Source organism: Pelobates fuscus, chromosome 5 (genome assembly GCF_036172605.1).
Source record: "Pelobates fuscus isolate aPelFus1 chromosome 5, aPelFus1.pri, whole genome shotgun sequence".
NCBI lineage: Eukaryota > Metazoa > Chordata > Amphibia > Anura > Pelobatidae > Pelobates > Pelobates fuscus.
The window spans coordinates 353,874,948-354,019,126 of record NC_086321.1 but is presented as its reverse complement, the minus strand read 5'-3'; the positions used below and the strand labels follow the sequence as shown (position 1 = coordinate 354,019,126).

The following is a 144,179-nucleotide window of genomic DNA, read 5'->3' as shown; positions in this document are numbered from 1 at the left end:
GTTCTGTTTAATCTTGCTTTTAGTTTACACTGTACGAGTGCACTACCATCTTGCTGTTTTAGACTCAACAAACCCCAGTGGCTCAATCACCAGGAGAAGTCTGCATGTGGGATACCACCTGTGCAATGCAGATTTAGCCCACAACTAACTTCCTAACAGATAGTACATGTACCCAATTAATATAACTTAGACTTCTGTTTTAAAGGAAACTCCAAGCACCATAACCACAAAAGAGGTTGTAGTATTTATGGTGCCAAGAGTGCCCTTGCGTCCTCTCAAAGTAAGTAGTCATGTCATTTAAGAACGTTTTGATAGCTAACCCAGGTCTTTTGGGTGGCTGCTGCCTCCTCCTCTGCTGCTGTGTGTATTGGCTGAGAGTGTCAGCTGACCGCTCACAGTAAATGAGCGCGGCCCTGCATTGCTGGGATCACTCAGAGGCAAGAGCTTCTGTGAGCATTGGAGGACGTGGCAGGTGCCAGGAAAGCTGTCAAACTGTTCTGAAAAGTTTGAAAACTTACTCTGAGAAGGCATCAGGGCACTCTTGGCACTATAACCACTATGGTGTGCTGTAGTGGTTATGGTGCATGGACATGTTCCTTTAAAGGTGATATACACATCTAAAGTAAAATGGTTTCATTTATATATTCAACAATCTCATACTAACACACATTTATCACACAAGTCAGGATACATACATTTTCTAAATACATTTTCATGGTGGCATTTCCTATGGCCTTACCATCCAACAGAGCAGGTTTTAAGTTGGTCTCCAACATATCAAGTCGTCTGTATTTATGGATCTGAAGCCAAACAACAATACATTAAAACACAAAATAAGGCAACACTGGGGATGGGGCCTGAATTCCATACTATGCAGATGCATGAATCGAAGTCTTTACACGTTTTGGCACATAATCAATATGTATACTGGCATATTTGGCCATTGTTTCCCATTCCCACTGATCCAGTTGAGCTCACTCTGGAGACCTCTCTATAGATCGTTCCTCTCTTAGCTACACGCCTGCATTATGTCAGCTAGTTGTTATTAGTTATTTTGTGATAACTTCAAACACTATTCTGTCCAATGCTATATTGTATATTACATTTATATGGACTACTCTTGTAAAACAAAAATAATAATATAAAAAAGGTAAAACTAAAAGAGACTGTCATATTTTGGAAGTATTCACACAGTAAATAGCCCAAGAAAGCACAAACTTTTACTTAACAAGAAAATATTTCAATGAATCTTACCAGCCTCAAGGCTTCTTCCCAGAGAGCTCCTTCCAACAGCAACACAATGGCTTCTTCATAGTCCTAACAACGGGAATAAAAAATAAATTTAATGTACCTCTCTACATGGAAGGTGGCAAACTGATATAGCCTCAAAACAGGACCATTATCCATTAAGTATAGATTAGTGGTTTCAATGGTAAATGCAACATTACGGTCTTCCTAATTTCAATTTTTAATGTTCTATAAAAAGTTAATGACTTCTGCAACTGATTGAACCTGGCATGAGTAGATTTAAAGGGACACTGAAGGCACCCAGACCACTTCTGCCCATTAAAGTGGTCTGGGTGCCAACTCCCATCACCCTTAACCCTGCAAGTGTAATTATTGCAGTTTTTATAAACTGCAATAATTACCTCTCAGGGTTAAGTCCTCCTTAGTGGCTGTCTACCAGACAGCCACTAGAGGGACTTTCCGGGTTCTTAGATGACTTTTGGTCGTCTAAACGACGCTGGACGTCCTCACGCTCTCCAGTGTCGCCGGAATACCCATAGGAAAGCATTGAATAATGCTTTCCTATGGGGAGGTCTAATGCGCACGCGCAGCCACTGCTGCGCATGCGCATTAGGTCTCCCCCACCGGCTGACATTGGCAGGGGAGGAGCGTTGGCGGAGCCTGACCCAGCGCAGAGGGACATCTGTGCTGGATTCAGGTAAGTGTCTGAACAGGGTTTTAACCCCTTCAGCAACATGGGATGGAGAGAGGGGGGCACTGCAGGATTCGGGTTTGTTTTCCTGGCACTGGAGAATCCCTTTAAGCACATTGTACATAATAAAGAATATAACTGTTTTCTGGTCTCCAAATTGTGTTTTTTTTTTTTTTTTTAAACAAATCTTCAAAGTTTTAACAACAATATACATAATTCAGCATAAGCCGCACCTAAAAAACATTTGCCATATTAGATCACATGCGCATTGATAGAACAAAATGCATGTCTGCCTTTAAGGGGATTTAAACCATTTTGGAAAAAGATAATGCATGGAATAGCCTTCCACAGTAAAGGAGTTTAAGCATGCGTGGGATAGGCATAAGGCTACCCTAACCATAAGATAAGGTCAGGGACTAATGAAAGTATTTAGAAAATTGGGCAGACTAGATGGGCCGAATGGTTCTTATCTGCCGCCACATTCTATGTTTCTATGTTAATAAAGAAGTTACTGCACAATTAGAAAGCTATGCACATGGAAATATATTTGCATCTCCAGAAAGGCCAGAGGAACCATACCTCAGCGTACTGTTCTAGAAGCACCGCCGCATCAGACTGCTTCCTCTGCTCAACTAGTTTATCTAAGCAGAACGAGAAAGAGATGCATTACATCAAACCGGCAATACATCATCCAAAAAAGCCAGGATATTAGCAGGTAATTCATTTCTATTTCTCTTCTACATTTTGCACCTTTTTTGCTCCATGTAAACGATAATTTGAATGGAGTAGAGATTTTTGTTAGTGGTCTTGGTAAGTCCCCCTTTATAGATTTTACAGACAAAAAAATTACTAAAATGCAAGACCAGTTATGGGGGAACGGCACTTAGAACTGTCACCAACTCAGGGGAGTCAGGAGCAGGATAGAAATATACTAAGACCAGCATGAGAAAAACAGCATGTATATTTTTTGTATTTGCCTTTACAGATTATATTTTTCTGACCAGTTCAATGATTTACTTTCCATTTCAAATGAATATTACATGCGGTCAATATTGGCTGGTATTACCACACCCCCGAGTCATCTCTCACTCACCGGCCAAACTTCTAGCCAAGGCAGCTAGTTCGGTGTTGGAATACTTGAGTTGAGAAGCCATGCACATGACCTGCTGCCAGTTATTACAAGTGACAAAAGCATCCAGAGCCTTCTCGTGATTGCCACAGCGAGCAAAGATCAGACCTGCTTGCTCGTACTGATGCTTTGAACTCAAGTGCTCTCCATATGCATCATTGATTGCCTGTAGAAAAAAAAAATGCGATCAAAATGATTTGCTATTTGATGTTTTAGTCCGCTACGCAATACTGCCATTTAGAGGTTATATACCCATCATGGGAGAGAATTGAGCAGTGAGACTATAGCGGACAGGATCTATACACTAAAACTGCTTCATTAAGCTAAAGTTGTTTTATTGCCTATATAGTATTCATTTAACAATATATGCAAGCTATATAAAAATACGGCATCAGTTATTAAAAAGCAACCTACTAAACCAATTCTAGAGTTCAAAATGGGGGATTTGCCTATTTGGTAAAACTAAAGGCATATTGCATATTTACATTTTGGAAAAAACATTTTTTATGTAATCAAGAGAAATTTGATTTACTTGACTGAAAACATTTCTTGTGTCTGTAGTTCAAACATGCTAACTACTACCCACCTTATATTCACTGGTAGAAGTTGAATAGAGTTTTAAAGCTTCTGTGTATAAATTCTGATCTTTGACCAAGTTCAAAAACTCTACAAAATGTTCTGGTCCTGGAAATGCCAAGGTAAAAACAGAAACGTCAGAAAGTTTACAGTCCACTCCCGTGCTTTTTAATTGTTTCGACAAATAAAAAAACCCAGGCTTTAGTTTTGTCTCGTATAGGGAAATGCTATTTAATATTACGATTCTGCATGTTTATGATGTAGGGTATACACTAGACTTGTACAAAAGTTAGTTTTGGAGGCTCCTTTAAATCCACACCCGGACAAACCGATCATCCTGGGGTTTACCTGTGCAGTCTTCTTAATTGAATAGGACTTCAAAGATAAGTCTCGGGTGAGGATTAAAAGTCATTTGATTTGGACGAATGTTCCAAACAAATCTTTGCACACCTCTAGTATATACCCTTCCTGCAAACAAATAAGGCACATGTGGTGTCAAAGTGCAGGTTGAGTCAAACCTTCTCCAGATCCTATATATTCAGTAATTGATCTAATTTAATATGAATGTATAAAAAGATATATAACATATGTCACATTCCAGACACCATTCTTCTTCAGTTGAGCATAAGCAATGGTAAGTGCACCTCCTGTGATAGGTTGGAGTCTAAACACACTTTCAATGCAGTGGAATGAAAGACTCCTCATTTTTCCATAATGTCATCATAACAGTGTCACATGGGGTACTATAAAAATCATCCCAGTTCCAGTGCACACACACACAACTAGTTGTTACAAACTGGATCGACTATGGTTTGAGGTTTATAATCCCAGGTGTTTTTGACACCTGCTGGAGTCTGGGTCCAGCAATGTACCTTCCCATTCGGAAAGCACTGTGTAAATGTATTTATATACGCTCACAGACATATATGTGTACCTTTAACATAACCTTTTGAAAATAACAAAAATGAATTCAATAAAATATATATATATTTTTTTTTAGTTTTAAAATAATAAACCTACCACATTTGCAGAGATGTCCAAGCGCTTTTTTGTATCGTTTAAGATGTTTGTCAATTGTGTATCTTTGGTAATTAATTTCCATTTTTTTAAGTTTGTTTAAAAAGGGAAGATATTCTTTTGGATCCTAAAAAAAAAAGGTAAAAAACTAAATCAGTCAACAGCTTTTTGTAAAGTATCATGTTCTGCAGCTTGTTTATTGAAAGCAGTGGTGGGGAACCTTCGGCCCTCCAGATGTTTTGGACTACATCTCCCTTGATGCTTTGCCAGCATTATGGCTGATGTAGTCCAAAACATCCGGAGGGCCGATGGTTCCTCACCCCTGATTTACAGGGCACTCTAGGCACCAGTACTACCACAGTTTAATGTAGTGCTTCTAGGGCAAAGAGATTGTCCCTGCAGGCTCAGCCATGAAAACATGCCTTTTCTGAGAAACGATTGTGTTTACACTGCAGTCTAGTAATACCTCTAGTATCTGTCACTTAAAGGGTCACTTTTCAGTGAAAATGCAGTCTTTACATTACATCCTAGTGATAACTTCCCTGGCCACTCCGTAGATGGCTGTTAGAGATCCTTCCTGGGTCATGGCTGCCTAAAATGCATCCAAACATTCAGTATCTCCTCCCTCTGCATGCAGACACTGAACTTTCCTCATAGAGATTCATTGATTCAATTCATCTCTATGAGTAGATGCTGATTGGCCAGGGCTGTGTTTGAATCACGCTGGCTCTGCCCCTGATCTGCCTCTTTGTCAGTCTCAGCCAATCCTATGGGGAAGCACTGTGATTGGATCAGGCCACCACTTCTGATGATGTCAGCAGGCAAAGGCAGTTCTAAAGCAGACAAGGGCAAGACCAGGATCTTTAGACTTGAATACAAGTAAGATTTTACTATATTTAGGGAGGCAAGGGGTACCAGGGAGCTAGATGGTGGTTTTAACACTATAGGATCAGGAATACAATGTTACTTTAAGGTGGCAAATTCTTTGGCCAATGCTCTGCATGGAGACGCCATACGCTTCCCATAAAGATGCATTCAGTTTACCCATTTTATGAGGAGATGCTGATTGACTCACTAGCCTCCCAATGCTTCCCTATGTTGGGCGACCAAGACAAGACCGGTGCGTCAGGGGAAATAAAGTTAGTAATATGCTGCAATTTGGGGGCTAAATAATTTAAATAGTTATAACAATATTCTAGCGTTAGGAATAAATGTCTGTATGTTTGCTAGAGTGTTCCTGTAACACATATGCCAAACATCTAAAGCACACAGACCTTCTGGGATTTCTCAGCCACCATGATGACCAAGTCAAAGTCATATGTCCCCAGGGAATGGTCATACAGCTCATTGACATCCACCAAGAATAGCAGGTACTTTAATGCTTCTTCCGCGCTCACAGCTTCTGTAGACGGAGGATTCTCTGTGAAAGGAAGATAAATGGTTCTATCAGGATATGTTTTACTAATATTGGACTAATTATTGTCACCATAGGAGGTGACAATAATGAATGGAGTTGTCAGAAGCACCTCGACTGAGAAATGTTTATGCACTGGGGCTGGCCAGTCATTTAACACATTGTGGAAGATTAAGCACCAAAAACTATTCGGCAAGAACATAGGTGGTATGAAAGAAAAATACTAAATGATAAATATAGGACTGATTTCGAGGTAATTGATACTCTACCTTCACGTGCAAATAAATTGTATGTGGTTCCGTTATCGCAACAGCTCATTGTAGGGGTTAGAATTCCTACAGTGCACTGGCACCATAGTAACGGTTCGATACATACAAGAATCTTCCTGGCACCAAGGGTTGCTCTGATAATATGGAACTTCCACGTATGCACAGTGATTTCCAATTTTATCTAGCTGACTGTCTGCATTATTGGGCACCTATCTAATATCAGAACTGCTTATAGAGATATATTCTCCAAGAAGATGGTGCATACACACTTTCTTGAATTGGACCAGAGCTGCAGATCTAATTTGCAGCCTTTGCAAGCCCTCCCCTTTTAACCCCGCCCAGACTTTCTGTGGCTGTCCAATCACATGCGTCCCAATGAGCTGTTTAATGAGAAGTCTTTGCAAGGCAGATGCTCTGGGCAATTGCCAGCTTTTTGAGTTTAGCTCCACTGAGCTAAGGAAATGAGGAAGTAACGACACTGATTGTCTGATTGACAGCTAAGGGGGTGTAACAAGGCTAATATCTAAAAGTGCCAATTTCTATTGAAATCTGCAAGCTGAAGTACTATAAGAGACTGGGGGTGTCCCTTTAACAAGAAACTTGCCTTGGGCTCATTTTAGCCCCCCCCCCCCCACCCTAAGGGTCCCACTCCTGCTGGGCTGAAGAGGGCTTAAGGGGTTAAATACTTACCTTTCTCCAGCGCCAGGCTCCCTCGGCGATGGGGAACTGTCCTCCCTCTGCTGACGTCAGCGCCGAAAGCACATGCGCAGCAAGAGCCGCACGCGCATTCAAACAGTCCATAGGGAAAGCATTTCTCAATGTTTTCCTATGGACATCCAGCATCTTCTCACTGTGATTTTCCCAGTGTGAAGCCTGGAAGCGACTCTAGCGGCTGTCAGTGAGAAAGCCACTCGAGGCTGGATTAACCCTAGTGTAAACATAGCAGTTTCTCTGAAACTGCTATGTTTTCAGCTGCAGGGTTAACACTAGATGGACCTGTGGTCTGGGTGCCTATAGTGGTCCTTTAAATATACTTTTCTTATTTTCTGTTACTCAGATAAGACCCCTTAAGTGTGTGCTTCCATAGACACGACAGATAATCAGACAAAAGTAAACCAGTATTACCTCTTAACTCATGTACTTTCTGTAGAGCCGTTTCCAACTCTGGTCTGGTTTTCCGGACATAGGAAGTGAGTATTGATAAACAGTACCTGGGAATTAGAGAAAGCCCAACGATTGGATCGGCTAATAGATATCTTTTTAAATAAATATATTCTAAAATGACTATTACAATATGTTTTATGGGTAAGGATTGTAAGAGATGATATATATATTTCAGGAAGGTTTTTATTTCTTAAAGTTACAGTAAATACCAACTTTTAAAAGCCATCAAAGATTTCAGAGATCAATGGTGAATGGTGGAAGTAACAATGTGCTATTGGATAAAAATAAATTTTGTTCACGCTGACCTTGCCCAGCTAGTCTCCATAATAATACTTTTACATACATCACTGAAATCTATGCGGAGGAGACAATTCTACCAACGGCACCTGGTTAACAATTCAGAATCACGTAAAGAGCAAGGAGCCGACAATCTCCCAAATTTCAGGAGCAAGTACAGAGCACATACTTCTGGGGATTGATGTTCTCCATGGCTGCTCTCATCGCGTCACAAATAACGTCCACCTTTTTAACGTGAAGGCTCTGAGATGGCGGTTTGACCGATACAGCTTCAGTGGGATACATTGTAGTAGTTACATCTTCCTCTCTGTGAACAGAGATACAGCATAAGCCAACTCAGTATACTTCAAAAAGCCACAGTAAATAAATAAAAAAAATAAGCAAATAAAGGCCGAGATTTAATCATTTTGGATCAGCTTTTAAAATGATTTATTTACAGAAGTCACTTTTAAATTCTATGGGATTTGTTTGGTTGCAAAATAGTTTGAAAAGCTCAACCAAAATACTAAAGGGTTACTCCAACCACCATGACCACTTCTGCATGGTTGGAGAAGTCTGTATGTGCAGAGTAATCTGCATTTCTGTGCCAGGAGTTCATTGCACAGACGAAACACGTGCCAAATGTCAATTTTGTGCAAAACTTACATCTGTCGTCAGCATACTATGAACAGACATAATGAGCTTCTCCTTAGCAGCACTGCTTGCAAGAAGAAGCCTTTAACTACCCTCCATCACTTTGTGCGCTCCCTCCCCACCTCGCTGCATTCATAGCAATTGATAATATATATAAATATATATATAATTATTTTATTTTATTTATTTTTTTATTCACTCCCTCTCCATTCCATCCACATCTCCCCTACCCAGCTCAAAGAATGAGTATACACTGTGATTCAGTAGAATCTTCCGATCAAATGCTTCTCAGTGAGCATAAACACTGCACAACGACACTCACACTGACTGACTCATATACAAACACACTGGCATCACACATCCACCAACACACATTGACTAATACATACACAAACACACACATCCACTAACACACTCACTGACTGACCTATAAACAAAACACACTGCACACTGGCGCACACTGGCGCACACACACTGACTGAGATACACTCCCTGCCTGCACTGGCACCAATTCCCTCAAGGCTTTGCTACTTGCCCATGGCAGGGCTAAAAGAATAAAAAAAACTATTCATGCCCAGCGCCTGGAACTGCATGTCCCGGGCATCGGTGATATAAAGTCCCATGACAGGTTCACTTTAAAGCCACTCTCGTAGCACAACATAATTGAGTATTTCATAAATAAATAAAATCTTCCTAAAGACTTATAATAATTCATTAAAATTCCAATTCATCCAAAGATTTAAAAAAAAAAAAAAATATGGTCTACTCTCTCTTGTCTTGAAGTTGACAGAACTTGACTAAAAATGGAACTTCAGCAACCACACTGTTTTGTCCCACAGTTGCGGCTAGTGATGGCTATAGGAAACAGGCATTTGGTCTCTGGAGGTTCCTGTGGATCCTTCATTGAGTTTCATGCTGAACTCTTGCGCATGTGCAAGGAAACAGCAGTGATGCAACTCCTGGCAGATGAAGCACCAGGAGCTAAAGAAAGATGGCTTCTTCACTCGCCAGGTAGAACTTTAGGTAAGTACAACTACTTTTATCTTCACTCCCAGGCAAAACTGTTTTTTTTGCCTTCTTTTGGATCAACAGCAAAAAACATATGTGAGGAAGGCTGAACTTGATGGACGCAAGTCTCTTTTCAGCTATGTAACTATGTAACTATACACCTAGTGGGAATATGCAAAACCTCTGATGGTGAGAGGGCAACTTTACTTTTGAAGAATGACCAAATAAAATCTGACAATTCCCCACCAGTGTAAAGCACAGAGGAAATCCAGATTCTGATCTGCCTGAGGCAATAAATATCACAAAGACAAGTTATTGACTAAAACATACTCACTTTATTTCTGTCAAAAACAAATTGATATGATTCACTGAATCAATCTGATTGATGAACAGGCCAACGTTATCCAGAAATGCCTGGAACAAGATATAATAGTTATTAATAAAGAGTTATTGAAGACTTAGTTAAAACGTGTATATGTGTATACAAGATGCAAATGCATACCTTTGGATTGTGATCATAAATTAAATTGAGGTTAATCCGGAGTTTCCTCATACACTCAAAAGCTTCTTTAAACAACAAGCTGAAATATAACCGGTAAATTAGAATATTGCATTTTTTGAAAAAAATAACTATTTTGTTCACAAGCTAGACACATGCCAATACAAATTTGCATGGGATTTAAATACCTGATTTAAGAGTCGGGATTCTGCCATCAAAAAAAGAGGCATCACCAAGTTTATCATTTTATTAGAGTCATGTAACATGCATTTCTGTAACTGGGCAGTTACAATATGACACTGACTTTATACTGGCAGTAACGCGATACACATTGCCAGTACTGCACCCACCGTGAGTGCGCAGGCATCTAATGCAGAGTGCAATGCAGAGCAGTGCATTGTGGGAGCTCACAATGTGCGCTGCCTTTATCTTAGAGCCAGTGCCAACGGTCAATCCGATCTGTAAGCTCTAACTGCTGTTATGACCATACTTAATGGCTAAAGTTGTGGTTTCTCCTACTAAAAACACAAAGTGCATAAACAATTATAGTGCTCCTTGAAATTGTGAATGAAACGGAACAAAGCTTATTTTTGATGGGTGCTGCCACAGGCAGAAGTAAATGACATTTATAATGTATCTGTTTTTGGGGATTCTATTATTTCGAAGTCCTCTATAATAGGATTCAGGACTGAACCCACTGATCCTATGTCCGATGAACGCTGATGCCATTAGGGCAGATAATGTGCAGTTTGTTTATCATACTTCTTCAGTTTAAAGTCACTCACCTGTCTAGCCACTTGCGTAAATGAGCTAGAACCAGTGCTCGGTGGTGAATAGTTTCCAAGTTTCCCCTTGGCATCTGTGGAAAGATACGGTCACTATTTAAATTGTCTAGCGTTAGGTGATGTACAAAAATCTACTGCAAGCAAGACGAAAGCAAAATGCTAGGATTATGTATTAAGAGCAACCATTTGAAACAAAAACTCTAAATTAGGAGCAAGCAGTTGGAACATTCCATTGGTTCCAATTGTGACAGCTCCACTTTTTAGAACTTTTAGGCCACCTGGGTCAGTGGAGTGAATAAACCTCAGAAAATCTGATTATGTCCTGTGGTATCTGGCACGAAGACATTAGCAGCAGATCCTTTAAAGGAACACTATAGAGACAGGAATACAAAAATGTATTTCTGTCAATATATCTGTTAAAGCATAGTTTAGGTGGTTGGCCCCCTGTCATCAAAGTAAAAGGTGATTTTACTCACCTTTATTCCAGTGCCGTGCGGGTCTCCTCATGGCTGGCCCGCCTCCTTGGCTGAGATCATCAAACTTGACAATCTCAGCCAATCCAATGCTTTCTCATAAGAAAGCATTAGGAGGATATTGCACATGCGTGACAAAACACTGCGCTGCTCCAATCAGCATTTCCATATAGAGATCCATGGAATCAATGCAACTATATGAGGAAAGTTCAGAGCCTCCATACAGAGCGTGGAGATGCTGAACATCGGAAGCACCTCTAGTGGTAGTCACTCAGGTGCTACCAGACAGTAATATAGACTAGGCATTTTCTCTGAAAAGGTAGTGTTTACATTTAAAAGCCTGAAGGGACATACTTACATCAGAACTACATTAAGTTGTTGTTCTGATGGCTATACTGTCCCGTTATGTCCTGCAAGTTGCAAGGTGGGGCCCTCCAAGGATCGGATTTGTTGTTCCAGCACAACCCCACAGATGCTCATGTGTATTGAAATCTGGGAAATTTGGAGGCCAAGACAACACCTTGAACTCTTTGCCAAGTTCCTCAAACCATTCCTGAACAATTTTTACAATGTGACAATGTGCATTATCCTGCTGAAAGAGTCCACTGCCGTCAGGAAACAGCCTTGCCATGAAAGTGGTGCAACAATCTCTAGGTAGGTGGTACGTGCCAAAGTAACATCTACATGAATGCCAAGACCGAAGGTTTCCCAGCAGAACATTGCCTCTGCCATTTCTTCCAGTTTAACTATTTTGTCCTTAAATTTAAAATTCACTCTTTAGTGAACAGCCGTGATAGAGTTAGAATCTGAAGCCCTACACTAGCAGCCAGTAAAAGTTACTCGCCACTGCAAGCCTGAAGGATCCATGGCACACTCCCCTGGGGTGAATGTCTAGTTACCAATAGAAAGTGACGAGTGGAAACATTGAGCACTCTAATGTTCTAGTATATCACACACATACGTTATTAGATTTTATGCATTTATACAACGATATTACCTGCAAGATTACTTTAGTGTCCTGAGGAACCACCGTGACAATCCTTGACCCTCTCTCCACTTTGCGTACGGTCTCATCATTTGGGCTCGAGGTGCTGGTCAGCAGAGCTTCCAATGCTATTGGGAAAGTTTGGGTACAATTATACTCAAGCACTTTAATATATATATATATTTTTTTTTTTTTAAACGAACAAAACTAAATATGGCCAATCTGCACGGATGAAAACATGCATTACGTTATTTTGTCTGTGTTATGACTGTTTTAGAATAAACTATTTCAATTCGGCTGAGCCAGTCTCTGTTGTGAGTGTGCAAAGTAACCTTCCTTTGTTATGAGACAGACAGTTTTTCACTTTGTTGGCCTCCATTTTTGCCATTGAAGTGCTCATAGACATCATTATGAATGTCTCCAGAAACCCGAGACGGTTCCTTTTCCCCATAGCATACTCTTCAGCATTATGTATTAGATTACTTTTAAAATTACGATACCTTTTAAATTTGGCGCTGAACTAAGGCACTGATGTCCAGTTCTGCCTGATATTGATGGGAGTAATACAATTGGACAGCAGCTGCTATACATCTTTTGTCCTTAAATGAAGACTTAAGCGTTAGAAATATTGGTCTGTATTCCTAACGCTTTAGTACCCCCATTCCACCTCAACGTTTTCAGGAAAAAAATGAATAAATTAAAAGTTTTATTTGCCTTTTTCCAGTGCCGAGGCTCCCTTGACGCTACTTAGCTCTCGGCCTCCTGTGACATCACGGTGGAGGCACAGTCTCTTCTCCACGATGGTTCAATCCAATGCTCCTCATAGAGGAGCAATCCGGACCTTTTGCGCATGCACGTTTAGTGGATTAATGCTTTCCTATGGGAGCTTCCGAGTCATTGACCAAGTTTTACTCGTCAGTGCCGCAGAAGAACCTCTAGTGGCTGTGAGGATAATGTGCACTAGAGGTGGATTTAACAATTTAAACAATACAGTTCCTATAAAACTAAAATACTACTGCACCCAGACCAGTTGATTGAGATTAAGTGGCCTGGTTAACTTTAGTGGTCTTTTAACTCAGCCCTTTAATAATATGCTGGAAGACGAAATGGGTGAAGCAAATTGCACCACTTTTGTCACTCCATCAGATCACCAAGCATATCATTTTTGGTAGGGGGACTGAATAAATCACAAAGCAGCAAACTGCAACTGACCATGAGTGACTAAACTTGGGCAGGCCAGAGAATACGGAACCCTTACATTGTGCATTAAGGTTTTTAAAAACATGAAATAAAAGTACATATGTAGTACATGTATATATTTATGTGCGTAGATAGACAGACAACCAGACACAGAGATAGCAAAGATCTAATCAACCATAAAATAATATTCCACTGTTAACTTCCATTTTCCTGTTAATAATAAATTACGATGTTAACAACAATGAAGCATTCATTTTAATGCTATTTAGGTTAAGGTTAGATAGAGATTTGGGGCTCATATTGGATTCATTGCTAGCATTAACTGTATTCCTTTTCCATTGTTTTCGACATCTCCCACATCCATTTTTCCTTTATTCAGCATTTAATTATATAAAGCATATATAAACACAATCCACATATCTACGGCTGTGTGTGCACACACAAACACATCCACGAGGACATTGAAAATGGAAAAAATCTATTTACTTTAGGTGAGAATTATCAAAAAGCAGTTGAATTCAAGGTATTTTCCAATGTTGCTATTTCAGTCTCAAATACGTAAAACAATATTCAATTATCCAATAAGTGAATAGCGCCTACCAAGTAAAATTATTATTGCAGACTTACGTTTGAGCTGCAGGAGGATGTCGGTAGCAGTGCAAAGCCGTGGATGGCTGGGCAGGGCTTACACCATGATCACAGGAAGACCCTGACTATACTACATATTTACTCCCACTGGTAAAGGTATCCAGAGAGATACTCTGATCTCTGACGTTCAGGGGGGACAAAGGCTCAGAGCAAGGTCCCACACTTCTCTCTTGTGGTCTATGACAGTGTTCGGCACTGCACGTGTTTTGGACTACACCTTCCATGATGCTTTGCCAGCATTATGGTTGTAAGAGCATTTTTGGAGATGTAGTCCACACCGTCTGCAGAGCCAAAGGTTGCCAGCCTACCCCTGGTCCATGATATTACTGATCGCAGTGAAGTTACATTTTTTTGTTTTTTCTTTTGAGAAATGGGTCTCAATAAAGAGGAGGAAAGTATAAATCAGACAGGAGACATCCAATAGGGAAATAGCACAAGTCACACAGACAGCTTTCAAACACAAAGTTGTGTCTTGTTTGAACAGCAGTATTAAGGTATTAAAACAAGTCATGCTTTGGGCTTCATGATGTACATTGCAAAATAAAGACAAAATGAAATGCATGCAACTTACCTGTCAGTGTGGTGTCTTCCAGTGAGACACATCGGCAGGTGTGGGAGTGGGTTGTTAGAAGAAGAAAATCATTGTGTATGGTAAAAGAAGTGATGTTTGTAGCTACCTGTCAAAAAGAATCGTTTTATTAAAACGTTGTATTTTAAAGGCAAACTTCAAAAGGCCGACCACAGGTTAGCTTACCGTTAAATTGTTAATAAACACACGAGAACGACTGGTGATACCCAAAACAACCTCCTGAGAGAAAAAAAAAAAGTAGAAAGAAAAGAAGAATAAAAAAAATTAAAAAAGACATGTGTAGTAAAAGATAATAGTTTATAAGTTAAACAGTTGTAGAGATCCACAAAATACTATTATATTATTATTGTAATACTCGACTGGCACTTTCATTACAAGGTATTTCTTGTTGAAGTATCCACAATGGATACCCCAAAAATAAAGAATCCCTAGAGTCCGATAATGGGATATTTAATTAGTGGTGAATTATGTTCAACAATTCAAATCTTTTTCCAATTTGCCTATTTTAGTCTAGTTTTGAACTTCGGTTTTCAATTTACCACAATACACAGATTAATGTTTAAAGGAAAAAAATGTATATATTTTTAAAGAGATGAGGACACCGCCAAAGGAATTGCCAGACTGCCAGGAGTCTATTGATTATACAGTGAGCTATAGTGAGAGGAGAACGCAAGGTTTAAGCTACAGGAATAAATAGAAACAAAATCTCAAACTTTTTACCAAATTTGTGAATTCATCTAACGTGGCTAATTTAAATGTGGTCGTTTGACTCAAGCGCTCTCAAAAAAAAAAAACCAGACAGACGTCAGTGAAGTCCCACTCCCCATGTTTGTTTACCTATTTTATCAATTTGGTTTAAGATAGGGATAAGCAAACTTCAGAACTTCAGATGTGGACTACATCTCTCCTGATGTTTTGCCAGCATTATTGCCCTTAGAGCATTATGGGAGATGTAGTTCACAACACCAGAGTGCCAAAGGTTTCCTACCCAGCGGCGTACATACCGCAGTCGCAGGGGTCGCAGCTGCGACTGGGCCCGTCACTCTAGGGGGCCCGGCTGCCCTGCGGACCCCCGCAACTGGGTACCAGCTGCCAACAAATTTTGCAGCCCCGGCCCGTGCGGCAAACCGCCGGGGCCGCATATGGAGGGGTCCATATCCATGGATATGGATTGTCAGGGGGCCCGGTCAGCGCTGGGCGCTTTAACAACGCTGACCGAGCCCCCTGTGATGATCTCAGAGAGAGCTGGGAGGTATTGACTGCACGTCACTCCTCCCATCTAACACTGAGAGCCACGCGGGAGGAAGGAGGAGGGAATCAGAGTGGGAACTCTGACTCCCATCAGGCTGAGCCCACACTGGACCTGAGGGAAGTCACCCTCCTGCAAAAGGTAGGAAGCAGGAGGGTGACTTAAACATTTTGTATGTGTATGTCTGTGTGTCTGTATGTATGTGTGTGTCTGTCTGTATGTGTCTGTGTCATACAGACACATACATACAGAGACACACATACATACAGAGACACACACATACAGACATGCATAGAGACGCACACATACATACAGACACACACATACAGACTGTATGTGTGTGTGTCTCTGTATGTAACCTGTGTGTATGTGTGTCTGTATGTATGTGTCTGTGTGTATGTCTGTCGGGTGTGTGTGTGTGTGTGTGTATGTGTGTGTCTGTCTGTATGTGTCTTTAAGTATGTGTATGCCTATGTATGTATCTGTGTGTATGTGTGTGTGAGGGGGGGCACAGATGGGGGGTGAGCCCACGGATCAGTTTCGCACCGGGGCCCCATGTATTGTGTGTACGCCACTGTGCCTACCCCTGCTTCAGGATGAGCTATTGGATAATAAATACACTCCAAGTGCGGACAATGTATCTGCAGGGTAGCTTAAATAGTAGTAGGAAAGAAATTAGTATGTTAATACAGGCGGTATAGGCCTTAATTACGTTCCCGCCATTTGCCAGCAGTTTATCAGCTCCGGGTAAGCCTTTTCTCGGTTCGAACAGATTACATTACCTCTATTAAAGTCTTATTGGTAGCCGATAAATATGGATTGCAATAATTTTACATTTAAAAAAAACGTAATATAGTTTATATATTCAGGACATAATAATCCGTGATAAATGAAATGTAAAAAAAAACCTGTTTATAACTGCTTTTAAAAAATAAATTAAAAAAGCCTGTGGAGATTCACATAACTCCCCCATGCCCTCTTTTGGCATACCGCAAATAGGTGAATGTATGCTAAAGTAATAGCGACTGAGCTATAGAGGGGAGACATGGCACCCAAATTTGTAATATCGCTCATACTTCAGCTTCAAAATTTGGTTTAACTGAAAAGAAAAAAGCATATATGTGTATAATATTAAACAGCCAGTAAACAGCCAGTAAAGTGAGCCCTCTACATACAGTATACCCACAGTACATTACCTCTCCTGCTATTGTTGCTAGAGCAATCTGTAAACATGGTTGGGGAAATTTTACACTGTGGCCTTTTCCATCCATCCAAGGCTTTAATTCAGGTGTGGGTGAATCTGTAAATATGGGGACATTTAAAGGGACATCGTCACTTCTCTGGAAATTACACATTAAATAAAACATTGAAAGTCACCTATTATTTTTCGTTTATATTTATAGGAACACTATAGTCACCTAAATTAATTTAGCTAAATAAAGCAGTTTTAGTGTATAGGTCATTCCCCTGCAATTTCACTGCTCACTTATCTGTCATTTAGGAGTTAAATCACTTTGTTTCTGTTTATGCAGCCCTAGTCACACCTCCCCTGGCTATGATTGACAGAGCCTGCATGAAAAAAAACAACTGGTTTTTACTTTCAAACAGATGTAATTTACCTTAAATAATTGTATCTCAATCTCTAAATTGAACTTTAATCACATACAGGAGGCTCTTGCAGGGTCTAGCAAGCTATTAACATAGCAGGGGATAAGAAAATCTTAATTAAACAGAACTTGCAATAAAGAAAGCCTAAATAGGGCTCTCTTTACAGGAAGTGTTTATGGAAGGCTGTGCAAGTCACATGCAGGGAGGTGTGACTAGGGTTCATAAACAAAGGGATTTAACTCCTAAATGGCAGAGGATGGAGCAGTGAGGCTTCAGGGGCATGTTCTATACACCAAAACTGCTTCATTAAGCTAAAGTTGTTCAGGTGACTATAGTGTCCCTTTATAGCAAAGATTTAGAAAACGAGAAAGATTTAGCAATTAATTTGCAGCCAGGGCACATATTGCCAATGAGGAGGAGAAATAGAAACACTGTTTAATTGCTCCTCTTAACTGTATGCTTTCTCTATGCGGACTGCCTGATGATAATAGCAAGCGCTTATAACAGTGATTGACAGGGAGCCAATATGGAGGGGCTAAACTGCAAGAAAATAAGAATAGAATTTTTTATTCTTGAGGTGTGGACAGCAAAAGATACAACATACAGTAGACATAACTGTATGAACTGCATTGTACATTGTTACATCTTCCCACCATTCCATTTTTATAAAACTAGAATACAGGTCTCCTCTACCACCTGTCACAGAAGAGTAAGTGCGAGAAAGAGAACAAACAAGATTATAAAAAGAAAGAAAGTTAAACGTAACAAATAAAAATAAGAAAAGATAGAGAAAGCTGCCATGTGAACAGGAGTAAGGAAAGACATCCACCACATTAAAGCAGGCATTACAGATCCTGAAAGTCCCCCCCACCGAAAGCCAGATTCTGTTAAACGAGGATGTGGTATATCTAACATAGGCGGTTAGCTTATCCATCGGTTTCAGCATTACTAAATCCATTGACGGTATTTCAGTGCTTAGCCAGGACTGAGCCAGGACCCTAAGAGTCGCTAATGTTATTTTATTAAGACGTTTAAGTTTGATCATACCCTCCATTGGTTTTGACAATGGGTAGACCCATTGGTCTACATATATCCATCCGTCTGCTACATACTTGGTCTCTGATTTCCCCCCCCGGAAGCCAGCTACCTTAGGACAGAAGCACCCCATATGTGACTATATGTGTATCTATTCCCACACAGCATCCATCACTGGTCGCTAGTGATTTTATTGATATGTTGTAACTTGACTGGGGTGGTGGACCATCTGAACATGTTGTACCAGTTTTACATGTCTGCTCCTGTAGGGTAATAGATGTTTGCTTCCCATTTAGTGCCTTCCAAGACTTTCCCTAGCTCATCCACCCATTGATTAGTGTACTGTAATCTACTCCACTTAGTAGAGTTAGAACATTAATTTGAGTATAGCAATGTAATCAGCCTCTTCTAGTTAGTTTCCTCTATAGAGAGCTTTTCAGAGAAACGTAAAGTTTTATGGCATCTTCTCGAACTTTATCAGCTTTATTAGCTAAATCTCTGATGGCTAAATAAATCTTTGTATGCCAGCATTCTCTATGCCTCTGAAATCTTGTGCCGCGCATACCTTGTATAAAAGCACTCTTTCTTAGTATAGGAGTTGGGGGGCAGGGGAAGAAGGCCAGTGATTATCTAACTGTGGCCGCATCCCACACGCAGGGGACGTTCACAACACATGTGCACTCCGTCCAAAGGTATGCTCTATATTCCCTTGGACTCATCTGTAGAACTGTGGTAAGTCTGCCTCCAGTAAAGCTTTTATTTTTCTCACCTTACAAATACATATTTGATAAATTCACAGTTTCATTTTAATTAACACAAACACAAAAATCACGGCCAATGAAAGTATAATGGCAAGAAAGTAATTGCACTTTCGTATACGTCTCATGTTGCATTAAGTTATAATGAAAATCAAAGATGGCTCAATGTATGCTTTCTGGTGAAACACAACAGATAAAAAAAATATAATACCCAACATGTCCTGTAGCATAGTATCATTTATGCAAATGTTAAAACACAGCATTGACAAAATAAAACATGTAGGTCCAATATGGTATGGAAGGGAGGTTCCATTTTCCACACCACTCATGGAACTTACCCCAAGCATACTTCCAGATCTGACCATCTTCAGTTTGGAGGGCACAAGACTTGGTTTTAGAGCTGCAGCAGAGACTGGTCACGTGTCCAGTAATCACGACTCCTTGCCTGGACATTAAGAATATAAAAACTTTGCATTCGTTGTCTATTTTGAAATTGTAGCTTTTTTTTCTTTTTTTTTTTCTCATGTAACAATACTGTAACCTAGTGTAATAATAGAACACAGAAAATATATATATATATATAACAAGAACACTGTCCATCACACAGGAGTGGACGGAACATGGCCTAAAAGCCAGCAGTATATCTAAAGAAGTACTGTCTAGCAACATTCATAAAGCAAACGTGATCCTTTATTCAAGGTAAAAAACGGAAAGGTGACGTTTTGGCCTTACACAGTCTTTATCAAACAATGAAAGACAGCTTCTGACGGATCCGAAGTAAGTTTTAAATTAGACTACTTACACTGGGGTAGCGCTAGAGTACTCCATACACCATAACCACTACAGTACACTTTAAGTTTTAAATTAGACTACTTACACTGGGTAGCGCTAGAGTACTCCATACACCATAACCACTACAGTACACTTTAAGTTTTAAATTAGACTACTTACACTGGGTGGCGCTAGAGTACTCCATACACCATAACCACTACAGTACACTTTAAGTTTTAAATTAGGCTACTTACACTGGGTAGCGCTAGAGTACTCCATACACCACAACCACTACAGTACACTTTAAGTTTTAAATTAGACTACTTACACTGGGGTAGCGCTAGAGTACTCCATACACCACAACCACTACAGTACACTTTAAGTTTTAAATTAGACTACTTACACTGGGTAGTGCTTGAGTACTCCATACACCATAACCACTACAGTACACTTTAAGTTTTAAATTAGACTACTTACACTGGGGTAGCGCTAGAGTACTCCATACACCATAACCACTACAGTACACTTTAATGGTTATGGTCTTGGAGCGTTTCCTTAAGGATCACGCTGCACAGTGTGTGTCTTTAGAAAAAAAATAAAAAATACAGATGGACAAAAGGGAAGCTTAATAAAGGAAAAGAATGTCTTTAGTGAGCACCACTTCAGAGAAACAATATATAAATAGAAACACTGACTGGCATTTCTATGCCCATCATATCCTGAATACAGTATTTATTGTTATTTTGGAATGTTTATGTACCAGTTGTGATACACTGATTTTCTTTCCTGCAAATTCGTGGAATTTGTAAAAACTAGAAATGTATTGAATATTATTTTACTTGCAGGTAGACATTATTGCTCTTACATAATTCTCTTTTTTTTTTCTTTTTTTTCCTCTCTTATTTTAAAAACAAAACATGTTTACTCAGTGTCCAAACTACCATCCGATCAGCATTGGTCTTTAGCTTGACACTAAGATCGATGCTCCAGGAATTCAGGTAAGTAAGTAAAACGTAGCATTTATTGAAAAAAGTAAAAACATCCCATTGTGGAGGCAAAATACAGCATGTCCATCATGTAATGGTGCTAAGTTCACCAAGTGTTCCACCTTATGCATTGTCACCACACTTAATCATAGGCATGCCACGAAACTGCATGGGTCCCCAACCACAGCGTCTACTCAACGCTTGGACTGCTAACTATGGTTACCGGAGCATTTATTGCTGGGGAGCTGTTGGTTATGGGATGTTACAGGGAAAAAATATTGCTGGTGAGCTGTTGGTTATGGGATGTTACGGGAGTAATTATTGCTGGTGAGCTGTTGGTTGTGGGATGTTACGGGAGTAATTATTGCTGGTGAGCTGTTGGTTGTGGGATGTTACGGGAGTAATTATTGCTGGTGAGCTGTTGGTTATGGGATGTTACGGGAGTAATTATTGCTGGTGAGCTGTTGGTTATTGAATGTTACGGGAGCAATTATTGCTGGTGAGCTGTTGGTTGTGGGATGTTACGGGAGTAATTATTGCTGGTGAGCTGTTGGTTGTGGGATGTTACGGGAGTAATTATTGCTGGTGAGCTGTTGGTTATGGGATGTTACAGGGAAAAAATATTGCTGGTGAGCTGTTGGTTATGGGATGTTACAGGGAAAAAATATTGCTGGTGAGCTGTTGGTTATGGGATGTTACGGCAGTAATTATTGCTGGTGAGCTGTTGGTTGTGGGATGTTACGGGAGTAATTATTGCTGGTGAGCTGTTGGTTGTGGGATGTTACGGGAGTAATTATTGCTGGTGAGCTGTTGGTTGTGGGATGTTACGGGAGTAATTATTGCTGGTGAGCTGTTGGTTATGGGATGTTACGGGAGTAATTATTGCTGGTGAGCTGTTGGTTATTGAATGTTACGGGAGCAATTATTGCTGGTGAGCTGTTTGTTATGGGATGTTACGGGAGTAATTATTGCTGGTGAGCTGTTGGTTGTGGGATGTTACGGGAGTAATTATTGCTGGTGAGCTGTTGGTTATGGGATGTTACAGGAGTAATTATTGCTGGTGAGCTGTTGGTTATGGGATGTTACAGGAGTAATTATTGCTGGTGAGCTGTTGGTTATGGGATGTTACGGGAGCAATTATTGCTGGTGAGCTGTTGGTTATGGGATGTTACAGGAGTAATTATTGCTGGTGAGCTGTTTGTTATGGGATGTTACGGGAGTAATTATTGCTGGGGAGCTGTTGGTTATGGGATGTTACAGGGAAAAAATATTGCTGTGAGCTGTTGGTTATGGGATGTTACGGGAGTAATTATTGCTGGTGAGCTGTTGGTTGTGGGATGTTACGGGAGTAATTATTGCTGGTGAGCTGTTGGTTGTGGGATGTTACGGGAGTAATTATTGCTGGTGAGCTGTTGGTTATGGGATGTTACGGGAGTAATTATTGCTGGTGAGCTGTTGGTTATTGAATGTTACGGGAGCAATTATTGCTGGTGAGCTGTTTGTTATGGGATGTTACGGGAGTAATTATTGCTGGTGAGCTGTTGGTTGTGGGATGTTACGGGAGTAATTATTGCTGGTGAGCTGTTGGTTATGGGATGTTACAGGAGTAATTATTGCTGGTGAGCTGTTGGTTATGGGATGTTACAGGAGTAATTATTGCTGGTGAGCTGTTGGTTATGGGATGTTACGGGAGCAATTATTGCTGGTGAGCTGTTGGTTATGGGATGTTACGGGAGCAATTATTGCTGGTGAGCTGTTGGTTATGGGATGTTACGGGAGTAATTATTGCTGGTGAGCTGTTCCAATTACTTTTGTTTAAGTTGTTAACTTTAGATTGAGTTTAGCCTGGTCTATGCTGTTGGTTTAGTAATCTCTCAGCAAGTGATTTATTAGCATGAGATTTTACATTTTATTTGTTCTGCAAAAGTGAATTCAGTATATTAAACAAGCACACTACAAACAGCCAATATTACTAAGAAGAAAATACCTGATTTCCATACGTTCGTCCTCATTAATAGAAATATGATGAATCAAAGACTCGGATGAGTTGTGCCCCTGACTAACTACCAAGAATGTTTTGTCTTGTACCCAGGTGAGAAGGCGATAATGCAAAGGTTTTGTATCAAACGGCTCAACCTGCAAACTGCAAAAAAACATAAAAAGACAGTGAATAGGTAAAATGAAGAGACGTGCATTAAAAAGTGCAATGAATGGAAAATGATGGGCAAAGGTTTCACAGCCCAACAAAATGTCCAATTTGAGGCCTTTTGGCAGGATGTGTCACATAAGGATTTTGTATAGTCACAGTTTTTCTAACTTATTGCCAGCCTCCAACCTGCAATTCTAAACACCTGTCCTCATCACAGAATATTGTCCCTAACCAACTAAGAACATGTTTCCATTAAAGCTATTTCTGCTTCAACACAATCTTGCACTGCCCCAACCTGGGATTCCAAATGCCATGCTACAGGTATTCGTACATATCAGGTATTCGTACATTTCTTGCAGATGTCAAAGTCATTAATAATTATGTTGAGTCATGAGACATGACAGCTTGTAATTCGATAATTAGACAATGTAAAGTAGAGTGCAGATTCCCTGGAGTTTGAGGAGCAGGGTATATATATTATTCTGTGCTGGTTTGCCCAGTGTAAAGGGCATACGAACTGCCAAGAAGATCAAGAGAAACTTCCTTTTCTATTTATTCAACTCAACAAACTAAAAAGGAGGGCAGGGAGTGCAATATTAGTTACATTAAACAAGGCCATTTACTGTAGCAGTATGATGATAAAATTCATAAAGAATGTCTTCATGCGCATAGCGAACAGATTTCACAAAAGGATGTCAACACTGCGCAAGTTGTCTGGAGATGCACTGCCAAATAGATAATTGACCCAGAAAATTCAGCTGAGCGGGCACTGCAATGATGAATGCACTGGTGACTCTACCATTAAAAAGGTATACACTAAGGAACATAACTACAAGAGCATGGTGTAGAGGTTTGGTTGCCTAGCGTGTCAAGGCATCATCCACCAGTTTCATGTCAAACTGAATATGAAGAGTTTGACATAAACAGAGCTCTACCTGACACTCAAAGAGTGCCCCTCAGCTGCATTGATAATGTGGAATTAAAAACTTAAAGATTATAAATGTCAATAAGGGCAGCGGTAATTGACTGATTGTATTAGGAGCCAATAAGCGTTGCCTAAGTTGTAAACAATATGACACTGATAATATTGAAGTGTAATTCTGCATTATCAAATAGGGGAAAGGGTCTCCAAGTGGAGAAGAGTTTGAGTTTATTTCAAACCATTCTTTAATTGTTTGGTATTACAAGACACTCTAGGAAAGCTGTAGTGGTTATTTCCTCTAGAGTGCCACTTTACGTGCCCATATGGCACCAACGCGCCCAATGCACGCTTATCTTTGAGATCTCTTAGTCCAGCACTATACCATCATCAATAGAACAGTACATCAATTATATTGGATACATAACATATGGATTCTATTTAAAAAAAAAAAAAAAAAAAAGCAGTTACGTATTTACTTGGCATCTCTGTTAACATTCCCTTACATCATTGCTTTAACATGCTACTCCACATGGTACCTTAACAGCATCACTCGATAAAATATCCCATACTACCATACTTAACTACAATGCACAAGTTAAAGTCTCCTTTTAAAACTATTCCAAGTATGCATATGGGAATTCACATCAAAATTACCTGAATTCTTTTTCTAAGACAGGCGTTTTTTCCCTGACCATTCCAGCGCTCACTTTCAAATCCACACCTGGACTATTTCCTGTAAAATATAGCATAGATGATGGAAGAAATCACTTTTCTTAAGGTAATAACTCAAATTACTAGACATAAATAGACATATATGAGAGTTCCATGAGAGGTCACAACTGAAGCTGCTGGTTCTCTTGACCTTAAATGCCTTAGCTTATGGAACTAATCTGATGGAAACTGGTGAAGACACAAGTAGGTAGCTTCCCATAAATCAAACCATAAAAGCATATTAAGTCTTGGTTGAATATCACTTACTCATTAGGTTTTGCTAAATAAGCACAGGCGGACAAATTGATATAACGTACAACCCCGTATACAGCAAGAGAATAGAAAACTAGATGCATTAAATTAATATCATATATATTTTTACTTAAAATAATAATAGAGGACAATCACCATATCTACAGATGTATATTGTGTTACTGGCATCAATAACCGCCAGATGACCGTCTTTCTCTGGCACCAATGGGAACGCAACTTCATTCACAGCTCTTGGAAGCTGGATCTGGTAAGTGCTCATTGGAGGAGGGACCACCCCCCGATGAAACGAGGTCACTAAAACTTTATCTGCAACAAAACAAGGAGTATTTCAATCCACATTCACAGAGAGCCACGTGTGTGTACCATATGGAACAGTCAAGCATTTTATTGGTCTACGAGATCACTCAGTTGCTTAATGTAGTGTAGTGTTATGGTGCCAGGTGTGCCTTGGCACTGTCTCACATTAAATAGTCAAACCGTTTAAGAAGAGTTAGACAACTTACCTAGGGTCCGCTTCACACCAAACACCTGCAACGTGGGGCCAGCTCATTGGCTGACAGCCCACGAGTGCAGCCCTTCACCACCCAGTGGCAGAGCTCTCGGTTGCAAATGACGCTGCAGCAAAGATCCAGTAGGACCCAGGCAAGATGCCAAAACATTTTTGAAACAGTTTGACCATTTACTCTAGGAGGGCACAAGCGGGCTGTAGCAGTTATTGTGCTTGGATGCACATATTATTTTTTTTAAACTTGCTGCAATGCAAAATAATTACCAGCATTTCGGCAATCCATATATTTTTGTTCTTTGTGAAGGAACTATCTAACATTCAACAACAATGACCGATAAATTAAAGTAATACCCAGCAACACAAGTAGCCATCCCTCTCTTGCTAAACCCAAAGTAGAACTTGATCATGATTGTTGAGCTGCCTCTCAAGAGAGCTAAATGGAGTAAAACACAATCAGGAAACAGATTTTCCTCCGCAAGATAACCATTTTAGAAAGCTGTATCCTCTATTTACAGATCATTTAAATATACAATATATTCTTGAAGTTAAGTGTATGCTCTTGGTGTGAAAGTCCTCATTTGTAGTATATGGTGAATATGTTACCCCCATCAAGAACAGCAACATCAGCTTGCCCTCGTAGATTTTCCCCACTACTGCGGTCAGTGCTCCAAAACCAGTCGTAGCACAGATACTGCCATCCGGCGCACAGCACATGCAATCTGTAGGCGTTCTCTGGGTCCCAGAGCAAAGAAATAACATGGTTCTTCTCATCATTCCCAAAATGCAAGCTCTGTTTCAGGTACCAATGGTAATTTCCGACAGTCCACAGCTGAACTATGCAAAGGAAATATAAAACAAAGAATACCTAAAGGTTACACAAAGATTATAGATATTCAGAACAACACATAAGGCTAATATACAGTGCTAACTTGTATTCCCTTTTTAAATAGGTTAATGAGCAGACTCATAAAAAAAAACAGAAATTTGAGTTACCGTAAATTACTTTTTCCTCGGTATAATGGCAGTACCTGTGGGATGTTCTTAATCGTGGTAGACAAGTACTTCTAAGAATAATGTTAAAATAATGAAACATATTTCTCTCAGATTTCTAAAAAGGTTGTTCCAGACTGAGCACCCCAGTAATAGCAAGAAATCACACGTAGACCAAACACTGCAAAATTATCAAAGTTTCTTAGCAAACATAAAGGGAGGGAGATCCATAATGCCTCTATACTAAGGAAAAAAGTATTTATGGTAAGTCAAATTTCTTTTTTTCCCAACGTATATTGACAGTGCCTGTGGGATAAAGCAAGATCCCAAATGGGTGGGGGAAATCAGAAAATGACCACCTGGAGCATCTTGCGCCCAAAAGCAAATTCTGAGGAAGAAAAGATGTCTAGCCTGTAGTGCCTTATAAATGTATTAAATGATGAGCACGTTGCAAATATCTTCTGGAGAAGCCAAAACTTTAGCCACCCAAGATGTTGTCATAGCTCTTATGGTGTGCGTCTTCACCAGAAGAGGTAAGTATTAGATCCATAACTTTGTATGCTAACTTGGTCAGCTTACATGTCTCTCTTTCTTTATATGGACTTTGGAAGTTGACAAATAGATGGTCTGATGTCCTGAAATGCTATTTTGATGTCCAGATGGTGAAGTTTCACCAGATGATAAATCCGACTGCTTCTCCTACACCTTTTAATCGATCTGTCCTAGACAGATACAGATTCTTTGGATTTTATCACTGATTCCTTAAAGGACTCAAATGTTTGGAATAGATTCTCTTGAAACCAGCTCAAGAACGACTGCATATCTTTCTGCTTGGACTTTTCAAATACTTCTGCAGAACACGGATTACATGTTTTCTCTATATCTCCATCGGGGAGTGGAGTAGCACATTCATTACAAACCAAGTACTTGGATTTTACATGGCACTTTTAAATTAGGAGCTGGAGTGGGTTTTTCTGCTATTTCCAGTTCATCTGAAGAGGCAGGACTAGACATCTGGAAACCAAAAGCAGAACAATGCTAAAGTGAAAATAGGAAAAGAGCAAAATCTCATAAGAAGCCTTTAAGGAAAAGACACAAAATATTCCATCTTAAAGACCTCACAATTGTGTGGGAGACTGATGACACAGTTAATCTGTTCTGACAAGCACCATTGCTGTTAGAAAGATCAGCACAGTATAAATAGTCTAAGTGAAATAAAAATGTTGCGCCAAAATTTTAATTCTGATTACACATGCCCTGGCTATGGAACGCAAGCCGGCCTTGGCGTGTTTCACCGCTATGCGCAGATTCCAGGTGATTGGAGCTCCACATGGAACTGACTCATCGAGCATTGGGACTCAATGCTGGCTGATCTAGAGATCGACATCATGCAGCTCACCACCCTGGGAACTATCAGGCTGCATAACCCCAAGCATCAGCCCTTGTGCTTCACCATCTACTGTCCAAGCAGTACCCGTACGTCCCGCTCGCAGGACAAGTAAGAACTGGGGTACTCAGTCTGGGACAACCTTGTAAAGGTAAGAGAGGGGAAGAAGCTTGATTTATTATTTTAACTTCATTTCTAGGAGTACCTAAGATATTGCCACAAGATGTGGGGAAAACACACACATTAAAAAACTGCACAAAACAAGTAAATATAGAAACAAAGCAGGTGTCCTTGTGAATGTCTTTGCAGTTTAACTTCCAATGGACACCTAAACAAAACCATCTGTAAGCTATATGGCTTGTTCAAAGTTTCATTACAAGTAAAGCATTTCACAGGAGTAACTAAAACTATATCCCATCAAAACTCCCAAAAATAAGAACCGCCAAACTCCTCAATACAAGACTCTTACCATAAGTGTTGGGTTTTGAACCATCTTTTTCAATTTCTTGAAGCCAAATTGCAAGGACAGTAGACTCAGAATTCCAAAGAAGCTCTTTTACCTGTTAAAGAATATTTACGGGATGCCAAATTTAGAATCGATAACATAATAAAACCACAATAAAATTACATATGTGTCTCTATTTAGAAACTGCAACATTGAAGCTGGTATCAGCAAGGTCGGAATGTAGGGAAAAGGGCCAATGGGAAGCACGAACAGAATCTTTACATTCACCCGGTCACATGGTCATAAATAATATATATATTTATTTGACAATGACAGAGCTAAGTTTCTATAGACTTCCAGATCCAGACAGACAAGCATGTACTCATAACTAATCTGACATCATGTTGGTAGACAAACAACGGTAGACTGTATTGGTGCTGGATTTGGCAATACCCAGTGACCATAACATCAAAAAGTAACATAAAAAGGAGGATCAAGACCAAGGGTTAAAGGGGAGCTAGCCAGACAATGTAATAGAGCAACAGGAAATTCTAGCAGAATGCTTGGTTGTATAGGGAGAGGTATTAGCAGTAGAAAGAGGGAAGTGCTCATGCCATTGTACAGAACACTGGTGAGACCTCACTTGGAGTATTGTACGCAGTCCTGGAGACCGTATCTTCAGAAGGATATTGATACTTTAGAGAGAGTTCAGAGAAGGGAATACTAAACTGGTTCATGGATTGCAGGGTAAAGGATCTTCACATGTATGACAATCCTAGATATAAGATAAGGCCAGGGACTAATGAAAGTATTTAAAAAATTGGGCAGACTAGATAAGCCGAATGGTTCTTATCTGCCGTCACATTCTATGTTTCTAGAAAGGATGTGAAGAGTAAAGGTTGTAGCAGTCCAAGTTCTGCTAGCACTTGGGACTATAATCCCTAAGTTGGGAGATACTTCAACAGATTCCAAGTAAGACATCTGAGATTTCTGTCCAGTAGAGTGCGTTTTTAGGGACAGCTAAGATATGGACCCTCAGACTCCCAGGGCTCTGGTAGAGGACCGGAGGACATATACATGCATGCATACACACACACACACACACACACACTAGATGCTTGAAATGCCCTAATAGTTATAATATTCATTATAAATACATACTATATGCATTCAATTTGCTCAGATCTGAGGTACCTTAACGGTGCCTTTGGCAAATGGAAGCGTGAATTCTCCATGAAGAAGTCCATTTTTCTCCATAAAAATAACATCATGTTTATTGGGTTTACTTTGTGTGCAGGCAATCAGACTTCCTGAAGGCCTTGAAGAGTAAACAAACAGTTAATTGAATTAATTGAATTAATTGAGCATAATGGCAGCAAACTAGCTGAATGCATAGGAAGAATACGCAGAGAATTTTTACAGAATTTTTTTTGTTTTTTTTTTTAAACAAGAATATTTTGCCTATTAAAAAAACATTGTTGGTCCCTGTTCTGGTCCCAGAAGGTCCCTGGTGCTTCCTTACAATTGGGAATTAAACTGCGCACAAATAGTAAAACCCCAAAGTCTGTGCTCCAGCACCATTCTGCTCTGCCCCCCTGTGGTTCCACTTTCCGAACTTGGGGTACCAATGGTGCTGATTGGCTTAGAGCGGTCAGCTAACGCTCTAAGCCAATCAGTAAACCATTCATAAAAACTGCTTGAAAACGTTACATATTTTAATGGTAAGGAGGCGCCAGGGAATAATGCACAAAATTGACATTAGCTGACTAATGTCGCCCCAATGATGCTGCTGGAGGTGGAGTTACATCTTAGCAGCAGACGGGTTAAACTCCGTTTGCATAGTGTTCTTAATCAAAATATTGCACATACACAGACTTCAGGCACCATGACCACTTCAAGTCATTGGTTCTTAGAGCAGCCCTTTAAGTCCAGACAGTGAACACATTCAAGGTTATATACTAAGGTGAGAATTGTCAAGCATTGAAAGTATAGTTCAAATTTAAGGCCAAAATAGTCCAACTGGAAAAATTCCCCAAGTCAACCACTTTGACCTTCAATTTAAACGTCACTTTGAATTTACATTAAATCCTCACTTAAGTCAATGACCTTGTTAATAGTATCAGAGTTCACAAACATAGATGTTATATATAAGACATAAGTAAACATGATATTAAAAGGAAATCACAGTATATGATGTTTCCCTTGAATACTTTGCTACAGAATACAGTCTACTGACGGTACACCTGAAGAGCCAATAGCTGAAGAAGAATCATGTCTGGACTTCAAAAGATCTTAACTGAATATATTTCATCCTGTTCAAACAGGTGACATGCTCATTATAATTTACTAAATAGCGTCTCATTCACATGCACAGTTAACTATTTACTGCATATGAAAATATTCAAAGGCTAATTGTAAGACTCTTTGTACTAAGACAAAAATGCTGATCTAAAAATGTATATGTTAAATCAACATCATTACCGTGAACACCAAAAAATATGTTACACAAAGTACCATCAACTCCAAAAAATAAAAAAAAATCAATTGTTAAAACTCACTTCCAGGAGAGTGCTTGTTCCAAACCATCTATTGGTTCACTTGTAGACTGTAGTGCGAGTTCTCTGTTCCACACTCTGACCTTACGTGCACCTGTGTATAAATGGAAGAAGAAGAAAAAAGTCAGGCTCACGGTTCTTTTATAGAAGTCAGCCTGGCAAACGTTCTGCTGGTCCTTTTGGCTTTTTCTAATTAAATACAGTCTCCCTGTGTTTATTGGGTGGGAGAAAAAAAATGTGCCTATCAGTATACTGCTATATATACATATATACACATATTATATAACATTTACATTATGTATATATTTTGCAGTGCGCTGATTGGCCAATTTTCATGCCCTTTTGGTTTGTCCGAATTGTTAGAAACATAGACTGTGACGGCAGATAAGAACCATTCGGCCCGTCTAGTCTGCCCAATATTTCAAAATACTTTTACTTAGTCCCTGGCCTTATCTTATAGTTAGGATAGCCTTATGCCCATCCCACGTATTGTTTTTCCACAACTGCACGGATGAAATTCGTCTAAACTGAAATGTCACACAGACAAATTTCAAAATACCCAAACGAACGAATCAAGTCGGCCGTACCAAATTTTTTCTATTTGCTCAAGTCTAGTATGATATCTCAAAGTAGGGTGTGGTTTTTGAATTAACAAAAATAAACAACACAAAAATACAATTCCCCCAAAACACACAAGAAACAAAACAAAATGAGGAACCCAGAGCTTCACAGCACCTTAAATTATGTAGGGGTTATGGTGCTTGGGGAAAAAAGTAATCCAGGACACAATGCACATTTTTACTAGAATTCTTTCTCCCCTAGAGAAGCTTACCAGTCTCTGGACAGATTGCACTAACAGCAAAAAGTTGTCCATCTCCTCTCCAAGTTACCCGAGGTCTGCAATCATCCCAGGGCAAAGCAGGTGGGACCTCCTAAAACAAGTAAAAGAAATAAAAAAAAAACATTCACAAACAAAAAAAAAACAACAATTCATATAATCTCTGGATCTGAAAACCCAAGCATTTATTTTAAATATCATGAGTGCCTCCTGATGAGAATTCATTAACAACCTGCCCTAAATGGGAAAAATTCATTTTAAAAACCGAGTGCAAAAGTCTGGGTGTACTTGCTAACTTCTTTAAACAATGAAAATGTATTGTCTTTGAACACTTGACTTTTTAATAATACAAGGTCAAATGCTTAGATTTTTCTTCCCCCAGGTACAAAATAATTTTTTAAAAGGTACCTTTGTGTAATATAAAAAGCTATATTGGGGGGGGCGGAGCCTAGCTGTGGAGCCGAGCGAACATACTCTGTAAGAGCTCCTGGACCAGATCACACAAATCGTGATATAATCAGGGGGCCAACCGAAAAATATGGACCGAAACAGTCAGAACCCTACTAATTAGGCTTCGATGCACCAGGGGACACCCCACACAAGCTAATCGGACACTGGACTCTCTGGATCGAGGCTTGCGGCCTACACCACGCTGAGCTGAGGAGAGACGGCCGCTCTCCCAGCTCTCGGAGCTGCTGAGAGTTTGCTACACACTGTTGTCCTCCCCCCCCCCCCGGACCGGTGGGGGTTATCCCGGTCCACCACGGTGGAATCTTCACTTAAGCTCCAGACCCAGGGGAACACAAGCAGCAGGCAAAGGGCCACAGCACCTAAGATGGCGGCTGCCCGCGCGGAAATTGCGCAGGGGAGCTGCAAAGAACCACAACTGCTATGCGACAGCCTGCCGGCCCGAATTGATCACCTGTTCGCAGAATTTTGGAGGAGATTGCAGGAGAGGCTAGAAACCGGAGCTGAAATAGAAGCGTCGCCAAAGCGGTCTGCCTCTCCCCACGACAGCATCACCACCATGGCTCCGAAAACAGGCCAGACCAGGCCCCGGCTGATCCAGCGGAGAAAGAGAAAGCGGGGACACCCCACACACCCGACTCAGAGAAGTAGAGCGCGACCACCCACCCGGCGGAGCAACCGCAACAGCGAGACTACCCTGCGGCACCATGATGCTTACCCTGGGGACTATCCCAGACCCGGCATCCGCAAACAGAGCCCCAAAACAAGCGGACAGATCAAAAGAGCTCACTCACAGCCCAAAGGCTTCCAGACCAAGCTACACGGGACGACACACAAGAGGATGCCGCAGCTGCCTACCGCTGGGACTCCCACAGTGCCGGAGGTACCAGGGAAAGCCCCCTCACGGAATAGGGCCAAAGCTACACTGGGTGACCCGCTCAAGACTTTCCCTAACCAAGGAGGTCGGAAGCCAAGTCGGGGAATAGGGTGAACTCCCAACAATGTACTACCTGGGGTGTACATTTCAGTTACTGTCTTGCCTCAATCCCACTGACTGACATGTACCAACCCTTGCCTGGCCTACTGGCACTATGCTTCCCAATCATATATGGCCACAACCCCAGGCATAGATGAGGTTTCATCATATCCTTTTCATTGCGGTGTAATCACAGTGTAATTGCCTCCCAGGGAGAAAATTGTCAGGGTCACTCCCAGATAGCGGCCGACTGCTTAATGTTTCTGGCCTATTTGTCCTAAAACTTTTGATACCTAAAGTATACACGCTCCTAGCTTTTACTACTGCGCAGCTTTACATTTATAACCTTAAGCGCAACTAACTTGGCTATATACGAATATCTAGGTTAGCATGTTTCAATGCATAATACTGGTGTCTACTAGCCTATATCTGACTAAGCTTGTTATTAACAATAGCATATAATATAAGTGCCTATGACATGTAATCGCTATCACAAACCGTGTTCTAATATATCTTTTATAGGTACTGTACCGTTTTCATCATTGTTTCTTCATGTTATCTTAAAAAAAAAAAAAAGTGCTGAACTGTTGACATTTTACGGCAATCTTGCCCTTAACCTCACTGTATAATTTTGTTTACAAATGTCATTGCGAGCTTGTCAACTAAACTATGCACTATCCTATCACTGCCTCAGCTATGCTGCTTAGCATTATGTGCATTGCCAATTAGTATTTAATATACTGATTCCAAAGCTCAGCAACCTGTTAGCCATGTCTCTGTAGTGCCAGCACTAAACGACACCATTACCAAACCCTATTTTGCTAATCACACACTCACTTGCGCAAACATCCATGGTCTGTCGCCTTCCTGTGGCCCATCCTGGCACCTTAGCTTGAATGTCAACCAGACGTGTTACCACACGACCACCTATGCAGTCACTAAGAGCTAACCTGAGACCCACACATACGGTATCACACTATGTTACAAGTCCACGAGCCCAATGTGCTCAATATGCTCCCTCCGGACGCTGCGATATATAAGCCTGGCAGGCTCACAAGAGTATAAACCCCGACTGTATCTCTTTCTCCTACAGACCACTAGACATGTACATATGACCTGGCCCATCACTATGTCTCTTACAATGCAATATGTACGCCATAACGCTAGCCTCATTAACCCATGTTTTATAATGGTGCAGTTTCATCTTAATGGAAGGGCATGCCAACAGGCAACAGGTTACAAGTTAGCCTGTACATACGCTGCAGTTGCAAATTTTGATTGCCTGGAATGCACTATAGGCGTGGGGCTCTCTAAACCTGTTCATTTATAATCGTTAAGACAACGCTTGCTTTTCATAATGTTATTTTTTCTCCATCGTCTAATCCTCGTTCAATTATAACTACTATTGTTATGTGTTTGTTCTCATGCAAAAAAAAGAAAATGTGCAATCCCAACTAATGCCATGTTACTGATATTCTATGTTTATCACACTATGCTTGATAATGCTGTTGTGGCATATGAAGCTTGTTTGTACACACTTGCACGATAAAAATAAAGAATTAAAAAAAAAAAAAAAAGCTATATTGGGTAGGGATAAGAACTGGTAGCTCTCCATATATTACGCTGGGAGACTACAACATGTCACAGTTCTCTTTCCAGCCTAGAGCCAACGTGGTAGTTGTAGTTTCTCGACAGCTGTAACCATGATAGGACTATGGAGGGACTGCATTTAATATTGACATAGTCTAATACAGAGTACAGAAATGCAACCGCGATGTGATTATACATATTTTATTTTTATTTATTTATTAATTATTTTTTTTTTTCGTGGTTGGGGACAATAGCCCAAGTAATAGTATTGACTGTGGCATAAGTCGGATGTGGTATCTGTAGTGACTATGGTATAAGTCTGTTGTGGTGTGCCTATACCAACGTTCGGGTAGGCTTGTAAATAAAATATAAACATACATTACATGTGTCTGTTTATTCACCCCCAAAAAAAATAATAAGGCTAAAATGAGAAAGCCGAAGAATATTTCCAGATCACCACATTTTTTGTATAGATAGTAAAATTCAGTTTTCCATTATTTGTACGTTTATGTTTAGTGAATAAACATCGTGTGATAGCAAGAAACGGCCAATGACGCACTCAGACACAGCAAGACATTTTTGAAAGGAGTATTTTAGTAGCTGCTTAAACCTACACGTCAAGTGGTATCTGCCCTTTGCTATTAGAAGTACTGGTAGAATAAAAGGATGATAACTAAGGTATTTGGGATAATGTTACTCGAGGTACTTTGATAATGGTAATAAATAATGATCTCCTATGCTTCACAGACAGCTTGAATGAGTACATTTAGAAATAACATATGCTTTGTCACAATTCTCTCATAAAACGTGTATTCTGTGTGTATGGACTTCGTAGATTATTTTGTACCGGAGTTTCACAAAACGTCTTCCAATGAGATGCTTGTGAAAGGAAATAGTCAGCATGAGGATCTCACTGTACAGGGACTTACCACGACCCCGAACGGAGGAAACAGAATTAAAACGGTTCTTTTCACTCTCTTCACAGCTAAAGAAGCACACAATGAAAAAGGCGATTGGCTCATCTAACTCACAATGGCGTGTTTTAGAGATTTATAACGGTTCGATGCTGCAGTATATTACCGTTATTTTTTTCTGTTGAGCTGCTTGCTTTCCCTCAGAGCCATGGAACTGGGTTTCCTTTTTACCCCACCCAAGGGCAATAAATTTACCTGCAGACAAAAAGAAAAAAATGGTTTATAGAATAGAATTACAAATATAAATCGGATATAAACCTTGGACTGTACCACTTTGTCAATCATAGTTCCTGAGCCAAGATCTCCCATGTTGTAGTATTAAAATGATAATAGGAATATCACCACTTGAGAATTATCTGAAAAGCTGGATTCTTATAGCGGACATATAGAGAAGCAAAATTTCTATTGTTTGCTCCCAGATGACCACACAATCCTGGAGTCCAGAATTTCCCGAAGTTCCCCTTCACTCTTTAAGATGGCAGACAAATCCAATATACCAAATATTGTAACAGAGGCTTAGAATTTCTTTATTACAGGTCAGTTTCCCAACTCATTTTGTGCAATATCGGTGTGTATATCCTTATACGCAGGTACAGTGCCTAGAACAAGGGTAGGCAACATTCTAGCAATCCAGATGTTGTGGACATCTCCCCTGCGGCTTTGTAAGGATTATGGCTCGGAGAGAATTATGGGAGATGTAGTCCACAATGTCTGGAGTGTCAAAGGTTACCTACCCTTGACCTAGACTTCAATGGACTGAAAAATGATGGATACTTTGATTGGAAGCTAGTCTGCAATGAGGATTTAAACCGCCCAATTTATAGTGTGGGTGGTAAGTTGTAATAAACTCTGGAAGACTCCAGACACAGAGTATTTCAGCTAATAAATCAGCATTTTTATAAAGGCAGACCCACTAGACTAGGCACCAATTCCCAATGAGCTGTTCTAAAGCTCGTTGAGAAGTACAAGAAAGTCGAGATTGCGTAGATGTGCAGTCGTGTGAACATGCTCGCGGCTCCAGCACAGAGGCTTCTTAGCGAGAAGCCTCTGATTGGTGTATTCCTTGGGCATAGAATGACAGTCTGTTATAGGGAAATATGGGAGGGTTTGTAAAGCTATTTTTTTTCATATACCCACAAAGAAGACAGGCAGCATAAAATACATGAATGCTTTCTTTGGGGGAATATCTAACAAATTGTTTACAGAAACAACATTTTTAAGGAGTGTTCCTTTAATTTATCATTTTGATTAAAGGGACACTATAGTCACCCAGACCCCTTCGGCTCAATGAAGTGGTCTGGGTGCCAGGTCCCCCAGGTTTTAACCCTTCAGATGTAAACAGAGCAGTTTCAGAGAAACTGTTATGTTTACATAGCAGGGTTAATCCAGCCTGTAGTGGCTGTCTTCCTGACAGCCACTAGAGGCGCTTCTGCGACGCTGGATGCGAAAAATCGCATTCAGCATGCAGAACGTCCATAGGAAAGCATTGAGAAACTGTTTGAATGTACGCGCGGCACTTGCCGCGCATGCGCATTCGGCTCCACTCAGTAGCTGACGTGGCCGGGGTAGGAGAGGTCACTAGCGCCGAGGGAGCTCGGCGCTGGTTTAAGGTAAGTGGCTGAAGGGGCTTTAACCCCTTCAGCCCAACAGGAGGGGGACCCTGAGGGTGAGGGGTCCTAAGGAAGCTATAGTGTCAGGAAAACGAGTTTGTTTTCCTGACACTATTGTGATCCTTTAAGTACTTGCTTTAATTTTTAAGAATGCTTTTGAAGTAACTTTAAAATATACCATTCCTAACATGTCTTTGGCCATTATGCCGTAACAATACAAATGCATCATCTGTATTTCCATTTTTGCTAAATAACAAATGTCTTCCATGTCTTCAGAAGCCGTTTAGCTTTTAATTATAAAAGTATGCAACTTACCTTCCCCAAAATCATCTTGATGGATAGGCACTTCAGCAATGGGCTCAAAATCTTTTGTCATCAATATCAATGTTTGTTGACCTGAAACACAGAAAACCATATAATTAATGTGTTTTATATTTAGTTTGATGTTGCAAGTTTGGAAACAAAATAATATCATATAACACAATGCCTTCATAATAAAATAAAAAAAGTATCTCTCACAGTCATAACCATTCCGAAAATAAATAAATGTACAACGAGTATTTGGCTGGTCTTATCACAGTTCCAACTGGTTTTTTTTTCCCATCTAAATGAATTGGTCTGAGTGCCGGGGTCCTGTGATTTAAATCCTGCAACTTAAGACATTGCAGGGTTGTAGAAACTGCAGTGTTTACATTGCAGGGGTAAATACATCTGTGAAACTTGTCCTTTAATCAAAGGATTCTAATAGCAGCACTTGATTGGAGAAGTCCGGTGTTTTGCCGCACATGATTATTTCCAATTCGTTGCTTATCTATTAGAGGCAATGGATTGGAGGAGATCGCATGTGATGTCAGCTTGGAGCCTGACATCACTGAACGCAGAGCTAGAGACTGCTGCGGAAGAATCCTGGCATTGGAGAGGAGGTGAGGAATCATAGTTAGAATAGTTAAAGGGACACTATAGTCACCGGAACAACTACAGCTTAATGTAGTTGTTCTGGTGAGTATAATCATTGCCTTCAGGCGTTTTCATGTAAACACTGCCTTTTTAGAGAAAAGTCAGTGTTTACATTGCCCCTAGGGATACCTCCAAGTGGCCACTCCTCAGATGGCCACTGGAGGTGCTTCTTGGGGCAGTGCTGCACAGTAAGCAGCCCTGCCGTTCAGCGTCCCCACGCTCTGCATGAAGATGCTGAATTTTCCTCATAGAGATGCATTGATTCAATGCATCTCTATGAGGAGGTCCTGATTGGCCCAAATGGCATTTGGCCCCACCCCGTGCCCATTTGGATTTGCTAAAAATCTGCCATTTTGATGATGTCACAAAGGGGCGGCGCTGGAAATAAGGTGAGTTTTAAACTTTTATAGGGGGGATAAGGGGGGGCAAGCCACCTAAATGGTGGGTTTAGCACTAGAGGGTCAGGAATACACGTTTGTGTTCCTGACCCTATAGTGTTATTTTAACTTCACATTTTTAAATGCCAAACGGTGGTGCACGAAGGGAACCTTTGGCTTTGAAATAACGATTTAATAATTGTACACGAGTTACAAAGAAATTTCACAATGTGTATTTGTTTACAATGCAAAAAAAAAAAATGTGTCAAAGTAGTAGTAGATATCATAATGTTCTAAAAACACATAGACTGAGACAGTAGTACGACAGCTTATGGGCGACCAAGTGAAAACAAGACTGTAAAAACAGCAGGAGGCCACCTAGTGAGACTTGAGTCAAGAAGATACCACCTAAGGCAGATAAAAGGGTTCTTTAACCCCTTAAGGACTAAACTTCTGGAATAAAAGGGAATCATGACATGTCACACATGGCATGTGTCCTTAACGGGTTAAAGTAAGAAACATATAGATGCAACATTTTATGTAAAAAGGCCAGTGTGGACACCAAAACCACTTCATCTTAATTAAAGGACCAATATAGGCACCCAGACCACTTCAGCTCAATGAAGTGGTCTGGGTGCCAGGTCCATCTAGGGTTAACCCTGCCTGCTGTAAACATAGTTTCAGAGAAACTGCTATGTTTACATTAGGGTTAATCCAGCCTCTAGTGGCTGTCTCATAGACAGTCGCTAGAGGGGATTCCGCGCTTCTCACTGTGATTTTCACAGTGAGAAGACGCCAGCGTCCATAGGAAAGCATTGAAAATGCTTTCCTATGGACTGATTGAATGCGCGAGCGTCTCTTGCCGCGCATGCGCATTCAGCCGATGACGACCGAAGGAGAAGGAGAGTCCCCAGCGTCGAGGGAGCCCGGCGCTGGAGAAAGGCAAGTGTTTAACCCCCTTCAGCCGGCGGGTGGGGGCACCCTCAGGGCACTATAGTGCCAGGAAAACGAGTTTGTTTTCCTGGCACTATAGTGGTCCTTTAAGTGGTTCTGTTGCATAGATCCTCTATTTTGATTTACGTTTTTACAGCTTCCAAAAGCATTTTGCGTGTATTAACTAAACATTTTAAGTAAGGAGTTATATTATGCTCACTGTGTCCACTAGGCTTCCCAATGAGAAACATTTGGTTGATCGAAGAAGAAAATGATTGACAGTTTCAATTAACTCATTTTTTAGCAGCACAATAAGAAATTTGTTGACGTTCTTTTATTTTCATCAAATCAATAACTAATGAAGAACTTTGAGTCATTTTTCCATGTAACTATCAAAACTAAGACTTAAGTAAGTAATTACTAGCACAACACTTCTGCAATCCTCACACATCTGGCAAAAACACAGATTTGAAAAACTCATGTCATATATCACAACAGTTCTGATTTTTTACAGGGCATATGGTCTAACTGGAGACTCAAAACTATTTTCCGTTGTAATAGAAGCATAAGACCTTCTTATACTAATAAAAGGACTTCATTATGTTTCTTCAATAATTGTCAGCCACTCATCAATACCTTTAAATCAGGGGTGCCCAAAAGACAGATCCCCAGATGTTGTAGAACTACATCCCCCATGATGCTTTACATGCCTTTAGAATGATAAAGCATCACAGAAACTGTTGTTTTAAAACATCTGGGGGCCTATCTTTTGGGCACCTCCTGCATTAAATGTCACCAAGTCATATAGATTATTAGTCCAAGCATATGTTTGGTAAATACCTGTGACAAGCAGAACCAACTCTTGATCTGGACTCCAGCTCATTGTAGTAATACCACTATCGACACTGCCCACGCATTCCAGCTGGAAGGAAAGACGGTAAAAATGGATGAATCATTTTCCCAAACTGAATTTTAATCCCAAATAATGCACAAATCCATTCAGCACTATATTTCAGCACTAACAGCCTGGTTTATTCAAAGGACCATGGCCACTTCAGTGCCTGAGGTCTGTATGTGCAACACTGCAGTTTGAAACACTCCACATGTGGAGTTTAATCTGTCTGACTGAGGTGTAACTCCACCTACAGCAGAGTAATTGGGGTGCCATAAGCCAGCCCATAACAAGAGTTCCAAGCTGGCTAATGTCAACTGTGTGTAACTTCCATTGCATAGAATGTCAGTCATTGGCTGAGAGTTTTTCAGCTGACACTATCAGCCATGAATGTTAACAGTCACGGCTTATTCCTTTTGCGGCTCTGCAGAAGACGGAAGCGCGTCAGTAGACCACCAGGGTGCCACGGAGCCTGGAGGAGACCATGGTAAGTGGAATAACTGTTACTAAACGGTTTGCCCATTAACAGGGAACTTGGCCAGCGGGCACTAGTGCTTATGATGCTTGGAGTAACCCTTTAACCAAACTAAAAGATAATTTTGAACAACATATACTGTTTTATATTTATACTAAATCAGACTGATTTGGCTTTCAAATAAAGGGAAATATGCAGTTTTCAATGTCTTTGAAATTACAATGTTAGCAAAGCTGGAAATTAGGGGGAAAACATATATATAACACTAGAACACACAATACGTATAAAATCAAAGTAGAGCATCAAGACAACATTAAAAAGAGAAAAAAAAAAAAGAGAGAAAAGGGCTTTTTCCAGCCAATCATTGCTCTTTCATACATTCGTAATTAACACTGACACCATGAGCATGCATACAAAACACATACAATATCACATATATGCAACAGAAGAAACATTTTGAGTGTGGGCATGCATGAAACTTTCCCGTTCTTTCCTATAGAATGTATTAATTGAATGTGACTCCCCTTAAGCTTCAATATGCATACAAGTTGTCCCTTTTACAGAATGATTTCTCAATTACATGTATTTATGTCACAGAAGACACCATGTGGTTTAACAGAACAGCAAATCGACAACTACCTGCCCGGTATTCAGGTTTGAGAGTATGACATCACCTGTCGCAGTGGCAAGACACACCGACTCTTGATCAGGAACATCCTGGATCCCAACAACACTGCCACTACCATCGTCTGGGAGAAAGCCCTCTGCTGTCAGAGAGACATCTAAAGTAATCTGTATGAGAAAATGATATCAAAGTTCAATTTTCCCAAACTCCATTATCTAGTTATATCGAATATACTTATCCCTTTCCCCTTCATTTTAAATATGCAGAATTATAATTCAATTAAAAAAGTCTTGCAAAAACAATTGTTTACACTAATAATTTATTGGAAAATAAAGTGATATCAACAGATACATTGCTGCTATTCAGCCAAGACTCAAACTATCCAGAATTAATGAAGAAGTGACATATTTCAAAAACTGGGGGAGCCGGATGTGCCTGTTTAGAAACTGTAATAATATATAGAATAAGGGAGAAATGACAAGGTTAGTAGAAGAGGTAGACACACAGGTATTTTCACAGGGCTATTTACTAAGCACATCATTTTAAGTTAATTCTAAATTAATGGCATGAGAAACTGAACTAAGAGCAAAGCTACCTTAGAGAGTTATTGCTGTTTTCGAATCAAGCAACATCAATAACAATTTTTTTTTAAAAATCAATAATAAAAAACAAAAACAAAAAAACACAACAGTTAGGTTAGGTAACCTAACATTACAAAATTGAAACATTATTTAAACAAATACTTCACACACATAAACCACTTAAGCTTGCTGAAGAACCTTATGTGTCTGGAAGTTGTCATATATATGATCATTTATAACAGTGACAATTTCAATACAAATCAGCACTTACATAAATCTTTGCTGAAACACCTCTCTATACTACAGCTCATTGAGATACACTCTGATTTGTGTATTCCCCGGCACAGACTAAACGTGCCTGGGATAAAGTGGAGGGGAAGAGAAATTGTAGTTCTGCAGCTGTTACAAGCCGTTTTCTCATATAGCCATAATACAGGAAAAAAAAAAAGACATGCATGTTTTATTTTTTTATGTGAGGGTATATCTTCTAAAAAGTTTTTACAAATTAAAAATTAACTACGGTAGTTAAAAATAACACAGATATACCTGCTCTGTTTTGGGATCCAGTTCCACAAAGCCATAGCCTGATCCGATCAGTACTGTACCGGTGTCGGTACGTACAGAACAGCACTGTGGTAAGCCAACACCTTGAGCCGCAGCGCAATGCAGAGATTTCAATAACTTTAGGTTTCGCATCCTTACGACTTTACACAAGAACTAGAGGGGGGGGAAAAAACATTATTAAATGTTATTGAACATAAATAATAACATAGATAAACTCATAGAGCTGGTATGGAATAAGTATTAATTGTTACTGAAATTACTAATCTCATACACATTAACATGTACAGATGGTACCATCAATTATAGAGGACACAAAATAGTGATTTTCATTGATTTTTCATTCGGCAGGGAAATAAATGGAAAGTGATTAAGGTATAAGACAAGCCAATAGACAGGAAGAAAAAAACATTAAAACAGTACAAGAAAACAGAAAAAGTAAACACTCCAGATGCAGACAAGTGCAAGAGGAGGTTAGACGACGCAGAGAGCAAAAATGTAGATGTGCCTAATGCCACGTTTATCAGGTCTGTTCTCAAATTTTTTTTAAATGTCGAAATTCAAATTATGGAGCAATCACCATACAAACTAAAGACAGAAAAAACAAAAATGCAAAATACAACGAGGGGACCTTCTCTCCCCTCTACATTCTCTTCCTCTGGCCATTTATATGCCTTGTAATGGTCTTGTTTTCCTTTAATATGTACAGCGCTACGGAATGTGATGGCGCTATATAAATAATAATACAATAATAATATGTGCAGTCTATCACATTCTCTGCTGGATATCAATCTATGTGGCTTATAATCCTTCGATGCACGTGAAAAATAAAGAATTACCAAAACAATTTTTTAAAAATACAATTTTAAAAAAAAGGAAGAAGTCATATGGGGGCACAATGCCAGCAACCATAACCACTTTAATTATGTGCATATCATATCCCTGATTTATGTTACACATAGTGCTGTATATATATAATTCAGATACATGTCTGCCCACTAAAAACGCAATTTATTTCTATTCTATGAATATCCCTGGGGAATAATGACAAGGAGTTAGGACTCCTCATGCTCATATATCTCTTTATTATTAATATTATTATTATAATAATCATTATTACAGCACAGCCAGCCTTTCCTACAGTGCATGGATGTGATTAACATTTAATATTTCCCTTTAATTCAGTGTGGCTGTGTTTCCTGTTTGAGGACTCTGTATACATTACCTGCTCTAATCAGTCTCTCTGTCCACGTTCCCAGAGCACACAGTGACAGCGAACCCTCACCCCTGACCCCTAACCTCAGACAAACTTCAGGGGTTGAGAGGCAGGGGCGGCCATCTTTGATAAGGGAAGAAGCTCAGCAGTCCATGTTAATGTAAAAACGGGCAAAAAGGCAAATAAAACATTGTTCACTTATATAAAATAGCAAATGTACACCTAATTGCAGTTTGTTACTGTAGCTGTCTGACAAGTTTTCAATTGTGGCTTGTATACCAGTATACACCTATGTAAGGCAATAAGACTTTACAAATACAAAAAAAATAAGTAAATCGATCAGGGTTTATTGAATTAAACATTTTGTAGTTGGGAATGTAAGAAAATTTTGGCCTGTCTTAAAATGTGTTTCCCACATCCAAAATGGCCGCCCCACATTCGTGCTCATTTTATGGCTGCCATTTTTTTAAAGAGATAGACAGGGTCTGGTACCAGTGAGTTTCTCGACCCAGACATCAGCTCAGAGAAAACTGACTCCCTCTAGTGGATGGAAGAATGAGAAATTTACTGTTCACTTAGGGCATTTGTTAATTATAATTGCTATTGTAATTATTTATAATCTTTTGTGTCACCTTTAATAGTGTTGTTTGCTAAATAGCGGTTCTGCTCAAGCAATGCAGGCTTTAGACTGCTGTATATAACTTTAAATAATTTGTGTGTGGTGCTTTTTAAAATTAGAGTGTACTAAAAAAACCTACCAAAAATGACAGTTTCTATGAGATCTCATGGAAGTCTGGTGCTCTTCACTGAACTTAAATGAGATTTTGTATGCACAAAATACTGTTTTTTTGTTTTTTTATACAGACACTTGTACCATTAATGTTTTTATTTGTACTTTTGTTTTGTTTTTGTTTATTGTTAACTGTATTACTGCAAAAAAATTGCATTCTAAGCAATCTATGGGCACGGTTTCCAGTAAGTGCTGCCATGGATACGGCGGGTAAACAGGAAAATGTATCATATTTACCAATATTTTCCTTTCCCGGTGATATACCATGGCAGCATTACTTTTCCCAACCTGTATTTTGTTTTCACGGGGACTAGCGTACTTTATAACAGACTGTAGGATAAGAGAAAGGGGCGGCCTTTTATTTATTAACTATTACCTGTCCAATGGCAGTAAAGAACAGGCAACGCGGTGATACGCGAGAAGGAAATAACACATTTTATTTTTAGTCATGAATGCCTACTGGTCGAAACGTCACATTGATGTTTTTATAAGGCAGCTATACATTAATAAAGTTTTTTTTTTTTTCTAACTCTGTACGATGTAGCCTGTTCTTTACTCATTTCTATATGAATATATACTCCCCTGTATTGGACGGATCTTCCCAATTTGTGGGCAATCCCACTTTTTCCACCGTCAACAGTGATGTAATTATAATTGTAAAGCGCTGTGGAATATGTTGGCGCTATATATATATAATAATGATGTACACCGCTTCTTAAACATTACCCTATATAGGCCTGCTGTCCCCTGTTCTATTTTCACCCCATCCAACGTTGAGAAGTATGCTTCTGTCTGGTTTTACCTCATCCTGTTCTGTGATTTACATTGACTGCTAGATACAAACTCAGTTTGAAAAACAGAAACAAAATGTGACTCTTGTACAAACATTATTAGTCTTTGCTGTTAACTTAAAGTAACAATTCCTTTCTAAGAGTTAAAAAGCCCTGGTTACATATTGCGCAATACTCATTCACAAATAATAATGGAATTCTGGCCTTCAAGACTAACAGAAAAAAAAAACCAAAGGTGTAGTCTGTTGACTCTAGCCATGGTATATGTTTGCTTTCTGTACCCGACTTTAACCCCTTAAGGACACATGACATGTCTGACATGTCATGATTCCCTTTTATTCCAGAAGTTTGGTCCTTAAGGGGTTAAAGGTACTCTTATGGGGTGTTTGCAATTGTGACCACAACACAAGCTAACCGTTTCCTTTCAAGTAAATGAAAATCCCCACTTTGGACTTCTGGGAAGGAAAGGAATGTTTAGTAAACAGAGCAGAAAATGGTTGGGCAAGGTTGAAGGCCCTAAATGTGCAGGAATGAATTTGTCATTGAGTCACCCCAAAAAAATTAAACTAAAACTATAATAATTATATAAGCAATATTTGTTATCATATTATACGGTAATTAAAATGCAATATAAAAGTATTCCACGGTTTGCTCCATCCCTGAATTCCTTTCAAAACTTGATGAAATGATTATTATAGTAAAAAAAAAATTTGATTTGACATTTTTCCTATAGATTTAAGGATTTGGATGTCGATTCAATACAATTCAGTGTTTAGTGAATAAACTCCACAATATCATCTACAGTCCATAAGTGCCCACAAGGAATATATTTCCCAGAAGAAGACCCCCAGCAGTCCAGAGCAGCTTGGCATGTTCTCCGACTCCCAGTCCTGGGCTAGCTAATGTCAATTCCTGTAAAACTCGAAACCATTAAGATATAGAATAGATGCATCACTAGCAGCATTCAGATAAAAGTAGAACACAAGATTTCGTTATAGTGCCCCTGTTGGCCTGGTTTGACTAACCATTCCCCTTTATAAGCATTCTGTTTGTCTCTGCATTCCGTAATGTGTATCGATGGTGTGCCATAGTGGTCACTGAGCAAAAGGATATTTTTGGGGGATATTTTTTATAGTTCCTTTATTTCCTCAGGGTATGGGGTTACATTATTATTTTATTATTTTATTATTTATACAGTGCCATCAGATTCCCTAGCGCTGTACATGACACCCCTGCAGACTGTTTATATAAAGCAAGTTCAACAACTCATATACAGTGTAACTCAAACTATAACAACAACTTCACTGATATCCATTTATGTCACTAGACATAAAAGATAATAAAAGAATCTAATTCTACACATTAATCCCAGTTCCTGAGAGCTACCACTGTCCTGCATGAGATTCCTAAAATGAACCTCTTGTGACTGTGTAGGTGTGCCTTTTTTTTTTGTAAATATATTTTTATTTGTTTTTCATTCAGGAGTGTACATTGAGACTCGCAGGCCTCATATTCGCATGTATTCATATGACATAGGTTTGCATTAGGTTTAGTTTACGTACAGGTACGTTCGGGCTCGCAGTGTCAGGGTACTCACCTGTGAGACAGACGGCAAGACGTGGTCGCTCCTGGAATTCCCAACAGGGGACTTGAACCGGGGTACTTGTCTATCCCAGTCCTGCTCTCTACCTCTGAGCCACAGCGGCTTTACCTGAGACTTCTGATTCCGGCCTTGTTCATTCTGGCTTGGCTACTACACCGGGGGCTGCACCATGACTTGCCTGCTTCTCACCTGACTCTGATCTCCATTAGCAGGGTATTTAAACCCAGCCTCGCCCTGCACTCATTGTCAAGTCTTTGATCTTTGTTCCTGTGTCGTACCAGTGTTCCTGTTTATTCTGCTTCGTGTATTTGACCTCGGCTTGTGACTCGTTTATTCTACCTCTGGCATCCTTTGACCTCGGCTATCCCTCGACTATCCTGCTGGTTCTGTCCTTGCCTGTCCTGCGAATTTGGTACTGCATCCTGCACAGCCCCCGTGCACAGACCCACAGGCCAGGTGAATTCTTACCTGACCACCTCGGTCTGTGGCTATCTGCAAGGGTGAGCGTCATATCTGCGCTACAGACTCCCAACTCAGGTAAGACCCTGACAAAAGACTTGACCAATATGGAGTCCGCAGAAATGTGCTCACCCTCACTCCAGCAAGTGTCCAGCCTGGCCCAGATTGTTTCGGAGTTGCAGCAGGAACTTTTATCTCTTAAAGGCGCAGTACATCCAGCTCCGGAACCCTTTGTCATCATGCCCGACAGATTTGATGGTAACTACACGTCCTTCCAGTCATTCAGGATGGATTGCGAGGTATTGTTCTCTTTAAAGCCTCGAACTTACGCCACGGATTTCATCAGGGTCAGAGCGGCTATCAACCTGTTGTCTGGACGCATTAAAGCTTGGTCTTACCAAATGTTGCAGAGGAAGAGTCCTGTCCTTGTCAGCTGGGAGTCCTTTATTATTGCTTTGGACTCACAGTGCAGGATCACTAAGCCCAAGCCAGCTCCAACTACTAAAAAATCGCGGAGTCTACGTCACCACACCCCAGTGATACCCTCTTATGATCCAGTTCCCAGGAGAACTCCAGAGGTATCCTGTGTTCAACTTGATCCTGAGGAACCTATGCAAATTGGACGTGTCCACTGCAAAGTCACACCGGGAGAGAGGGACCGAAGGAGAAGCCATGGTCTGTGTTTTTACTGCGGAGAAGGTGGACACTTCATCACGCTTTGTCCTGTTCGCCCTCCTAGACCTCCTGCTCCAGAGTCGTCTGCCTTTACTACCAAAGTTGCTTCCTGTATTACCACCACTACTTCCTGCCCACTTGAAAAGGATTTACCTAAGGATTGTGTCATTGCTTCTAATGGCACTACAGTCTGTAAAAAAGACCTGGAAGTGTTCGAAAAAGCACTGCTAGCTGCGAGCACTGTCCCTCCCGAAGTGGTGGAAGTTTTTGTCACCCCTACCCGGAACCTAGACCGATCGTCAGCTGTACCAGAAGCTGGTACTGGGAAATCCCGAACTAATCAGGGATCCCATACTGAGGACTTTCACTATGGGGACTCGACGGATTCTGAGAGTGACACTGGTGAGACGGATTACTTCGATGAGGAGCCTGCTTACGCCCAGAGGTCGTTTTTGAAGGGGGAGGTACTGTCAGGGTACTCACCTGTGAGACAGACGGCAAGACGTGGTCGCTCCTGGAATTCCCAACAGGGGACTTGAACCGGGGTACTTGTCTATCCCAGTCCTGCTCTCTACCTCTGAGCCACAGCGGCTTTACCTGAGACTTCTGATTCCGGCCTTGTTCATTCTGGCTTGGCTACTACACCGGGGGCTGCACCATGACTTGCCTGCTTCTCACCTGACTCTGATCTCCATTAGCAGGGTATTTAAACCCAGCCTCGCCCTGCACTCATTGTCAAGTCTTTGATCTTTGTTCCTGTGTCGTACCAGTGTTCCTGTTTATTCTGCTTCGTGTATTTGACCTCGGCTTGTGACTCGTTTATTCTACCTCTGGCATCCTTTGACCTCGGCTATCCCTCGACTATCCTGCTGGTTCTGTCCTTGCCTGTCCTGCGAATTTGGTACTGCATCCTGCACAGCCCCCGTGCACAGACCCACAGGCCAGGTGAATTCTTACCTGACCACCTCGGTCTGTGGCTATCTGCAAGGGTGAGCGTCATATCTGCGCTACAGACTCCCAACTCAGGTAAGACCCTGACACGCAGGTCCACATGTTCGGCGGACACGCAGGTCCCATGCATTTTTGCTTTCATCCAAGTCCTCCAAGCTTAGTCCTAGATCGTTTGCCATTGATAGATCCCTTTTGGAGTGCATTAGGTTTAATGCTAATTTCCTGCCAAAAAGGTTTATATCCTTTGACCATTCAAATTTGTTGTATCCAGGAGTGGGTACATATGTAAGGCCTTTACTTAGAAGAGAGATGTGGCGTGGTTGTAATGGGAAATCAGAGAGGTTAATGATTCTGATTGATGTTAGAATTTCTGACCCCGTCCTTGTCTCTTGTAGGCCCAGCGATCCCTGTCCCTCAGTCGTCCCCTCTGTTCTCGAGGGAGATCCTGTCCTAAAAATGTCTTAGAGACAGTTGAGATTATACTATCAGAGGTAATTGGGGCATCTAGAAATGCAACCGATTTGTCAGTGCTCTTAAGAATGCCCCTAGTGGGTGAATGACTTGGGACTGGGTCGTTGTTCCGCGTACTCTTGCTGTATTGTCTTTGTCTAGATCTAGAGGAACCTGCATCCGAATCTGACCATTCAGTGTCTGCAGATGTAGAGCCTCTCTGGCTGCTGGTAAATTTACGAAATTTGAGTTTTTTGCGAAAAATTACCCCCTCTTTGAAATCGTTAAAATCCCTTTGGAATTTAGTAGGTTTTTTTATTCTTAGATTTTGTCTAAAATGTTCGATATTTTTTTGTAATTTTGTTTCCATAGGTGAAAAGAGATTATCTTTTTATTTGTACGATCTCATTTTGTAATTTGGTGTTAGTTTCCTCTAGGTGTGTAGTTTCTAGTTTGACTAGGAAGGTCATTAGTCTGGCAGAACAATCCAGCAGAATGGCATTCCATTCATTTTGTTGTTCCTCTGTTTGTATTTTGTCTGGTAGAAGTATGTCTGGTCGAAGACCTCTAGGAACTAGTTTCTGTTCGATATATTGATTTAAACTTGTTAGTTCCCAGAAGCTCCTGATGTGTTGTTGATATAACTTCTGTATTTCAAAGAATGCATCATTGATATCAGTATTGTTAGAACTGTTCGTCAAAGGATTTATGGATAAAACATTTTGAATGTCATCTAGATTGATAGCAGGATCTGACAGTTTGTCCAAAAGGTCAGTCGTTTAAATTGGCACTTAGGGGGTGGCTTTAGTCAAGATAGGTATTCAAACCTGATTTTTAGAAAGTTTAACAAAATGAAAGCCTGGTATACAAATAAAGTGTAAAGGCAGTGAAGGGGTTAACCCTAAACGAAATATGGTTGAAAGCAAGAAGAGAAAAAACACTGCCTTAAATATATACTATAAAATATAACTTTTAATAGTGAACGAAATACACAGTGATCATCTCACACATTTACTCTTAATACGTCTAGATATATGTATAGAAAGACATATAGAGATAATATGCAGAAATGTAAGATTTAAAACAGACAAACAGCATCTAAAAAACAGAGATGTTGTTTGAAATGTCTAAATGGACCTAAATGTCCAGCTTTAAATAGAGATTATCTTCTGTTACAGTTTGTCCACTGTTACAGTTTATCAAGAGTACTCTGTTACATTTTTGTCAGGCTCTAGAATAGAGACTATCTGCGGTTGCAGTTTATAGAGAATACTCCGTTACAAATTGATAATAAATGAAAGATTAACATTGAAATCATGTAACAACACAAAGATACTGTCTGATGTTGCTATTAGATACAAGCTGCAGTCTAGGTATTTATAGGAATTGTCAGGCTAACAATGAGAGTTGTGCAGATTGTAGTATAAGGGAGACTGCAACGTAAATGAGATCAAGATGTGAACATATCCTATGCCTGAGAAAGCACCTTCTTTTTGGGTAGTTTGTTATATATATAACCCCAGTATAGATATAGAAAGAAAAGAGATAAAGATATAGCTGTGCCTTCAAGGGCACCTATCAGGTGAAGGAGCTAACTACAAGTAATAGAGAGAAGGAAAAGAGAAGGAATGTATCCTCAAAATACAACTGTGCCTTCAAGGGCACCTCTCTTATTCAAACTGACTTGCTAGCATCTAAGTATCTAAAGCCTTAATTAATGTAATGTGTTGTCTCGTACGAATTAACTCGTGTCAGTGCGCAGAAAGCGCTGAGAGCGTTATTGCCTCAAATAATGTATGAGGCTAAATCCTTGATTCCCCTCCCGGCGTACTCAAGTTCTATATGACTGTTAGTCGAAATAGAGATGTCCAGAGGAAATCAATGCAAGTGCAGGTGGTGTAGTGCTAGGAGGGATCGGAAAAACCCAGACGCGCGTCTTTTTCAATATGGCCTTTGGGGTGGGTCTCAGTCTGCGTTTTCCCTTCTAGAGATCTCGTACTCTTCCCTTGGTAGTTTGGTGGGATAGAGCCCTTCCTTTCTGTCCATTTACATTTTATTTTGGGTTCGCAGACCCTGTGCCCTCTAGGTACACACAGATCCTTGTGGTAACTCTGTTTTTGTGAGGTCTGTCATGGTGGCTATTGCTGTGGTACCTGTGTGTTTTACTTTTTTATTCGGTCCCTCCCCCATCTTCTAGCCAGTATCTGCGTGTATTTTGTGATTTCTTTTGTGACCCTATCGGTCTATCGCTGAGTATGTATCTGGGGTATAGTAGGGCTAGCTGATCCCTTTGCTGGATGTTCTATGTCGGTTGGGACTCATTTCCCTTTACTTCCCTGCGTCTGTCAGGCTCTGTTGTATGTTTCGGGCCTCTACGTTGTATTTTCCCGTAGTGTGTCTTTTTATGTTGTGGTTTTATTTTCTGGTCTCTGTCGTGTCCTTTAGGTTGCAATTTATAGGCATGAACATTGGGGGTGATGGGGAAGGGTGGTAGTGTGGGGTAGAGGGGTATTGGGTGTCCAGTATCTATCGTCTCCTATGTTCTGTATCTTATTGGGTTCCGTAATCTTTTTTTATAGGGTCCTATCTCTCTCTGTCAGTGTAGTTGTTATGTTGAAATTCCTCCTTTGCCGTCTCTAAGATCCAGTGTGTCCATATGTCTGTATACGTCGTGGGGGTTACCGAGGCTGACATATTCAGCTCCTCTATAGATCTGAGCTCCTTCATCTGGTCGAACCAGACTTTAAGGGGGGGGTTATCTTTTGTTTCCAGAATTGTGGAAGGAGTTGTTTGGCTACATTTAGTATTCTGACAGTCATGGATTTGTTATACTTTGATCTTGGGATGGATGTATGGTGTAGTAGCATTTCAGCCGGTTCCGGGGGGGGGGGGCGTGCATCGGAAAATTTCTCTAACATCTCATGTATCCTTGCCCAGTAGGGTTTGATCATGTCACATTCCCACCAAATGTGTATTGTGGTGCCCACTTCTCTCTCACACCTCCAGCACACTTCGGTATGGTCTGTGTCAATTTTGTGTAGGAGGTTTGGTGTTTTGTACCAATGTGTCAAAAGCTTATAGGCTGTCTCTTGGGTTCTGCTGTGTACCGAGCAGTAGGTGTGCCTCTTTTAAGCCTAAATCATGTGTGCTGGGGTTTTAATTAACCCCTGGGACAAAAGCGAACACATCTCTGTATTTGTAGAGTTTCAAGCAGAAACACAGCACATATAAATTCCTACCACCATGACAGCTTCTAAAAGCAAAAGTAGTGATGGTGGTTGGAGTTATAGTAAATGAATAATAACTTACTTTTACAAAAACCCCGGGTTAGCCCCCCCATATCAAGAATTTTAAAAGATTATTCCATTTGTTAGATCAACATTTTTTTCATTAGATCTACCCTAAAATATGCAATAATAACAATAATTTTCAGGGGGGGCAAACCCGTAGCCAGCCCCCCTCAACTGAAATTTGTACAAAATGTTATTGATTATGATAGCTCTGTGTTAAATCAGGTTTGATCAGGCAGGTTAACCCCCCTCCCTCCCCCCGCCCTCCCTTACAACTGAAATTTGGAGAAAAAAAATATTGATTTTGGTAGATAACAGTTGATAAAACCTGATCTAACACATATCTACCAAAACATTTTGTCCAAATTTCAGTTAAAGGATCATTATAGTGTCAGGAAAACAAACTCGTTTTTTTTTTTTTTGACACTATATAAACCTTAGGCCCCCCACCCTCAGGGTCCCCCTCTCTTGGCGCTGAAGGGGTTAAAACCGAGTTAGCCCCCCCCCCCCTTATCAACCCCTTCAGCCAAAACAAGAGAAAGGAGATAGCAGTGTTGTCAAAAGACACTGATTCCTCCCTAAAGAGTTACCGAGATATCCAAGGGCATGAACCCCAAATAATGTAATACAGAAAAAGAAGAATACAGTGGGGTGGGCACTCCCTCCGCTATACGTGGGTGGTTGTCCACTTCACCATGTGATATCTCTCAAGAGTACAAAAATTTGTATGTATGGTACAATCTTTATTTAGCCAAATACATATAAACACAAACAAAATATATGTGAAAATCTCCTCAGTGTGAAGAAAAAAATCGTAACAATCAAGTGATAATATACCTTTAAAAGCTGGGTAGACTAATTATAGAAAGCCACACAAATTGTCAGAAGTATAATATATTAACTACAAAGCGTCCAGTGGCTTAGATACATATAGTACTTCAAAATTTGACAAGCAAATACTATGTGGCAAAGAATTAGTAAATTGTCTGGCTATAAATGGAGATCACTCTATTAGCAGGATAGGAGGCTAAAGTATTAGATGTATACACCCCCACAGCACAGTATAATGCACACAGTACAATAAAAAATTGTTGATCTAACCTAACAAATGGAACAGTCTTTTGTTAAATTTCTTAATATGAAGGGGCTAACCCGGGGGTGGTTACTTTTACTGGTGCAAGCAGAAATATAACTTTCTTATACATTTGGGATTTTTTTTTTTTCATAAAGCTGCAATTTGTATAATCTTGCAATCCCAAATAGCTAATTTTGTGGAAAATACAACCAAGTTATTAGTATAAAAGTGTTGGAGAATTTGGTTCTGCTTGACTGTTCCTCCTAATACAGACACCACAATTCACTATTTGGTGGATGAGCCCCACTGTGTTGCATAATAATAACCTCCTTGTCTCAGTTGCACAACCCCAGAGAGCAGCTGTAAGGAAGTCTGTGCCCTCCCCTGAGACAGGGAGAATTGCAGGGAGAAATGTCATGTGTCTCAGTAAATGGCCTAATCGAGCTGTTGGGAAACCTGTGTCACAGTGGCTTTGACTCTGCCACTGAGTGAGTGTTTTTTGTACAACACAGAATTGGTGTCACAGGTTCCTTTGGGAGGGGTATTGTCCAGAAGGAATGATCTATGGAAGAAATGAAGAGGAAGGGAGTTTAATCATGTTGCTGCTTGTGAAGGTGAATCACAGGTCTGCTTTGGAATTCACTGTAACACACATTGACTGATCAGGAAGTGTAACAAGTTACTTGGACACAGCCAGGGAGTGTCAGCTTCTCTACCAAGACGGTAGGTACAGTCCTTGTATATACAGCTACATGTGATCTCTATGCATGATACATTGTCCCCTTATTTCCTCTCAGTATCCTTACTTCAAGGTCCTTCTACCTTGTCCTGAAAGAGAATCAATCAGTGATTTCTAAATTAAATTGTATTTATTTTTAAAAAAAAAAACATTGCTGGGATTTTTAGAGATGATTAAATATAAATGCAGCATACACATACAACTATTGGAATTTTTAAATGTTTTTAGAATTCTCTCAGATGACATTACCAGGCGTTCTATTCTTTGTAGATATAATGGTGATGAAGTATCTGTGTTCTATAAAGTGATTTAAAATATTAAATATGGAGCAGTCTCCATGGAAACCAGTGTAATAAACAAGCACCTTTTTTACAATTTTTTTTTTTGCACCACTTTTTAGAACAGAACTTTGATAAATCTGCTCCATGTGTAAACAAAACAAACAAACAAAAAAACATGTGCAATGTGCACTGATGTGGTATTCCCTTATGTATGTGTAAAACTAAATTAAAACGATTTACACTACTAGTTGCTTGGAAGAAAACCCAAACATAAAATGCAGATTATGTACAGAGGAAATTATATACACATTTTAGCCCCATATTTAGTGTTTGTACTGTAGGTGCAATTTAAATGGCTGCTTAGCTCCGATCTGTAATTTTTATTTTGCTTTTATGTTGCTTGTTTGTTGCTTGTTTTTTTTTTTGTTGTGTGTTTCTTTTTATAATTTATTTTTATTTTTATTTTTGAGCCATTACAAACCTTCTGACTGGAAATTCATATTCGCTTAAAACACAGACTTTTTTACTAAAGCAAAAATTAAAAGTGAATTCACCGTGTGTTTCGCATTTTAGACCAAAGTTATTGATTTGGAAGCATAGCTGACTTAGAGAATTTTTCCAGTTTGGCTAATATGGCCTTAAATTTGAAATTCACTGTGTATCACTTTCTAAATATGTGGACTTTTGCCCCGTCAATAAACATACTTTATATTTCGAATTGAGCTAGCTCACTGATTTTTATTACATTTACTGCGCTTGTAAATGCCATTAATAAGGTCAAGTTTAGCCTAAGGTTTCAATGTGGGTTTTGCTGGCATCAAGTAGGGTGTGTGTGAACAGTTTTCACTTTAACAGCCACTGTTGACTGCAGATTGAGCCTTTGAAATCCTTCATAGATAGATAACATCCCTATCACATATGTCTCACTCACTGCCACAATGGCCACAGGCAGCTAAGCTTGATCTAGATCAGGCTTCCCCAAACTCCGTCCCTCCAGATGTTGCTGAACTACAAATCCCATGATTCTATTAATGAAATCGGCTGAGCATCATGGGAGTTGTAGTTCGGCAACATCTGGAGGGCCAGAGTTTGGGGAAGCCTGATCTAGATGGATGACTGGTTCAGGAACAAACAAATAGTTCTCTAAATTTAATTTGATTTAATATTTAATTAATATCTAACTGTGAGGAAGGTTTACCTGGTTGCTCTGTCCTAGCCGTTGGGAAAGAATGTGTTAACTATAATATCAGACAGAATAAAATGGATCAATGCACTAACTGTGACAGGAATGGAATGGTGGATGTGCCAAGTAGCCAACTAGCCCAGGTGTTCTGGCAACCTCCTACAGTAAATAGTCAAATAACTGTTTGATAACAGCGAGCGATTACAAGGAAAGGGGGGAAATGCCTTCCGAAGTAGAAAAACAGAAGCAAGGTAGACAAAGCTTAAAAGAGGCTTCCTCAAACGCCGGCCCTCCAGATGTTGCTGAACTACAACTCCTATGATTCTCAGCCTATCTATTTCATTCACAGGATCATGGGAGTTGTAGTTCAGCAACATCTGGAGGGCCAGAGTTTAGGGAAGCCTGAAAAGTGTCCCCGGACCCCTCCATACACATTTAATTTAATATAATTGTATGCCTAACACAATGTTAAAGGACCACTATAGGCACCCAGACCACTTCAGCTTATTGAAGTGGTCTGGGTGCCAGGTCCATCTAGGGTTAACCCTGCCTGCTGTAAACATAGCAGTTTCTTTGAAACTGCTATGTTTACCTATGGGTTAATCCAGCCTCTAGTGGCTGTCTCACTGACAGCCGCTAGAGGCGCTTCCGCGATTCTCACTGTGATTTTCACAGTGAGAAGACGCCAGCGTCCATAGGAAAGCATTGAGAATGCTTTCCTATGGACTGGCTGAATGTGCGCGCGGCTCTTGCTGCGCATTCAGCCAATGACGACGGAAGAAGGAGAGTCCCCAGCGCCGAGGGAGCCCGGCGCTGGAAAAAAGGTAAGGGATTAACTCTTTCCTTCCCCCTCAGCCCGGCGGGAGGGGGGCCCAGAGGGTGAGGGGGACCCAAGGACCCTATAGAGCCAGGAAAACAAGTATGTTATTCTGGCACTATAGTGGTCCTTTAAGTATGAATACAATGACAAAAATGGGAAAAAATAGAAGATAAACATTTTTGCTTAAAATATTACACATTCATTGCAACAAAATAAAAATAACTCACAATAGATTCACATAACATCCCTGATTTTTAAATGTCTAGGATCTAAATTTGTTTTATGGTAGCTAACGTTAACCATATGCAACCGCCCCCCTCAACTCTAAAGGTATACCTACCTACCCTAATCTTAACACTACACTATACCTAAGTCTAAAACATAATTAAACCTAACCCAGCATTAAACCCTTACACTAACACTAACACTAACCCTACACCTAGTCCTACTCTAACATTGCCCCTAGCCCTAAGGGATATTGTCCAGAAAAAATATATTTTAAAGCTAAAACAGTTTAATTAGCTTCTGCACCACATGTTGTCTCTGCCGATCAAACTGCGATCAGTGTTGGGCAGTTGGTAGATAGGCAATGCAGGATGGCTCTGAAAAGACCCTGACAATCTCCATCTGAGTGGCGGCGTGCAACTGTGCTCAGCCCATGGTGCTTTAAGCGCTGCATACAGCTCATCTGTCAGTCTGAGGTCAATAAATATAGCTTGACAAAGACCTTTTGGGGTTGAAACGTTGCTGTTGTGGTTCTCAATAAAGTGCCTGTCTTGAACCAAGGTGTGCCTGGACCCCTATTATTTTACTAATGTTTGGAAATCTGGTGTTTGATTCTGGCTCAGCAAGCACCCTGTCTCAGATTTGTGGGAGTGAGTGCAGTTCCACATATACTATTCAATAAATATAGCCCCGAGAGGCGGAGCTTAGTGGTTAAAGCAGACGGTCGCATGGTCGCGGGGCTCCCGGCAAACGAGCCAACAAACCCCTTACAAGAGCGAGCAGACACGACCCAAACCCGCTCCAGGTACACCCCAAGACCCACACAACCACAATGGGTCGGAAAACTAAAAAAGCGAAGGCTGACAAACCCCGGCAGAGCATGGACATCGGGGCACTATGGCGGCATGCACATGTTGCAACCGGAGCGCATATGGCGGCCCTACATGGGGGGTGCTCCGACTTTTCAGATGGGACCTGTGAAGGGGAGGATGGGGACCCCCCACAGACCATGCAGGTACAAGCACTGGTACAGGCACAACCACCCGCGAAAACCCCCACCCCAGTGTCTATGGAGGCCATAGGGGAACTCATGGCAGACCACCATAGAAAGATAGCTGCAGATGTGGCCCTGCTAAGAGAGGATCTCAAACTCATCACAGCCAGGCTGGGAGCAGTGGAGGGTACCACCAATAGCCACACAACCCAGATTGCAGAACTGCAAACGGCAATCCACAGCCTAAAGCAGCAAACCCTGCTCCACGAGCAGCAACTTGCCTCCCAAGAGGATAAACATCGCCGTAACAACTTAAAACTCAGAGGAGTCATGGACTCCGTCCCAGAGGCGGAACTACCACATCTGGTTAGAAGAATTCTCACCACACTGGTGACCCCGAAAGCAGCCAAAGCAATCACCCTTGATGGTCTATTTCGTGTACCGAGACCAGCAAGGGCCCCACCAGCCGCCACAGGGGACCTAATAATCCGGTTCCAGTCCACTAGAGACAAGCAGGCAATCCTGGAAGCCATCAGAGGCCAGTCAACATTCACCTTCGAGGGGATGACACTGTCCTTCTTCTCTGATCTCTCAGGAGGGACGCTGGCGTGGAGGAGATCCCTGGGCCCATTCACATCCCTCCTGCGACTACACCAACTCCGGTACCGCTGGGGACCAGGGCGCACCCTCCATATAGAACGAGGAGGCAGCACTCACATAGTCCATAACATACAGGAGGCTACTAAGGCACTAGGACTATTAAACCTTCCCACAACTGCACTTGCCACAGCGACAGACCCAGCTGGACCCACGCGCCCACTAGGAAGGAATGCAGCCGCCGCACCGGAGTTTGTCCCCCGACAACTCCCCGCAGACCCATATGCAGCAGCTACTACATGAACTTGGGCTCGGACCTGGACACTTACCTGGGCCAGCTGGGCCTGAAGGCCCCGCAAGCGGAATCTACGACCACCTTCATTCGTACCCAGGTCAGCCAGACACACCACATCGGCAGGAGAAGCTACCTGAGATCACCACACTAACCGACGGACTCTCCATCCCATTGGAGACCACAGAACCCGCCACTGGAATACGTGACTATAACCACTATAAGTTTTTTGTTCTAGTTTTTTAAATGTTTTTCTTGTTCACTGGCTGCCACTATAAAGCATCGCCTTGGAGAATGTAACTCCGAACAGTATACCCGTGGGAGCCGGACGCACTGAAGGGGACTGCTATCTCACCTTCAATTGAATACTCTGTTTATGTTTTTATTTCATGTACCTTTTTTTTTTTTCTTCTTCTTTTCCCTTCTCTACTTTTCTAACGCCAAATTTTCAGGCAACTCGAAGGGAAAACACAGATGAGAGACGCGCCCTTAGACCCGAGTATCTGATGGATACAAGTATTAGCTACTGTAAAACCCCGAGGGGGGCTTTTCTCCTCCCCCTGGAGCACTAATGCCTAAGTCAGAAACCCTGATGCATCCTTGACCTGCAAATACCCGTGTGCTCAGGGGACCACTTTAATCTTACTATAGCGTTATACTGTTGTTAGACGTGTCACTAAAATATAAAACCCACCCAGCACAAGACCGCACACTACACAGCTAAGATGCCTCTTTTATTATATGCAGAACATAAGGGCTATGGCCCATCCTGTTGTCTCTTTTCCGTTGGCATTGCTATACTAATATGATGAGTGAGCAAAATAAGGAATTTAGAAACTTTCCTTACCATTAGAGACCACCAAACGTAACGATAGATATTTTAGTTACAGTTTTCACGTTACTTTAAAAGTTTACGTTGCATCGAATCGTGTCAACCTAGTGTCTCTTATTCTGCTAAAGCAGAATTACCACAACCTGGCGATCTATTGGTTACCACTCACCAGTCTCACCCAATGCTCACACTTTATTGCTAAGCCTTCTTCAATATGCAGTATGCCTGTCTCATAACAAAAAAATGTGCTAAATTCCATGTACAACTGTTTAAATCTGACAAACCTTTTCTCTGTTATATTTGTATATTGTGCAATCTTTGAATTTACGCGTGCACGACAAAAATAAAGAATTCAAAAAAATAATAAATAAATAAATATAGCCCCAGCTGATAGAGGGGAGCCCTGGTATAGCTTCATACCTGGATCTCCCTGGTGTGAGCAGTTGTTTAACCCTGCTTACACCAGAATGTTAGAACGTCCCTGTGTTCCTAATGGCGTTAATGCTCACTCTGTGGAGGATGGCATGGATTTAACCCTACTCACACCAAAATGTTAGGACGTTCCCTGCGTTCATAAAGACGTTAATGCTCACTTTGTGGAGGACGGCATGGGTTTAACCCTGCTAACACCAGAATGTTAGAACGTCCCTGTGTTCCTAATGACGTTAATGCTCACTCTGTGGAGGACGTCGGCATGGATTTAACCCTGCTCACACCACACTTTCAAACAGGGGATTTGAAATCTCCATTTAATGAGCTCAATTTGAGCGATGCATGCTGCTCTTTTGTAAGATTGGGGACACTAAATATGGCCCCAGCTGACAGGATTAATTGATTGATACCTGGGTCTCCCTGGTGTGATCAGAAATCGAACACTGCTCACACCAAAACTTTTCCTGCCTTCCTAATGGCGTTAATGCTCAATCTGTGGAGGACGGCATGGAAAATCCCAACGTCTTTAAAACAGAACATAAACATTAAAATGTGTTTTGTGCAGTTATGGCAACAAAGCCTTACAAGCTATCATTGCACCTCTCAACACTGAACTTTCCTTGGATCACAATAGCTATAACTTAGCAATACTCTATCAATTATTTATCCTTTATTTCTCAGTAAGGCACTTTTTTATTTTATTTTAAATTGTACATGACAGAGCACTGCAAGTAATTCGAAAAAGGCTGCAAACATTTTTTTTTTTATTTTTTTTTCAAGTATTGAGTCAATAGAGTAGTACTCAAGCTGTACTATGCGTGTCTGGTCAGAAAACCTAAGCAAGCTAGTAGACCTATAATATGACAGACACGGAGATTACAAATATTAGAAGAGGCCCTTAGAGCATTGTAACGTATTAAGTTACACAGGCAGAGTGTGCTTATCAAACGGCATTGATCAGAGGAGTCAAAAGGAACAATAACTATAAACCTAGACAAACAGTACAATGGATATCGACCGTGGCCATGCCAAGTCAGGCAACGTTAATCATAATAGGGAGAATAATGCCAGCTTGCAGGAGTCCAAGTTTCGGATCAGCCGATACCTCTCTGGAGCCTAGCAGAACGTCGGTTCGGCAGAGCAGTTATCAGCATGAGCCCGCTCGTAGGCTGTGGTAGCACCGTAGTGGAGTGTAGAGATTGAACCCAGATGTTCCTCTAGGATGCCAGTCTTTTGGGATAGTGCAGGGTGTGTCCCCACCTAAGCTGACTTGTACCTAGGTTGCGTCCGGCTCCTGCTGACCTGTGGTGGACCAGGCGTCTCCTCCATTCTCGGGATCGCCTCTGTCCTGTAGCTAGGTGTCGTTGCAGGAACGCCGTGGGAGTCTCCGAGAGGGCTGGGTTTGCTTCTCTGGGATATTGCATCTTTCTGGTGCTCACTGACCCTGTTCTGCAACCTTCTCAAGAAGTCAGCAAAACTTTTGTTCAACCTGGCTTCAAAATTTAGTTGTGCAGTGCTGGGGTTAACGAGACTCGTGGACTCCACCATGTTGGATGAGTCAGGGAACTTTTCTTTGACTTTGATGGGTTCACACCCTGATTTTCGGTTGCCTCTCAGATGTGGACTGGGATCACCCTCACCGGTCCAAAGGGGGGAGTGGGGGCTGCTGCTTGAAGGTGGTTGCTCCTGTGCCTCTCCAGGCCTGGAGGTCAGCTGCCTCTCCCACTCTGGCCGTGCTAGGTCACATCTGCCACGATGAGATATGGAAGCTCTCGACTAGATGATTACTGCCACACAATGTGTCAGGTAAGTAAGGAGTGCAATTGCTTCACTTCGTTTATCGTGGTCGAGTTTGGTGAAGACGCAAAGGACGATTTTCATCGAGATATTGGAGGAGCTCATACACAATACGTCTCTCCACCATGGCAGTCGGGCCCTGCCCCCAGGTTCATTTTTGTTTTAAACGTTTTTTTCTAGCAGAATACTCACTTTATTTTCTTTAATAACAAAATATTCTAAAGAGCAAGCCATGCAGTACCTTTTTTAATGTACATGATTATTTCTGTGTATTTTTGGAAAGACCCCCAGGTCATGTCTACTTGCATGGGGAAATCTGGGGGAAGAAAGGAAATGCTTTCCCCCATTGTGCCACCGAACAAACCGTGTAGGACAAGCTCTCCTTTCTAGCAACATCACCTTATAGTCTGCAGTACCTAGAAGGTGAAGCGACCCGAAGCATCTCCATCTTTGTTCTCTTGCACATGTAGGATAATACTAAACAGAGGTTCAGCAGGTTCCTCCACAGATCTTCTCACACATGGACAATTACATGCTATAGGTATCCATCAGGGCTGGACTGAAGAAAATTTTTGGCCTGGGCATTTTCGAATCGTAAAATCCCAGTGGTACAGGGTGGAACCAGAGAAAAATGGCTTGTGTAATGCGCAGCGCTGTGCTTGCTTGTGACTTATCTCTGGTGTCGCCATAAGTGGATTACCAGAGAACAAAAGGGCCAGGAGAGAGTATGGGGGCTCTAGAGAGAGTAAGGACTGTAGTTTGCATATCTAGGGGCTTTAGAGAGATGGCGAGTGTGTTTATAGAGGCTGTAGTGTATGAGAGAGTGTGTGTTTACAGGTGATCTTGTGTGTCTATAGGGGATCTAGAGTGTGCATAGGCAATACATAGTGTGCGTATGGGATGTGTTTGTGTAGGTGGTGCAGTGTGTGTCTATGGGGGATCTAGGGAATCAAGTGTGTGTGTGTGTGTGTGTGTGTGTAATGGGCCTGTATTGTGGTGGGGGTGGGGTGGATGAGAGGGGAGCAATTTAATAAATATCTTGAGGTGCAGGTTAGAGCCTCCCTGGTCCTCGCTCTGCTCCCCTATCCTGCTGATCCCCACACCGGCCATGAATACACAAAGCAGGGCCAGCGGTGGCTCTGCATGTGTTGGCATTGAAGATCAAAGAATAGGCCTGGTATCTATTATGGAAAACCATATAAAACGTGCATGTTCCCATCAGTTGTTGCAGAACAATCTTAATTTGCTATAACGGAACATTCCAAGCACCATAACCACTACATGCTGTAGTGGTTAGGGTGCCAGGATTTCCCTGGAACCCGCCGGTATAAGCAGTCAAAATATTTGGAAATGGTTTGACTTTTTACCTAGACCCATCAGACGCTGACCCCTAACTCCTCTGCGGCTAGATGTGAGGGCTTGAAGCTCCTGCTTGGAGCTTTAGTTGGCTTTCTTGAGCTGTCTCCAATGCGTGTCCAGCTCATTCGCTAAGTGCGTCAGCTGATCACTGACAGGTTTTGCTCACTAAAGAGTTCTTCAGACTGGAAGGAGGCAGGGAGCAGCGCCCGGCAAAGCCAAGGAAAGAGGCACCAATGTTACTTCTGGAACCATAAGCACTAAAGTGTGCTACAGTGGTTATGGTGCTTGGAAGTTTCTTTAAAACCCATAACCCTTACTTCATCGTTCATCATTTGTTTGTGTTGCAATTTCACTGAAAAACAAAATTTTCGTAAAAATGCAAAAGTGATAGTGTTGCTGCTATTTTTTCTACCAAGGAGCGATTAAGGAAGAATACAGCACAGTTCATGATTCACATTAAAGGAAATGACTCAGAGGAAATTAGCCAATATTGAGAATTCACAAAAAAAAAAAAAAATTCACGTAAACTTTGATTTCCTAGCTAACTGGAAATATGGTGTATATTTGTATCTCAGAGATTTTAATTATTCATTTTTATATTATTGGATATTAAACGTGCTGTAAGTACTGGGAGCCAGTAACAATTTAAAGAGTAATAATTCGACTGTTGCCATTCTGGGAGTGGAATGTTATACCCATTATTCAAAGTTCACTGAAAGCCGAGGTCAGCAAATTCGACATAAGTTTCATTGAATTTGCAATAATTTAGGGAAAACAGAAGATGCTTTACTTAATCAGCTAAAATGCATACCACCCAAGTGTCACTATTTAGAAGGGAACAGTCCCTATTCAGGGCCCAGAACCCTCGGTCCATCTTTCTTTCCTAATGTCGCTCTTTTCTAGGAGCTCCATAATGTTGGAGTGTATAACCGAGCTCCACAGTAATAATACTCACAGTAATATGTCTTTAAACTACAATAAATGAGTTTTTAGAAATCAGTCTGTGTAAATAAGATACAGTGTTCTTGTTCTAAATTACATTTTCGTTGCAGGAATTATTAGTAAGTCGTCTAAAATGTATCCGAACATCCGCCATTGGCGACACCCCCACTCACACCCTTAAAATGAAAGTGTCCCTCTTTTTTGAAACATTGGGAGGTATGAATATATAAAGGCCAGTAAAATAAAGGATGAGTATAGATGGAATATAGAAAAAAAATAATTAAATTTCCACTTAAATGTGGTTATCTTGCAACAGTATTTTAAAGGATCACTATAGTGTCAGGAAAGCAAAGCGGTTTTCCTGACACTATAGAGCCCTGAGGGTCCCCCTCCCGTGGCGCTGAAGTGGTTAAAACCCCTTCAGCAGCTTACCTTATTCCAGCGCCGGGCTCCCTCGGCATAATATGCCTCCAGCGTCGCAGATGCGCCTCTAGTGACTGTCCGGAAGACAGCCACTAGAGGCTGGCTTAACCCCAAATATTTATCTGAAACTGCTATGTTTGCATCTGAAGGGTTAAAACCTGAGGGACCTCAACCTATTTGGGAACCTACCTCCCATAGCCCAACCCCCCCCCCCCCCCACCCCATCAACATCCCCCTTCCATCCCAACCAACCACTACACACCAGGCCACGCGAGAGACCACCCAGGCTCAATTAAACCCCACATCAAAACATAATAAAAACCATCATACCCAAACTACACGGCCTAAAAACCCAACCCAACTCAAACTCACCCCCCGCAGCAAAACCCGACACCCTCCACACCACACGAGACAACTGAAAAATTAGACACACAGAAAAAGCACCTAACCCACGACACAGGGCCGGATTAACATAGGGGCTGATGGAGCTGCAGCTCCAGGCCCAGGCCCATGGAATAGGCCCATTTAAAAAAAAAAAAAAAAAATTTTTTTTTTTTTTTTTTTTTTTTACACACTACTCTTAGGTTTGCCACCTGACTGGTATTTTACTGGCACAGCCGGTATTTGAGGTTGCCTGGCCATGCCGGTATTGCAGTAATACCGGCAATACAAATGCAGGTATTTTTCTCAGAATAGATGGAGATTACTCTGCAATACCAGCACCGGCCACTAGGGGTCACTGTGTGTGGAGAGAGGCAGGGATAGGAAGTTACAGAATAACCCTCCCTGCCTCTCTCTACTACTCAGTGATCTGTGGGGGAGCAGCTACACAGCACAGAGAGTCCAGACAGCAGCTCTACAGCTCAGGTAAGTGAGGGATGGGGGGAAAGGCAGCAGGGACACATGTGGACACTGAGACACTAGGGGCCACATGTGGACACTGAGACACATTGGGACACTGAGACACTAGGGGACATATGGGGACACAGACACTAGGTGACACAGACACTTGGGGACACATACACTAGGGGACACATGGGAACACAGACACTAGGGGACACAGACACTGGGAGACCTGGAAACACTGAGACACTTGGGGACACAGGAAAACATGGGGACACTTGGGGACACTTGAAAACATGGGGACACTGAGAGACTAGGGACACTGGGACACATGGGGATGCTGAGACACATGGGGATGCTGTGAGACATAGGGACATTGGGAGACACTGAGACATTGGGACACGGAGACACTATGTCCCCATTTCTCCCAGTGTCCCCATGTCCCCCATCCAGTGTTGCTAGGGTCTCAGTGTCCTCAAGTCTCCCAGTGTCTGTGTCCCATGTCTCTCAGTGTGCCTAGTGTCCCCATGTGTCCCAGTGTCCCTATATGTCCCAGTGTCCCCGTGTCTATGTCCACAACTGTCCCCATGTCTACCAGTGTCCCCAAGTGTCTGTCTCCCAGCCAGTGTCCCCTAGTCTTCCAATGTCCCCAAGTCTCCCAGTGTCCCCTAGTCTCCCAGTGTCTGTGTTTCCATGTCTCTGTGTCCCTAGTGTCTTAGTGTCCCCAAATGTTTCAGTGTCCCCATGTCTCCCAGTGTCTGTGTTCCTAGTGTCTCAGTGTGCCTAGTGTCCCTATATGTCCCAGTGTCCCCATGTCTATGTCCACAACTGTCCCCATGTCTCCCAGTGTCCCCAAGTGTCTGTCTCCCAGCCAGTGTCCCCAAGTCTCCCAGTGTCCCCTAGTCTCCCAGTGTCTGTGTTCCCATGTCTCTGTGTCCCTAGTGTCTTAGTGTCCCCAAATGTTTCAGTGTCCCCATGTCTCCCAGTTTCCCTAAATGTCTCAGTGTCCCCATGTCTCTCAGTGTCCCCGGGTCTCTCAGGGACACACTGAGACATTGGGACACTGGGAGAAATGAGGACACTGAGACACTGGGAGACTAGGGGACTGGGTGACATGGGGACACTGACACTGTGATACATAGGGACACTGAGACATTGGGTGACTTGCGAGACTGAGACACTGGGAGCAATCCATCTATACAGCAGAATCAAACTGTGAGTAGTTTGTTGGTGTTTTTACATAATTTTCTCAGATTCACTCCTTTTGATTATACAAATGAGGCTGGTATTTTTTTCCAAGAAAGGTGGCAACCCTAACTACTCTTCACATACTCTTGCTTAAAAGAGCACTATAGGGTCAGGGACACAATCATGTATTTCTGACTCTATTATGTTAAAACCAGGGCCGGACTGGGAATTAAAAGCAGCCCTGGAAAAAAATATTTACCAGCCCCATAATGCATCGCGCCAGCATAGTGTGCAGATACAGAGTTAGAAAAGAACTTAAAATTAAAAACTATTACTCCAACGTAAAGAAAAGCACTCATAGGCTTCAAAATAAACAAAATTGCTGATTTATTTTAAGCAGACATGCATGTAATCAATGTTTCGGTCCAACTACCTTGACATATTAAGGAAAGCTTGGTAATGGGACTGAAATAGTGAATGTATGTACGGCACAACTGTAAAGAATTGACGTTATCTTATTTATATTGAAGTCCTGTGGGTGCGCGCTTCATTTTAAATATGTTAGTGTAAATATAAAAGGCATTTATATATATATATATATATATATATATATATATATATATATATATATATATATATATATATATATATATATATATATATATCCAAAGTAAATGGCAGCACTCACGGGTACTTCGTTTTAAAATATAACTTTTATTCCAGTTCCATAAAAATCGACGTTTCAGTCCCTCTTGTGGACTTTCATCAGGATTCAATCCTGATGAAAGTCCACAAGAGGGACTGAAACGTCGATTTTTATGGAACTGGAATAAAAGTTATATTTTAAAACGAAGTACCCGTGAGTGCTGCCATTTACTTTGGATTTATGGACATTTGGCCCTGGTAATGCACCCGGTTTTATTTGCTAAAGAAGGTTAGCTTGTGTGCAAGGTACAACATATATTTCTGTATGTATATATATGTATATAACTAATACACACATTAATATACATGTCATATACCATTGGAGGATCCAGAGCCTGATCCCGGGAGGGGAAAAAATCCATGCACAATAACCAGTACTGCTCTGTGTAGTGGTTATGGTGCAAGGAGTGCCGGGACCCCTTCACAGAGTAAGAAGTCAAACCGTTTAAAACCCCTTAAGGACACATGACATGTGTGACATGTCATGATTCCATTTTATTCCAGAAGTTTGGTCCTTAAGGGGTTAAGAACAGTTTGACAACTTACCTGGGGTCTGCTGGGATATGGGGCTGTAGTAGGGTATAGGAGCAGTGGTGCAATGTGTGAGGGGTGCAGTGTGTGTGTGAAAGGTTCAGTGTATGTGTGTGTGTGTGGGGGGGGTGTAGTGTGTGAATGCGTAGGGTGTGTGGGGGCTGTGAATGTGTGTGGGGGGCTGTGAATGTGTGTGGGGGGGCAATGTGTGCATTTGTATGGTGTGTGTGTGGGGGTAGTGTGTCTATGGGCCTAGAGTTCACTCTCAACACTGCGACCACCAGGGGAGAGCCTCGTGGGGGGGGGGGGGGGGGGGGGAGGAGTCTCCCCTCTCCTTCCCAGTCTCTCTCTTCCCTCTCTGCCTTTCTCCCCCTCCCCTTGTGTGTGTCTCTCATTTCTCCCTCTGTTTCTCTCTTCCCCCTCCCCTTGTGTGTCTCTCTCCTTTCTCCCTGTCTCTCTCTTCCCCCTCCCCTTGTGTGTGTCTCTCCTTTCTCCCTGTCTCTCTCTTCCCCTCTGTCTCTGTCTCCCCCCCTTTCCCTGTGTCTCTCTCCCCCACATCTCTCTTCCCCCCTCTCTCCCCCACATATATCTTCCCCTCTGTCTCTCTCCCCCCTTCCCATGTGTCTCTCTCTCCCCCCCACACATCTCTTCCCATCTGTCTCTCTCCCCCATATCTCTTCCCCTCTGTCTCTCTCCCCCCTTTCCATGTGTCTCTCTCTCTCCCCCCCACATATCTCTTCCCCTGTCTCTCTATTCTCCCCCCTCTGCCTCTTTCTCCCTCCTTTCCCTGTGGCACTCTCCCTCCCCCTCTGTCTCTTTCTTGCACCCCCCCTGTCTCTTTCTTGCACCCCCACCCATTCTCTCTCCCCCTCTGTCTCTTTCTTGCACCCTCCCCCTCTGTCTCTTTCTTGCACCCCCCACCCATTCTCCCTCCCCCTCTGTCTCTTTCTTGCACCCCCCCCTCATTCTCCCTCCCCCCTCTGTCTCTTTCTTGCCCCCCCCTCATCTGTCTCTTTCTTGCACCCCCCCATTCTCCCTCCCCTTCTGTCTCTTTCTTGCCCCCCCCCCAATTCTCCCTCCCCTTCTGTCTCTTTCTTGCCCCCCCCCAATTCTCCCTCCCCTTCTGTCTCTTTCTTGCCCCCCCAATTCTCCCTCCCCTTCTGTCTCTTTCTTGCCCCCCCAATTCTCCCTCCCCTTCTGTCTCTTTCTTGCCCCCCCCAATTCTCCCTCCCCTTCTGTCTCTTTCTTGCCCCCCCAATTCTCCCTCAACTTCTGTCTCTTTCTTGCCCCCCCATTCTCCCTCCCCTTCTGTCTCTTTCTTGCACCCCCCCATTCTCCCTCCCCCTCTGTCTTTCTTGCACCCCCCCCCATTCTCCCTCCCCCTCTGTCTTTCTTGCACCCCCCCCATTCTCCCTCCCCTTCTGTCTTTCTTGCACCCCCCCTCATTCTCCCTCCCCCCTCTGTCTCTTTCTTGCCCCCCCCTCATTCTCCCTCCCCCTCTGTCTCTTTCTTGCCCCCCCATTCTCCCTCCCCTTCTGTCTCTTTCTTGCACCCCCCCATTCTCCCTCCCCTTCTGTCTCTTTCTTGCCCCCCCTCATTCTCCCCCCCATTCTCCCTCCCCTTCTGTCTCTTTCTTGCCCCCCCCTCATTCTCCCTCCCCTTCTGTCTCTTTCTTGCACCCCCCCATTCTCCCTCCCCTTCTGTCTCTTTCTTGCACCCCCCCATTCTCCCTCCCCTTCTGTCTCTTTCTTGCCCCCCCTCATTCTCCCCCCCATTCTCCCTCCCCCTCTGTCTCTTTCTTGCCCCCCCTCATTCTCCCTCCCCCTCTGTCTCTTTCTTGCCCCCCCATTCTCCCTCCCCTTCTGTCTCTTTCTTGCACCCCCCCATTCTCCCTCCCCTTCTGTCTCTTTCTTGCCCCCCCTCATTCTCCCCCCCATTCTCCCTCCCCTTCTGTCTCTTTCTTGCCCCCCCATTCTCCCTCCCCTTCTGTCTCTTTCTTGCCCCCCCCAATTCTCCCTCCCCTTCTGTCTCTTTCTTGCACACACCCCTCCCCCATCTGTCTCTTTCTTGCCCCCACACCCCCCTACCTGAGAGGAGTCAGGGGGGGCAGCGCGTTCCACGATACAGCCTCGCCGGTCCGGCGGCACTTCTAATGCTGGGGGCTGAGCCTGAAGGAGGAGGGAGGAGCATGTCTCTGTACCATGCTCCCTCGCGGTTCCTGTGCTGTGAATTGTGGGAACCGCGAGGGAGCATGGTACAGAGACATGCTCCTCCCTCCTCCTTCAGCCCCCAGCATTAGGAGTGCCGCCGGACCAGCGAGGCTGCCACCCGGTCCGGCGGCTCCAGCGTGCAATGCGGCCGCCGGCCCCCTCAGAGTATGTGCCACCGGACCGGCCACCCGGTGGCACATACATTGCCTGAGCAGCCCCCAGGTGCCGCGGCCCACCGGGAAATTTCCCGGTATCCCGGTGGGCCAGTCCGGCCCTGGTTAAAACCACCACCCTGGCCCCTTCTTGCCTCCCTAAGTATAGTAAAATATAACTTGTATTCAAGTCTGCAGCTGCTGGCTCTGCCTCTGAACTGACTGTCTGCTGACATCATCAGAAGTGGTGGTCTGAGCAAATTACAATACTTCCCCATAGGATTGGCTGAGACTGTCAACTAGGCAGATCAGGGGCAGAGCCAGCACAAGTCCAACATAGCCCTGGCCAATCAGCATCTCCTCATAAAGATAAATTGAATCAATGCATCTCTATGAGGAATGTTCAGTGTCTGCATGCAGAGGGTGGAGACACTAAATGGCAGTGCTACACACTAGGCAGTACTGCCCCAGGAAGCACCTCTAGCAGCCATCTAAGGAGGAGTGGCCAGTGGAGTTATTTTATCTGAAAATACAGTGTTTACTACAAAAGGCCTGAATGGAATGATTCTACTTACCAGAACAAATACAACAAGCTGTAGTTGTTCTGGTGACTATAGTGTCCCTTTAAGTTTGGAAGCTTAAGAGGGATGTATGGGAACAAAACATTTGTGGACTGGCTGACAATAAAATTAGTTTAGGTAATGCAGACGTTGGTCTCTCTAACACTGTGGCATGTCCCCTTTCTTCTACACTCACTACATACACCTTTTCTCTGTCTCAGACTATATACCAGGAACTTCTGCCTGCTAGTAAGAAGGTAAGGAGCCAAGTGGACCAGCGAGTGCTAGGGGACAGTCCTTGGAAAGCATGGAGTGAGCGCGTCATTAGATGCATTTATGTCAACCTCAGGGTGCTGCCTGCATAGTATGCCCTTAGTTGGACAGCCTGCAGGATTGGCAGGCAGCCTGAAATGCATTCATGCCAGGCTGTCCTTCAAATTCTTTGGACAGACATGCCTCCTTTTTGGGCATGTTCACCCCTTTTGGCAGGTCAGGTCACGTGATTCGCACCAGTGACACACCCTTTTACCCCGCCCATTGACTTCCTGCTTGACTGGACACTGCTATTAGGGGTTATGGATTTACTTGAAAGATGAAATCATAAATTAGAGAGAGATTAGCATAGAGTATGTGTTTTCTTATAGCTGCATCCTATGAGTTTCCCTCCAGTACCATCTCCATCAGATACATGACGCTTGGGAGGAATTACTGTTTTAGTGTTTTTGGTCGATAAGATTACGTAATTAGGCCCATCATAATTGTCAGCACCAGGCCCACTGTGCTCTTAATCCGGCCCTGCCACGACAAACACACTCAATACCCCACAGACACTGACCAAGGAAGACTGAAGGCCACACGAGTTATGGGCCACCTGGTTCCAAATGTAAACAAAAACAAATGTGATGTAAATAAGTAATGTGACCTACAATGTGTACAACACTCCAATGTAACTACAACGTTTGATACCCCACCCCTCATCTTTATTCTGTACCCCTACCTCTTTATCACACTGAATACCACAAAAATAAAGAATTTACAAAAAATAAAACCTGAAGGACCTGGCACCCAGACCACTTCATTGAGCTGAAGGGGTCTACGTGACTATAGTGTCCCTTTAACTATTTCAAATATTGTTTTAAACTATGCATTTTCTGATATCAAGTGATCTAGCGCATAAATGTAAATAATAAAAGCATATGTTTGCAAGAAAATTAAATATACAGCTCATTACTGCACCTCTTAATTATGTATCAATTTTCTGTTTTAAATTGCTGAAAGTTAAAAAAGAATTAGCAGATGCACATCACAAAAGTAATTAGATTACTGTGGTTTTTAAAATTTCCATTGACTTTTTTTTTTTTTTTACTTTATTTTAGGGTAAGAAAATAAATGAGCCAAAAAATGGAAGAAGATGATAGAGTGGGCAGCAATGTTGCTGACATACCATGTGACTCACCGTTGAAACCCCTAACAGAGGAAAGTAAAAATATAAGCTGCGTTGGTGCCCCAGAGCAGGGGTCAAAGACGGAATGCGATGGTCGTAAAGTAGAGAGACCATCTGAATGCAGCCCAGTAGAAGTCGAGAAACCAAAGATTAAGAAGTTGTGTGGATACCTGCATAAGCTTGGCATGAAAGGACCCCTCAAGGCGTGGAAGTATCGCTTCTTCTCGTACGATGATAAGAAATGTCACCTGACTTACTTCAGGATTGCTACCGATGTATGCCCTTTAGGAAGCATTGACGTGTCCTCTGCTACGTTCGACGTGAAATTGGAAATGGAAGAAGGAACCTTTGAAATCAGAACTCCAAACAAAGTCTTTATTTTGAAGGTATGAGAAAGATTTTCGTTTTACCTACAGAGCACTTTAGAACGGGGCAAAGAGTTCCACCCATTGTGGGGTTTTAACGGTTATTGTAAGGAAAATTGTCAATTTATTTTTTATTATTAATGGAAATAATTATATGAATTACAGACTCTCTGTGTATGTTTTTGTAATGCTTACCTATATTTTATTACCCTTTTATCAGTGTATCTCCTGGTTTACTCCTGCTCTTTAGAGGCGGCCATCTTTAAGTCCTCTTTGACCAGGAGGCGGGTCTTATCCAACCAAACACTGTTCAAGTAATAAAGAGCTTGTGTGGGTTCACAAGTCCGGATGTTATTCAAGGAAAATTACCACTTCATCATTTAAAGTGACCAGCCTGAAGTCTGTATGTTCAGGGTTTCATTTTGAAATGCTGTCCATACAAAGATTAGCCCTTCTGCTAAAGGAGGTGCAACTTCTGCCTCGTTTCCACTGAGCGGTACGAATCGGGTCGGTATGGCCTGGTACGCTACTTTCAGTGTTTCCATTATGAAAGTCGCCCACACAACCTAACCAAACTGCACCATTCCTGGGCCCCCTTCAGTGTAGGTCCATAGGAAATTGTATGGTATGGTTAGGGCGGAGCTACTGGCATCACACTATACAATCGATTGATTGTCGGACAGGAAAAAGTCTATGCTCACAACAAATGACATGCTACGCATTTGGTCTAGAGCCCGCATGCCCCCTGGCGGTCCGACTTGCAGTGGAAACGCTCACCTGAATCGGCTGGACCATTCTAACCCTTCCGAACCGCACTGACCCGAACCATACCGTTTAGTGGAAACGAGGCATTCATCTCCAACAGCATCATTGGGACGTTATTAGCTACCCAAAGTTGGCTTCTGCTGCCAGCACTCACAGCATGCTGGCGCCAGACAGTCCATGGCAGTACCTCCATCCCCCTTTTCCTGTCATCTCCACAGTCCTTTCTCCCTTACCTCCCTCCTGCTCTGCGAGAGGGAGATCCACAGTGGAGGAGGTAGATTGAGCTGAGGGAAAACATGACCTTGGTGTTGGCAAGTAAAATTTTAGTTGTTTAACTTTTTTTTAAAGTTGTATTAAAACACATTTTATTTCTTATTAGAGTATCGCTGGGCAGCCTTCAAACTGTGCATGGTCTTAGCAGTTAAGTAGTGCTTTTGACCAAAGAGGGCAAAATGGCCACCGCCACAGAGCAAAAGTAAGCCTGGGGATTCACAAAAAAAAAAAAAGTTACTAACCTGTGTTTAGATATACTTATTACAAAATAATGCTAGGCCATGTTACATGTAATTTTTCTTTTCTGTAATAATTCAAATAAAGGTTTTCCTTTATAACATGAAAACTGAAACACTCTCCCTCTTAGTGGTTTTAAAATAAGCTGATAATTACACTTAAGGACACAATTTTTTTTTATAAACTTATGTCATCATCCCGTCGTATTTTGGAGTGGACAATGTCTTTGGTTCTCATCAGCGACATAATTGTATCAAGAGTGACAATGATCTTGGTCACGTTGGGGTTGGCACTGAGAAGAGACTGTATTCCAGTCATAGTTGCATCCAGATCTTGACTACTACACTACTGTAGAGCATAATTTTATAAAGTCACATTTCAGCATCAAACCTCAAGTGTTAACAGTATTCTGTTATCTCTATGCCAATGCTTGCGCACATGGGTGCACCATGGGTGACCCTAAGCAGACTGTAGGTTCCAGACCTATGTAGGAGCCTGTCCTGCTGTCTCATTTACTTGCGGTGGTTTTCTTCTCTTCCCGATAGTGTGTTCCTTTCCCTGTGATTTTTTGGTTATCTGATTTGACGTCTAACTACTCTGATCTCTGTACTCCTTGACCTGGCTTGGCATTTTGTTCCTCTGGAATCTCTGACCTTAACTTGCTTCCTGACCTAGCTAATTTCACCTACAATAGGCATTGCGCTAAGCCCGTCCACCCTATGCATCGATAATATGCTGCTCTGCCTTTATTATACTCTTGGACAGCTTAAGGACAGCTTAAGTTTAAGCTCCTTGTGTTGGGTTATCATACTTACCTTGACAGATTTTAGTGTAGTTTTGGTTTTTATTCAGTGATATTTTACAAAATGTAAAATTCTAGATTTTGTTTAAGTTCCTATCTGACTCACTATCTGAACTTTAGTTCTCATTAGTACGCTCACAATGACTGACAATTTTCCATTAAATTGCTGGTTCACCAGGTTCAAATACCCATGCAGATCAGCGCTGATGTCACATGACATCTCAATGCAGTTCTAATTTGTGGAACATCATGACTAAAGAGTACTTTAACAGATACACTTAAAGGGTTGCACCACTACCACTTCAGTAATTTGATTTGAGTGATCATGGTGCCTGGGGTCTGTATATGCCGTGTATCACAGAATGACGGTCATTGGCTGACAGGAGTCAGCTGATGCTCTCAGCCAATGAATGTCAACCCCCGCAGCTGTTGGCTTTTGCAGCTCTGCCGAAGTCAGAAGCACGTCACTGGACCACCAGGGAGCATCAGTGCCCGGGCAGGGACCCAAATCATGGGGTAAACCATTGCTAAACTGGGGAACTAGGCCAGGGTATTTGTGACATTATAACCTCTACAGCAGCTGTAGTGGTTATGATGCTTGAAGTAATACTGTAGGAAAACCTGTTGTATTCAAGAACACTTGTTGTATTCAACAAATCAGGTTGTCAAGTTACAAGCATTCATTAATTATTTAATTCAGACACCTGACATTTCCAATCTGAGGAAATGTTTCCTCGGGCAACCTTTGGCACAAATTCATTGTATACAAATCAAACTCATAATACATCACATTCATTGAGTGTTATTATAAAACATTTCCTTTGATTTCCAACACAAAAGTACAGCCTATATACAAATCACCATGGGACATGATATATTTTGACATATTTATATTTGAATTAATATTTCTGATTTACCAGATTGTGACTAATGCAACTATATTCATTTGAAAACATAGGGTTCAATCTGCCTGTTGAGCTAGAAGACAGTCCCTCCCAAGATGTGGGTTTTTGTTTTTAAAACGCCCTTCCCACAGGATGCCCGTTTATTGTATCTTGCCACTTGTAGAGTATATTTTGTCCTGGCAAGAGTATCCGGTAGTGTGATACTGGGAAAAATCATTGTGGATGTAGCCTTGTTCAGATGCAAAGATGCAAAAAGTAAAACATTGTCACGGTCTGCCCAAAACCTTTTACCACTAATACATTTTTTTTTTAAAACTGTTTGGTGGTCTACCTTTAACCAAGAGAGACCCGAGTGTTATTCTGTCCACCAGCTAATGCAATATTTCAAATACAAGCAATGAACAGGATGGAGAGGAATGTATTCGAGTGAGTTAGAGATACCCAAGCTCCCAGTCCGAATTAATAAAATATAATTATGATGCCTAGTTCAGTGGACCCTGTGATGCTGGAGGCAGAAGTTTTGCAAGCACTCTGGACCTAATATTTCTAATCATAGTCCAAATGTCTGGTTCTACCTCTAAAACCCATTTCAAGGGTCCCTAATCCAATCAAAAAGTTACTCCAAACCATATGCAGCCTAAATGTTTTTGTTCTTTTATTTATTATGCCCAATAGGACATCACAGTTATGTCTCCCCTCCCATAAAACCTGTAATAATACGTTTTTACTCGCATGAAGTCCAGCGCCGGAAGAAGCTCCTGGCGTTGACCTTCCACTCCCCATCCGACGTCACAAGAGCCTCACATAATCCAATGATAAGCTTCTCATGGATGAGCCTGCGATTGGTCCATTGTGCCAACTCAGAGTGCATACATACAACCTAGCTGGGGAGGGAGTAGAGGTGGGGGGGATATTTTTTTTTATTTTTTTTTTTTAAATTCTTTATTTTTGGTGCAAAAACATTTTACAGGCAGGCCCATGTAGCCACGACAGCAGGCACAGGCAGGTTCATGCAAACATGTTCGTGACATTTGACATTTGCACATTTTTGTTGATAGGAATTATAACAGGCTAGGAAACTTTGCTTAAATTGTATAATATGCTGGAGTATTCAGACATAGAAACAGTTAAGTGTAGGATTAATAATCTGCTTTGTCCGTTTAGTTTGAGTCTGACAGGCTAAAACAAATCGGATGCTCTTTAAGGGTTAAAACATGCTTAGTGGTGGATTGTAAAATTATAAAATTACAGGCTTTTGCACGATAGTAGTCGTGTGAGACCCTCTACTCTAGACATGCCTATATAGCGTCTTGGGTATAGGTTCAGATATGAGTGAAGCAACTGTAAGCAATCCTACTGAAATGTTTAACGGTCTATTAAGGGGTTAACAGTAGACTGTGCATTATCATAAACACGTATTAAGTAAGTAAAGTGTGAAGTCGTAACAGAAAGGTTAATAAAAAATCGTTAAAAACATATAAGCTGTTACTAGATGAAATGCTTGATAAGGAGCGTTGTGAAGTGAGGGTCAAGGCTTAGACAGATTAGAACTTTAAATTTTAAGCTGATAACAGAGTTCTTGTAAGCTTTGCTTATCTGCAGAGGAGAGTGTCCTCGGTAGTCCAGGGCTAGGCATGACAGCTGCATGGGTAGAAGTTACAGGCGTCCCGATGAGGTGCCACGGTGGTTAAAGGGAGGCAGCCGGTCAGCAATGGTACGTCAGCTGAGGGTTTGTATCTGAGCACAGAGAGCTGTCCCTGGTGTGCAGGTGAGGTTCCCCTGGTCCCAGTCTTTAGAGCGTTTTATGGCTAACCAATGCCCATTCTGTGGATCCGGGTCTCTCCTGAGGCCCGCGTGGATCGTTCGCCGCGCCGGCTGTTCAGACCTTCCTGACCGTGTGCTTGGATGATGGTGAGGTCCGCTTGAGGGACGATGGTGATGATTGTCGTCGGGCGGTAAACGAGTTGGGCGGTCTCCCCTTGATGTGTGTGAGAGCGTTGGTGAGTATTGGAGCACGGGGGGTATAGCCGAGTTTTCCACCATCTGGGTCTGCAGGATCGCCTCTGTCGGGAGGTCGCCGTGGAGGCCTTGGGCGAGAGCCAGCATAATTGGCGCCGTGTTGAAGGGCGTATCCATGCCGCTGCTCGTTTCACCGCTGTTTGAAAGGCCAGGCCTTTGGCCTTGAGTTCTGACCAGAGGCTTATGCCGAGTCGATCGAAGAACTCTAAGGTATGCTTGGGGGGTGTGATGAAATGTCGTGCAGCCGTGGGCCGCGTCTGTGCCGCCATCTTGGGCGGGCCCAGGCCCTTTTGCTTGGTCGCAGGCTTCGTTGCTTGAGTGGGGATAATCGACCCCAGCGAGGACCGGGATAACCCCCGCCGGTCCAAAGGGGGGGGTAGCAGGGCAGAGTGTGTTTCCCGTTTGCATGCGGGCCCCACGCCAGGAGATCGGCCGCCTCTCCTAGGCTTTAGGCTCCGCTCCGGTTTAGGCCGCATGGCCAGTTCAGCCTCACTTGATGTGGTTCGACGCAGGACAGGCATCGTTCTGTTCCTTGCGAGGTTCTGTGGCATATTCCCAGCACCTTATGCTGCTGGCTTCTGTATTTTGGTCAATATTAGTGGTTTTGTAGCTGCTGGTGCTGGAGCTATCAGAGACCACGTCTAGCCATCTTGGCTGCCAGGCCCCGCCCGGGGGGGATATTTTAATTCTGAAAATAAAAAAGCATATTCGATTAGCGGAGGGAGGTGGGAGGGAGCTCACAGGTTGGGAGTGGAGAGCCATCTTCAACTTGCAGGCACTCTGCCTGCTAGGGGAAAATGTATACAAAATGTATGCATGCTGACGATCGATGAAAATATGCACAGAATTGACGCTAGGTAGCCCAGAACAGTCACATAATGCTTGGGGTGTACACCACTAAAGATAACTCTGCCTGTGCGGTATTCAAGCTGAAACACTGCACATCCAGACTACTACCATCATGACCACTTCAAAGAAATGAAGTTATCATGGTGGTTGGTGTAACCCTTTAACCCCTTAAGGACCAAACTTCTGGAATAAAAGGGAATCATGACATGTCACACATGTCATGTGTCCTTAAGGGGTTAAAGCCATCCAGTTTTATTAAGCACCAAATAGGAGGTATGTAAATACTTTTAAACTTGCCTTATGCTGTGTTCAAGTCCTCATATTTGGTTAAATAGGCCAGAAAATTTAAAACAAGATTGATATGTAGTCCACAACATTTGGACTGCCAACGGTGGCCTACACTTGCATTAATGAAACCAACACTATGTACCCAAAATAACGCCTGTTTTGCATTGATACCTCATATATTTTTATTTTTTTTGCCACATTATATATTTTTTTGGGGGGTGTGTGTGTCTCTTTTTGTTTTTATTTTATGTATTTTTTTTTTTTTTTTTTAGTGTGAGTGTTTCACATTACATTTTGTTGCCCAGGCCGTGACCCAGCCTGGAGAGGTCCATCAGATAGAGAGGGACCCTTCCCACAGTCCCTCTCATCTCCTCAGCAGTTCCGACACCCCCATTTATGACGCAGCGCGTGGACGCTGACTTCATGGTGCTAGTGGGTGGGGGGGTTTGTGTGTGTGTTTTCGTTCGTGTTCGTGTGTGTTCGTTCTTTTTTACTTTTTCTGACCTGTTTGCCTGGTCTGAAGATGAAGGCTTTATGCAATTTATAGGTTTAAAATTCTTGGCATAATTAAATAAAATGCTTTATTCAGTACTCTCAGCCTTTCATTGTTATCCAGATTATACAGAATTGCATTGATTTAGAGAGCTCTATTTTTTACCAAACCACTTCAAAAGTATTGAGGAGGACATTAACAGACTTATGGTGATTAGAGCTGCCCCATTAATACAACATCTAGTTAGGAGGCTAGGGAGAAAAAAATAAAAATATATATATATATACATATATATATATAATACAAATAGTATGGCTGCACTCACGGAAGTTTTCTTGTTAAAATATAACTTTTAATGAAGTTCCATAAAATAAATATAATATATATATTATTATTATTATTATTTTTTTGCTTTGAAACGCACTCTTTTCTGTTTCCTTAACAGTTTTAACCCTGTTTATTCTGAACTTTACTCAGGCCGTTAACAGTCACGCCATGATGTACTGGCTGCAGCAGCTACAAATAAAACGCTGGGAATTTTGCAGAGCGGAGACTGGAACGAACATTGGGACAGCACCATCTTCTGAAATGACTGTCCGTGAATCTGATCCACCCGATGCAAGTATGCACACACTGTAACAAATGTCTGAGACTGTCCACTGATAGAACAGTACTTGATCACGTTGGTGTAAATATTGCGTAGATTATTACGTTTTTGTTTAAAACCCAAGGTAGTATTGTGTCATGCTCTGTGTGTTAAACTCTCAATAAAGATGATACATGGGGGAAAAAAAAAACTAGAAAAAAAGGTTAGTTTGTTTGTTATCCAGTAAAAAAAAAAATAGCAGCAAAGGAGAAGTGGTAACATTTAATAGAAATATTGTCTGCTTTCTCAATCCTGCAATCTCTAAAATGTCATTTTAACCCCTTAAGGACACATGACATGTGTGACATGTCATGATTCCCTTTTATTCCAGAAGTTTGGTCCTTAAGGGGTTAAAGAGGAACTGTTGCTTTTTTGGAAATTAATAAAACATTGAAAATCACCTGTAACTTGTGTTAAAGAGTTACTCCAACCACCACATCTGCTTTTCGAAGTGGTTATGGTACTAGGAGTCTGTATGTGCAGCGTTTCTGCTTGAAACGTTACACATACTGATATATTTTGCACTTTTGTGTCTGGGGCTAGTTGCACCCTCGGCAAACGTGACATAGACACTCTGCACCAGTCTGCCCAATGAACCAGTACATGATTTACGTCTGTCGTCAGAACGTATTTGTACCTGTGTCTATACTGGAGGCGCTGACTGTTCAAGGTCGCCCATGTGACCATGTGTTCTAGACATTGGAAACTCATTGTCGTTTTTTAAGAAATGTTTTTTATTTTTTTTATTAAATCTCTTGCCGCATGTTACTCTGTACACAACAGCTCCAGTGTGCCCCATGGGTGCAAGCATGCCAGACTATTTTTGTGCACAACTGAGTCTATTTAAAGGGACACTATAGGCACTGTAACTTCTTCTTCTCATTGACGTGATTATAATGTCTGTAGCCCCCTGACACTCACTTTAACTATTTTAAATGTTTTAATTGTAAACGAGAGTCCCAAGCAGCCCATCCTCTCTATTTACTTTGGGCTAATTATAAAACAATGGGTAATTGGGATAGGCTAAATGCAGTCAGTTGACCCTCTCAGCCAAACACCCATTGCTGAATAAATGAATGGATTGGTATGGCACAAAGGAATTGTGTAATCTCTGCCTTTGGCATACCTTCAGTAGGGTGCTGGGCAGTGAGAGGCCAGGTACCCTCCTTCTGTGTAAAACTGCTCCAAAAAAGGGTTAACATTGAATGGAGGGACCGTACCAGTGGACTCCAGGCACTATAACTAATTCAATGAGATATAGTGGGCACTGTGTTCTGAAGCCAGTGGACTCTGGGCTCTTTGCTCTTTTATAATTCCGTTGACACTTTGGTAGATTCCTGTGTATTCTGTGATTTTTTATTTTTATTTTTTTTTTGTCTATTCTGACCACTGGAATGCTTAGTCTGTTGCATTTGTGCTTTTCTGGTTCCCTGATATGATGTTGTTTTAGACTACATTAGCCTGCTCTTGGGCACTTTGCGTTTTACTTTTTAGACGGTATTAAATGATGTCACTCTAAAGACTCGTCATGCATGTCGATATTTCTGTTTACTTATGTATGATAGGTTCTATGTTTTGTGTGTTTTAGGTAGCACGCAATCTTACACCTGAACAGAAAATATAAGGCAGCAACGTGAAATGCAGGAACGCCTAAAGCACATTCCAGTTTACCTTGTTGAATTCCTTATTGCACATAAAATGAAGAATTCCGCATTACCAGTTGTTTGTTAGTCTACATTTGCCTTTGAAATATATATATATATATATATATATATATATATATATATATATATATATATAAAAATAAAATGGCAAATGTAGACTAACTGAGATAGAGATATATATATATAGTTTTGTGTGTGCAGAATTTCACACAAGTATAACTTGTGCACTGTGTTTATTTTTTCTGTACTGGAATTTCATCCTCCACATACTCCTTACATAGGGACCCTGGCATAAGGAGTTTGATTGCCCTTCGTGAGCCTGGTCGTCCCTGTGTGAGCCTGGTTGTCCTTGTATGAGCCTGGTCTAGGATATCCTTTGATCTGCCCAGTTGTGACTGGCTCATTCCCATCGCAGCATATGCCCAGTTTGTGAGATTGCCTGTCCATGCTAGCTATGATCTCATGCCTCCCAAGTGTCCCTATGTAGGAGTGTCCCTTTTTTAAACCCAAATCCCTATTTTCTATCCCAATGTCCCTCTTTTGTAGGAGCTCAGGATACTTAGTCCTTCTGAGCTCACACCTATGCACCACAGCAATAATTTACAATAAATGGGTTAAGAATTCAGTAAATATAAATAAGATACAATGTATTTGTTCTAAATTACATTTTAGCTCAATAAATTATTATGAAGTCACCTAAAATTTCTCAGAACCGCCCAGCCCCTGGCCACAACCCCAACTCACATTCCTAAATTGAAAAAAAAAAAAGTGTCCCTTTTTGTCCATTTAACAGTATGTAAAAAGAGGGAACACTGCAGTTTTGGAAGTAGGGGCAAAATGGGTGAGCTTATAAAGTACTGAGTCTGTGCGGTCCCGCCTCCGTAATCATCATTGTGCACATTTAAACAGAAAGCAACTGTGGCATGGCTGTTTTCATTTTTTTATGTGATGAATGTAGCTGCTCTTTGAATCAACTTTATCGCCTAAACAGCAAAGACTTCCTATTGAATTGAAATAGGAAGCCTGTGATTGGACAGCTACAGAAAGTCTGGGCGGGGCTAAAAGGGGAGGGCTTGCAAAATCAGGAATAAATGCATGCATGTTTTAATTGGGGCAAATCTACACAATTGTTTAAAAAGAAGAAAGCACATTGAACATTATAAAACAATGATTGTAACTTTATCTGGCAGTAGTAGGCTCACTAATCTTAATTAATGTATTGTCCTATAAACTCCACAGGTGACGAATTTGACTTTTTACCACCCGTGAAAACTCCAACTGAAGTGGTGGGTTTAACAATTGCTGCATTACCTGCCCCCCAAGAATCAATATCCCTTCAAAATATCTCCTTAAAGCACCCATGGAAAGAAATACAGTAAGTGCATCCAAGTGGTTGAGCTTTGTACATATTTATAATATTACTTTATCAGTTTCACAGTATGTGTCATTCTAGACCACATGTCAGAACTCATGTGTGGACTCTGCTGAAAGATGCAATAGCCAGTGCAATGCAATACGTGCTACGTGATGTGTGGGTCTGCCTTCTGGGGATATCCTACTTATCCCATAAACTGCTACTGGAAAGGCGTTTATGGAGTAAGGAAAAAAAACATAACATAGAATGAGGTGGGAGCAGCTGTAGGCAGACCCACTAAACAGAATTATAAAAACATACAAAATACATACATTCAGACTCGGAAGTCTGAATGTATGTATATTGTATGTTTTTATAAAAAAATTTTTAGTTTAAAACATTTTATTGTGGCATTTCAATGTATCCTACTTAATCAGTTGAAATGTCGTTTAATTTAGCAACAGCCTCAAGCATTTTGCATAACAATACACACAAAAAAAACTTAAAAAACTTAAAATCCCCCGAATTCCCCTCTCCCCTTAAGCCTGCTCTAACAGGAGCTAAAATTAATATATTGAAAAGACGTTCTACCCAATAATAATTTGCACAGATATAAATGCTCTATGCATTTTATGTTTCCTATCTTCATACTATAAGTTAATATATGCTTGCCAATTCTGGAAGAATCAATCTGTGTTACTCTGTTTGTTGTAATTATTATAGCTAGTGTACCCTGAAACTGTTTTTTTTTTTTTAGCTTTTAATAGGGCCATAGTCCGCAGGAATCCAATTATGTAGGACAGATTGGAGAATGAGAATTCATAAAGTGATCAAGCCCTGAAATCTGGTCCAATGAATGTTTATACCTACTTACCCAATTAACGTCCAAAAGATCTAGAGGTTTTCACCCTAGATTAAATCTTTTAGCAATCTGTGTCTCTTGGAATTCTAAAGGTATTTCACATTAGAAAGTGCAGATGTCTAAAACCTCTTGTTACATGTCAATAAGTAATAATGCTTGATATTTTTACCTGGGGTTTTTAATTGTTGAACCTTTTCCAAAGTTGTTTTTATTTTTATTTTTTAATCATTGGAAAATTAAAATTGGTACTTCATATTATGAAGTCTTACTTCACTGTAACAGAATTAGGATTATATAGAGTTTATAAAATTATTCAGTTCTGAATTCATATTGCGCCTTATAGCCTAGTACTAATTATCCATCTCTTTTCTTTTAACAGGAATACGGTGCGTAGTTTATGTACTTCAAAACCTAGTGCAGGAAATAGCATTTTTCACTTTGACAAGATAGACGAAGTGACCGAAGAAAAAACAGGTATCATGACAAGGCTTTTATTAAATAACTTATTATATTACTCATGTTTTGTATTTAGATTATTCTTGCTTAATTGCTGCTCCATTTTACAGTTGGCATAGGTTAATCCAAGCACCATGACCACTTCAGTAATTTGAAGTGGTTATGGTGCTTGCAGTCTGTATGTTTAAATATTTTAGTATGGAATGCTGCACATAAAGAATATAACCCCTTTGCTGCTGGAGGTGTAACTCCACTTCCAGCAGCATCATTGGGGCATCATTAGCCACCCAGAAAAAGGACTGGCTAATTTCCTTTGTGTGCATTTTTCATTAATTGACTGAGAGTGGTCAGCCGACGCGCTATGGCTTTGCAGAAGCCAGAAGCTATTCACCCAGCAGTAGCAGAGCCTCGGAACACGGCAGAGTCCTAGGTAAGAGGACTAACCATTACTAAGTGATTGACCCCATTTCCGGGGAATTGGGCCAGGGTACTCCTGGCACAATAACCACTACAGCGGATTGTAGTGGTTATGGTAACTCTTTAATAGCAGAAGGGATTGCAAATTGGTTTAAGCGTCTTTTTTTATTTTTTAGTTATTAAAGCATTTTATTGTTACATGCATGTAGTGTTATACATAGGTCAGCAAATTGTACAAGAACATATACAAGAACAAATTGTATATCTCACAGCTTATTACACGTTTCAAATACATTTCTTTTGTATTGATAGGGTGGGTTGTATTTTCCCTCTCGTTGCACAAGGTAGCTTTGGGTTTAGCCGTAATTGATACATGTATTTGTGGAGTGCTGCCTTTCGTGTGGAAATTTACTTTGTCTCTTTATTCGTGAACATCGGTGTGAACTGTAACAGAAACCTAACTCTAATGTGTAACTAGTGCCTCACCCCACCTGGGTGTGTCGTTGTGAGTACCGGTCACCTTCTCGGTGGCTCCTCTCTAATTGGGGATGGGTAGGGCCCTTCTTTTCGCATTTGCCTTGTCAAGGGTAATATGGTTCGAGTGCTTCTGGGCCGTGGTTTTCTGATTTTCCCAGCCTATTTTTATTCGTTCATTACCTCGGGAGGCTATGTCGCCTGTCCCCTCCTACTATCCCCCCTTTAGTCCAGTCAATGGGTGGGAGATGCGGGTCGTTATTTTGTCAGGGGTTGGCTACTGTCTACAGTCTTTTAGTTTGTGGATTTGTACGTCATCCCCAGGTTAGTCTCTTGTAAGGGGGTCCTACTGTGTCAGGGCGTCACCTATTCCATCCCCTTGTCTGGCCGGCCGGTTACCCCGGGAATAGACCGCGAGGGGGAGGGAGAGTGGGGGGGGAGGAAACACCGGGAAGATGTAGGGGAGTTGAGCGAGCGCTCGGCCTGTGCTGCCCCGGGGCCGACCCCATCCGCCAGCCACCTCGTCCAGTGGTTCCAGGTCTGATGGTATCGTTGGGCCTTGTCCGCCTCCACGAGGATAAGCTCCTCAATCTCCCGTATGACTTCCACCCTTCGGATCCAATCCCTAATGGAGGGGATTGTCTTCTTTTTCCAGTAGTTGGGTATGAGGCTGTGCACTGCGTTAATCAGATGTGGTATCACAGTTTTTTTATATCGCGTGGGTGGCATTGACGTGACGTGTAGGAGATATACTTCGGGGGTGAATTCGATGTTAGCGTCTGTTATCTTGGTGATAGCTCCGTGGACCTGTTCCCAGAAGGGCTTAATGTTTTGGCATTTCCACCATATGTGGAATTGCGTGCCGAGCTCCCTCCCACATCTCCAGCATTCTGGGTCGCACTGGCAGCCTGCGGCGGAGAGCTTCTCGGGGGTCCTGTACCAATGAGTTATCAATTTGTATCCTGATTCCTGGTATTTTGTGCTGATCGAAGATTTATGTATGTTCACGAATACGTTTAGCCATTGGTCTTCCGTCAGGGAGAATCCCAGGTCTCTCTCCCAATATCTAGTGTAGTATGGTAGTTGGTTACCGTTTCTGGCTGGGAGAATCATTTGATATAGTATTGAGATGCAGTGTGCCGGTAGGGCATCTTGGTCGCACAATGTTTCGTAAACCGTCAGTTGCCTGTTTGCCGATTCTAGGTTTGGGATGGATTTGACATATCTCACCAATTGGTGGTATCTGAACTGGGTCAGGAAACTCGAGGGGTCTGGGGCTGGTAGGCCCGCAAGGGGTGTCGGTCTCCCTTCTGTGCTTATGTGTTTTAGTCTGCGCTGCCTCGGCAGGCCCAGGGCGGTCAGGAACTGCGGCGAGGCTGCCGGCTGAAATAGCGGGTTTCCTGCGATAGAGTGCAAGGGGGACACCGCTGGCGCCAGATTCCCCCTCTGGGCCAGCGTCCTCCAGGTTGACATTGTGGCTTTGATGGTCGGGTGGTCCCTTGGCACCATCCCCTCCACCCCCTTCGGCACCAACGGCAACGTCGCCAGAGGGGTCTCGGAGAAGCTGTCCTCTATCGCCACCCAGAGCTTCCCCGGGGGGCGTGGGTCCACTCCACGATCATCTGTAGATGTACTGTGTAACGGTATTTAATCAGATCCGGCAGACCCAGTCCCCCCCCCTCAGCTTCAGTTGGGTTAGGATCCCGTGGTTCAGGCGTGCTTGCTTTCCGTTCCACACATATTGGGCTAACGATCTGCGTGCCAGGGCCAGGAACTCCCTGGGTATGTCTATTGGCAGTGTTTGAAGGAGGTACAAAAGTCTGGGGTTTATGCGTCTTTTTGTCTTCGGTATAGTGATATACATTGCTAGGTCAGATACATGTTTTCTCTTTTTAGATCAAATTGCCACATTTTGCCACATTCTGGGAGATTCTGGATTTGGCGTGGGGCTCAAAAGTCCCATCCAGTGTTTATATCGTGATTGTCACCGTCTGTAAATGAGAGATTTGTTCTACCTCATATCAATCACTACTGTTACTGGAAATAGGGACATGTGGGACTTTCAAATGTTACTTCTGGGATTAGCACCACTGAATATAACCTGGAAGATCACCAATAAAATTGTATTAACCATTTTTAAAAAAAAAAAAATTTCGTCAACCAAATTACATGCAGTTCAGACAAGGCAAAACCAGGGCACATATTTCAAATGAAGAGGCGATGTATAAAACTTGTATTATTTCTTCCCTCTCTGTATGCGTTTTCCATGCTGATTGCCAGATGCAAAGGACAGAGTTTATAGCAATGATTAACAGGGGGCCAAGATGGAGGCGCCCAGTTACAGGATAAACCGGTTTGAAATCCTACATCTAATTTAATTTGTCATATGAAGGGATAAGTAAACCTAATATTAAAGGGACACTATAGTCACCATAACAACTACAGCTTATTGCATTTGTTCTGGTGAGTAGAATCATTACCTTCAGGCTTTTTGCTGTAAACACTGTCTTTTCAGAGAAAATGCAGTGTTTACATTACAGCCTAGTGATAACTCCACTGGCCACTCCTCAGATGGCTACTAGAGGTGCTTCCTGGGGCAGTGCTGCACACTGTGCAGTACTGCCATTCAGTTTCTCCACCGTCTGCATGCAGACACTGAACTTTCCTCATAGAGATGCATTGATTCAATGGATCTCTATGAGTAGATGCTGATTGGCCAGAGCTGTGTTTGACTTGTGCTGGCTCTGCCTCTGATCTGCCTCTTTGATACTCTCAGCCAGTTGGAAAGCATTATGATGGCTCACAAAATCACTTCTGATGATGTCAGGCAGGTCAGAGGCAGCAGCTGCAGACTTGAATACAAGTAAGATTTTACTATATTTAGGAGGCACGGGGGGACTAGATGGTGGTTTTAACACTATAGGGTCAGGAATACGTGTGTGTGTGTGTTCCTGACCCAATCGTGTTCCTTTAACCCCTTAAGGACACATGACGTGTGTGACACGTCATGATTCCCTTTTATTCCAGAAGTTTGGTCCTTAAGGGGTTAAATCTCCTGGGAAGTCACAGTTCCCCTTTAAAGACCAAGTCATAACTGTGCATTAGTGATATATCACAGACTATATAGTCAGACATTCTGCACGTACAAGAATGCTTGTAGTGAACATAATTACCCTGTTATTGTATCGGTTATGGCATATAATTGTCATAGCATATATCCTTCGTTATGGCATGTAATTATCGTATTATATATTGTTCAGCATGGCATATAATTCTCTCAACTGATTGTCAAAATCAGCATTGTATTTATATGATTTGTTAACAGTAAGCTATAAAGAGTTAGTCAAGTTAAATAATAACTATTGTTCTATGTTCTAGTAAGAACACAGTACTCATCCCTACAGAAACACCGAACAAAGGAGTTGGCGAATTACCAATGCCAGATCTGGCTGGGCGAGAAACACATTTAGTGCTGGGAATCTGAATTATTTGTATATTTTGAAAATCTATAAAATGATTCAGTTCCCCACCCCTAAGATGCATATGTTGGCCAGTTCCCCATACAAGGGAGAAAACCGGCAAGCACACCCTAATAGACAGGTACACATGTAAACACATCTTTATATACCGTACACATATACAGAGAGTCCGAGTCCGTTAAAGGGAGACACACTCCACCGTCAAAATAAAAAAAAAATACATAAATCACTGTTTAGCAGATATACACTTTTTGTAAAATGAAAGAAAAAAAATATACATTCTGAGTGCTTTAGGGCTCTGGAGTGCCCTTTTAACCCCTTAAGGACCCATGACATGTGTGACATGTCATGATTCCCTTTTATTCCAGAAGTTTGGTCCTTAAGGGGTTAAGGGGTTAATGTTAAAGTGAAACATGATTTTTTTTTTTTTGTATTACACCCCATTTTCTAAGTCACCAGTCCATTGGGAAATAGGTTGTAATGCAAAAAATTAATAAATACATATATATTTATTTACCTTTTTTAAAGTTAAACAAGCACTGTTTATACAAACATGCACTGTTATGAGTCTGTATGCAGCTACCGGCATACCACTCTCTTATCAGGAAGTCGTGTAAACCCAAGAGCAATTCCCCTTGTCAGGATAAGTTTAACCCCTTAAGGACCAAACTTCTGGAATAAAAGGGAATCATGACGTGTCACACACGTCATGTGTCCTTAAGGGGTTAAGCTCTGTAAACAGATAGCAACCATACCACAGCTGCCCCCAGTTTATACATAGCCTGCTTCACTCGTTACTGACTCGAACTATGTGCATTGATTGGCACATGCAATCATAATCTACAATTCTCCTAGAAGGATGAAAAATATATCCTAAGTCCGCACTCAATCGATTGCTTTCAAACAATGGTCCTTTGTACAGAGTCAAAGAAAAAACATAGTCCAGAACTCTGCAGCACCAAGTCTTTAACATGAAAAAAACAGCAGTCATGTTGTAGTTTTGGTACAAGCAGCGTTTACTATTTTTCCTGTATCTCCCGGGAGGGATGTCTGAGCAAATGATTTTTTTCTGCAATGAATGAAGATAATGATTAAATAACAGAGGTATAAAATGAACCGTATAGCCACAGCTACATCAAACATAAAACAAAGTATTTTTAAATAAATGAAATAAAATAAAAAAGACGGACTTTAAATTTCATGCATTGACGTGTTGTTTTAGGTTGACACGTTAATTTGCCTATTTCTGCTACGAATAATCGAATTATATAAATAATACATTGTGCATTATCCAACCATTTACACAGTTGAGATAAGTTAAACAAAAGGATACATTTTTGATGTTGAAATAAAGGACTTATGCAAAGCAGTTTTCAAATACCGTATATGTAAAACGACAAGGCAGCTCGTGGCAGACATTGACACTACATTTGTGTTAATTTATTTGAAACGTGTTTAACATACGAAGGTAAGGCTGTACTAGGGAACTGTGGTCACCATAACCACTTCATTTATATTAAGTAGTTTTGGTGCTTTACTCCATTTGCTTTTATGGTACACTGCTGGTGAAAAATAAAAATTCCAGAATTTATTATGGGTGACTTTTAATTTCATTTCGGATGGTTCTCTTGGTGGAGGCATAGACAATCTTCAACTTAGTATAACTTATAATCTACATATTTTACGGTCATCAGCACAAGGTATATATTATGTGCATACCTGCCTGAAGCTAGCTCTCTTTCATTGACATGTTTTGTGAGTTAGTGCCCCTTTAAACATAGTACATAGTCTTTAGTTTAGTATATTTTCACATTCTAACTTAGCCATTTTTCCAAAGGACCTCAAAGTTTGTAACCCGTTTATAGCCCTTTAACCTTTATGTATTTTATATTGTTTTTTGTAGTAAAGGAAAATCATGGATTAGAAGTCATCACAAAGCCAGTTCCAAAGTTGTCTCCTTCTTTAAACTTTGGCAGAAAAGCCAGAAGACAAAACGGCATTGCGGCTTCGAGCCACGATTTGGCAACTACAGAAATGGGCACTGTTGAGAAGTTTAGCAGTCCCCAGCATCAAATCAAAGCCCTTACCAGAGATCTGGAGTCCCAGAAGGTTGGTTAGTAGACAGGTTACAAAGCAGTGGTTTAAATGTTGGGGGCAAGAATAAGGGGACGATAAAGCCTGGTGCTCGTTTCTTGTTTATGAGCTATCATCATTGTTGCCTTCTTTCAAAAAATATGGCAGTAATTTCTCTTAAGTCACTGTACCAAAGAGTCCTCTTCCTGGATGAGCTATAGGTCCCCAAGGATGGTTCAGAACTTTTTTTTCCTGAACTTTTTACATTTTAAAAATGTTTTTTTATAGCATTTCTCCTCTAAAGGGACTCAGATCGATCTGAGAAATGATTTATATGTTTTACTATTATCTACTGCAGGGGTAGCCATGCACGGCACTCAAGGCTGTTAGTGCCAAACATGCTCTGGCCTATCAAGACTCCCAGGGAAACTTTAGATATCTGCTAATACAAAAAGGTAGTGAAGGGAAATCCTCAATTTAAGCATTGCAGCACATAGAGGAAGTGATCTCAGATCACTTTATTCCAGCACTTTGTGAATGGGAATCCACACTGGAGTAGAGCAGCCCACAGCTGCTGCTGCAGCTCCTGTCCTTGACATGTACCTGGCCAGCCTGGTCCTCACTGGAACCCAGGGAAGCTACCAACACTGTGTAGATATACACAGAGCTGCAGAATAACCCTCCCCTCATACAAATAATACAAACAGCCCACACACAAACACACACAGTCCGCACAAACTCAACACCATTGACAATCCACATACATGCACACAACCCCACATGCAGCCTCTCATATGCAATACCCCAAACAGCCCCACACATACACACAATGTGACATATCCACACACACACACAAACAATACCCCAAACAGCCCCTCACATACACACACTACCAAACACACAATGTGACATATCCACCCACACACACAATTCTACAAGCAGCCCCCATGCACAGCCCACATTCATAGGTATCATACACGATACCACAAACTACTCCTGAACATATACAATATACAAAGCAACTACAGTATAAATAACACAAGCAGAATACAACATACACACCTCAATAAAAAAATAAATTAAAAAAAGACCGGCAAGCTACGGGACATCACAATCCTATTTCAGCACTGTGCTGCTAAAAGGTTGCACGCCCCTGATCTACTGTAATAGTACTAATACTTTTATTTAATCATCTTTTTTAACGTTTTTCAAAACCTTCCCTTTGTGCGATGTCCACAGCAGAATTTAAGAAATGTATAGTTCTGCTGGCATGAGCAGTTTCCTTCATGAAAACATGAATAAAATAACTTGGAAAAATAATAGAAGCGCTTTATTGTCCTAAGTCGCATTTTGGTTTAAGATCTATATGAATCCCGTCCCAAAATAATTAGTATTGTTTTCTACACTATGTTAGTGGCATTTGCGTCCAAATGAAAATGGAAATAAGAAACCATTTTTAAAATATTTCTTCTAGAAACTTGTCACACTTCTGCATCGAGCGATTGAGTCTGCACAGCAGGAGAAGCGAGCGTGTGATAATTACTTGAATGTTCCAGAGGAAAAGGACAGACTGGAACTCGTGAGGCACAAGGTTAGGCAAATGGAAGATCTTAGACAGCGTGTGGAGGTGCTGGAAAAAGAAAATAAGGAGATGCAGCAATCGGCCAGACTTCAGGATATTCATATTACAGAATTAAAGGAGCACATACAGATGCTGATGGAGAAGAACTGTGCAAAACAAGAAGTAATCTTAAAACAAACAGAACAACTCCTTAATCAAAATGACACGGAAATTGTCAAAGGCAACACCTGTGTAACGCTACAGCAGCTATGGAAGAAAATTGACTGCTTATCGGTGAGTTGGCAAAATGGATATAGTTAAAGGCACTCTAAGCACCAAAACAGCTTTCTGAAGTGCTTATGGTGCAAGAAGTCTATTTGTGCAGTTTTTCTGTTTCAAAATGTTGTCAAGCGGTTTGACAGGAAATGGAGGTTTCCCTGGTCCATCCCCTCAGCCTGCGATATCTTAATGGTGATATTTTCTCCTCAGTGTGTCCAAAATATTTGTTTAGGAAAGTGGTGTTTGGCCTGCTGATTTGACGTAAACCGCTTTGGCAGCAACAGACTAATGGCATTTTAAATAAATGTCACAAGCAGAAAAACCACTAGAAGCACACATAGATTTAAAGAAACACTCCACTACCTGAATACAAAAAAATAAATACATCTTTGCTTAGTATATATACCCCGGGAAAAAAACAAAACATTTATGCATTTATTTATGAAAGATATTGTTTTTTATTGGGGGTGTATCTAAAAACAACTTAGAAAGGTGCAGATGTTTTATTTAAAGCCTTTGCAAGCCCTCCCCTTGTAACCCAGCCCAGACTTTCTGTGGCTGTCCAATCACAGAGTTCCCAATGCAATTCAATGAGAAGTCTTTGCAAGGCAGGTGCTCTAGGCAATTGCTGCCTCTTGAGTTTGGCTCCACTAAGCTAATATAACCAGGAAGTAACAGGACCTGTTGTCTGATAGCCAGGGGGTGTGACAAGATATATATATATATAAAGTGCCAATTTTATTGAAATCTGCACTTTTTGTAAAATAGGGGGAGGGGACACACACACACACACTCTTTACACATAAAGTACTTCAGCAAGCTAAAGTGCTCTAGGGGTCTGGAGTGACACTTTAAAAAAAGGCAATGAGACAAATTGGGGATGATCGCTATACATATTGAGAATGTCAGACATTTGGAGAGAGACAGAGACTAATAGAGAGGAACACAGACAGAAATAGACATGCTGATAGATGGTAATAGAAGGAGGGAGAGATAAAGAAAGACGACCCTTTGCATACGTTATCCAGGGACGTTTTAGCCGCGAGGCAAACAAGGCATTTGCCTTGGGCGGCATTTTCCAGGGGGCGGCAAAAAACGCCGCCCCCAAATGCCCAGGGCAAATGCCTTGTTAGCCTTGCGGCTAACTGACATGCTGGGCTGGGGGAGCGGGCGGGCGGCTGGCGAGGGAGAGCTCCCCCTGAGCTCTCTGCTCAGCTCCCTCGCGCGCCGCAGAGTGAGGCTGGGAGCCGAAATATGACGTCATATTCCGGCTCCCAGCCTCACTCTGCGGCGCGCGAGGGAGCTGAGCAGACTGCTTAGGGGAATTGCTCCCTCGCCAGCCGCCCGCCAGTGCCGCCCACCCAGCAGCCACTGGACCACCAGGGAGAAAGAGAACCCCCCCCACAGCATTCCCAAAAGTAAGGAGGCTGGGGGGGGGGGGAGGTTTAAAAAAAAAAATGTGTTAATGTGAGTGAGTGTGTGTGTGTGTCTGTTAATGTGTGTGTGTGTGTGTGTGTGTGTCAATGTGTGTGTGTGACTGTTAATGTGTGTGTGTCTGTTAATGTGTGTGTGTGTGTGTGTGTGTGTGTCTGTTAATGTGTGTGTGTGTCTGTTAGTGTGTGTGTGTGTGTCTGTTAATGTGTGTGTGTCTCTGTGTGTGTGTTTGCCTGTTAGTGTGTGTCTGTTAGTGTGTGTGTGCGTGTCTGTTAGTGTGTGTGTGTGTGTGTCTGTTAGTGAGTGTGTGTGTGTGTGTGTCTGTTAGTGTGTGTGTGTGTGTCTGTTAGTGTGTGTGTGTGTGTCTGTTAATGTGTGTGTTTGCCTGTTAGTGTGTGTGTCTGTTAGTGAGTGTGTGTTTCTGTTAGCTAGTGTATGCGTATCTGTCAGTGAATGTGTGTGTGTGTATTTATAAGGCGGGGTGGGGGGAATGGTTGGGTGGGGATGGCGCGGGGGGGGAGGGGCGCCTGAGTTTTGTCCTGCCTAGGGCAGCACAAAACCAGGATACACCACTGACGTTATCGATGTAATAAGATAGTTGGATGTTGGATAACAAAACTTTATTTTGTTGATAATGAAAGATCTATACTAACACAATTTTTATGTTAATTATCATGCAATTTTTGAGGCCAAAACTAGAACCTTTAACATTTGTAGCACTTATGTAAATATAATTATTAATGAATATATATATATATAATGAATTTCTGTTCTACACTATTTTTTTTTCTTTTTTTAATAAAGGATGATATAGAGGCTTATAAAACTCAGAACAGGTTTTTAAACTCTGAAATACTTCAACTCACAAATCTCTGGAGAAATGCTGCTGAAAAGGACAAAGTGCTGCTTATGAAGGTAACCTTATTATGAGCAAAAAAGCGCTTTATTCACTGAACGGAGATTTGACACAAGACTGAAATAATCGAACTGGAAATTTTTTCCATCTTGGCTCTTTTCCAGTTTGACTATTCTGGCCTAACACTTGCAATTGCCTAGTGCAGGGATAGGCAACCTTCGGCACTCCAGATGTTGTGGACTACATCCCCCATAATGCTCTTACACCCATAATGCTGGCAAAGCATCATGGGAGGTGTAGTCCGAAACATTTGGAGTGCCAAAGGTTGCCTATGCCTGGCCTAGTGAATCCTACACAATTCTCAGTTTTGGTGAGTAAGCCACATAGTCTCATGTACTATGCTGAACCATAATTTTGTTTGATAATTTAACCAATTCACTGTATCATACCCTTGGGTATAATCTATCACTCAGTAAATTGAAGAATGCACGTTTCTTTAATCAAATCAAATCAAATTCCCATTTAAAGTGTTACTCCAACCCAAAGAAATATTTTGATATAAATTTTAAAAATAAAAGATAAAACTTACCTTTGTTCCATCGCCAAGACCACATTCTACTGCAACCTGATCCTCCTTGGCTGGCGTCACTCCGCCTAACTGGAGGGAAAGAGAGGTCGGGATGGGGGGCATTCCGCCATTGGCTCTCTGTCACAGCATGCTGGCGCCCGACACAAATTTTGCTCAGAATTAATATTAACTGGCTCGAAAATTTGCTCTTGGCTGGTTAATGACATTACTGGAGGTGGAGTTGCATCTCTGTATGTGCAACATTTCAAAGAGAAATGCTGAATTTTCAGACTCTGGGACCATCCATAGTCACTTCGAATCACTATAGTGGTCCTGCTGGTTGGTGTAACCCTTTAAAATATCAAATATTATTAAATACATGAAACTACTTGCTGGTACAAAAGGTTTAGAGCTCTGCTCTAACAGGCGATGATGGCGACAGGGTCAACATCTGATTGTGCGATGATTCATTGGAAATTTGAGATAGATTGGTCAGGAGACATGGGAAAGAACAGATTCTTTTCAGGAATAACTCAATTGTATCATATGATTGTGACGGGACTGGAAAGTATTAATAAAATCAACATAAATGCTAAAAAAGCTACATTTTTAAAAAATAAATCTTATTTTTAAAGTTGGTGCTGAGCCCCTTTCAGGAAAAAAGGTATTAACCTGTAATACAACCCTGAGATGGCCTCCTCTGCTACTCTTCTGGTGTAGTGTTCAGTTCTGTTGGACTTGTGTCCAATCCAATGCTTCTCACATAAAAGAGGGAATTAGAATGCCTACGCGGTAGTCGCTGCTATTTGCCCGTTTCATGCTTCTCGTAAAGAAGCACCGAATCCAATGTATTTCCATGAGAGGCTTTGGATGCATTTGCCATCATCATGCTTTGTGTGTGATGACAACGAACGTGAACACGTTCTGCCTGTCTGACAACCTCTAGAAGTGTGTAAACCTTTTTAGAAGTGGCAATAGTTTGCAGTTTCTGAGAAAAGAGCCAGCATATATGTACCAAAACCACTACATCCAGGTAAAGTGGTTTTGGTATTTCGAGTGTTCTTTTTATAGTTGGGTTTGGTTTTTTTTTGCGCCGGGGGCGACTGTACCATTGAGGAGCTTGGGGGGAAAAGTCCAACACAGCAAGGGGAAGAATTTGAGACAATCTCTTTGGCCTGGGAAAAAAAAGAATGTGGTGTGAGAATAAGTGTCAAAAAAGGTGAGAAAACATGAAATATATATATATATATATATATAGAGAGAGAGAGAGAGAAAAAGTGAAGCTAATAGGAGAGGATGTAGGACTTCAGGAAGTGACAACTTGTTTTATTTAAGATTACATTTAAGAATATTTTCCCTTCAATGAACTGCATGTTTTAACCTTGGTGGAACCATTTTAGATGCAAATATTGTATGAATATTGTTTTATTGTGCTCAACACAGTGTTCTTACCTGGAAGCTAGGAATTGTCAAATTGAAAGCAAGTACTTAATCGTGCTGAGAAAGTTGCAGGAAGCATTGCCGTACCTGGATGCAGAGTACCGTGGAACGATTAAAAGCCTCGTAGAAGATGCTCTGGAGGTCAATATGAAAGATGGTATAGACCAGACATCTGTGAACTTTAATCCGATTAGGTAAGCTCTCCTGAAAACTAATGAATGCAATTAATGTGATCAATATACATTTGTGCGAGCGTAAAGAAATTACAGGTATGAAAGGATGATTACAACTGATAAGCTACTGGGGTTATTGTGCACGGAGCCTCTTAAAGGGGCACTCCACTTCTGAAATAGAAAATTTATAAAAATCACTGTTTAGTTGATATACCCCAAATGAAAACTTGCATGCATTTAAATATTCATTTTTTTTTTCATTGGTGCTATAGACATTTTAGGTGACTTAACAACATTGGGTAATAATTTATAAAACTAAACTATAATTGGGGGCAGGTCCTAACCTTCATGGCCGCCAGACGTTCTTCGAGTGAGCTCCTCACATAAGAAGTGTGAAACACGACATTAGAGCGAGGTGATATCCCCAAACACTGCCCAAAACGACTAAGCACCTACAACTAGCAGCTGGGTAACGTCTTGCAGTGACTTTGGAGTCACACTTGATCACCTGAGGCCGGCTACAGCTTTTGAGGCCTACTCACCCAGCGCGCCCCACGGAAGGGAGAGCCGGACGGTCTCCCAGCCTGGCACTGAATGTGGGATACAGCCAGGGCCGGTGCAAGGATTTTTGCGGCCCTAGGCAAAATATAAATTTGCCCCCTTCCTCGTGACATCACAATGCCCACCCATATGATCTGCCATACAAACTAATGCCAGTGCTGCACACAGTGTGTGTTTACATTAAAAAGCCTGCAGGGATAGGCTATAGACTCCAGAACCACTTCATTAAGCTGCAGTTATTCTGAGGTCTATAGTGTCCCTTTAATGTAAAGTAAATTAGAGATTAATGTCACTAATAATATACTAGATTGTCTACTTACAATCAGATGAGGATGGTGATGGGCCCTGACTGCAGTTTGGCTCCACTGGTCTGGTGTAGAACAGGATCTCTGGATGCTGTTTGTAACTGTGGACACAAAATTCAATGTTCTGGGAGAACGGGAAGCAGCTCCATTTTTGGGGCCCCTTACACAGCTCAAGTTCTGGTCCCCAGGGCCTGTCTGTGAGTATGCCCATAAGGCCCACCCATAAGTCCACCTACATGTTCCACCCATGAGTTCGCTCACAGGGAGTGGAGTGTGTAGGGTATGTGTTATTGTAGAGGATCTAATGTGTGCGTATGGTATGTAGTGTATTGGGATACCAGTTTGTGTAGGTGATGCAGTGTGTTTGTGTGTAGTGGAAGCAGTGTGTTTTTGTGTAAGGGATAGAAAGCAGTGTGTGTTTGTGTATAAGGGATGTATTGTGTGTTTCTCAATGTGTGTAAGGGATGCATTGTGTGTGTGTGTGTCTGTAAGGGGTGCATTGAGTGTGTGTAAGATGCATTGTGTTTCTGTATGTAAGAGAAGCAGTTTGTGTTTGCATGTGTGTGTAAGGGATACATTGTGTGTTTCTGTGTATGTGTGCAAAGGATGCATTGTCTTTATGTGTAATGGATGCATTGTGTGCAAGGGAAGCATGTTGTGTTTCTGTGTGTGTAGGGATGCATTGTGTGTTTCTGTGTATGTATAGGGATGCATTGTGTGTGTGTGTGTGCACGTAGTGTGAAAGAGCTCCCTGTCCTGCCCCCTGTCCTATAGAGCTCTCCCTTCCGTCCCTTATAGCTCTCCCCTGCCCCTTAGTGGTCTCTCCTCTCCCCCCACCCTCCCCTAGTGGTCTCTTCTTACCTCCCCCCCCCCGTGTTCTTCTCACCTCCCCTCTCGCTGTGTTCTTCTCATCTCCCCTTCTCCTCACCCCCCTCCCTGTGTTGTTCTCACTCCCCCCTCCCTGTGTTGTTCTCACTCCCCCTCTCCCTGTGTTGTTCTCACCTCCCCTCTCCCTGTGTTGTTCTCACCTCCCCTCTCCCTGTGTTGTTCTCACCTCCCCTCTCCCTGTGTTGTTCTCACCTCCCCTCTCCCTGTGTTGTTCTCACCTCCCCTCTCCCTGTGTTGTTCTCACCTCCCCTCTCCCTGTGTTGTTCTCACCTCCCCTCTCCCTGTGTTGTTCTCACCTCCCCTCTCCCTGTGTTGTTCTCATCTCCCCGTGTTGTTCTCATCTCCCCTTCTTCTCACTCCCCCCTCCCTGTGTTGTTCTCACTCCCCCCCTGTGTTCTCACTAACAAATGTCTGTTAAAATAGATATTGTAAAAAGTGTTAATTATTAATTTACATTTGCCTATCCTTTTTTGTTTGCACATTTCATGTAAAATAACACTTTTTTTAAATTTACATATTTGCAGAAAGGGAATGCAAATTACACAATGTTTGGCTTTCTTTTAAACTTTTATCCAAGTATTTTATTGATATTACTTGAGTTTTAAATATTTTCTTGTTTCATTTCTGACGCTTGTTACATTGGATGGTTTGTCCCATTACAGTGAGTATGACGATTATGGCTTCACGATCATCCCTAAATACGAAGTGGAACACTTGAGGCTTCTAGCCAAAATCCAAGCCTTGGAAATCCGGTCGATTAAGCTTCTGACACAAGATGTGGTGGACAAGTCTTTAAAAACGAAATGGGACAATATTGAAGACTTGGCTCATTCAGGGGAGCTGAAGAACCTGGTGAGATGTGGAATTCCAACAGAACATCGCAAACGTGTGTGGATGTGGCTTATCAACGGCCGGGTCAACATTAGGGCCAACCATTATGCCCAGCTTCTGAAGAAGTGTGAGAACTCTCCTCATCCAGCCACTCAGCAGATTGAACTAGATTTACATCGGACTTTGACCAACAACAAACATTTCACTTGTCCAACCTCAGAGTTCATCCACAAACTCAGAAGAGTTCTCCTTGCATTTTCCTGGCACAACCCCACCATTGGTTATTGCCAAGGTCTGAACAGGTAAAACTGGCATAAATATACAGTTTATTTAGGTTAATATTAATATGTTGCTTATATATTTAAAAATAAGCTGAATGTAACCAAAACTAGTGTTTTGTTTTTGGCCTTATTAATTAGTGTACAGTTCTGAAGACATTCTGCAGTTACCCATTTATGTAATTCAGTGAAGATAACAGATTATATTTAAAGCGACTATAGTCACCTAATCAACTATAGCTTAATGAAGCAGTTTTGGTGTATAGATCTATCCCACATGCAGCTCAATTCTTTGCCTTTTAAGAGTTAAATCACTTTGTTTATGCAGACTTAGCCACACCTCTCTGCATGTGACTAACACAGCCTTCCTAAACACTTCCTGTAAAATGAGCTCTAATGTCTAAACTTTAGAATTTTCTGTCTCCTGCTCTACCTAGACCCTGCAGGAGCCTCCTATATCTGATTAAAGTTCAATTTAGAGAGCAGGCGATAAAAACGTTTAAAGCAAGCTACTATCTGATTGAAAGTGAAACCAATTTTTCTATGCAGGCTGTGTCCATCACAGCCAGTGGAGGTGTGGCTAGGGCTGCATAAACAAAAACAAAGTGATTTAACTCCTAAATGGCAGATAATTGAGCAGTGACGCTTCAGAGGCATGATCTATACACAAAAACTGCTTCATTAAGCTGAAGTTGTTTTTGTGACTATAGTGTCCCTTTAAGTAGCTTAGCCATATTTTTTCCAGTGCAATAAAATTCATATAAAAATCATGGTATGTGACTTTTTTTTTTATGTTCCTCAAAATGTGATCCTTTAAAGCAAGTGTTTTGGATTTTTTTTTTTTTTTTTTTTTAGAGAGACTGTTTTGCCTTTACTAATATTTGCCTCAATTTAATAGTTTTGGGTAAGCTTTGCAAATTATTAATATTTTAGGATAAACTAAAATAGTATTAAAATATTTGATATACAATATCTTTAAAATATTTTTCAAAATATTAAATATATTAAATAACTTGAAAAATGTATCCAATAATATTAAATCAAGGCCTTAGTATTCTGAAAGATGAGTAAAAAAAAGATAAAGTTATAATTTTTTACACTCACTCACATAAAATATGTTAACCAGACTTTGATAAAGAATGTTCTCATGCTAAAATATAGCATAGCAATTAGACTGAACCTGTCTTACATCTTAATTTCAAATGTACACAAATGTGAATAGAATTATCTTATAAATATTACATTTTTGTTCTAAGATTTCTGTTATTTCTATTATTTATATCATCACATATTTTTACTTTGTTGAAAACTAACAAATTGCCTTTTTTACTTATTAGTGCTAATTTGGAAGATTTTATTCCACTGAAATTCTATTCAATAAAACTTTTTTTAAAGAAGAAAATCGTAACTGGTCATGTATGCATTTTCACTAGAGAAACATCTCTCAGAATGTCAGTGCTTAGTAAGCCTTCCCAAGGATTTAACATTTTTGGTTAGAACAGAATCTGTGTTCTTGAACACTTGACTAAAAATCTTTTAAATGTTCAAAGATCAACTGCAATTTTTTATTTTTTTATTTTATATTTAATTTTTTTTAGGTTAGCTGCTGTGGCACTTTTAGTCTTGGAAGAAGAGGAGAGCGCATTTTGCTGCTTGGTTGATATTGTGGACAATATAATGCCGGCAGACTACTACAGTAATAATTTATCCGGATCCCAGGTGAGTGTGAACTTCACTTTGAAAAATCTTTTTTTTTTATCTCTATGTATTGATCATACATATATTAACTAGGTGTTATTTTATTGAACGGTTTGAGTTGGACTTTCACTGGAATTTACTTGTATTTCATATAAACCCGCTGTACAGCACTGTGCAAAATTCAATATATATAATAAACCAACTTTAGAAAATGTATTTTATCCCCAATGTAAGTTCTCACTTATGTATAAATGTCCTCAGCACTTCTTTAAGATAGCATTATTCTGAAATCTGTATTTTATGATTGGACACACACAGCAAAAATGCTACTTTAAAAATGTTTTTAGTCATTTTAACATTTGGCAATCTAGTATATGGAATTAAATCATTTATAATCCAACCATATTGCCCCCACTCCAGCAAACATAAGTATATTGCTTAATTGGATAAAGTCCCCTGTCTTTCAGAGGAAAAAGCTTGTCAATCATGTTTACAATTAAAGTGAGACTGTCATAATTTTTTACTTTGGCTACTCCTACTTCTTGTCCTATCTAGTGTCCCAATAAAAGTACTTTTTTTTTCACCCACCTGCTATGTGTCTTAGTGGTGTTCCGCAATACTCGCCTCCTACTCAATGGATCCAGCCCTGCCATCACCCCTCATTCATGGGCAGCAACCTCCAGTTCAGCTCTGCTCCTTCTTTCGGAAGCATCGGAAAATTAGTATCCTCGTAAGCCATGAGCCATCGCCACACAGCTCACCTTCAACAGACTTTGGCATGATGGCATAGAATATTTCCCATAAATCGGTGAACCATTAAATGTATACATTGCCTAGTGATTTCACTAGCAAAATATATAGAATGAGGAGAGGTATTTAATAAAAGTGTCAGAATCGGTTGGAACCAGAACTTACAGCCTGAATAACAATCAATAGACTTTCTATATGCCGGTTCTTATAATGGCTGGGTTAACGGACAAACTGAGTCAGAGAGAATAGCTGTGGTCAAAGAAATACAGAAATCATGATAAATGTTAAACAAGCCGAGGTCAAAGGATCACAGAAGACAGGAACAACAATAAACCAGAACCAGAATAAATACCGAAGGAGAATACAACCGTAACGCGCCATTAGGCTAACAAGAACCACAACAGGACAACAAGGAATGGGAGAGTTGAGTGTATATATAGGCAGGTCTTACTTCTTATTGGTCCAGGACAGCAAGGAATTGCAGATGATTCGTGGACGGTAATTGACCTCTCTTGTGTGACCTCTTATGTCATATTTGTGCACCAAATTCGATTTGCGGTATCGTCATTCGGTTCAGTGAAAGCCGAATTCAGGACTGCATTCGCACACACATAAATGCATGCTGTGCGCTTCTGTGCAGCGTTGGACGGAACGCCAGAGGGAATAGGAAAGTGGGCGGAAAGCATGACAAAAAGTACACAAGTATTACGATAGGTAGTGTGGCCGAAGCTTGACTGGGGTCTCTCAGGAGCTCTTCCGCCCAACCGGGCTGCAGCTCTCCTTTCAGGCAGGTATTGCCCCCTCTGCCTATTCCGCTGCAGCCCTTATTCCAGGCAGGTATCCGGAACACTGCCTATAATGTGATTATAGCAATTGCAGCTCTCGGGCCTAGCTCTTTTGATCTAACCCAGGACTAGAGGGATCCTGCAGCCAGCAAACAGGTCCAAAGACTTTGTAACTGGGATCCCTAAAAATCCACACAGGACACAAGTTCCAAAAGGAACTAACATGCTTTACTTTATTTTAACTCTGGCCTAGCCCATATGATCGTTACACTTAGCTTGATGTGACAAAAACTTAATAAAATACAATTAACCAAAACATGTCAGAAAACATACAGGGGGTTATAATAACATATCTATAAAGGGGTGGGGAAGACAATATTTAACACCAAATATCTCTCCTGCCTGCAAAATTAAGAATATGCAGATCGACCTTAATATGCAAATTAACAAGCCTTGCTATTCAGCTAGTGCATATTGCTGTTGCTACCAGTAGAGGGCACTATATAGGCTACATAGCCAAATCCACTTAGTTGGTAACAAGCATTAACAGGACCAGAGAGCACACAAAACAATAGTATACACACACATCATAACACATTGCACCTACAGGGAGTGCAGAATTATTAGGCAAATGAGTATTTTGACCACATCATCCTCTTTATGCATGTTGTCTTACTCCAAGCTGTATAGGCTCGAAAGCCTACTACCAATTAAGCATATTAGGTGATGTGCATCTCTGTAATGAGAAGGGGTGTGGTCTAATGACATCAACACCCTATATCAGGTGTGCATAATTATTAGGCAACTTCCTTTCCTTTGGCAAAATGGGTCAAACGAAGGACTTGACAGGCTCAGAAAAGTCAAAAATAGTGAGATATCTTGCAGAGGGATGCAGCACTCTTAAAATTGCAAAGCTTCTGAAGCGTGATCATCGAACAATCAAGCGTTTCATTCAAAATAGTCAACAAGAAGCGTGTGGAGAAACCAAGGCGCAAAATAACTGCCCATGAACTGAGAAAAGTCAAGTGTGCAGCTGCCAAGATGCCACTTGCCACCAGTTTGGCCATATTTCAGAGCTGCAACATCACTGGAGTGCCCAAAAGCACAAGGTGTGCAATACTCAGAGACATGGCCAAGGTAAGAAAGGCTGAAAGACGACCACCACTGAACAAGACACACAAGCTGAAACGTCAAGACTGGGCCAAGAAATATCTCAAGACTGATTTTTCTAAGGTTTTATGGACTGATGAAATGAGAGTGAGTCTTGATGGGCCAGATGGATGGATTGGTAAAGGGCAGAGAGCTCCAGTCCAACTCAGACGCCAGCAAGGTGGAGGTGGAGTACTGGTTTGGGCTGGTATCATCAAAGATGAGCTTGTGGGGCCTTTTCGGTTTGAGGATGGAGTCAAGCTCAACTCCCAGTCCTACTGCCAGTTTCTGGAAGACACCTTCTTCGAGCAGTGGTACAGGAAGAAGTCTGCATCCTTCAAGAAAAACATGATTTTCATGCAGGACAATGCTCCATCACACGCGTCCAAGTACTCCACAGCGTGGCTGGCAAGAAAGGGTATAAAAGAAGAAAATCTAATGACATGGACTCCTTGTTCACCTGATCTGAACTCCATTGAGAACCTGTGGTCCATCATCAAATGTGAGATTTACAAGGAGGGAAAACAGTACACCTCTCTGAACAGTGTCTGGGAGGCTGTGGTTGCTGCTGCACGCAATGTTGATGGTGAACAGATCAAAACACTGACCACAGGGTGACTTAGACATAGGAGCCATTTATGAACCATTGTAAAGTGCCATTGTACTGCTCCCAGTGATGGTGATTGCTGTCACAGTACCCTTTAATTTTACACTGTAAAAAAATAGATGATAAACAATATATTTATTGCAGAGTGCTCAAAATGAAACAATTGCAGATTATGTCACTATGATGAATTGATTCCATTGTACATTAAGGTAAATAATATATAAAGAATAATGGATTTTCATTAACAAAGTCCACTAGAATTCAGATACTGAGCTGGTAGTGATTGGTGTTTAATATGAGGCTGTTGTTATTTTGTTAGGTGGATCAGAGGGTATTCAAGGACTTTTTGTCAGAGAAGCTCCCGAGATTGACTTCTCACTTCCAGCAATACAAGATTGACCTGTCCTTAATCACTTTTAACTGGTTTCTTGTTGTCTTTGTTGACAACTTAGTCAGTGATATTTTACTCCGTGTTTGGGACGCTTTCCTCTATGAAGGAACAAAGGTAAGACCTTTATCAGTTATCGAGGTTAATAAGTGCCATGTCCAAAAAAAATATTTTTTTATTATATTGTGGTTTCCGTAATTAAATGCCAGTTGCATGTTATTTTAGGTCAATAAAGTTACCTAGAATTCCATATGGGAAATAATCTATCTTTTTTTATTTTTCTCTGTCAATTATAAATCAGAATTGTCAAGGCTGTATTATTATTATTAAAATAATTCCTTATTCTTACAGGAACACTTAAAGGGATTTTTTACTTCTCTGGAATTTACACAATTGAATAAAACATTAAAACCACCTATAGATTGTGCTACCATATTTATGTGATGCTGTTTTCTTGGAAATTTTATATTAAAGGGATACTATAGGCACCCAGACCACTTCAGCCCATTGCAGTGTCCCAGGCCCATTAACACTGCAATTGTAATTATTGCAGTTATTGATAACTTGCAGTGTTAACTCCATTTCTATTGGCTGTCTAGTATTGTATAATTTCCTAAGGGGTCACCCAAAACCCCCTTTACTATGGGGCAAGTCCTAATGCCGGCACGGCAATTGTTGCACATTCGCATTAGGTCCCCCGCTAGGTGAGGTCAATGAAGTTGGAGCGGAGGCAGAGCCTGAACTTGCGCCAAGGGTTATCGGCGCTGGAATCAGTTAAGTGACAGAAGGGATTTTAACTAATTCTGCTTATAAAATGAGGTACCTATGGGTAGTGTATGTCATGTAACGGAATGATTGTGTTTGACAATGTATCTTTATAGGAACACTCTCTAAGCACCATAACAACTACATTGTGCAGGTTGGCTTCTTACCTGGGGTCCGCCAAATGCACTCTCTACCTCAATTAGTTCTCTGCCAGCAGTAGAGGGATTAACTTATTGACTAAGAGGAGGAATAGAGATCGAGAGAGATCAGCTGACTCTCTCAGCCAATGAGCTGGCTCTATATTGCGATCAGCAGACAATCTCCGTCAATAAGCTGTCCCTCATGACCGGAAGAGGAGAGGCAGAGAGCAGTGCCCACTTGACCCCAGTTACGAATTCAAATTATTAGAAACAATTCTTCCAATGGGAGGGGTTTCCAAAGTACTCCTGGTCCTTTAACTCTTACAACATGCTGTAGTAGTTAAGGTGCTTGAAGTGTTCCTTTAATACCACTTTTTTTGTGTATGTATCAGCCCCTATATCGAACATATATTGCTTTATACTTTTTCTGAAGTGATAACGGTGAAATTCACTATGCTGTAAGTTAACTCGAGATGATTATTGGGGCACAATTAGAGAATTATAGACTTTAAAGTCTATCGTAAAAATTAACTGATGGTAAATCTGGTCCCACTCTCAGGCTAAACTGCTGCGTTAATTTTCTAAATGTAACGCAAATAAAAGTTGGCAATTGCTGTGAATTCAATGACTGAAATAAATAAAAATGTAGCTGACTTGTAGATATTATTTTTTCATTTGAGCTGTTTTGGTCTAATATTTGAAATTCTCTTTAAATTTTAGGTAATTCATACTTTGAGTAATTCAGTCAGTGGATTGTGTTTAAAGGAACACTATAGTCACCTAAATTACTTTAGCTAAATAAATCAGTTTTAGTGTATAGATCATTCCCCTGCAATTTCACTGCTCAATTCACTGTCATTTAGGAGTTAAATCACTTTGTTTCTGTTTATGCAGCCCTAGCCACACCTCCCCTGGCTATGATTGACAGAGCCTGCATGAAAAATAAAAATGGTTTCACTTTCAAACAGATGTAATTTACCTTAAATAATTGTATCTCAATCTCTAAATTGAACTTTAATCACATACAGGAGGCTCTTGCAGGGTCTAGCAAGCTATTAACATAGCAGGGGATAAGAAAATCTTAATTAAACAGAACTTGAAATAAAGAAAGCCTAAATAGGGCTCTCTTTACAGGAAGTGTTTATGGAAGGCTGTGTAAGTCACATGCAGGGGGGTGTGACTAGGGTTCATAAACAAAGGGATTTAACTCCTAAATGGCAGAGGATTGAGCAGTGAGGCTGCAGGGGCATGTTCTATACACCAAAACTGCTTCATTGAGCTAAAGTTGTTCAGGTGACTATTGTGTCCCTTTAACAGGAAGTTATACTTCATTTCAATGTTGTATTATTATCCTTCAACTCTTGTGTAATTTTACATGCCTCACCCTATCTGGCTTTATTGCTTGATAACTACAATGTGAGTGATTTTTATGGACTAGGGTGTGTTACACAATTAAGCGGCACTGTCCCTTTTGAGTATTTCATAAAGAGATCACTTTTCTGAAACCCTATATTGACTGTAACAAATGAAATTGGCATTCCCGAAGTTGGCAAACGGTGCTGCTTCAAAGAAGATTTCACTATCAACTTTTGTTATTTCCCATCAGCTTCAGTTTGCACTGGTTTTCACAAAAGTCATCTTCTTTTGTAAGAGGTTCTATAGAAGATCCCGCAATCTCGTGGATCTAGTCTAGTGTACTGAATGCACGAGAATACAATAGTGATGTCTGCTACTAGCCTATAAAATGACAAAGTCCCGGTCAGCCATGATGGATCCGCAACGCACACAGACAGCCGGACCATGCTAAACCCACAGTGTATCGGCTAAGCTGAGATTGAAGAGGACACATTGCATATATGTCCCAATGATCCAATCCTACCCAGTAATCGTAATCTAAGTCTCCATGGAGTGCCAACCTCATTACTCATACCCATGCTTCACTATAGGGGTCTATGGAGTGAATTTATCTCCCAGTTATTGCAGCTACCCAGCTCAGTACCAACAACAAGCATTGACCCACTTATGTCTATCTAAGCTGGAATGTTTAAGCTAAACTACCTTAGTCTGTTTTACTCGTTTTACAATATACTCCCAATACCTATTAAGCAATAGTCACTCGATAATGCCTGAAGTTAGCCTGTTTTAACAAAATTGTGCACGTGGTCACGAATACACCAATTGTAAAGCGTATTAGGCCTGAGGACTGCCTTTGGGGTACCTCAGGCTTGTATGTATACTCTTATGCACTGCAAAAATACAAAATGTAAAAAACAAAAATTAAACAATGACAGAGAATGAAAGAGAACCATTGTAAAAGATCAGATGGCACTGCCCACCGGAGAAAATTTTAGGAAAGTGTATCTCCTATAAGCTTTGCGTAGTACAGCGCAGTACAAGTGTTCATGTCAACTTGGGATTTTTTTTTTTTAGCAAAAAACCCACACGTGACCGTGCTACTTTAAGTTGCTTTGGAGATCATAATTATTGAAACCACAATCCCACAAATGTATTATTCATTGAGCCAATACTTTACATTTTACATAGTTATAATACAAACAGTTTGCTCAAATGTTGTACCAAATAATCATCAATGTTGCCAAAGGGATACCAATCAGATCATAAGAAAATTTGTTGGTAATCATTTTTAATTAAATTGTAACTAAGTAACATGGTTAAAATAAGCTAATTTATTATTTAAAAAAAAAAATAAAAAAATTCTATTCCTTAAACTGTTCCAGGTCATCTTTCGCTACGCGCTGGCAATCTTTAAATATAATGAAGAGGAGATCTTAAAGTTTAATGAAGAATCGGACATCTACCACTATCTCTCATTCTTCACCAAGACAATCTGTGATGGCAGGTTAGTTACAATGAGAATACACTAGATGCAATACATCATTCATTTATCTTGTTTTACTGCTGTTAGAAAAGTGTTAAAAAAGGTTTATTGGGCAACAGGTCAAATTTCGGTCTCTGAAATGATTTGCCATTAAAGAAACACTCCAGACCCCTAAAGCTCTTCGGTTTGGTGACATGCTTTAGGCACGTTATCACCGGCTAGGCCCATTTTTTTTTTAATTTTAGAACTGCAAACACTGCACAATCAGTTATTGAGTTTCTTGTAATTTTGTGCCGGGGGGCTAGTTGCTCTGCTCAGGGCTGCCTATTATCAACTCTGTCAGCGCTCACTGCACACGGGCGACAGACGTAATTTGATTAGATCCTTTTTCTCCCTTCTTTCTCTCCCATCACCCTATTCCATCCGTTTAGTTTTTTTCAAGACTCCCTCCCTCTCCCTCTCTGCTTGCTGGCTTAGAGCGTGCCCATGCGCTCTGAGATGGCTCAATCAAAGACTTGTTGATGAAAAAGCCTTTGAATGGACCGTGCGTTGACTGCAGTGATGTCAGGAGGGGGCGTGGAAAGCAGCACCATAAACTATGTTTTGATCAGGAGAATAATGGCCAATAGGGCATTATTCATTAATAAATAAATAAAAAATACAACATAAAGGGATATATATATATTTAATACAATGTTAAACAAAAATTTTGCACACCAGTCAAGCCATAAGACTTGCCTTTCCCACAGAAATCACAAATTTGCAGTGATGTTACTACCTCAAAGGATTCTGGGTGGGCATATGCAAATTAGTGTGTGTGTGTGTGTGTATATGTATGTATGTTTTTTTTTGTTTTTTTTTTTTAATTCTTTATTTTTGTTGTGCTTAAATATATCACAGGTAGGTCAGAGGTGCCCCAAGAGCAGTCCTCCAGCTTTTCCCACGCTCAACATGCGGGGCACAAGATGAATAAGCACAGTTTATAATATGAAAAATAACTCGAGAAACAGTCGCTTGTGTAAGTAGCTATATGGTAAATTTAGGCTAGATCTATGCGACATACAATATATTTTGCGAAAATAAACTAAAGCAAAATAACGTTAGGAGTAGGCCATAAGCATGCATTGATTAGCAGTAGGTAGAAGGTATATACACTAAGTTTCTAAACAGTTGCTTCACAGGCTAAAACAAGGTTAAAACAAGTGGGCCCTGCCAATGCTTAACAGTTTGAGGTTAACCACGTTAGTGTCAGCTTTTACATGAGTAATAGTAATACGATCTACTAGTGTGTCATACAAATTAGACTGGCATTGAAACGATATAGCAAGCGCTTAGCAGCTTGTCAGCATATTATACTAGTGTAGTGATGTCTGTAGAGTGACACTGAGCTCGCTGTGTATATAGGTGTCGGCATCAGTTGAGCAGGCTGGTTTACCAGCCCTAATTTTTCTCAGCTTATGTGTAGAGTTTGGCATGCTAGCCTATGGGCAAGTTAAACAGTTTAACTATTTGAGGCATTGTGTATGAGGCGGCTTATAAATTATAAACTTAGCAGGAACACTTGTAACTTAAAGTACAGTAAGCCATTGGAAAAGAATAGGGCAGTTAGCTGAAAAGTCTCGATAGTCACTTAGCCCACGCCGGCTGCTGGAATGCTATCGTCTCCCAAAGTGGCTTTGTGCAGAGACCATCCGCTCCCTACAGTCTGTTTGGGCTCTCCGGCTTCTCCTCCCCGCTGTCGTCTGTATCGTTGGGTAGTAAGTACTCGGGATTGGCAGTCCTGCTTGGGGATACATCTCCCTGTATCCTGTGGGCCGTGGGTTGATCGTGTCTTGGGTTGTCGCCTGCGCCGTTGTGCTGCTGTGCGCTTCCTCCGACCTTTCCACCGGGCTGGCTTTGATCTGCCTCTGCTTTCCGCCGGGCTCCATCGGCATGACCCCCTGAAGACCCCTTGCTTGTGCTGGATAAGGAGAGGTGTTTCCGCCTTCCTCCGTTCGGTCACCTGTGTCGGGACCCGTGGTATGTCGTTGGGTGCGGGTGACAGTGGTTGCATGCGTGCCTCCCATCGCGCCCAAAAGGCGGCGAAGATTTGATTCAGCCGACGCTCCGTTTCGAGCCATGCGTCTTGTGGGTCGGAGGTGATGAAGGCGTCCGCCATTTTGGGAGTTTCTTCGGTTGGCAGTTCCAGGCCTTGGGTCTCCCTGTTGTGCTTGGTGAGTGCATGTGGGTAGACCGGGATATCCCCCACCGGTCCAGAGGGGGGGGGGACACGGGCCCAAGGTTACAATCGCTTCTTGTCTTGGCGATAGGTGAGCTACTGCCTTTCCCGCGCTCGCCACTCTTGTAGGCCTCATAGACACGTCGGGTGTGCTTCGCTTGTAATGACTCTTGTAAAGTATCATTTTGTTCCCCTCGGTGTCATCAGTGGCTTGGTGGCCGTCTAGCTTCATTTTTTGCCATTTTGTAGGCAGAATATCGTTTTATTTCCGTTGCTTGGCAGGAGCTGTTGAGGCTAATGTCCTCACTGCTCTGCGGTTGGCCCCGCCCCCCCGTATGTATGTTGAATAGGTTGATGTAAACCTTTAAGTTGCATGCACCCTCTTTGCTGTCAATCAGACAGCCAGGACTGTGCTCTTCCTCAAGTGTTGTCCAAAAGCAGAAGTAAAGATAAGGAAGCAATGGATTAAATGTTACTTCATGAGCACATCGCAGAGATTGCGACATATGCACTAGAGGTCCAAAATGCTTCTCTATGAAGGGTATTGGATTGGCCTGGTAGTAAGAATCTCTCGGCTGGAAAAAATGGTGAGTAACTTCTATTTGAGACCTTTAACACTCAAATGTTTTAGTTTTCTTTTACATTCTTAGCCTATTTTACATGTATCTGCTGTAACTAATGAGGTTAGGTAGATCTGGAATTAGCCTAATGATCCTTTATATGTTGTATATGCTATCATTAAATGCTGTAATATTTGTGTTAATTACTTGAATTAAAGCAGGAGCTTCAAGCTTGGGCTATAATCCTGAAAGAGTTCAGCAGTTAAAGGAACACTATAGGGTCAGGCAGGCCCGGACTGGCCATCGGTCATTCCGGGCAAATGCCCATGCAGAGCCGGCACTATCAGAGCGCCGGCCCTGCTGTGTGCCTTCATGGGCCGGTGGAGAGATAAAAGATCTCGCTCACCAGCCCACAGGCTGTGAAATGCGGCCGCCTGTGGGGGAGGGAGAGGAGGACCCGGTGGAGCTCTTACCTGCAGCTCCACCGGGTTCCTCTTGCGAGGCCTGAGTGTTGCAGCGGTTACCATTGCAATGCTCCGATCTCGTGAGAGTGAACTCTAGCCACACAGGCTCACTCTCACCACTAGGACCACCAGGGATGGCAGTACAGTCCCCCCCAGGCATAAGGTAAGAAGGGGGGGGGGATATAAAGTTTTTATTTATTTTTATTATTATTATTATTTTTTTTTTTTATTAACTACATCTTTAATATATTTAAATCTACCCCTCCCCACACACCACCCTCACACAGCACCATTACACACACAGCACCCTAACACGCGCACACATATATAATATAAAAAATAACCCTCAGTGAGTTAACAGACAAAGAAACAAAGAATGTGACGGCAGATAAGAACTCCCTCACACACACAGCACCCCTCACACATACACACAGCACATCCAACACACTGCGCCCCTCACACATACAATACCTCCAAACATTATATATATGTATATATAGCGAGAGAGAAAACAGAACGTCCTTGCACTCACGCTTATATGCACTCACGCTTATAATAGTGGTTGCCAGGTGCTTGTAATCCAGGGAAAAAGTATATCCGTTCAAAGAAATGATCAGCACTCACGGTCTTCAAAGTAGGTTAAAAGTCTTCAATCTTTATTATAAATCCATTAAAATAGTGATCAACGTTTCAGTCCCAATTAGGGACTTTCATCAGGATCAGGAATAAGCTTTACATACAATGAATGTATATATAGGGAGAGAAATTAAAGAAAATTACTTTCCCGCAGGTGATGGGAGTGTTACTACCGGCGTTATCCAGTGCCAAGTGCGCATGCGTGATTCTGTGCCCGCCCATACGTAATGTAGTGACGTTCCGCAATTCCAAGCCCACCCCTTCGTGACGTGGTGCCGTTCCTCTTGTTGTCGAAGCAACAGGGAACGCTATTCGTAACCATGGGGACATATGTAAACATCCTCCATGTTCGGAGGATCGTGGATAACGCCAGTGTGTGAATCTATGGATGATAGTGTAGATAGCAACGACAACATTAATAAGTGCCAAGCAAACACATACTACATTCTCTAAACACACACACACTACATCACCTACACACACACACGCTACATCCCCTATATACACACACTCTCTACAGCCCCTACCCAAACCTATTACACCACAAACACGAATAAAATCAACCTATATACACAATACCACACCACAACCAGCTCACGCTACACACCCATAATCCCACAAGCAGGCTCCAAACACATGTACGATACGCTTTCCTGGCTTTTTGTCCTCTGTTATTTCACTTATGGAGACACCAGAGACAAGTTAAAAGCAGACACAGCGCAAGCATGTTAATAAATTTGCTTGCGCTGCGCAGAACAAATACAGGGCCTTTTTCTCATGCTAGAGCTCTCCAGCATGGGTCTGGGCATTGAACCAACATGCTCACTTTGTCATTAGTGATGACAAAACACACTCTCTGGTCCCGCCCCCTTCTCAGGCTGCCGCTGTAATTGAAAAAATGCCCGGGCTAAATTTTTCCCCAGTCCGGCCCTGGGGTCAGGAACACAAACATGTATTCCTTACCTTACAGTGTTAAAACCACCATGCCACACCTACATATAGTACAATCGTACCTTAAAGGACCACTATAGGCACCCAGGTTACTTCAGCTCAATGCAGTGGTCTGGGTGCCAGTTGACCCTAGTTTTAACCCTGCAGCTGAAAACATAGTTTCAGAGAAAATTATTACGTAATACAATACGACAAGGACAATGGTTCCTTAAACAGCAGAGCAGCAACATTTATAAGCCCTACACCTACAGAGAGGTGGGGCACCATGCCATATCCTCTCCTCTTAATTTTATCCCCTCTCCCATGTGCTACCCAACCAGGCATTCAGTGTGACCTCACGCTACCTAACCAATAGAGGGGTTTGCAGCAAATTTCTGTACCCCAGTACCCCATCCCGTTAGGTAACATGGATAACCTGCACTAGTGATATTTATTTTTGTATAAGGCGGCTGCTTTGGGTAAAATAAAAATAAAAACACTATAATCCTCTTGCTACCTCACTCTACAGAGATCTGGGGCTTCGGCCTCCAAAGACACTAGCGCCGCCTATGCAATAAAAACGAACATCTATACCAGGGGTCCTCAAACCCCGGCCCACTAGATGTTGCTGAACTCTGGCTATGTAATTCAAAGAATCATGGGAGTTGTAGTTCAGCAACATCTGGGGGGCCGGAGTTTGAGGACCCCTGATCTATACGATCAAGATTACCATACCATATTTATTGTTATGTCTACATCCAGAAATGTTCCTCCTTCTATATCCTGCATAATTTCAGGTATTATGAAATGCAGAACTGCCAGGTGTGAACGTGCGTTTTACATACCAACCCTCCCAATATTGCCATAAATTGTGCAATAAAATCTTAAAAAAAAAAAAAAAAAAAAAAAAAAAAAAGCACCTAGAATCCGGATTTTATACTACCAACTATACAAACTACAGAGTGGCAAATGTATTCACTAAGGTGTGAATTTAAAGGAAGTTTTAAATTTTAGACCAAACTAGTTGAATTGGAAACAATCACCAGGACATCTGATTTGATTTTGGCTATTTTAAACTAAAATATTTAATTCATTCTGATTTCCTTTTTGAAATATGCTTTTATCATAACCGTTCATATTTTATAAAAAAAAATAAAAAAAGGGGGGGGGGGTATTCACGAAATTGAGAATTCAAAGTTTTTTTTATTTTAAGGTTAAAATAGCCGAACTGTAAAAATTCTCCAGTTCGCTATGCTATCCGTTTTGGCTACTCTGGCCTTAAATCTGAAATTCACTTAGAATTTTCACTTTATTACGTAATCCTGTGTATGTCTCCTATAGTAGTCTTTATTCCATCTATAGTCATCTCTCATTCTTTTGCTCTGCAGGAGACTAATGAACATCGCCTTTAATGAAATGAACCCATTCCGGTTAAAGATCTTAAGGAATCGGCGTGCCGCCCATAAAGAAAAACTGAAAATGGAATTTGTTGAATTGGAAAAGATGAAAGAGGAATATACCAAGACAAAAGAAGAAATTAAAAGAACAGAACTGGACATGGTATTAAGTGAAGAGGAAGAAGAGACGTGATAAAATGTTATATCAATAATTGAGTCTGCGGAAACCATTTCCTTAATAATTCAGTCCTTTAACCCCTTAAGGACCAAACTTCTGGAATAAAAGGGAATCATGACGTGTCACACACGTCATGTGTCCTTAAGGGGTTAAAAATGGTTACATATATTTTTTCTGAAAATCATAAAGATTGCAGCAAAGTTTCATTAAAAAGCAAAGCATGTCAAACCGAGCTCCCCCATTCGTACATCACATGTGTTTAAAGGTTTGTTTTTGCACCATAACAACTATGAAACATTGCAAACGTTATGGTGCACACACGATCTGGACAGACATGACTCTCCCAATCTGTGATAGTGCAAGTGTGCAACTGGTGGCTGTTCACAACACTGTGAACCTGGCTCTATTTATAGCAGCTGCTATCAACTTATAGAGTAGTTCCTCTCCTCTCCCCTGTAGAGTAGAACTACAAATGGGGGAAAAAATTACATATCCCATAAATCTATGCTGGACTTGGGTACATGGGAAATGACACCCCTTCCTCTAAAAGAGAGGCTTGTTGCAATTTTAGGAATTTTAAAATGTATTTTTTTTCATTTTATTTTTCCTTTTTTTAAAAAACGTTTTTTTGCACACAAAAAATGCGTTAAAAACTATCTAATGAATTCACTGATCAAGAAAGCACTGGAATTCATGTACTGAAAGAGGGGAATCAATAAACTTCCCTCCTGCACAATCTAAATTATACGTGTTTCCACAGAAGTGCTTTTTAAGAATAAATAGATGATATACTGTCCAGGAAAACGTGGCAAATCTGACAACCATACGTGATGCTTAATTAATTGATTGGTGGAATGTCTCCCTGGCCTGGCCGGTGCCGTTTGCTGCTGCAACTGGCCTGTGGATTATCAACAGGAACTTTTAAGGGATCGGATTTTATTTATATTTTTTGCATACTCTTTTTTAATGCATTATCTTTGTTATGCACGAAAAAAGGCGATCACTTCCAGTCTAGATGAACCCTTTGGGATTATAATAAATCTTTTTAAAAAGCCAACCATAATGGCTTATGGCAACAGAAATTGCTTTAAGGAAAATAAAGTTTATAATATATTTTCAACATAGTATCCTATGTGAATGTAAAAGGATAAAGAAAGGACTCTCAGAAATATAGCTTCACGGCTGTGAGTTTCTCATTTTGTCAATTCAATAATGTGATAAATGTGTTGCAAACTAAATAATAAAATCACTAAATATTAAGAGTGAAATTTATGTGTGTGTGTTAATGATATTATATATTTGTATGTATATATGTATGCTATAGTCCGGATCAGATTGGGAAATACAAATGTACCCTTTTTTTGGGGGCACAGCTCTTACCTTGTTGGTTCCCCCCCTTCCCACTGCCTTGTGTGTCTGTGCTGTGGAGTACTAGGCCTGTTTTAATTCCTGCATTGCCCTCTGATTTTTTATTTCCAGCGTGGTATGACTAAAAGCCCGCTCAGAAAACTACACGGGCCTCTATAGTCTGGCATGGCGCCAGTGTGGAAGAGAAGGATAATACAGGTGTCCCATTAACAAGTATTTTTGGCGAGATCTCCCAGATTGTCACTTGGCCCAGTAGGCCAGCCCGGACCTGTTGATATATAGTAGTATAGTATATTTAAAGTAAGGACCGAAATGTTGACTTACTTAGAGCAAGGTTTTAATTTTCACCTTACTGCTTGAATTTAAGTATCTTCTATTTACAAGCCATACGTAGATTTAGCACCTGGCCAGCTGTATTGTATGGTGTTGTGAGTGCAGCTTGTATCTGTGTATATATAGATATTTTAAAAATAAACCTCTCCCAGAACATACTGTATGTAATATGATTCGTCCTCTTCCCAAAACTGCAAGCTTGATGCTTCACTCATGCGACTGTAGATATTCAGGCTGTTCGGGTTTCTTTTCATGGGGTGTCTGTTTCCTTATAAGGTATTTTAGCATTCTTTACCAACAAAGTAATAAAAAAATATATACCGTATATATTTTTTAAATTATGCAATATTGTATAAGGCCAGACACTACATGTTTTTCATGGCCTGAATTTATATAATTTTGCCTGATATAGCAGAGATTTTTATATTCAGTTAGGCTAGCAAGAGGCTTTTCTGAATAAAGTTTATTCTGTGCCAGAAGAAAAAAAAAAACACATCAAACCAAACTGTGACAGATCAGCTTTAACCCATTTACTATAAAGCCGAGCGTGGTCTTCCTAGCACTTCATTTCTCACATGAGTATCAGACTTAAGTGTAAAGTGAACGCACAAACTGTTTTATGAGATTTAATGCAATCATGGTTTTATTTTTGTTTGGTTTGTTTTTTGTATCGTACTATTATACTGATACGCATTTTTTTTATTTTTTGTAATAATCTTGATGCACATGTAAAAATGTATATAATAATATTTTTTTTTTTTTTAATTTACTAAGTAAGCCATAATAAATAAAATACACTATTCTTCGGTACACCTTACAAACTGACTGCATATTTTATTCTACGATATGCAGGTTAAATTATGGCTAAATTAACAAACCTGTTAAATGCAAAACGTAAAAGATATTTTATTCATAAGAAAATGTTTGACTATATTATGAGTACATACCCCACTCCTGTTTCTTAGAAAAAAAAATGTGACCCTTAGCTTGATGACTGGTTTCAAATTGTGTAGCAGAAATGTCTTAAAAATGGCAGGGCTGTGTGATTGGTCAGGAATACAAAGTTGAGTTATTGTTTTAAACCAAAACAGTCACTTAGGGATAAAAAAAATTCAAGTTCGTTATTTTTCAGGCTTGTTTGCCTTTATATTTGAAATTTACTTTAAATTCTTAACAATTCACACATTAGTAAATAACACTGTTTTTATTATAGGTATACAATTACAGCTTTGTATAAATGATTGAAGCACCTATAACTTGTATTAAAGGGACACTATAGTCACCAGTGCAACTACATGTATTCCTAACCTTATAGTGTTAACACGACCATCTAGCCCCCCCGGGCCCTTCATGCCTCCATATATATAGTAAAAATATTACTGTATTCAAGCCAGAAGCTGTAAATCTGCATGCTGAGACTCAGGAGAAACAAGCAGTCTGCTGACATGTGATAGCCTGATCAAATCACAGTGCTTCCCCATAGGGTTGGCTGAGACTGACAAGGAGGCAGATCAGGGGCAGAGCCAGCATGATTCAAACACAGCCCTGGCTAATCAGCATCTTCTCATAGAGATCAATTGAATCAATGAATCTCTATGAGGAAAGTTCAGTGTCTGCATGCAGAGGGAGGAGATACTGAATCACAGGATGCTGTGCACAGTGCTGCCCTGTGCTCTGCTGACAGCTGATCTGAGTGGAGGGAGGCATATTATGCCTCCATCAACTCCGAAGTCCCTCTTGTTCACTCTGAGTGACTGCAACTGGAGGTGTTCCTAGCTTTCAATGTAAACACTGTATTTTCTCAGAAAATACAGTGTTTACATGAGAGGCTGCAGGGAGCTAAAGTTCTCACCTGAACAACCTCATTAAGCTGAAGTTGTTCAGGTGACTATAGTGTCCCTTTAACCTTTTTCATGTGTAGCTCCATTTTCTTTTAAAGATACACTAAAGTTTTATCTAGTGATAATATTCTACAATTCATCCCAGGCACAACCAGGGCACACAATGCTAATAAGCAGAAAAATATTATTTCTGTTTCAGTTCTTGCGCGAACAATGTTTGATGGCAGAAAATGGCAGCATTTGTAGAATTTTCAAACACATTTTTGTTAAATATCAGTGGCACGTACACATTAAAATGTTCTGTTAAGTGATTTTAAAGGATTTAGATAATTTCAGAATGGTATTTTATGAAGCAATGGTAAGTACACATGACACACTTTCCTCTCTCTATGTAAAATATATATTATAGTATAAGTACCAAAAAGATTGTGGTGAGGCCAAACGCGATACAACTCCCCTTACTACATATACAAAAAGTTAATGTTATGCATCACTGTCCTCAAGTTGAGGGGTCCTTCTTGGGAATAGAAACTCAAAATCAAATTTCAACATTTATCCCAGAGTTCCCAGCTTAATATGCAAATGAGCACAGACAGGCATTGTGTTTCAGACTTCATATTGCATTTCTGCAGATACCTGTAGCAATGAAAACTGCTTTAAACACAGATTTATTTTTAAAAATATTTTTTTTAAAGGGGTCAATGACCAGAAACCACCCATGGTTTATACTGCAATTTCACGTATACATTCATAAAGTATAGTTTGTATCAAGTGTCATGAAGTTATCAGAAACTGTGCAGCGTGTAAATAGCATGTATGAACTGTCTTATCAGGAATATGTGAGCGTAAATATTAGCTGTATTGCTTCTTAATAGCATTCTTAAGCATGGGAGTCATGGTTTTATCAATAGTTTATACATATTAAACTTTGACATTTAACATCAATTTCTAATTCCCCCCAAAACTAACGTTTTGCATTCTAAAACTCATGTTTTCCAATAAAAAATGAGGAAAAGAAAAAAAATATATATTTTTTTTAATTTAAACCATCTTTGCTCCTCTTTGCATTTTGGAACTAAAAGGAAGCTACCACACTCCATCATGTGGTTACTTATGCATACAATGTTATCAGTAATTACAGCTTTCATTGTGATCTGAGAGTTACCTTTAAAAGATAAACTCTTTTCTTTCAAAGTGGTCACTTGTTTTAATGCTTACACATTGGGGTTGTAAAGTAAGGTTTAGGGCACTATAAGTAATCTAAAAGGTCACCTTTTCAATTCCTACAGCAGACACTTCATATAATACAGAATAATTGATTTTTTCGTGTAAGGCGATAAGGCTGTTATTTTAAAGGACCACTATAGGCACCCAGACCACTTTGGCTCAATGAAGTGGTCTGGGTGCCAGGTCCATCTAGGGTTAACCCTGCAGCTGTAAACATAGCAGTTTCAGAGAAACTGCTATGTTTACATTAGGGTTAATCCAGCCTCTAGTGGCTGTCTCATTGACAGCCGCTAGAGGCGCTTCCGCGCTTCTCACTGATGTTCACAGTGAGAAGACGCCAGCGTCCATAGGAAAGCATCGAGAATGCTTTCCTATGTACTGACTGAATGCGCGTGCGGCTCTTGCCGCGCATGCGCATTCGTCGGAAGAGGGAGGAGAGTCCCCAGCGCCGAGGGAGCCTGGCGCTGGAGAGAGGTAAGCGTTTAACCCCTTCTTCACCCTAGAGCCCGGCGGGAGGAGGGCCATGAGGGTGGGGGGGACCTATTAACACTATAGTGCCAGGAAAAAGAGTTTGTTTTCCTGGCACTATAGTGTTCCTTTAAGGGATAGGACATCTTATCGCCCCATGCAGTAAACACAGTAGTTAGGGGATTGCCATGACATGTGCACAGGTGCTTCTCCGAACCCCATTTAAACATGGACAGAAGTTTTACTGTTGGGAAATATTAGTCCACAGCTCTATTAAATTATTATTATGGAAAATATAACAAAATAGGGCCATTGCCAAATGAAAATATAATATATTTAAAACGAACATCCCCCCATAGATAAATTACTCCTGGCAATATAAATACCAGATAAAACATAACATGGCCAGCTCACTGGCCCCATTTCCAACAAATTAAATTGTAAGGGTGAACCGAGACACCCCTACACCCCCAGGTTCGGAGCAACCGACTAACTCGAACCTACTGACTAATCCACAATACACCTAGCCATGCCCTCTTCCTAGTCCATCTAACCCCCCCCTCTCCCCTTCCTAATTTAACCTGGCCATTACCCACTGCTGTGAAGAAACAGGAAAGAGTCCCCAAACAATTAAACAAATGGGAGGGACAACAGGTAAGTTCATATGAATTAAAATGGCCTCTACATAAAATAGCTAGAATTTATATCCCTAGTAAGCCCCGCCCCCAACTACCTAAATTCCAGTTAATTTAAACTTATTGCTATGCCTACCTCCTGGCCCTGTCAAGACCCATTGCCCTGGCTGTGCTGTTCCATAGGCTTTATTTTTACAGTTGTCACCTATTGGTGACAGCAACATGAAACCTCTCACTTGGAAGAGTCCTCTAGCTTCCAAAAAGAGGCTGCGCCCCTCTGTGTTTCATAGATAGGCAATACAGTGCTAATAGTGCAGAGCCGAGGCGGCCCTGCTACAGTGATAGAAGGGCAACGAGAGGGCTTCCAACAGTGAGCAAAAAGGTGGAAAGGTTTAAAAAGAAAGATTTTGACAGATGTAAGGATAATAAAACAACTGCAGGGTAGACACGTGCAATTAGTTTTGTTCCGAATGCAAATTCAGACGAATTTTGGAAATTCCGATGCTTCAAAATGTCCGAAGTGCCGAATTTTGAAATGCCGTACCGAATTGCTTTGGATTTCTGAAAAGTGGCAAAACAGGAGAGAGTTGGGGTTAGGGTAGGGCAGGGTAGGGTAGGGTTAGTGGTTGGGGTAGATGTAGGGTAACCCTAACCCTACCTCTACCCTACCCCTACAGTCATGAATTTCAGAATGCCGAACCGAATATTTTTCCCATGCACATCCCTACTGCAGGGGTTGAAAAGCAGGGGGGAAAAAAATAAATAAAAATTAGGGACATCTGGGCAAAGAAAGTATATAAAGAAAAGCCGGGCTACAAAAAGCAGAAATAGAGATTCACCATGCCATGATTTCTTGTGGGCACCCGGGGGAGCAGAAAATAAATAAATCACTACACCAATAAGTAAGCAAATAATGGACAGCGCTATATAACATAATGTATAAATTAAAAAGATATATACAAAAACACAAATAAGACCAAAATATATAAAAAATATATAAAAAACGTATTAGTAGGTCGAATAAGGACTTCAGAAATATACTGCTTCATATCATATATCCCTATACAAATTCAGTGCCATATACAATGTAAATGCAGTCTGTAAAAAAATATGTATAATATCTCACATAGGAAATGCTTACAAAATATATAATAATAAATTAAATCAAATATAAAAAAAATCTATATATACACAATTTATGTTAAAAAAAAAAAAACCCAACTAAGAATTACCTCCAAACAAACACAAAATCGAAATAGACCCGAACGGGAAAACGCACGGTACTTCGAAAGTGATGCGTTTTGCATAGCCCTTTTCAAGCAAAACGCGTTGCCTCAGTGTGTCTGGAGAAAGGTAATACTGAAATCAGTTCTTTTAAATAAGGTTATAGCTGTATGATACGTTAAATAAAATAGTTCTATAAGCAACACATTACATTTTGTCCGTCTCCACAAAATAATCTGGCGGTACCCCTCCAGAGACCAGACTCTGAATCCGCCCCTGGGTCTGCTTTGGTAAAAGTGGGCCAATTCAAAGCAGTTCCAATATGACTAACATTTCATATAGAATTCTATGTGCCAGATTCGGAGGATAGTACATCGAGTGAATAATAACAGATCAATTTCTTCTTCAGTGAATCAAACATGTTGATTCAAATTATATGTTCACAAGATGCAATAGGTTTTTGTTTTGTTTTTTAAACTTGTTCTATTGTTTCCAATAAGTGAATGTTTACTCAGGGATGGAATTGCAGAAGTACTCTGAACAGTAGGAGTTAATTGGGCAAATTCACCACAACCACCATCACTAATGAAAAAACTATTTGTACAACGACAATAAAGTCATGGTGTGGCTTCCACTGGATATTATACAAGTTATGTTTATTTTATAAATAATCGTAATTGCAGCTGCTCAATAGAAAACTATTGGAGAGAGCCCATAAGCACAATTGTGATTAAACTGCTACGCAAATTATTACATCACAACATCACAGGAGGGACAGAGATGTGCAGAATACGGGACGTTATAAATTTTCCCCACAGTTTTTTTTCTAAACAGGTATTTACTTAAAAGAACAAATGCAAAAGACCAAAACTATTTTTTGACAAAGCTGAAAAAGTTGTGTAGTAAAAAAAGTAATTAAAAAAAGCTATTCTTTATACGGGTAATATGCAAGTGCTTGGAGTGGGCCTTAAAGTGAATTAGATTAACATAGAATTTAAAAACAAAGAACCAATTAGGTACAACGACAGGGGGTGATCTCCTTTCACAATTGTTTTGTATTCAAATTTCTTTATACAAAGTTTTCACAGCAGGAATTTTTGGCAATCCTGTCCCATAACAATGTCTCTAATAAAATTTTAAAAAAATCCCTCCATGCCTGTGCCCTCATGAACAAAGTAAAGACCAAGCACGTTGGGCTGTGTCATTTGCTATTCAGTGGGAATTAGGGAGAGAGGATGGGGGAGTTAGGACAGACTTGCACTCTTTTCATTGCCCTAGGTTAGGCATAGGCAACCTTCGGCCTTTGTGTTTTGGACTTCACCTCCCATGATGCTTTGCCAGCATTATATGTGTATAAGAGCATTATGGGGGATGTAGTCCACAACATCTGAAGTGCTGAAGGTTGCCTATCCCTGCCCTAGGTGTTTTGTCGCAAAGGAACAAAAACAAACATTCACATACCAGATCTCTTCCTCATAGATTAACATGCTAACGAGAGATCATAATGAGAAGACTTCTGATGAAATCCCATTCAGCTGTACTGAATGAATGAAATGCCTGTCAAAGATACACTATAGGCACCCAGACTATTTCATATCATAGAAGTGGTCTGGGTGCAGTGTCCCGGCCCCCTTAACTCTGCAATGTAGAGAAACTGCCAAGACAGTCTCTTAAATAGCCACTAGTGTCACTTCCTGTGGCTTCACGGAGTTTAATCTGTGAAACGACACTGGATGTCCTCACGCTGTGATTGAGGAAGTCCACTATCTTGCAAATCCGCACAGGAGAGTGTAAAGCTGATGTCGGCGGTGGCGGAGACAGACCTCTAGTTTCAGGTAAACGGTCAAAAAGATTTTAACCCTTTCATTGCAGCAGGGGTAATGGGACACTATATGTTAAAAATACAGATTTGTATTCCTAACACTAAAGTGCCCCACTAATTCAGTAAAACGCTGGACGCCCTCACGCTTTCAGCACACAAGTGGGGCCGCTCAGATTTATAGTTACCAAACAGCAGCATTACACAACATACAAACCGAGAGGCTGAATCACTTTACCTGCAGTGCATCTATCCCAATACGTTTAATCTGTTTGATACCATATATGATAGTTCTGTGCGGCATTTAGACATAGAATATTTTTGCCATATTATCGATGTCATCAGGCCTATCTATAAGCTATGTCAGTCCCACAGACTATTATTACCTATGTGCATATCCCCCTATCCCCTACCTAGTGCATAGTGCTGGGGAGAGCTTTTCATGCACTGTGCACTTGACAATAGTAAAGGGAATGGGGCAATTCTAATCCTCACAATAAGCAGCAATTAAATCATCGCAATCTAAGGAAATAACAATAGACGTGCTGCATCACACACCCTGCTGAACCCAATACAATAACTATAAACATGTGTAAACCTTATTAACGCCGAATGATCCTGGATCCTACCCAGAATAATAATGAACAAATTATCGCATTTGTTGCCCTATTCAATTAAACTCAATCATTACCTTCAGTCATATTTCACTAATAGGCAGAGTCATTGAAATAAGCAGCGGGACAAAGCGTCTTAAACATTCCTGGTTAGTTTGTCTTGTTGAGGAAACAATATGAAGTATTTGCTTGTTTTCATTATGCAACCTACATGATGACTTTACCCGTCAATCTGTCTGGGAGAAACAGCAACTGATACACCTGGGTTTGAGGTGTGGTGTAGTGATTGTCCAAAACAATGTGTACCTCTCGTGTCACACATTCCGTGATGTCACAATGCTCTTAGCACCATTTTATTGAGGGCAATGTGTAGTTGTCAACAGGTTGGGCCGTCCACGGGTGTTGGGACATACCTAGTGTAAAGCAGGAAACACAGATTAACACAAGACACCAGAAGCAGGATTCTATGTGTTGGCAATGATAAGTGAGGCTATTGGATTTAAATTTACCTTGGATGGTACTGCAGTGGTTATGGTGCATGGAGTGTTCTAAAAATTCCAATATATTTATCCAGAACTGTTAACGCCTATGGATTCCTGACAAAAATAAAAAAGCATATACAGTCATTATTTTGAGTAGATGGGTTACTACACAGGAATCATTGGAATGCACCAAAATTGAGGCTACTAGTCATTATTATTATTATTATTATATTATTTATATAGCGCCAGCAAATTCTGTAGCGCAGTACTATGGGATTAAACTCTGAATTGTCTTACATTAAAATCTGAATGGTAAAATATCAGGGCATCTGTGAAAAAAAAAAAAAATCAGCTATAGTCAGTTTTGCAATTTTAGTCTACATTTTGCCATTAAGAATTAAATTCACGACAATCCAGAGCTGAGCAAATAGCCCTGTTTGTGTTTTATTTAAAAATCAGGGGCAACGTTCTAAACATGGAACACACAGCAGGAATCCTTAATTGGTTTCCATAGCGACTGCTCTAGATTTTATTTTTTTATTAACAACCCTCTTTAAAAGCGTTTTAAAACATTATCCTTATTTCTTTTGAAGTTAAAAATCTCTGCGAATACAAATGCCAAGAAAGATACTTTTTTTTTTTTTTTTTACACAGGGGTTGGCCAAAAATTTAGATTTCCAGCAGTTTAGAAACACAACTCCCATTCTAATCCACCAACGTTATCATTTTGGACATCCTTGCACAACATGCATGGAACTCAAATACCTGAAATAACAGTTAACCCTTCATGCACCCTCTTGCTCTCTCTCTATACAATACCATAACAACAAGACTAAAGAATACAACAAACAATCAGTATGCAACTGAAAAACTCCAAAACAAACATCCCTTTGAAAAATTCTAAACCAAACACACACATTACAGGATTCTGACATAATGAATCAGTGTCACTTTAAATAATTTAACAAGCATTTAACATGGTGCTATTGATTTTAGTACTGCTCTGCAGTATTAAGTTGCCATAATTTTCCTTGTAAATGAGGAGCCTCTGCTGCCTTATATAAACATGTGAATGGACTACAAGGTGTCTTGAAGCCCAATATCATTGTTTTTCTTCTGGCTATTTCCTTATCTCACAGGTAATCAAGTCACATGACAAAGGAGCACTGCCACTCCCATCAGAAAACATTTGAAGAATTGTAGTGAGCTCCCCGCCCCTTCCTTCTGCTTGAAACACAGAACAGTTTCTGTCAAGCCAGTTCGTGTGGTTTCGTTTCATTTAAAGGGAGACTGTCACTCTGTGCAGTCGAGAACTTGGTAAAAAGCTGATTTATAAAATGACAAGAGCCAGGCTTGATTCAAGTTGTCCATAAGGAGAGTGCACAAGAAAGTTCATGCAAAGAGGACTTGGACTTGCCTCCTCCAGGGGGTGTGTGTGTGATCTGTGCTCAGCAAATGAAAGGCTGTATGCATGCATATGGAGATTTAACAACTTTTCAGTTGTGTTAATTGTGAAGAGATCTGACCATTTACCTGAAGGCACAGCACAACCTTGTTTCTAGGAACTTCCAGAGGTCATTGCAAGAGCTGGTGGACCTCAATTGCTTCTACATTGGTGCCAACTGCAGGGGGGGTTGATGGATGCCTTCTGTTAACTGGATATTCCATCCCATCCAAAGTGCTTCCAGGACCCATTGATAAGGGATTGAGATCCATCTATTCTTTACATTGGATGTTTTGACCTGATCTCTCTTGAGAAGCCAACTGTAGACTACTTTGGACTTAGGGGAAGTCTCTCAGCCTTACCATGAGGACCCCTACAGTGATGATCATTGGGATGGTGTTTGCTCCTTGTGGACTGGTACTGAACCTCACTTCAACAGTGGCCCCTAACTGGAGGCAGATTAGTGGTCTTAATAATAACCCCTCCGATACATCATACCACCAGGGTCTCTGGGATATCTGCATTCAGATTTTGGGCTCAAGCTCCTCTTCTAACTTTAATTGTGGACAAAGCAACACAGCTTACTTCAGCCTACAAGAAGTACAGGTTGCCCGGGGTTTAATGATTGCATCTCTGGTTGGTACTGCCTTAGGTATTGCTCTAGCATCTCTTGGTGTCCGCTGTTGGCGAGATATACCCATCTATCTGGTGGCTGGGCTCGGTGGATTGGTGATCTTCATCTCCGGGATACTAAGTCTCATTGCTGTCTCTTGGTACAACAATGATATGTACACCATGGGAGGAATAACTAATCTGGCTAGCACTTCTACCATCCAAGTTGACTATGCCCTGGTGCTTGGGTATCTGGGAAGCTGTATGGAGATTATAGGTGGCTTTTCGCTTTCTTTGAGCCTTGTTCACAACTGCAAGAAGTGCATGGAGAAACGAGGCAAGTCACCTGCTGCCATACATTACAGGAAGAAGAATAAGTACGCTCAGAATCCCATTAAAACAACTTACCCAGGGTCAACGGTCTACAGTGTGCGTGCTGATAGCCCAGCTAGGGACCACGGTGCCACCAACTTGGGCTACAGTATAGGCAATGATAACTATCGGTATGGGGATGGCGGCCGGCGTGCTAATTCTGTGGTCACTAACCCCAGGTCCTACACCAACTCCATGGATGTCAGGGAAGGCGAGCGTCCCAGAAGCTATGGGAGACCAGAAAGCCAATTGAGCTCCCTGCCATGTGACTCTGATTTGTTGTGATTGACCCCATAATGGCAGAGAAGGGTTCCGCCATCATGCTAACTTGCACATTTTGGACATTTAATAGTCAGATGAACAATACTACTGAAAAGTAACAAATCATGAAGGAATAAAATGTAAAATTATGCTTTTTAAAATTGTATTATTTGCAAATGTTTGTGTTTTTTATATTTAACATGGAAACTTGTTCTATGAAGAAAGAGGATTGTAAAATTTGAATTTGCCTTAAAAAGTGCCATAACGCCAATTAACTGTGGAGACTCACGTAGACGGTTCAAATGAATGTGTGTCCAAGCCTCCAAGGTTCAGATGTTGTGACTCTTATTTTTCTCTACTTGTGACATGTGTACAATTGAAGTGTAAATTTTTTTTTTCTTCTGCATATTTTTTATTTTAATTCCCAGGAGCCTTAACCCCTTAAGGACACATGACGTGCCTGACACGTCATGATTCCCTTTTATTCCAGAAGTTTGGTCCTTAAGGGGTTAAGGGGTTAATATAGGTGCTAATCCAGCTTCGGCTTTTGCAATAGTTCCATTCAGCCCATGTATCCTGAATAAACTAAACAGCACTGGGAATGGAGCAGTCAGGGTGTAGTTACAAACTCCCCAGGCACTTTATGCTCTTTGCCAAGTTTTTTTTTTTTTTTTTTTTTTTTAAAAGCAAAATTTTTAGGCAATTCACATTGTATACCGTTTTGAAATATTACATTTTTTTTTATTAATATGCATATTAGTTTTTTATTGTAAAGTGTAAGCAATGTATTATAATGATCATTACACATCAAAACCTCTAAGGCTACCTCTAAAATAATACTGTGTTATAATAACCAAAATCAGCGACTTGAGAAATAAATTTAAATACGTGAGTTTTATTGTTGAGTCAGTTTATTATGGTTTTCAATGATATTCAATAAAGTGAGAATTTTAAGGCCAAACTGAAAAAAATATCTCCAAGTGAAATATGTGAATATTTTCCCAACAGTGTTTAGATTTTCAAAAAATTGCAATAAAAGATGTAGTCTGTGAAAATAGAAGAAGTGTAACTAAAGAGTATAGTATAATCCAAACTGAATTTCATATTCTAAGACTCCAGTTCTCCATATTGGCTAGTTTAGTCTTAAATTTAAAGTTTTGTTTTGAACCCTGGCTGCTGAATGTACCTCAGGTATTTAAGATGTTAACACTAATGTTTTGAAGCTTTATCCTGGTAACACAATTGTGCATACAGCTTTGCTAAATAACATAATTATGCTGGTGTATTATTAGTTTTTTGTCCACGCAGAAATAAGCCCTGTGCGCAAACGCCCACTACTCTTGTGCAGCAGCAGTGGTTATAGTATTCACCAGGCCAAATACATAGAACTTTTTTAAAATAACCTGTGTAAATACCATATCCCAATGCACAGTTGGAAAAACAGACAGATGTTTTTAGTATTACTGCAATAGCCTTTAAAGTGTAAGCTCACCTGCCAAAGCCAAGGCAAACCCCATGAATATGTCTTACGCCAACAATTCTCATTGCTGCCTTCAGCTAAAAGGCAAAATCTCTGAGACCAAAAATGATATCCTTCTAAACACCTACAAACTAATTAATTATTTTTCTCTCTACTTAACCCCAAATGAAATAATACTTCAGGGAGCAGCCATCTTGCTTTTATAGAACAAACATCACATGGGCCAGTTTTTGTAAAGTTATTTATGAACTGTGGAAGCACTGGTATAGCTGGGGATAATAAAACCATTGCCAGACTTACTGTACACGATGAACTGTGGCAGCTATTTTTTTTTTTTTTTAAATCTCCATGTTTTTTTGTTTTTTTTTTAATAGTCCCCCCCCCCCATATACTGTGTGCACAGAACAGTACAGCAAGTAATCACTGTTTGTTTTTCTAATCACTTTTTGTTTCCTGTCAATAATGCCATTATATCTTTATTTGGATTACACAATTAATTGTATTACAGTATCTTGTAATTTATTTACTTTTATTAGAGTGACACCATTTTGAAATGACAAGATTTTGGGAGATCCTCCCTTTATCAAATCGAAATCATTTCATAAGTGTTTTACATTTGATAAATGGAAGCTCACTTGAAAACTTCAAAAATGTTACCTATTTTATTAATTTTTTTTACAAATATTTTGATGAACTATTTTTACCATAATATACACATATAATATCATGTAGCTAAATAAATATACTGCACTACCATATCCTAGTCCAGGCATAGGCAACCTTTGGCACTCTAGATGTTTTGGACTACACCTCCCATGATTCTTTGCCAGCATTATGAGTGTAAGAGGGGGATGTATTCCACAGTATCTGGAGTGCCGAAGGTTGCCTATCCCTGTCCTAGTCTATAGTAGACTCTTTCAGATAAATATGATATGTGGGCTTTTTAATTTTCCCTCCATACAGTGTGCTAGTGGTTTATGTCAGTTGGGCTCCTTGGCCAACACACTGCCACAACCCATCATGCCTTTTGAATGCTACCCTATACTCTGTACTCCAGTGTATTTAACGTGATCAGCCTCCTCCCATTACTAGACCCTGGCCCCCAAAAGATTCACCGGGGAAATTTATTGACTTTTTAAAAAAGATTTTTACAGCATATAATACTGTTAAATAGAATTCTGGAAACATAGGCTACCTAAAGGGACACTAGAGGCACCCAGACCACTTCAGCTTGTTACAGTGGTCTGGGTGCCCTGTCTCAGCTCCCGTAACCCCACAAATCTAATTATTGCAGTTTCTAAGAAACTGCAATAATTACTGTTCCGGGTAAACTGCACCTATAATGGCTAAGTTTGTTTTCCTGGCACTGTAATTTCCATTTTTAAGTAATCCAACACCTAAATAAATGTGGTTTAATCATTGATTTAAAAATACTAGTGTTGCCTAAGTGGTAAATACCCTCTGAAAAAGCTTTTTCCAATTAACCAGCCAGAGGCCGAAGTAGTGGAAATATAGGAACACGTCTTTATTGCAATAGAAAGAGAAGCTGTTCAAACGCATTCCAAGAGAGCTTGAAATTTTGCACAGATACAAGTTAGCAGTTACAAACAAAGGAATGTTTAGTTACCCTCCACTGTCTACAGTTTCTCACAATACAATACACATACCCTTTGTTAGCGCTTATCTTGCAGGGAGGGTTAACAGTAGCATCTGTTGACCTTGGGTGGCGACAAGCAACACGTAAATTTGGCAACAAGTAAAAAAGTATATTTGCTGACCACACTATTTTGCATATCAACCCTTCTATTACCAGAGAGCAAGCTTATCCAGTACATTAGTTGAAGTGTACTGGTTTGCAATTTAGCATTGCATAACTATATGGATATTAGCAAACCTAGAATGTGTAATTTTATAACGTGAACCTTCCTTGTTGATACGTGTACTTGGAATTAAGCCAAAAACACAGGTAAAGGCAAGCGTCCAATTTATGCAATACTACCCTTGTGTTTTATTATTTTTATAGGACAGAATCTTTGAGCTTTGGTAATATACATTGGTGCTTGTTTTACAGCAAAAAAGGGGGTGGATCTTACAGCGTTTATTGGACATAAAGTGAAATAATTGTATCTGGCATTTGTAAGTCATGAACAATTATTCAACAAGGTTTTAACATTTAAATCTGAATCCAAAACAGGGGCGTTTGTGCACCCAGATCAACCAGAAATGACTACAGTCAGATTAAGGATCATTGTAAAAAATTAAGTTTTCATTCTAAATATTACATTAATCAGTAAAGTGACAAAAACAAGTTTGCAATGTGAAGTGCAGAACAAGCAAGTTGCAACTGCTCTCATACTGGTATTAAACCCATCATACCATATTCATGTCTTTGAAATTAGTATATGTTTTAATGGGTATGTAATATGCTTTATTCCTGTACACATTCACATAGCAACACATACATATAAACATACACACTCAGTGATGTAGTTCATTTTTTGTTGCACTGTGCCAAACCATGCCTCACTCTCAGAGCCACTCCCTGATTTTTGCGAGTTTGTGTGAATGCCACATACAGGCCTGTTATACATTTATAGATCTATGCAAAAAGCCATTCATTAGCCTAATGAGGCTACAAGCATACATACACACACACACACACAGCAACCTTCATTTATACAAGCACATGTCAACCTTAAAGGGACATTATAGAAACATAGAATGTGAGGGTAGATAAGAACCATTCGGCCCATCTAGTCTTCCCAATTTTCTTTACAATTTCTTTACAATACTTTCATTAGTCCATGACCTTGTCTTATAGTTAGGATAGCCTTATGCCTAACTTACGCTTGCTTAAACTCCACTGTGTTACCCTCTACCACTTCAGCTGGAAGGCTATTCCATGCGTCCACTACCCTCTCAGTAAAATAATACTTCCTGATATTTTTAAACCTTTGCCCCTCTAATTTAAGACCATGTCCTCTTGTTGTCGTAGTTTTTCTTCTTTTAAATATCGTCTCCTCCTTTACTGTGTTGATTCCCTTTATGTATTTAAATGTTTCTATCATATCCCCCCTGTCTCGTCTTTCCTCCAAGCTATACATGTTAAGATCCTTTATCCTTTACTGGTAAGTTTTATCCTGCAATCTATGAACCAGTTTAGTAGCCCTTCTCTGAACTCTCTCCAAAGTATCCATATGCTTCTGAAGATACGGTCTCCAGTACTACGTACAATACTCCAAGCGAGGTCTCACCAGTGTTCTGTATAGTGGCATGAGCACTTCTCTCTTTCTACTGCTAATACGTCTCCCTATACAACCAACCATAGTCAACAGAACAACTACAGCTTGTTGTATTTGTTCTAATGAGTATAACCTCTCCCTGCGGGCCTTTTAATGTAAACATTCCCTTTTCAAAGAAAAGGCAGTGGTTACATTACAGCCTAGGGATACCTCCAGTGGCCACTCCTCAGATGGCTACCAGAGGTGCTTCCTGGAGCAAATGTTGCAATTTGTGAAGTTGATGTAGCAATCATGTCAAAAGGCTGATGAGTGTACAGACACGTTCACTATGTTGAAGCCCAAACATTTTTGAGCTTCAACCTAGCGAATGTGCTGGCCTCGCCGCAGCTGGCCCTGCCTCCAAGACTGCGATCATCAATCTTGATGATCTCAGCCAATCTAATGGTTTTCCCATAGAAAAGCATTGGGAGGCTATTGTGCATGTGTGGCAAAACATCATGCTGCACCAATCAGCATCTCCTTATAGAGATGAATTGAATGAATGCATCTCTATGGGGAACATTCAGCGCCTCCATGCAGAGCCTGAAAACGCTAAATGTAGGTGCTGCGTACTGTGCAGCACTGACCCAGGATGCACTCTAGAGGCCGTCTGAGTGACTTTCACAAGAAGTGTTACTAGACAACAATGTAAAGGGTTTACATTGAAAAGTGTGAAGGGACAGGTTATCGACATGAGAACAACTACGTTAAGCTGTAGTTGTTCTGGTGACTATAGTGTCCCTTTTAAAAATTTTATTTTTGACATTTAAAAACCTGGCTCCTAACTTTTTTTTGCTGACTCCTAGATTCCAAGCAAATTTGTAAAGCCCTGACATAGGACCCTAAGAGAAAAGTGTATGACGCAGTGCATAAGATTTTATGATCAAGAATGCATATCGTGGATGATGTGATGTTCCGTTATTCCACGTCTGAGGAGATGCTAACATGCAAGTGGGAAAGCTGGTAATGTTTTTTGCTGTAAAGATACTGTCATCCAAGGTTCAGGGTACATTCCATCTTGTAGTCTTGATCTCAGTCTTTGACCGAAGTAGTTGCCTTCCTTGTGTTTCATGAGCTAAGGTTCACTTCCTCAGTAAAACATGTTTAAATAGATGCTTCGAGATTGGTATATCTTATTAATAAATGGCAAAAATCAAAACCACATACCAAACATCCTAAGGTTCTTTAAATCTGAGAAAATGTGGTAACTTATAGTTGAACCCTATTCTTTTTACTCGCAATGAATAAAAGGCATACGTTATCGAAAATATTGGTTTTCCCATTTAATTTGCATACTAAATGATTTCTAGCATATTTAACCCCTTAACGACGAGTGACGGACAAGGTCCGTCACTCAGGGGATTGCCATAACGACGAGTGACGGACCTCGTCTGTCACCCGTTAAAATTAACCCCAGATCGCCACAATCGCGGCGATCGCGGGGTTAATGGTGCTCCGGTCTGCCTCTGTATTAGAGGCAGACCGGGAGCACCGACTCGCGCTGTCCCAGCACATGTGCCCGCTCCGACAGCATGTCAGAGCGGGCACATGTGCGGTGTATACTTACCTTCCGCCTCCCTGCACTTTTGGGTTCACTGTGAAATGCAGGGAGACGGATCATCAGTGATCCTGCCCCCTATTGAAAAAAAAAAATAAAGTTTAATTAAAATCACGCCCCCCTTTACCCATTTTAATAAAAAATTAACCCCTTCCCTGCCAATTGATCACTGACTACAGTGATCAATTAGCAGGGATTAAATTTTACTATGATCTGATTTTTTAACCCTGAGGGTTAATTCTTTTTTTTTTTTTTTTTTAACCCTCAGGGGTTAAAATTTTAATATTTTAAAATTATAAATTTAGCTAGCTGGGGAGGGTGGAAGTTAGTGGGGAATTGGGGGATTTAGTGTTAGGCTAACTAGGGGTTAACGTTAAAAAAAGTTTTAAAATAAACTTTAAAAAGTTAAAAAAGTTTTAATAACGTTTAAGTAAAAAAACAAAAAAAAAACCCTTTACCCAGTCCAAATATAAATTAACCCCTTCCCTGCCAGTCGATCACTGCCTACAGTGATCAAAATACAGATCACAGTATTATACTGTGATCTAATTTTTTTTACCCCTGACAATTAACTTTTATTTATTTTTTTAACCCTCCGAGGTTACATTTATTTAATTAACTAATTTAAATATTGTATAATTAAATATTTTGCTAGCTGGGGTGGGTGGGAGTTATCGTTAAAAAAACATTAAAAAAAACGTTAAAAGCTTAGAAAAATGTTAAATCTGTAAAAAAAAAAGTTAAGAAAGTTTAGGAAACTTTAAAAAAATTAATAAGCAAAACAAAAGTTTAAAAAATAGTTTTAAAAAGTTAAAAAATACATTTAAAAACCACTACACCTGGAACAAACTAGAGAAAAAAGGATCCCATGCCAAGGTTCAAAATATGCCTTTTGAATTACCCCAGGGTGTATTCTTTAATAAATAGTATGTGTTTGTGGGGAAGTTTCAATAACCAACCATCTAAACTACTCCAAATTGGAACATGGACACAGCATAAAACTTCAAAGTTAGAAAAAAACTGAATTGCTGCGTCTCAAATGTGCCCCTTCAACATCCACATATACCTGGCAAAGGTACATACAGGGGTATTGCTGTACTCAGACCACATAGCTGAGCAACATATGAAGTATTATACAGTGGTAGCACACATGAGGTTTGCAAAATATACTGTGCAAACTCACTTTGTGTGTCAAAAAGGCAGAAAAAACGCTTATTACCACTACACCTGGTACAAGCTAGCGGAAAAATGATCCCACGCTAAGGTTCAAAATATGCCTTTTGAAATACCCTGGGATGTCTTCTTTAAGAAATGGTATGGCTTTATGGGGTATTTGAAATATATAGCCTGGTAAAATACTCTAAAATGGGACATGGGCACAGCGTAAAAATGTAAAGTTTGAAAAAAATTGGAATGGCTGTGTCCCAAATGTGCCCCTCTGATGTCCACATATACCTGGCAAAGGTACATACGAGGGTATTTTTGTACTCAGCAGACATAGCTGAGCAACATATGAAGTATTATACAGTGGTAGTACACATAAGGTTTGCAAACTCACTTTGTGTGTCAAAAAGGCAGAAAAAAACTCTTATTACCACTACACTTGGTACACGCTAATTATCCCACGCTAAGGTTAAAAATATGCCTTTTGAAATACCCTGGGGTGTCTACTTTAAGAAATGGTAGGCCTTTGTGGGGTAGTTTGAATTTAACACCTGCGAAGATGCTTGGAAATTGCACATAGGCCCAGTGTCAAAATTCAAAGTTCGGTAAAAACTGATCTGGCTTGGTCTCCTATATGGCACTGTAGCTTCACGAAATAGTGCCAAAGACATTCATTGGGGGTGTCTTTTTACTCAGAAGACTTAGCTGAGCATAATTTGGGGGTTTTGAACTTAGTGGCACATATGCAATATACAAAATGCCCAGCAAAAATGCAATCCGTATGTAAAAAAAAAATGCCCAAAATAATTTTTTACCACATACTTTGGCATATATTGGTGGAAAAATGGGGGCATGCTAAGGCACAATATGCAACTTATGAGATACCCTGGAGTGTATACTTTTACTAATGGTAGGCCTTTGTGGGGTTTTTTGAACAGTCAAACTACTATAATACCCCAAATAGAAGCATAGGCTCATTAAATCCGTCTCTCAAAATTCGACTGTGAATACTGAAAAGGACAGGACTCCTATATGGCACTGTAGCTTCACAAAATAGTGCCAAAGACATACAATGGGGGTGTCATTTTACTCAGCAAATGTAACTGAATACAAAATAAAACTTTGTACAGGAATAGCACACACCAACTTTACAAAATACACATGAAAAGTTCTTTGTTATAAGTTTGTGTGCCAAAACCCCCCCAAAATACAATTTTACTCCAATATTTAGCAGAGGTTGGCGGTGAAATGGCTACGTAGAAAGGGTCAAAACAACCTTAGGTAAATAGCCTGTGGTGTCTACTTTATATAAATATATACTTTTGTGTGCCAATTTTGTTTTCTTTTATGGCTATTAAGCTTACAAGACAAACATACCAAATTCTAAAATCGCTCCACATTAAAAGTTTATTTTACTCCTTGTGCTTTGTGACCTGTAACTACCAAAAAAAAACTTAAAATCCCAGACACATTATATATTCTGTAAATCAGAACAACTAAATGAATTTATTTTTAATTACTTTCCTTAACCTGCCCTAATTGTGCACACATTATTATTGCAAAAACTGTAAAAAAAAAAACCAAATTTTTTTATTTTAGTTTATTTTTCTGTATTTTTTTATAATAAATAAGCATTTATGTATATATATATATGTTACATCAAATTAAAGCCCTTTCTGTTCTTTAAAAAACAGTATATAATATGCGTCGGTGCAATAAATTAGTAAAATGCAAATTGCAGTTGAACGCAAACAGCAAAAAAATGCAGAAAATGCCGTTGTCATTAAGTGAAAGACAAGCTTCTGAATATCTGTCCTTAAGGGGTTAAAACACCCATAGAAATCATTGGCTTTAAAAAAAATAAAAAAGAAAAGAAAAATTGTTTTTAAAAAATTGCTCTGCTGTCTCCCATGAAATCTCTTATGGCTGCTATTTAACAGATGAAATAAAAATTGATGCTTTAACGCTTTCAACGTCAGAAAACTTACATTGGTTGTGCTGGTCATGTCCCTGGCACTCAAAGGGTTAAACTACCCATCACCTGAGCTTTGAAATCTAGCATTTTTTTTCCAGCGTTTGACCAGGCGTAATCTTTTTTTATATATTTTATATTTCAGAAAGTATTAAAGGGACACTCCAGGCACCCAGACCACTTCTGCCCATTGGCGTGGTCTGGGTGCCAACTCCCACTACTCCTAACCCTGCAAGTGTAATTATTGCAGTTTTTTATACCCTTGCAGGGTTAACTCCACCTCTAGTGGCTGTCTATTCGACAGCCACTAGAGGGATCTTCCTGACTCATAGTACAGATTATCTGTGCTAGAGCGTCGCTGGACGTCCTCACGCTGTGTGAGGACCTCCAGCGTCGCTCATTTCCCCATAGGAAAGCATTGAAAATCTTTTTCAATGTTTTCCTATGGGGAGACCTAATGCGCATGCGCGGCATTGCCGCGTATGCACATTAGGTCTCCCCGGTCGGTGGGCGGGATCAGTCTCGCCCACCGGCCGACGGAGTCAGTAGGAGGAGTGGCGCGGAGGAGGAGGCAGCGACGAGGGACATCATCGCTGCCTCAGGTAAGTGACTGAAAGGGGTTTTCACCCCTTCAGTAACCGGGGGTTGGGGGGTGGGAGGGAGAGGGGACCTGCAGTGCCAGGAAAACGGATTGCTTTCCTGGCACTGGAGTTTCCCTTTAAGAATAAGAAGTAATAAGTACTAGTTTGACAAGTGTTAATCAATGTCAGTGATTCTCTAACCTTGACACCATAAATTGTTTCTGGGCTACATTTCCCATGATGCACCGCTAGCTCTTAGACACTAAAACCTAGCTGAGCATCATGGGAAATGTAGTCCAGAAACAATTTATGGTGTCAAGGTTAGCCATTACTGATCTGTGTCCTATGTGCGGAAGTTTTATTCTTTTGGTAATTGCTATCTCTTTACATGAGGAGTGGGAGGGCGGATATCTTAAAATCAAAGCATTCAAGCAGTGCTGTTGGGCATAATCTTTATCTGTATTGTCTTTCAACCAGCATTATTCCAAATGACAATGACCAGTACAGACTGTGCATGTGGATGCATTGTTTACCCAGCATTTACAGTGATATATAGCACAACAAAAGACAATGTACCAGGAACAAAACGTGTGTGTGCGTTATGTGACAGTGTGCATAGCAGCAGCTTTTCATACTTTTTTTTTTTTATTAAAAGATTTGTTTATATATTTGTCAAACATTAAAGGGACTCTATAGTCACCAGAACAACTACAGCTTTTTGTATTTGTTCTGGAAAGTATAGTCAATCCCTTAAAGCTTTTTGCAAACAACACTGTCTTTTCAGATAAAATGCAGTGTTTACATTACAGCCAAGATATAACTCCACTGACCACTCCTCAGATGGCTACTAGAAGTGCTTCCTGGGGCAGTGCTGCACAGTACGCAGCACTGCCATTCAGTCTCTCCACCCTCTGCATGGAGACACTGGACTTTCCTCATAGAGATGCATTTATTCAATACATCTCTATGAGGAGATGCTGACTGGCCAGGGCTGTGTTTGACTTGTGCTGGCTCTGCCCCTGATCTGCCTCCTTGACAGTCTCAGCCAAGCCTATGGGAAAGCATTGTGATTGGCTCAAAGAATCACTTCTGAGAATATCAGCCAAGCAGGCAGATCAGGGGCAGAGGCAGCAACTGCAGAATTGAATACAAGTAATACTTGTACTATATTTAGGTGGCTAAGGGGACCAGGGGGGCTAGATGGTGTTTTTAAAACTATAGGGTCAGGAATACATGTTTGTGTTCCTGACCCTATAGTGTGGTTTTATGTGTAACATGTGGCAGTTCAGGGCTGTGATGTGACTTAAAAGGAAGGAGGGCATGAGATGCTCTCTAAGAAGTTTTGTTAAAAAGGCTAACAGGGTTATTTACTAAAGGGTGAATTCAAAGTCAGGGGTGTTTCACATTTAAGGAGAGAGTACCCGAGCTGAAAGCATAGCTGACTTAGAAATCGTTTTTTTTTACGGTTCCGCCATTTTGACCTTAAATTTGAAATTCACTTTGCATTCACCTTGGATTCTGACTTGAGTGAAAAACCCTGTAAAGTTGACTACTGGGAGTACTTAAACAAGACTCAAAGATGGCCGGCAGGAAGATGATGTCGGCGGCCGCAAGAGATAGGTTGAGGTAAGTATAACTCATCTTTCCATGCATCCCTCGACCACCTCACTGCCAACAGAGCAGTCACTCTCGGGGGTCTATGCAAATTATGTAAAGACCCCAGACTAAGACAGACCCACTTTAACCCCTTAAGGACACATGTGTGTGACACGTCATGATTCCCTTTTATTCCAGAAGTTTGGTCCTTAAGGGGTTAACAAAAAGTCACAAAAAATTAAAAAAAATTATATAACCAGTCAACAATCTACAATCGTCATGTAGTTTAATATGTTGTCAGGAGTCTCACCATACCGGTCTCCCAGCTATTCTACTCTTCTTATATCTGACTTACTTTGAATAAAAAAATATTTACAATTTGAAAAAAATAAAAAAATATGTTGTCAGGTTAGAATGTGACAGGGGAAAGATTTAATTATTGTTTCTATCAACTCCATTATCAAACATTACAAAATATGTCTCACAGGGTAAAGGTTTTTACAGTATAGAAATCATACGGTTTGGGCTTTTTGATGCTAAAATGGCAATCATTTTACGTATATTACTGCATTGTAGTTTATAATAGATTTTAAATACAACACAAAAATACAAGTTGTGCCAAATTAATTTTGGCAGCTGGATGGTTGGCTGAGAATATTTTTGTAACCGTGAATACTTATCTAAACTGTTTTTGTGTTCATATAACTTTATTAAACGAGAGAACTAAATCCACTCTGATGAGAATACACCAGTTTACAGAAATATTACAAAAAGTCTCAGGATAACCACAAGATCTTCATTTGCACAGTGGGCTGTTGCCTCTGTTTCTGCTGATTTGAAATGTGAAAATAGAACCAGTTTCCTGCAGAAAGACATCGTCATCATTACCAACCAGGGCTCAAGTCTTTGTTTTTAAAAGCCTTTTGAACATTAAAGAAACACTCAAAGCAATATAGCTACTACAGTGCATGGTTATGGTGCCAGGAGCTCCCTGGCTTCTCGCACTGTAAGTAGTCAAATCGTTTTAGAATGGTGAGGTCCACCAGATACAGCTTTTAGCCTTCACTACTTCATATGAAGTTTTTTGTTTTTTTTTAGCTCTTCTGAGCTAAGTCGTTTAATGAAGAGTGGCATGCATTAGACCTCCCCATTGGAAATCAATGCTTACCTATGGGAGAAAATCTGACGCTGGATGTCCTTGTGCAGAGCGTGAGGACGTCCAGCGTCAGAAAGTGGACCAAAGGTACATTAGAATCCAGGAAGCGCCCCCAGTGGCTTTCTGGGAGACGGTCGCTGGGGGCAGACTGAAGAGGTCTTGGTGTCTATAGTGTCCCTTTAAAGGGACTCTATAGTGTTAAGAATGCAGATTTGTATTCCTAATACTATAAAGCCCTCTGGCCCCTGCTTCCTCGTGACCCTCTACCTGGCATGTAAAGGGTTACAAATCCTCTAGTCCAGTGATGGCGAACCTTTTTGAGCCCGATTGCCCAAACCGCAATATATGCCAACTTTTTTTTTCCTCAAAGTGCCAACACTGCAATCAAACCTGAATACTGAGGTTTAAGTTTAGAAAAAACAACTCGTACAGTTGTCCGAACTAATTAACATATTTTGTTTTAAAAGAAGAACACAGAGTTCAATTATACAATTTTTTTTAAAATGATCTAAATAAAATTAGGCTTATATTTATTAGTATCTCCAACAAATGCAATACATACACACAGACTGCTGAACACATTCACACACCGACTGCTTAAATCATTGCAGTTTTAGAGAAAAGTTTGCCAGGACAGTCCTACATTTTGGTGTACTGCCTCAGCAAAAGCAGGTGGACAGTGTCCACATTTTTTTTTTTTTTTTTTAAATCTACAGGCAGATTTCAAATTGCAGGAGGGCCATGAACAGGGACATCTTGCCCCTAAAGCAGATCACGCGCAGCCAGCGTGGCCCTCTTCAGAGGCGAGCCCTCCACTTGGACAGGTAGGCCGACCCCCCGGACGCCTGCTCACTTCCCTCTGTCCCGGAAAGTGAGGAAGACCAGGGAATGCTGACAGGCCCGCTTATTAATCTGTTTTCCTAGCACTGTTGTTGCGTAACCTCCTCAAGCGGCAGTGGTGGAACCTCTTTAGAGACACATTTGGGGAAACAATGATCTTTAATTCTGTGTTTAACAAAAGAAAACTATCATTGGATCAGGGATTGAGTTTAGCTTGTTAGACCTTGCTCATCTAACCTCAGAGGACAGTCTTAAATTCTGGGAGTAGAATCAAGCACCTATTCAACTTTAAACTTCACCAGATGTCACTAAGAGTACTATTGCATTGGCAAATCTTGGTTTAAATATATTAAACACAATAAATAAATAAAATAATGTAATATAGATATGAAGATAAAATAATGCAATAAAAGCTGAAGTCAATGAGATCCTGGAGTCAAAACCCCCTTTTTTGTATATAAAGCTTTATCACTTTAGCTTACTGCTTTTCAAATTTCCTCTTAAACAAAACACGCACACAAAAACAGAAACCCCTATGTAGAATGTTGGTAATCTTGAAATGGATACAAGAAACAGGTTTATTCTGACCGAGGACATCCTGCTTGTTAGCAGAGTCATCACAATTGTTTTGCTAGATTAAAAGAAAGGGTCAGTAAACTAGAGATTAGTTTCCTGTTCACAGCATAATAGTACATTTACTTTGTCCTGTTATACTCATTTACACAGCTGTGTAGTCTTATTAAAATTTATTGGGTTCTGCGTAAAAATTGAGGTGAGAGCCCTACACAATAAAACCACAAAATTTTACCGATTAGCCTTCGTCAAACTATGAAAGCCACCAACAACTCAGGCAAACCAAAAACAACATCTGATTGAGCAAATGCTGGTTCATCAATTTCAAATACAGACTGACACCCTGGAGTCTTGTAATGAATGTTTACAGTCCCACCTTATGCTCCAGGGTGGGAACATAACCCACCAGAAGGTCCAATTCACCTTTTCTCATTGAAATCACCTTTATTAGTCTTTCAACACACATTTCATGAACATAATAGCCATATTCTAAAGAATCCAAGGTTACATTGTCATAAACGGTTTTTCTAATCCCCCAAAAATAAAAGATTCCCACGGTTTATGTTTTAGTGGATACAGTTTGTTAACACTGGTATAGAACTTGTGATTGCATCTCTTAGAGCATCACATTCTTTTAGAGCTGTACACACATCATTGTTGTACTAGTGGGAGTCGGGACTACACAATGAAATGCTCGACACCAGGAGTTTATTTCAACAACAATGTAAGGATTATCAGATTTTTGACTGGCTAAATGATACTTGACTAGTTACTGCCCAGCCAGGTGGTGATTCTGGGAGATCATTTGCTGGTTGGATATTTAGATTTCCCCCCCAAAACGTTTTAGAGATACAATATAATGAATTGGGCAGGTAGGTGACTGGTTCAATCACAGTGCATGGATATGTAGATAGCCAGTGGGTAGACTGGATTTGTAACTCTCAATCAATAGTTTTACAAACAACCCCCTCACCGCCTTAAAAAAAAAAAACTTTACGTAAATATTACACGTCTCCAGATAACCACAAGTTAGTCATTGTCACAGAGGCTGTAGCTTATATTTCTGCTGATTTTAAAAATTAAAATAGAATCAGTTTCCTGCAGAAAGACAACGTGGCATCACCAACAACGTTCAAAAAGCCTCTGAAAATAGAGACTTGGAACATATCTCCCCTGTTCATTCTAGTGTATTTAATCCTCCTTTACAGTTCTCACATTTTTTTTTTCTTCCCTTCGGTAATTTATATTTACATAATTAAAAATTACAAAGCAATGGGCTGTGTTTAATAAAAGCAGAACAAACCGATAGCTTCTACGTGTTTTAGAATATGCATTTCCTCAATTAATTCTTTTTTTCTATTCAACATTTTTCATTTGAGTTTAAGTGAAGTTTGAGGATTTTCTTGCCCAGTCCGACTTACAATTTAAATCATAAAATACTTCACGCTTCCCTTCACATGGCCTGTGACCAGAGCTGGCCCATAAGTTAGGAGGGTCCTCT

General features: G+C 40.9%; 3 protein-coding genes across 3 annotated transcripts in view; 2 read left to right on the top strand and 1 right to left on the bottom strand.

Moving 5' to 3' along the window:
* Nucleotides 1–44,114, bottom strand: part of ELP1 (elongator acetyltransferase complex subunit 1) — a 52,160-nt gene extending 8,046 nt beyond the window's left edge. The window contains exons 1-31 of the mRNA XM_063455967.1: nucleotides 44,055–44,114; nucleotides 42,815–42,985; nucleotides 41,702–41,854; nucleotides 40,536–40,617; nucleotides 37,744–37,824; nucleotides 35,925–36,013; nucleotides 31,805–31,904; nucleotides 30,976–31,066; nucleotides 29,612–29,735; nucleotides 28,442–28,532; nucleotides 26,199–26,429; nucleotides 25,223–25,393; nucleotides 24,758–24,836; nucleotides 23,020–23,175; nucleotides 19,614–19,720; nucleotides 17,071–17,174; nucleotides 14,791–14,844; nucleotides 14,608–14,713; nucleotides 12,201–12,316; nucleotides 10,731–10,804; nucleotides 9,949–10,027; nucleotides 9,781–9,860; nucleotides 7,975–8,112; nucleotides 7,470–7,555; nucleotides 5,936–6,081; nucleotides 4,665–4,788; nucleotides 3,655–3,752; nucleotides 3,033–3,234; nucleotides 2,519–2,580; nucleotides 1,255–1,317; nucleotides 740–800 (exon numbers count right to left, since the gene is read on the bottom strand). Coding sequence (XP_063312037.1) covers nucleotides 740–800; nucleotides 1,255–1,317; nucleotides 2,519–2,580; nucleotides 3,033–3,234; nucleotides 3,655–3,752; nucleotides 4,665–4,788; nucleotides 5,936–6,081; nucleotides 7,470–7,555; nucleotides 7,975–8,112; nucleotides 9,781–9,860; nucleotides 9,949–10,027; nucleotides 10,731–10,804; nucleotides 12,201–12,316; nucleotides 14,608–14,713; nucleotides 14,791–14,844; nucleotides 17,071–17,174; nucleotides 19,614–19,720; nucleotides 23,020–23,175; nucleotides 24,758–24,836; nucleotides 25,223–25,393; nucleotides 26,199–26,429; nucleotides 28,442–28,532; nucleotides 29,612–29,735; nucleotides 30,976–31,066; nucleotides 31,805–31,904; nucleotides 35,925–36,013; nucleotides 37,744–37,824; nucleotides 40,536–40,617; nucleotides 41,702–41,854; nucleotides 42,815–42,964 — 3,298 coding nt within the window. The 5' untranslated portion in view covers nucleotides 42,965–42,985; nucleotides 44,055–44,114. The remainder of the gene's footprint in view (nucleotides 1–739; nucleotides 801–1,254; nucleotides 1,318–2,518; nucleotides 2,581–3,032; nucleotides 3,235–3,654; nucleotides 3,753–4,664; nucleotides 4,789–5,935; nucleotides 6,082–7,469; nucleotides 7,556–7,974; nucleotides 8,113–9,780; nucleotides 9,861–9,948; nucleotides 10,028–10,730; nucleotides 10,805–12,200; nucleotides 12,317–14,607; nucleotides 14,714–14,790; nucleotides 14,845–17,070; nucleotides 17,175–19,613; nucleotides 19,721–23,019; nucleotides 23,176–24,757; nucleotides 24,837–25,222; nucleotides 25,394–26,198; nucleotides 26,430–28,441; nucleotides 28,533–29,611; nucleotides 29,736–30,975; nucleotides 31,067–31,804; nucleotides 31,905–35,924; nucleotides 36,014–37,743; nucleotides 37,825–40,535; nucleotides 40,618–41,701; nucleotides 41,855–42,814; nucleotides 42,986–44,054) is intronic.
* A 10,392-nt stretch (nucleotides 44,115–54,506) lies between these two features.
* TBC1D2 (TBC1 domain family member 2) lies at nucleotides 54,507–115,822 on the top strand. The gene is made up of 14 exons (XM_063455965.1): nucleotides 54,507–54,852; nucleotides 72,611–73,064; nucleotides 80,152–80,296; nucleotides 83,224–83,359; nucleotides 84,580–84,674; nucleotides 90,930–91,135; nucleotides 92,574–92,954; nucleotides 95,178–95,288; nucleotides 97,241–97,431; nucleotides 99,827–100,297; nucleotides 101,872–101,992; nucleotides 105,582–105,767; nucleotides 109,294–109,415; nucleotides 115,591–115,822. Exons 2-14 carry the CDS (start codon nucleotides 72,624–72,626, stop codon nucleotides 115,790–115,792), a joined length of 2,808 nt encoding a protein of 935 aa, XP_063312035.1. The 5' UTR covers nucleotides 54,507–54,852; nucleotides 72,611–72,623; the 3' UTR covers nucleotides 115,793–115,822.
* Nucleotides 115,823–127,024: 11,202 nt separating this feature from the next.
* CLDN23 (claudin 23) lies at nucleotides 127,025–128,861 on the top strand. Its single transcript, XM_063453327.1, has one exon. It carries the CDS (start codon nucleotides 127,596–127,598, stop codon nucleotides 128,499–128,501), a length of 906 nt encoding a protein of 301 aa, XP_063309397.1. The 5' UTR covers nucleotides 127,025–127,595; the 3' UTR covers nucleotides 128,502–128,861.
* The last annotated feature ends 15,318 nt before the right edge of the window (nucleotides 128,862–144,179 follow it).

Excerpts from the sequence above, each read along its gene's own strand:
- CLDN23 (XM_063453327.1), top strand. The coding sequence starts at position 127,596 with ATGAGGACCCCTACAGTGATGATCATTGGGATGGTGTTTGCTCCTTGT.
- TBC1D2 (XM_063455965.1), top strand. The coding sequence starts at position 72,624 with ATGAGCCAAAAAATGGAAGAAGATGATAGAGTGGGCAGCAATGTTGCT. Across the intron at positions 84,675-90,929 it reads AGTGACCGAAGAAAAAACAG|TAAAGGAAAATCATGGATTA; the intron begins GTATCATGACAA and ends TGTTTTTTGTAG. Across the intron at positions 101,993-105,581 it reads ATAATTTATCCGGATCCCAG|GTGGATCAGAGGGTATTCAA; the intron begins GTGAGTGTGAAC and ends TTATTTTGTTAG.